General features: G+C 42.6%; 3 protein-coding genes and 60 non-coding genes across 67 annotated transcripts; 60 read left to right on the top strand and 3 right to left on the bottom strand.

The window, feature by feature from the left end:
- The first annotated feature begins 337 nt into the window (after positions 1-337).
- trnal-aag lies at positions 338-421 on the top strand. Its single transcript has one exon. It is a non-coding gene; the product is annotated as a tRNA-Leu (tRNA).
- A 744-nt stretch (positions 422-1,165) lies between these two features.
- On the top strand, positions 1,166-1,246 carry trnal-aag. The gene has a single exon. It is a non-coding gene; the product is annotated as a tRNA-Leu (tRNA).
- A 737-nt stretch (positions 1,247-1,983) lies between these two features.
- Positions 1,984-2,065, top strand: trnal-aag. The gene has a single exon. It is a non-coding gene; the product is annotated as a tRNA-Leu (tRNA).
- Positions 2,066-2,789: 724 nt separating this feature from the next.
- trnal-uag lies at positions 2,790-2,871 on the top strand. Its single transcript has one exon. It is a non-coding gene; the product is annotated as a tRNA-Leu (tRNA).
- A 727-nt stretch (positions 2,872-3,598) lies between these two features.
- On the top strand, positions 3,599-3,680 carry trnal-aag. Its single transcript has one exon. It is a non-coding gene; the product is annotated as a tRNA-Leu (tRNA).
- A 736-nt stretch (positions 3,681-4,416) lies between these two features.
- On the top strand, positions 4,417-4,498 carry trnal-uag. Its single transcript has one exon. It is a non-coding gene; the product is annotated as a tRNA-Leu (tRNA).
- Positions 4,499-5,235: 737 nt separating this feature from the next.
- On the top strand, positions 5,236-5,317 carry trnal-uag. The gene has a single exon. It is a non-coding gene; the product is annotated as a tRNA-Leu (tRNA).
- Positions 5,318-6,054: 737 nt separating this feature from the next.
- On the top strand, positions 6,055-6,136 carry trnal-aag. Its single transcript has one exon. It is a non-coding gene; the product is annotated as a tRNA-Leu (tRNA).
- Positions 6,137-6,873: 737 nt separating this feature from the next.
- Positions 6,874-6,955, top strand: trnal-aag. Its single transcript has one exon. It is a non-coding gene; the product is annotated as a tRNA-Leu (tRNA).
- Positions 6,956-7,692: 737 nt separating this feature from the next.
- trnal-aag lies at positions 7,693-7,774 on the top strand. The gene has a single exon. It is a non-coding gene; the product is annotated as a tRNA-Leu (tRNA).
- A 737-nt stretch (positions 7,775-8,511) lies between these two features.
- trnal-aag lies at positions 8,512-8,593 on the top strand. Its single transcript has one exon. It is a non-coding gene; the product is annotated as a tRNA-Leu (tRNA).
- Positions 8,594-9,330: 737 nt separating this feature from the next.
- On the top strand, positions 9,331-9,412 carry trnal-aag. The gene has a single exon. It is a non-coding gene; the product is annotated as a tRNA-Leu (tRNA).
- Positions 9,413-10,149: 737 nt separating this feature from the next.
- trnal-aag lies at positions 10,150-10,231 on the top strand. Its single transcript has one exon. It is a non-coding gene; the product is annotated as a tRNA-Leu (tRNA).
- Positions 10,232-10,968: 737 nt separating this feature from the next.
- trnal-aag lies at positions 10,969-11,050 on the top strand. Its single transcript has one exon. It is a non-coding gene; the product is annotated as a tRNA-Leu (tRNA).
- A 737-nt stretch (positions 11,051-11,787) lies between these two features.
- On the top strand, positions 11,788-11,869 carry trnal-aag. Its single transcript has one exon. It is a non-coding gene; the product is annotated as a tRNA-Leu (tRNA).
- Positions 11,870-12,606: 737 nt separating this feature from the next.
- Positions 12,607-12,688, top strand: trnal-aag. Its single transcript has one exon. It is a non-coding gene; the product is annotated as a tRNA-Leu (tRNA).
- A 737-nt stretch (positions 12,689-13,425) lies between these two features.
- On the top strand, positions 13,426-13,507 carry trnal-aag. Its single transcript has one exon. It is a non-coding gene; the product is annotated as a tRNA-Leu (tRNA).
- Positions 13,508-14,244: 737 nt separating this feature from the next.
- Positions 14,245-14,326, top strand: trnal-aag. Its single transcript has one exon. It is a non-coding gene; the product is annotated as a tRNA-Leu (tRNA).
- Positions 14,327-15,063: 737 nt separating this feature from the next.
- On the top strand, positions 15,064-15,145 carry trnal-aag. Its single transcript has one exon. It is a non-coding gene; the product is annotated as a tRNA-Leu (tRNA).
- A 737-nt stretch (positions 15,146-15,882) lies between these two features.
- On the top strand, positions 15,883-15,964 carry trnal-aag. The gene has a single exon. It is a non-coding gene; the product is annotated as a tRNA-Leu (tRNA).
- Positions 15,965-16,700: 736 nt separating this feature from the next.
- trnal-aag lies at positions 16,701-16,782 on the top strand. Its single transcript has one exon. It is a non-coding gene; the product is annotated as a tRNA-Leu (tRNA).
- A 736-nt stretch (positions 16,783-17,518) lies between these two features.
- trnal-aag lies at positions 17,519-17,600 on the top strand. The gene has a single exon. It is a non-coding gene; the product is annotated as a tRNA-Leu (tRNA).
- Positions 17,601-19,132: 1,532 nt separating this feature from the next.
- trnal-uag lies at positions 19,133-19,214 on the top strand. The gene has a single exon. It is a non-coding gene; the product is annotated as a tRNA-Leu (tRNA).
- A 1,532-nt stretch (positions 19,215-20,746) lies between these two features.
- trnal-uag lies at positions 20,747-20,828 on the top strand. The gene has a single exon. It is a non-coding gene; the product is annotated as a tRNA-Leu (tRNA).
- A 736-nt stretch (positions 20,829-21,564) lies between these two features.
- On the top strand, positions 21,565-21,646 carry trnal-aag. Its single transcript has one exon. It is a non-coding gene; the product is annotated as a tRNA-Leu (tRNA).
- A 738-nt stretch (positions 21,647-22,384) lies between these two features.
- Positions 22,385-22,466, top strand: trnal-aag. Its single transcript has one exon. It is a non-coding gene; the product is annotated as a tRNA-Leu (tRNA).
- A 1,951-nt stretch (positions 22,467-24,417) lies between these two features.
- Positions 24,418-24,499, top strand: trnal-aag. The gene has a single exon. It is a non-coding gene; the product is annotated as a tRNA-Leu (tRNA).
- Positions 24,500-25,236: 737 nt separating this feature from the next.
- Positions 25,237-25,318, top strand: trnal-uag. The gene has a single exon. It is a non-coding gene; the product is annotated as a tRNA-Leu (tRNA).
- Positions 25,319-26,055: 737 nt separating this feature from the next.
- trnal-uag lies at positions 26,056-26,137 on the top strand. The gene has a single exon. It is a non-coding gene; the product is annotated as a tRNA-Leu (tRNA).
- A 737-nt stretch (positions 26,138-26,874) lies between these two features.
- trnal-uag lies at positions 26,875-26,956 on the top strand. The gene has a single exon. It is a non-coding gene; the product is annotated as a tRNA-Leu (tRNA).
- A 742-nt stretch (positions 26,957-27,698) lies between these two features.
- On the top strand, positions 27,699-27,780 carry trnal-uag. Its single transcript has one exon. It is a non-coding gene; the product is annotated as a tRNA-Leu (tRNA).
- A 737-nt stretch (positions 27,781-28,517) lies between these two features.
- On the top strand, positions 28,518-28,599 carry trnal-uag. The gene has a single exon. It is a non-coding gene; the product is annotated as a tRNA-Leu (tRNA).
- Positions 28,600-29,336: 737 nt separating this feature from the next.
- trnal-uag lies at positions 29,337-29,418 on the top strand. The gene has a single exon. It is a non-coding gene; the product is annotated as a tRNA-Leu (tRNA).
- Positions 29,419-30,155: 737 nt separating this feature from the next.
- Positions 30,156-30,237, top strand: trnal-aag. Its single transcript has one exon. It is a non-coding gene; the product is annotated as a tRNA-Leu (tRNA).
- A 737-nt stretch (positions 30,238-30,974) lies between these two features.
- Positions 30,975-31,056, top strand: trnal-uag. Its single transcript has one exon. It is a non-coding gene; the product is annotated as a tRNA-Leu (tRNA).
- Positions 31,057-31,798: 742 nt separating this feature from the next.
- Positions 31,799-31,880, top strand: trnal-aag. Its single transcript has one exon. It is a non-coding gene; the product is annotated as a tRNA-Leu (tRNA).
- A 737-nt stretch (positions 31,881-32,617) lies between these two features.
- On the top strand, positions 32,618-32,699 carry trnal-aag. The gene has a single exon. It is a non-coding gene; the product is annotated as a tRNA-Leu (tRNA).
- Positions 32,700-33,435: 736 nt separating this feature from the next.
- Positions 33,436-33,517, top strand: trnal-uag. The gene has a single exon. It is a non-coding gene; the product is annotated as a tRNA-Leu (tRNA).
- A 734-nt stretch (positions 33,518-34,251) lies between these two features.
- trnal-aag lies at positions 34,252-34,333 on the top strand. The gene has a single exon. It is a non-coding gene; the product is annotated as a tRNA-Leu (tRNA).
- Positions 34,334-35,070: 737 nt separating this feature from the next.
- trnal-uag lies at positions 35,071-35,152 on the top strand. The gene has a single exon. It is a non-coding gene; the product is annotated as a tRNA-Leu (tRNA).
- Positions 35,153-35,888: 736 nt separating this feature from the next.
- On the top strand, positions 35,889-35,970 carry trnal-aag. Its single transcript has one exon. It is a non-coding gene; the product is annotated as a tRNA-Leu (tRNA).
- Positions 35,971-36,707: 737 nt separating this feature from the next.
- On the top strand, positions 36,708-36,789 carry trnal-aag. The gene has a single exon. It is a non-coding gene; the product is annotated as a tRNA-Leu (tRNA).
- A 734-nt stretch (positions 36,790-37,523) lies between these two features.
- On the top strand, positions 37,524-37,605 carry trnal-aag. Its single transcript has one exon. It is a non-coding gene; the product is annotated as a tRNA-Leu (tRNA).
- A 739-nt stretch (positions 37,606-38,344) lies between these two features.
- On the top strand, positions 38,345-38,426 carry trnal-uag. Its single transcript has one exon. It is a non-coding gene; the product is annotated as a tRNA-Leu (tRNA).
- Positions 38,427-39,162: 736 nt separating this feature from the next.
- trnal-uag lies at positions 39,163-39,244 on the top strand. The gene has a single exon. It is a non-coding gene; the product is annotated as a tRNA-Leu (tRNA).
- A 737-nt stretch (positions 39,245-39,981) lies between these two features.
- On the top strand, positions 39,982-40,063 carry trnal-uag. The gene has a single exon. It is a non-coding gene; the product is annotated as a tRNA-Leu (tRNA).
- Positions 40,064-40,800: 737 nt separating this feature from the next.
- On the top strand, positions 40,801-40,882 carry trnal-aag. The gene has a single exon. It is a non-coding gene; the product is annotated as a tRNA-Leu (tRNA).
- A 736-nt stretch (positions 40,883-41,618) lies between these two features.
- trnal-aag lies at positions 41,619-41,700 on the top strand. Its single transcript has one exon. It is a non-coding gene; the product is annotated as a tRNA-Leu (tRNA).
- Positions 41,701-42,422: 722 nt separating this feature from the next.
- trnal-aag lies at positions 42,423-42,504 on the top strand. Its single transcript has one exon. It is a non-coding gene; the product is annotated as a tRNA-Leu (tRNA).
- Positions 42,505-44,060: 1,556 nt separating this feature from the next.
- Positions 44,061-44,142, top strand: trnal-aag. Its single transcript has one exon. It is a non-coding gene; the product is annotated as a tRNA-Leu (tRNA).
- Positions 44,143-44,880: 738 nt separating this feature from the next.
- Positions 44,881-44,962, top strand: trnal-uag. The gene has a single exon. It is a non-coding gene; the product is annotated as a tRNA-Leu (tRNA).
- Positions 44,963-45,699: 737 nt separating this feature from the next.
- Positions 45,700-45,781, top strand: trnal-aag. The gene has a single exon. It is a non-coding gene; the product is annotated as a tRNA-Leu (tRNA).
- Positions 45,782-46,516: 735 nt separating this feature from the next.
- Positions 46,517-46,598, top strand: trnal-uag. Its single transcript has one exon. It is a non-coding gene; the product is annotated as a tRNA-Leu (tRNA).
- A 288-nt stretch (positions 46,599-46,886) lies between these two features.
- Positions 46,887-46,968, top strand: trnal-aag. The gene has a single exon. It is a non-coding gene; the product is annotated as a tRNA-Leu (tRNA).
- Positions 46,969-47,704: 736 nt separating this feature from the next.
- Positions 47,705-47,786, top strand: trnal-uag. Its single transcript has one exon. It is a non-coding gene; the product is annotated as a tRNA-Leu (tRNA).
- Positions 47,787-49,072: 1,286 nt separating this feature from the next.
- On the bottom strand, positions 49,073-66,820 carry LOC118948169 (zinc finger protein 239-like). 3 transcript variants are annotated; one of them, XR_005042076.1, is made up of 3 exons: positions 65,988-66,820; positions 59,601-61,656; positions 49,073-49,815 (listed from the first exon to the last, which is right to left on the bottom strand). XR_005042076.1 is itself a non-coding variant. In XM_036973154.1 (2 exons), exons 1-2 carry the CDS (start codon positions 66,388-66,390, stop codon positions 60,887-60,889), a joined length of 1,173 nt encoding a protein of 390 aa, XP_036829049.1. In that variant the 5' UTR covers positions 66,391-66,820; the 3' UTR covers positions 58,637-60,886. The 3 variants fall into 3 exon arrangements, 1 of the variants encoding a protein (XP_036829049.1); XR_005042075.1 differs by having other exon boundaries at positions 59,564-61,656; XM_036973154.1 differs by lacking the exon at positions 49,073-49,815 and having other exon boundaries at positions 58,637-61,656.
- On the top strand, positions 52,654-52,735 carry trnal-aag. Its single transcript has one exon. It is a non-coding gene; the product is annotated as a tRNA-Leu (tRNA).
- On the top strand, positions 53,466-53,547 carry trnal-uag. Its single transcript has one exon. It is a non-coding gene; the product is annotated as a tRNA-Leu (tRNA).
- Positions 54,885-54,966, top strand: trnal-uag. The gene has a single exon. It is a non-coding gene; the product is annotated as a tRNA-Leu (tRNA).
- trnal-aag lies at positions 55,687-55,768 on the top strand. The gene has a single exon. It is a non-coding gene; the product is annotated as a tRNA-Leu (tRNA).
- Positions 56,505-56,586, top strand: trnal-aag. Its single transcript has one exon. It is a non-coding gene; the product is annotated as a tRNA-Leu (tRNA).
- A 5,394-nt stretch (positions 66,821-72,214) lies between the features above and the next one.
- LOC110513078 (zinc finger protein 391-like) lies at positions 72,215-80,292 on the bottom strand. Its single transcript, XM_036973160.1, has 2 exons — positions 79,566-80,292; positions 72,215-73,553 (listed from the first exon to the last, which is right to left on the bottom strand). Exons 1-2 carry the CDS (start codon positions 80,053-80,055, stop codon positions 72,787-72,789), a joined length of 1,257 nt encoding a protein of 418 aa, XP_036829055.1. The 5' UTR covers positions 80,056-80,292; the 3' UTR covers positions 72,215-72,786.
- Positions 80,293-82,511: 2,219 nt separating this feature from the next.
- Positions 82,512-140,230, bottom strand: LOC110510863 (zinc finger protein 239-like). 3 transcript variants are annotated; one of them, XM_036973153.1, is made up of 3 exons: positions 139,608-140,230; positions 102,230-102,347; positions 82,512-85,306 (listed from the first exon to the last, which is right to left on the bottom strand). In XM_036973153.1, the coding sequence occupies exons 1-3, from the start codon at positions 139,969-139,971 to the stop codon at positions 85,255-85,257; spliced, it is 534 nt and encodes a 177-aa protein (XP_036829048.1). In that variant the 5' UTR covers positions 139,972-140,230; the 3' UTR covers positions 82,512-85,254. The 3 variants fall into 3 exon arrangements, with proteins under 3 accessions (XP_036829048.1, XP_036829047.1, XP_036829046.1); XM_036973152.1 differs by lacking the exons at positions 102,230-102,347; positions 139,608-140,230 and adding an exon at positions 97,455-98,260; XM_036973151.1 differs by lacking the exon at positions 82,512-85,306 and having other exon boundaries at positions 100,985-102,347.
- Positions 140,231-140,927: the final 697 nt, after the last annotated feature.

The following is a 140,927-nucleotide window of genomic DNA, read 5'->3' on the forward strand; positions in this document are numbered from 1 at the left end:
TCAAACAAGGCCACCAAGGACACCGGACAAATAAAGGGAATCCAGCCTTTACCCTCATTCCCACGTCTGTTATTGCAATTATCTGCCGTGTTTTTCTAATTCAATCTGCTTCAGACATAAAAGCAGAAACTAATTCTAAGTTTATACGATGAAAGAAAGAGCAACATCAGATAAATTAACATTTTTAGAAAGAGAATCAAAAAAAGATGAAGGACGCAAGAGCAACATGAGATACATAAAGATTTTAAAGAAGAAAATGAAAAAGAAGACTGAAATACAAGGGAGTGCAGACGCTCTAGGTAACTGACGAGAAAGTGTGAATATTTTGCCACAGCTGGGTAGTGTGGCCGAGTGGTCCTAAGGCGCTGGATTAAGGCTCCAGTCTCTAAGGAGGCGTGGGTTCAAATCCCACCACTTGCCATCTTTATTGAGTTTGTTTGCGCAAGCTATCACATGTTCTGCTTTATTTCAGAGTTTTTACTTTCATGCAGGGCCATGCAAGGGAGAAAATAAGCAATGATGTGTGTCACGGATGGGGATTCCGACTCTATAGTGTAGTCCATCGCCTTAACCAACCTAGCCACCAAGTCCTGTGCCCCCGCGGTGGCAGTTGCACCTCCTACCGGTGGTTGTTCACGTCAAATCCTTAGATTGGAAAAAAGGAAAGTTGTGATGGTCTGTGTGACGACCTAGCAGTCCATTTTAACAGTGGGTACTGTGGCCGAGCTGTCCAGAGAACTGGATTTAAGGATCCAGTCTTTCAGGAGGTGTCGGGTTCAAAGTCCACCGCTGCAACTTTTTCTCAACAGAAAACTGTAATGTCATTTCAAACAAGGCCACCAAGGACACCGGACAAATAAAGGGAATCCAGCCTTTACCCTCATTCCCACGTCTGTTATTGCAATTATCTGCCGTGTTTTTCTAACTTCAATCTGCTTCAGACATAAAAGCAGAAACTAATTCTAAGTTTATACGATGAAAGAAAGAGCAACATCAGATAAATTAACATTTTTAGAAAGAGAATCAAAAAAAGATGAAGGACGCAAGAGCAACATGAGATACATAAAGATTTTAAAGAAGAAAATGAAAAAGAAGACTGAAATACAAGGGAGTGCAGACGCTTCTAGGTAACTGACGAGAAAGTGTGAATATTTTGCCACAGCTGGGTAGTGTGGCCGAGCGGTCTAAGGCGCTGGATTAAGGCTCCAGTCTCTAAGGAGCGTGGGTTCAAATCCCACCACTGCCATCTTTATTGAGTTTGTTTGCGCAAGCTATCACCTGTTCTGCTTTATTTCAGAGTTTTTACTTTCATGCAGGGCCATGCAAGGGAGAAAATAAGCAATGTTGTGTGTCACGGATGGGGATCCGACTCAATAGTGTAGTCCATCGCCTTAACCAATTAGCCACCAAATCCTGTGCCCCCGCAGTGGCAGTTGCACCTCCTACCGGTGGTTGTTCATGTCAAATCCTTGATTGGAAAAAAGGAAAGTTGTGATGGTCTGTGCGACGACCAAGCAGTCCATTTTAACAGTGGAACTGTGGCCGAGCTGTCCAGAGAACTGGATTTAAGGACCCAGTCTTTCGGAGGTGTCGGTTCAAAGTCCACCGCTGCAACTTTTTCTCAACAGAAAACTGTAATGTCATTTCAAACAAGGCCACCAAGGACACCGGACAAATAAAGGGAATCCAGCCTTTACCCTAATTCCCACGTCTGTTATTGCAATTATCTGCCATGTTTTTCTAATTCAATCTGCTTCAGATATAAAAGCAGAAACTAATTCTCAGTTTATACGATGAAAGAAAGAGCAACATCAGATAAATTAACATTTTTAGAAAGAGAATCAAAAAAAGATGAAGGAACGCAAGAGCAACATGAGATACATAAAGATTTTAAAGAAGAAAATGAAAAAGAAGACTGAAATACAAGGGAGTGCAGACGCTCTAGGTAACTGACGAGAAAGTGTGAATATTTTGCCACAGCTGGGTAGTGTGGCCGAGCGGTCTAAGGCGCTGGATTAAGGCTCCAGTCTCTAAGGAGGCGTGGGTTCAAATCCCACCACTGCCATCTTTATTGAGTTTGTTTGCGCAAGCTATCACATTTTCTGCTTTATTTCAGCGGTTTTACTTTCATGCAGGGCCATGCAAGGGAGAAAAGAAGCAATGTTGTGTGTCACGGATGGGGTTCCAACTCGATAGTGTAGTCCATCGCCTTAACCAACCAGCCACCAAGTCCTGTGCCCCCGCGGTGGCAGTTGCACCTCCTACCGGTGGTTGTTCACGTCAAATCCTTGATTGGAAAAAAGGAAAGTTGTGATGGTCTGTGGGACGACCCAGCAGTCCATTTTAACAGTTGGTACTGTGGCCGAGCTGTCCAGAGAACTGGATTTAAGGACCCAGTCTTTCGGAGGTGTCGGTTCAAAGTCCACCGCTGCAACTTTTTCTCAACAGAAAACTGTAATGTAATTTCAAACAAGGCCACCAAGGACACCGGACAAATAAAGGGAATCCAGCCTTTACCCTCATTCCCACGTCTGTTATTGCAATTATCTGCCGTGTTTTTCTAATTCAATCTGCTTCAGACATAAAAGCAGAAACTAATTCTAAGTTTATACCATGAAAGAAAGATAAATTAACATTTTTAGAAAGAGAATCAAAAAAGATGAAGGACGCAAGAGCAACATGAGATACATAAAGATTTTAAAGAAGAAATGAAAAAGAAGACTGAAATACAAGGGAGTGCAGACGCTCTAGGTAACTGACGAGAAAGTGTGAATATTTTGCCACAGCTGGGTAGTGTGGCCGAGCGGTCTAAGGCGCTGGATTTAGGCTCCAGTCTCTAAGGAGGCGTGGGTTCAAATCCCACCACTGCCATCTGAGTTTGTTTGCGCAAGCTATCACATGTTCGGCGTTATTTCAGGGTTTTTACTTTCATGTCGCCCATGCAAGGGAGAAAATAAGAAATGATGTGTGTCACGGATGGGGTTCCAACTCAATAGTGTAGTCCATTGCCTTAACCAAGTCCTGTGCTCCCGCGGTGGCAGTTGCACCTCCTACCTCCTCCCACCTCCTTGTTCACGTCAAAGCCTTGATTGTAAACAAGGAAAGTTGGCCTGGGCTGTGCGACAACCTAGCAGTCCATTTTAACAGTGGGTACTGTGGCCAAGCTGTCCAGAGAACTTTATTTAAGGATCCAGTCCTTTCAGAGGTGTGGGTTCAAAGTCCACCGCTTTAACTTTTTCTCAACAAAAAACTGTAATGTAATTTCAAACAAGGCCACCAAGGACACCGGACAAAAAAGGGAATCCAGCCTTTACCATAATTCCCACATCTGTTTTTGAAAATATCTGCTGTGTTTTCAGATTCAATCTGCTTCAGACATAAAAGCAGAAACTAATTTTCAGTGTACACAATGGAAGAGAGAGCAACATGAGACAAATCAAGATTTTTAAAAAGAGAATCAAAAAAAGATGAAGGACGCAAGAGCAACATGAGATACATAAAGATTTTAAAGAAGAAAATGAAAAAGAAGACTAAAATACAAGGAAGTGCAGACGCTCTAGGTAACTGACGAGAAAGTGTGAATATTTAGCCAGAGCTGGGTAGTGTGGCCGAGTGGTCTAAGGCGCTGGATTAAGGCTCCAGTCTCTAAGGAGGCGTGGGTTCAAATCCCTCCATTGCCAACTTTATTGAGTTTTTTTGCACAAGCTATCACATGTTCTGCTTTATTTCATGTTTTTACTTTCATGTCGGGCCATGCTAGGGAGAAAAGAAGCAATGATGTGTGTCACGGATGGGGTTCCAATTTAATAGTGTAGTCCATCGCCTTAACCAACCAGCCACCAAATCCTGTGCCCCCGCAGTGGCAGTTGCACCTCCTACCGGTGGTTGTTCATGTCAAATCCTTGATTGGAAAAAAGGAAAGTTGTGATGGTCTGTGCGACGACCAAGCAGTCCATTTTAACAGTGGGAACTGTGGCCGAGCTGTCCAGAGAACTGGATTTAAGGACCCAGTCTTTCGGAGGTGTCGGTTCAAAGTCCACCGCTGCAACTTTTTCTCAACAGAAAACTGTAATGTCATTTCAAACAAGGCCACCAAGGACACCGGACAAATAAAGGGAATCCAGCCTTTACCCTAATTCCCACGTCTGTTATTGCAATTATCTGCCATGTTTTTCTAATTCAATCTGCTTCAGATATAAAAGCAGAAACTAATTCTCAGTTTATACGATGAAAGAAAGAGCAACATCAGATAAATTAACATTTTTAGAAAGAGAATCAAAAAAAGATGAAGGACGCAAGAGCAACATGAGATACATAAAGATTTTAAAGAAGAAAATGAAAAAGAAGACTGAAATACAAGGGAGTGCAGACGCTCTAGGTAACTGACGAGAAAGTGTGAATATTTTGCCACAGCTGGGTAGTGTGGCCGAGCGGTCTAAGGCGCTGGATTAAGGCTCCAGTCTCTAAGGAGGCGTGGGTTCAAATCCCACCACTGCCATCTTTATTGAGTTTGTTTGCGCAAGCTATCACATTTTCTGCTTTATTTCAGCGGTTTTACTTTCATGCAGGGCCATGCAAGGGAGAAAAGAAGCAATGTTGTGTGTCACGGATGGGGTTCCAACTCGATAGTGTAGTCCATCGCCTTAACCAACCAGCCACCAAGTCCTGTGCCCCCGCGGTGGCAGTTGCACCTCCTACCGGTGGTTGTTCACGTCAAATCCTTGATTGGAAAAAAGGAAAGTTGTGATGGTCTGTGGGACGACCCAGCAGTCCATTTTAACAGTTGGTACTGTGGCCGAGCTGTCCAGAGAACTGGATTTAAGGACCCAGTCTTTCGGAGGTGTCGGTTCAAAGTCCACCGCTGCAACTTTTTCTCAACAGAAAACTGTAATGTAATTTCAAACAAGGCCACCAAGGACACCGGACAAATAAAGGGAATCCAGCCTTTACCCTAATTCCCACGTCTGTTATTGCAATTATCTGCCATGTTTTTCTAATTCAATCTGCTTCAGATATAAAAGCAGAAACTAATTCTCAGTTTATACGATGAAAGAAAGAGCAACATCAGATAAATTAACATTTTTAGAAAGAGAATCAAAAAAAGATGAAGGACGCAAGAGCAACATGAGATACATAAAGATTTTAAAGAAGAAAATGAAAAAGAAGACTGAAATACAAGGGAGTGCAGACGCTCTAGGTAACTGACGAGAAAGTGTGAATATTTTGCCACAGCTGGGTAGTGTGGCCGAGCGGTCTAAGGCGCTGGATTAAGGCTCCAGTCTCTAAGGAGGCGTGGGTTCAAATCCCACCACTGCCATCTTTATTGAGTTTGTTTGCGCAAGCTATCACATTTTCTGCTTTATTTCAGCGGTTTTACTTTCATGCAGGGCCATGCAAGGGAGAAAAGAAGCAATGTTGTGTGTCACGGATGGGGTTCCAACTCGATAGTGTAGTCCATCGCCTTAACCAACCAGCCACCAAGTCCTGTGCCCCCGCGGTGGCAGTTGCACCTCCTACCGGTGGTTGTTCACGTCAAATCCTTGATTGGAAAAAAGGAAAGTTGTGATGGTCTGTGGGACGACCCAGCAGTCCATTTTAACAGTTGGTACTGTGGCCGAGCTGTCCAGAGAACTGGATTTAAGGACCCAGTCTTTCGGAGGTGTCGGTTCAAAGTCCACCGCTGCAACTTTTTCTCAACAGAAAACTGTAATGTAATTTCAAACAAGGCCACCAAGGACACCGGACAAATAAAGGGAATCCAGCCTTTACCCTCATTCCCACGTCTGTTATTGCAATTATCTGCCGTGTTTTTCTAATTCAATCTGCTTCAGACATAAAAGCAGAAACTAATTCTAAGTTTATACCATGAAAGAAAGAGCAACATCAGATAAATTAACATTTTTAGAAAGAGAATCAAAAAAAGATGAAGGACGCAAGAGCAACATGAGATACATAAAGATTTTAAAGAAGAAAATGAAAAAGAAGACTGAAATACAAGGGAGTGCAGACGCTCTAGGTAACTGACGAGAAAGTGTGAACATTTTGCCACAGCTGGGTAGTGTGGCCGAGCGGTCTAAGGCGCTGGATTAAGGCTCCAGTCTCTAAGGAGGCGTGGGTTCAAATCCCACCACTGCCATCTTTATTGAGTTTGTTTGCGCAAGCTATCACATGTTCTGCTTTATTTCAGAGTTTTTACTTTCATGCAGGGCCATGCAAGGGAGAAAATAAGCAATGTTGTGTGTCACGGATGGGGATCCGACTCAATAGTGTAGTCCATCGCCTTAACCAATTAGCCACCAAATCCTGTGCCCCCGCAGTGGCAGTTGCACCTCCTACCGGTGGTTGTTCACGTCAAATCCTTGATTGGAAAAAAGGAAAGTTGTGATGGTCTGTGCGACGACCAAGCAGTCCATTTTAACAGTGGGAACTGTGGCCGAGCTGTCCAGAGAACTGGATTTAAGGACCCAGTCTTTCGGAGGTGTCGGTTCAAAGTCCACCGCTGCAACTTTTTCTCAACAGAAAACTGTAATGTCATTTCAAACAAGGCCACCAAGGACACCGGACAAATAAAGGGAATCCAGCCTTTACCCTAATTCCCACGTCTGTTATTGCAATTATCTGCCATGTTTTTCTAATTCAATCTGCTTCAGATATAAAAGCAGAAACTAATTCTCAGTTTATACGATGAAAGAAAGAGCAACATCAGATAAATTAACATTTTTAGAAAGAGAATCAAAAAAAGATGAAGGACGCAAGAGCAACATGAGATACATAAAGATTTTAAAGAAGAAAATGAAAAAGAAGACTGAAATACAAGGGAGTGCAGACGCTCTAGGTAACTGACGAGAAAGTGTGAATATTTTGCCACAGCTGGGTAGTGTGGCCGAGCGGTCTAAGGCGCTGGATTAAGGCTCCAGTCTCTAAGGAGGCGTGGGTTCAAATCCCACCACTGCCATCTTTATTGAGTTTGTTTGCGCAAGCTATCACATTTTCTGCTTTATTTCAGCGGTTTTACTTTCATGCAGGGCCATGCAAGGGAGAAAAGAAGCAATGTTGTGTGTCACGGATGGGGTTCCAACTCGATAGTGTAGTCCATCGCCTTAACCAACCAGCCACCAAGTCCTGTGCCCCCGCGGTGGCAGTTGCACCTCCTACCGGTGGTTGTTCACGTCAAATCCTTGATTGGAAAAAAGGAAAGTTGTGATGGTCTGTGGGACGACCCAGCAGTCCATTTTAACAGTTGGTACTGTGGCCGAGCTGTCCAGAGAACTGGATTTAAGGACCCAGTCTTTCGGAGGTGTCGGTTCAAAGTCCACCGCTGCAACTTTTTCTCAACAGAAAACTGTAATGTAATTTCAAACAAGGCCACCAAGGACACCGGACAAATAAAGGGAATCCAGCCTTTACCCTAATTCCCACGTCTGTTATTGCAATTATCTGCCATGTTTTTCTAATTCAATCTGCTTCAGATATAAAAGCAGAAACTAATTCTCAGTTTATACGATGAAAGAAAGAGCAACATCAGATAAATTAACATTTTTAGAAAGAGAATCAAAAAAAGATGAAGGACGCAAGAGCAACATGAGATACATAAAGATTTTAAAGAAGAAAATGAAAAAGAAGACTGAAATACAAGGGAGTGCAGACGCTCTAGGTAACTGACGAGAAAGTGTGAATATTTTGCCACAGCTGGGTAGTGTGGCCGAGCGGTCTAAGGCGCTGGATTAAGGCTCCAGTCTCTAAGGAGGCGTGGGTTCAAATCCCACCACTGCCATCTTTATTGAGTTTGTTTGCGCAAGCTATCACATTTTCTGCTTTATTTCAGCGGTTTTACTTTCATGCAGGGCCATGCAAGGGAGAAAAGAAGCAATGTTGTGTGTCACGGATGGGGTTCCAACTCGATAGTGTAGTCCATCGCCTTAACCAACCAGCCACCAAGTCCTGTGCCCCCGCGGTGGCAGTTGCACCTCCTACCGGTGGTTGTTCACGTCAAATCCTTGATTGGAAAAAAGGAAAGTTGTGATGGTCTGTGGGACGACCCAGCAGTCCATTTTAACAGTTGGTACTGTGGCCGAGCTGTCCAGAGAACTGGATTTAAGGACCCAGTCTTTCGGAGGTGTCGGTTCAAAGTCCACCGCTGCAACTTTTTCTCAACAGAAAACTGTAATGTAATTTCAAACAAGGCCACCAAGGACACCGGACAAATAAAGGGAATCCAGCCTTTACCCTCATTCCCACGTCTGTTATTGCAATTATCTGCCGTGTTTTTCTAATTCAATCTGCTTCAGACATAAAAGCAGAAACTAATTCTAAGTTTATACCATGAAAGAAAGAGCAACATCAGATAAATTAACATTTTTAGAAAGAGAATCAAAAAAAGATGAAGGACGCAAGAGCAACATGAGATACATAAAGATTTTAAAGAAGAAAATGAAAAAGAAGACTGAAATACAAGGGAGTGCAGACGCTCTAGGTAACTGACGAGAAAGTGTGAACATTTTGCCACAGCTGGGTAGTGTGGCCGAGCGGTCTAAGGCGCTGGATTAAGGCTCCAGTCTCTAAGGAGGCGTGGGTTCAAATCCCACCACTGCCATCTTTATTGAGTTTGTTTGCGCAAGCTATCACATGTTCTGCTTTATTTCAGAGTTTTTACTTTCATGCAGGGCCATGCAAGGGAGAAAATAAGCAATGTTGTGTGTCACGGATGGGGATCCGACTCAATAGTGTAGTCCATCGCCTTAACCAATTAGCCACCAAATCCTGTGCCCCCGCAGTGGCAGTTGCACCTCCTACCGGTGGTTGTTCACGTCAAATCCTTGATTGGAAAAAAGGAAAGTTGTGATGGTCTGTGCGACGACCAAGCAGTCCATTTTAACAGTGGGAACTGTGGCCGAGCTGTCCAGAGAACTGGATTTAAGGACCCAGTCTTTCGGAGGTGTCGTTTCAAAGTCCACCGCTGCAACTTTTTCTCAACAGAAAACTGTAATGTCATTTCAAACAAGGCCACCAAGGACACCGGACAAATAAAGGGAATCCAGCCTTTACCCTAATTCCCACGTCTGTTATTGCAATTATCTGCCATGTTTTTCTAATTCAATCTGCTTCAGATATAAAAGCAGAAACTAATTCTCAGTTTATACGATGGAAGAAAGAGCAACATCAGATAAATTAACATTTTTAGAAAGAGAATCAAAAAAAGATGAAGGACGCAAGAGCAACATGAGATACATAAAGATTTTAAAGAAGAAAATGAAAAAGAAGACTGAAATACAAGGGAGTGCAGACGCTCTAGGTAACTGACGAGAAAGTGTGAATATTTTGCCAGAGCTGGGTAGTGTGGCCGAGCGGTCTAAGGCGCTGGATTAAGGCTCCAGTCTCTAAGGAGGCGTGGGTTCAAATCCCACCACTGCCATCTTTATTGAGTTTGTTTGCGCAAGCTATCACATGTTCTGCTTTATTTCAGAGTTTTTACTTTCATGCAGGGCCATGCAAGGGAGAAAATAAGCAATGTTGTGTGTCACGGATGGGGATCCGACTCAATAGTGTAGTCCATCGCCTTAACCAATTAGCCACCAAATCCTGTGCCCCCGCAGTGGCAGTTGCACCTCCTACCGGTGGTTGTTCACGTCAAATCCTTGATTGGAAAAAAGGAAAGTTGTGATGGTCTGTGCGACGACCAAGCAGTCCATTTTAACAGTTGGTACTGTGGCCGAGCTGTCCAGAGAACTGGATTTAAGGACCCAGTCTTTCGGAGGTGTCGGTTCAAAGTCCACCGCTTTAACTTTTTCTCAACAGAAAACTGTAATGTCATTTCAAACAAGGCCACCAAGGACACCGGACAAATAAAGGGAATCCAGCATTTACCCTAATTCCCACGTCTGTTATTGCAATTATCTGCCATGTTTTTCTAATTCAATCTGCTTCAGATATAAAAGCAGAAACTAATTCTCAGTTTATACGATGAAAGAAAGAGCAACATCAGATAAATTAACATTTTTAGAAAGAGAATCAAAAAAAGATGAAGGACGCAAGAGCAACATGAGATACATAAAGATTTTAAAGAAGAAAATGAAAAAGAAGACTGAAATACAAGGGAGTGCAGACGCTCTAGGTAACTGACGAGAAAGTGTGAATATTTTGCCACAGCTGGGTAGTGTGGCCGAGCGGTCTAAGGCGCTGGATTAAGGCTCCAGTCTCTAAGGAGGCGTGGGTTCAAATCCCACCACTGCCATCTTTATTGAGTTTGTTTGCGCAAGCTATCACATTTTCTGCTTTATTTCAGCGGTTTTACTTTCATGCAGGGCCATGCAAGGGAGAAAAGAAGCAATGTTGTGTGTCACGGATGGGGTTCCAACTCGATAGTGTAGTCCATCGCCTTAACCAACCAGCCACCAAGTCCTGTGCCCCCGCGGTGGCAGTTGCACCTCCTACCGGTGGTTGTTCACGTCAAATCCTTGATTGGAAAAAAGGAAAGTTGTGATGGTCTGTGGGACGACCCAGCAGTCCATTTTAACAGTTGGTACTGTGGCCGAGCTGTCCAGAGAACTGGATTTAAGGACCCAGTCTTTCGGAGGTGTCGGTTCAAAGTCCACCGCTGCAACTTTTTCTCAACAGAAAACTGTAATGTAATTTCAAACAAGGCCACCAAGGACACCGGACAAATAAAGGGAATCCAGCCTTTACCCTCATTCCCACGTCTGTTATTGCAATTATCTGCCGTGTTTTTCTAATTCAATCTGCTTCAGACATAAAAGCAGAAACTAATTCTAAGTTTATACCATGAAAGAAAGAGCAACATCAGATAAATTAACATTTTTAGAAAGAGAATCAAAAAAAGATGAAGGACGCAAGAACAACATGAGATACATAAAGATTTTAAAGAAGAAAATGAAAAAGAAGACTGAAATACAAGGGAGTGCAGACGCTCTAGGTAACTGACGAGAAAGTGTGAATATTTTGCCACAGCTGGGTAGTGTGGCCGAGCGGTCTAAGGCGCTGGATTAAGGCTCCAGTCTCTAAGGAGGCGTGGGTTCAAATCCCACCACTGCCATCTTTATTGAGTTTGTTTGCGCAAGCTATCACATGCTCTGCTTTATTTCAGAGTTTTTACTTTCATGCAGGGCCATGCAAGGGAGAAAATAAGCAATGTTGTGTGTCACGGATGGGGATCCGACTCAATAGTGTAGTCCATCGCCTTAACCAATTAGCCACCAAATCCTGTGCCCCCGCAGTGGCAGTTGCACCTCCTACCGGTGGTTGTTCACGTCAAATCCTTGATTGGAAAAAAGGAAAGTTGTGATGGTCTGTGCGACGACCAAGCAGTCCATTTTAACAGTGGGAACTGTGGCCGAGCTGTCCAGAGAACTGGATTTAAGGACCCAGTCTTTCGGAGGTGTCGGTTCAAAGTCCACCGCTGCAACTTTTTCTCAACAGAAAACTGTAATGTAATTTCAAACAAGGCCACCAAGGACACCGGACAAATAAAGGGAATCCAGCCTTTACCCTCATTCCCACGTCTGTTATTGCAATTATCTGCCGTGTTTTTCTAATTCAATCTGCTTCAGACATAAAAGCAGAAACTAATTCTAAGTTTATACGATGAAAGAAAGAGCAACATCAGATAAATTAACATTTTTAGAAAGAGAATCAAAAAAAGATGAAGGACGCAAGAGCAACATGAGATACATAAAGATTTTAAAGAAGAAAATGAAAAAGAAGACTGAAATACAAGGGAGTGCAGACGCTCTAGGTAACTGACGAGAAAGTGTGAATATTTTGCCACAGCTGGGTAGTGTGGCCGAGCGGTCTAAGGCGCTGGATTAAGGCTCCAGTCTCTAAGGAGGCGTGGGTTCAAATCCCACCACTGCCATCTTTATTGAGTTTGTTTGCGCAAGCTATCACATGTTCTGCTTTATTTCAGAGTTTTTACTTTCATGCAGGGCCATGCAAGGGAGAAAATAAGCAATGTTGTGTGTCACGGATGGGGATCCGACTCAATAGTGTAGTCCATCGCCTTAACCAATTAGCCACCAAATCCTGTGCCCCCGCAGTGGCAGTTGCACCTCCTACCGGTGGTTGTTCACGTCAAATCCTTGATTGGAAAAAAGGAAAGTTGTGATGGTCTGTGCGACGACCAAGCAGTCCATTTTAACAGTGGGAACTGTGGCCGAGCTGTCCAGAGAACTGGATTTAAGGACCCAGTCTTTCGGAGGTGTCGGTTCAAAGTCCACCGCTGCAACTTTTTCTCAACAGAAAACTGTAATGTCATTTCAAACAAGGCCACCAAGGACACCGGACAAATAAAGGGAATCCAGCCTTTACCCTAATTCCCACGTCTGTTATTGCAATTATCTGCCATGTTTTTCTAATTCAATCTGCTTCAGATATAAAAGCAGAAACTAATTCTCAGTTTATACGATGAAAGAAAGAGCAACATCAGATAAATTAACATTTTTAGAAAGAGAATCAAAAAAAGATGAAGGACGCAAGAGCAACATGAGATACATAAAGATTTTAAAGAAGAAAATGAAAAAGAAGACTGAAATACAAGGGAGTGCAGACTTTCTAGGTAACTGACGAGAAAGTGTGAATATTTTGCCACAGCTGGGTAGTGTGGCCGAGCGGTCTAAGGCGCTGGATTAAGGCTCCGGTCTCTAAGGAGGCATGGGTTCAAATCCCACCACTGCCATCTTTATTGAGTTTGTTTGCGCAAGCTATCACATTTTCTGCTTTATTTCAGCGGTTTTACTTTCATGCAGGGCCATGCAAGGGAGAAAAGAAGCAATGTTGTGTGTCACGGATTGGGTTCCAACTCGATAGTGTAGTCCATCGCCTTAACCAACCATCCACCAAGTCCTGTGCCCCCGCGGTGGCAGTTGCACCTCCTACCGGTGGTTGTTCACGTCAAATCCTTGATTGGAAAAAAGGAAAGTTGTGATGGTCTGTGGGACGACCCAGCAGTCCATTTTAACAGTTGGTACTGTGGCCGAGCTGTCCAGAGAACTGGATTTAAGGACCCAGTCTTTCGGAGGTGTCGGTTCAAAGTCCACCGCTGCAACTTTTTCTCAACAGAAAACTGTAATGTAATTTCAAACAAGGCCACCAAGGACACCGGACAAATAAAGGGAATCCAGCCTTTACCCTCATTCCCACGTCTGTTATTGCAATTATCTGCCGTGTTTTTCTAATTCAATCTGCTTCAGACATAAAAGCAGAAACTAATTCTAAGTTTATACCATGAAAGAAAGAGCAACATCAGATAAATTAACATTTTTAGAAAGAGAATCAAAAAAAGATGAAGGACGCAAGAGCAACATGAGATACATAAAGATTTTAAAGAAGAAAATGAAAAAGAAGACTGAATTACAAGGGAGTGCAGACGCTCTAGGTAACTGACGAGAAAGTGTGAATATTTTGCCACAGCTGGGTAGTGTGGCTGAGTGGTCTAAGGCGCTGGATTAAGGCTCCAGTCTCTAAGGAGGCGTGGGTTCAAATCCCACCACTGCCATCTTTATTGAGTTTGTTTGCGCAAGCTATCACATTTTCTGCTTTATTTCAGCGGTTTTACTTTCATGCAGGGCCATGCAAGGGAGAAAAGAAGCAATGTTGTGTGTCACGGATTGGGTTCCAACTCGATAGTGTAGTCCATCGCCTTAACCAACCATCCACCAAGTCCTGTGCCCCCGCGGTGGCAGTTGCACCTCCTACCGGTGGTTGTTCACGTCAAATCCTTGATTGGAAAAAAGGAAAGTTGTGATGGTCTGTGGGACGACCCAGCAGTCCATTTTAACAGTTGGTACTGTGGCCGAGCTGTCCAGAGAACTGGATTTAAGGACCCAGTCTTTCGGAGGTGTCGGTTCAAAGTCCACCGCTGCAACTTTTTCTCAACAGAAAACTGTAATGTAATTTCAAACAAGGCCACCAAGGACACCGGACAAATAAAGGGAATCCAGCCTTTACCCTCATTCCCACGTCTGTTATTGCAATTATCTGCCGTGTTTTTCTAAGTCAATCTGCTTCAGACATAAAAGCAGAAACTAATTCTAAGTTTATACCATGAAAGAAAGAGCAACATCAGATAAATTAACATTTTTAGAAAGAGAATAAAAAAAAGATGAAGGACGCAAGAGCAACATGAGATACATAAAGATTTTAAAGAAGAAAATGAAAAAGAAGACTGAAATACAAGGGAGTGCAGACGCTCTAGGTAACTGACGAGAAAGTGTGAATATTTTGCCACAGCTGGGTAGTGTGGCTGAGCGGTCTAAGGCGCTGGATTAAGGCTCCAGTCTCTAAGGAGGCGTGGGTTCAAATCCCACCACTGCCATCTTTATTGAGTTTGTTTGCGCAAGCTATCACATGTTCTGCTTTATTTCAGAGTTTTTACTTTCATGCAGGGCCATGCAAGGGAGAAAATAAGCAATGTTGTGTGTCACGGATGGGGATCCGACTCAATAGTGTAGTCCATCGCCTTAACCAATTAGCCACCAAATCCTGTGCCCCCGCAGTGGCAGTTGCACCTCCTACCGGTGGTTGTTCACGTCAAATCCTTGATTGGAAAAAAGGAAAGTTGTGATGGTCTGTGCGACGACCAAGCAGTCCATTTTAACAGTGGGAACTGTGGCCGAGCTGTCCAGAGAACTGGATTTAAGGACCCAGTCTTTCGGAGGTGTCGGTTCAAAGTCCACCGCTGCAACTTTTTCTCAACAGAAAACTGTAATGTCATTTCAAACAAGGCCACCAAGGACACCGGACAAATAAAGGGAATCCAGCCTTTACCCTAATTCCCACGTCTGTTATTGCAATTATCTGCCATGTTTTTCTAATTCAATCTGCTTCAGATATAAAAGCAGAAACTAATTCTCAGTTTATACGATGAAAGAAAGAGCAACATCAGATAAATTAACATTTTTAGAAAGAGAATCAAAAAAAGATGAAGGACGCAAGAGCAACATGAGATACATAAAGATTTTAAAGAAGAAAATGAAAAAGAAGACTGAAATACAAGGGAGTGCAGACGCTCTAGGTAACTGACGAGAAAGTGTGAATACTTTGCCACAGCTGGGTAGTGTGGCCGAGCGGTCTAAGGCGCTGGATTAAGGCTCCAGTCTCTAAGGAGGCGTGGGTTCAAATCCCACCACTGCCATCTTTATTGAGTTTGTTTGCGCAAGCTATCACATGTTCTGCTTTATTTCAGAGTTTTTACTTTCATGCAGGGCCATGCAAGGGAGAAAATAAGCAATGTTGTGTGTCACGGATGGGGATCCGACTCAATAGTGTAGTCCATCGCCTTAACCAACCAGCCACCAAGTCCTGTACCCCCACGTTGGCAGTTGCACCTCCTACCGGTGGTTGTTCACGTCAAATCCTTGATTGGAAAAAAGGAAAGTTGTGATGGTCTGTGCGACGACCAAGCAGTCCATTTTAACAGTTGGTACTGTGGCCGAGCTGTCCAGAGAACTGGATTTAAGGACCCAGTCTTTCGGAGGTGTCGGTTCAAAGTCCACCGCTTTAACTTTTTCTCAACAGAAAACTGTAATGTCATTTCAAACAAGGCCACCAAGGACACCGGACAAATAAAGGGAATCCAGCATTTACCCTAATTCCCACGTCTGTTATTGCAATTATCTGCCATGTTTTTCTAATTCAATCTGCTTCAGATATAAAAGCAGAAACTAATTCTCAGTTTATACGATGAAAGAAAGAGCAACATCAGATAAATTAACATTTTTAGAAAGAGAATCAAAAAAAGATGAAGGACGCAAGAACAACATGAGATACATAAAGATTTTAAAGAAGAAAATGAAAAAGAAGACTGAAATACAAGGGAGTGCAGACGCTCTAGGTAACTGACGAGAAAGTGTGAATATTTTGCCACAGCTGGGTAGTGTGGCCGAGCGGTCTAAGGCGCTGGATTAAGGCTCCAGTCTCTAAGGAGGCGTGGGTTCAAATCCCACCACTGCCATCTTTATTGAGTTTGTTTGCGCAAGCTATCACATGTTCTGCTTTATTTCAGAGTTTTTACTTTCATGCAGGGCCATGCAAGGGAGAAAATAAGCAATGTTGTGTGTCATGGATGGGGATCCGACTCAATAGTGTAGTACATCGCCTTAACCAACCAGCCACCAAGTCCTGTGTTCTCACGGTGGCAGTTGCACCTCCTACCGGTGGTTGTTCACGTCAAATCCTTGATTGGAAAAAAGGAAAGTTGTGATGGTCTGTGGGACGACCCAGCAGTCCATTTTAACAGTTGGTACTTTGGGCGAGCTGTCCAGAGAACTGGATTTAAGGACCCAGTCTTTCGGAGGTGTCGGTTCAAAGTCCACCACTGCAACTTTTTCTCAACAGAAAACTGTAATGTAATTTCAAACAAGGCCAGCAAGGACACCGGAAAATAAAGGGAATCCAGCCTTTACCCTCATTCCCACGTCTGTTATTGCAATTATCTGCCGTGTTTTTCTAATTCAATCTGCTTCAGACATAAAAGCAGAAACTAATTCTAAGTTTATACGATGAAAGAAAGAGCAACATCAGATAAATTAAGATTTTTAGAAAGAGAATCAAAAAAAGATGAAGGACGCAAGAGCAACATGAGATACATAAAGATTTTAAAGAAGAAAATGAAAAAGAAGACTAAAATACAAGGAAGTGCAGACGCTCTAGGTAACTGACGAGAAAGTTTGGAGATCTTGCCAGAGCTGGGTAGTGTGGCCGAGCGGTCTAAGGCGCTGGATTAAGGCTCCAGTCTCTAAGGAGGCGTGGGTTCAAATCCCACCACTGCCATCTTTATTGAGTTTGTTTGCGCAAGCTATCACATGTTCTGCTTTATTTCAGAGTTTTTACTTTCATGCAGGGCCATGCAAGGGAGAAAATAAGCAATGTTGTGTGTCACGGATGGGGATCCGACTCAATAGTGTAGTACATCGCCTTAACCAACCAGCCACCAAGTCCTGTGTTCTCACGGTGGCAGTTGCACCTCCTACCGGTGGTTGTTCACGTCAAATCCTTGATTGGAAAAAAGGAAAGTTGTGATGGTCTGTGGGACGACCCAGCAGTCCATTTTAACAGTTGGTACTTTGGGCGAGCTGTCCAGAGAACTGGATTTAAGGACCCAGTCTTTCGGAGGTGTCGGTTCAAAGTCCACCACTGCAACTTTTTCTCAACAGAAAACTGTAATGTAATTTCAAACAAGGCCAGCAAGGACACCGGAAAATAAAGGGAATCCAGCCTTTACCCTCATTCCCACGTCTGTTATTGCAATTATCTGCCGTGTTTTTCTAATTCAATCTGCTTCAGACATAAAAGCAGAAACTAATTCTAAGTTTATACGATGAAAGAAAGAGCAACATCAGATAAATTAAGATTTTTAGAAAGAGAATCAAAAAAAGATGAAGGACGCAAGAGCAACATGAGATACATAAAGATTTTAAAGAAGAAAATGAAAAAGAAGACTAAAATACAAGGAAGTGCAGACGCTCTAGGTAACTGACGAGAAAGTTTGGAGATCTTGCCAGAGCTGGGTAGTGTGGCCGAGCGGTCTAAGGCGCTGGATTAAGGCTCCAGTCTCTAAGGAGGCGTGGGTTCAAATCCCACCACTGCCATCTTTATTGAGTTTGTTTGCGCAAGCTATCACATGTTCTGCTTTATTTCAGTGTTTTTACTTTCATGCAGGGCCATGCAAGGGAGAAAAGAAGCAATGTTGTGTGTCACGGATGGGGTTCCAACTCAATAGTGTAGTCCATCGCCTTAACCAACCAGCCACCAAGTCCTGTGCCCCCACGGTGGCAGTTGCACCTCCTACCGGTAGTTGTTCACGTCAAATCCTTGATTGGAAAAAAGGAAAGTTGTGATGGTCTGTGCGACGACCAAGCAGTCCATTTTAACAGTTGGTACTGTGGCCGAGCTGTCCAGAGAACTGGATTTAAGGACCCAGTCTTTCGGAGGTGTCGGTTCAAAGTCCACCGCTTTAACTTTTTCTCAACAGAAAACTGTAATGTCATTTCAAACAAGGCCACCAAGGACACCGGACAAATAAAGGGAATCCAGCATTTACCCTAATTCCCACGTCTGTTATTGCAATTATCTGCCATGTTTTTCTAATTCAATCTGCTTCAGATATAAAAGCAGAAACTAATTCTCAGTTTATACGACGAAAGAAAGAGCAACATCAGATAAATTAACATTTTTAGAAAGAGAATCAAAAAAAGATGAAGGACGCAAGAACAACATGAGATACATAAAGATTTTAAAGAAGAAAATGAAAAAGAAGACTGAAATACAAGGGAGTGCAGACGCTCTAGGTAACTGACGAGAAAGTGTGAATATTTTGCCACAGCTGGGTAGTGTGGCCGAGCGGTCTAAGGCGCTGGATTAAGGCTCCAGTCTCTAATCCCACCACTGCCATCTTTATTGAGTTTGTTTGCGCAAGCTATCACATGTTCTGCTTTATTTCAGAGTTTTTACTTTCATGCAGGGCCATGCAAGGGAGAAAATAAGCAATGTTGTGTGTCACGGATGGGGATCCGACTCAATAGTGTAGTCCATCGCCTTAACCAACCAGCCACCAAGTCCTGTGTTCTCACGGTGGCAGTTGCACCTCCTACCGGTGGTTGTTCACGTCAAATCCTTGATTGGAAAAAAGGAAAGTTGTGATGGTCTGTGCGATGACCAAGCAGTCTATTTTAACAGTGGGAACTGTGGCCAAGCTGTCCAGAGAACTGGATTTAAGGAGCCAGTCTTTCAGAGGTGTCGGTTCAAAATCTGCCACTTTTTCTCAACAGAAAACTGTAATGTAATTTCAAACAAGGCAACCAAGGACACCGGACAAATAAAGGGAATCCAGCCTTTACCCTAATTCCCACGTCTGTTATTGCAATTATCTGCCGTGTTTTTCTAATTCAATCTGCTTCAGACATAAAAGCAGAAACTAATTCTAAGTTTATACTATTAAAGAAAGAGCAACATCAGATAAATTAAGATTTTTAGAAAGAGAATCAAAAAAAGATGAAGGACACAAGAGCAACATGAGATACATAAAGATTTTAAAGAAGAAAATGAAAAAGAAGACTAAAATACAAGGGAGTGCAGACGCTCTAGGTAACTGACGAGAAAGTGTGGAGACTTGCCAGAGCTGGGTAGTGTGGCTGAGCGGTCTAAGGCGCTGGATTTAGGCTCCAGTCTCTAAGGAGGCGTGGGTTCAAATCCCACCACTGCCATCTTTATTGAGTTTGTTTGCGCAAGCTATCACATGTTCTGCTTTATTTCAGCGTTTTTATTTTCATGTAGGGCCATGCAAGGGAGAAAAAAATCAATGTTGTGTGTCACGTATGGGGTTCCAACTCAATAGTGTAGTCCATCGCCTTAACCAACCAGCCACCAAGTCCTGTGCCCCCACGGTGGCAGTTGCACCTCCTACCGGTAGTTGTTCACGTCAAATCCTTGATTGGAAAAAAGGAAAGTTGTGATGGTCTGTGCGACGACCAAGCAGTCCATTTTAACAGTTGGTACTGTGGCCGAGCTGTCCAGAGAACTGGATTTAAGGACCCAGTCTTTCGGAGGTGTCGGTTCAAAGTCCACCGCTTTAACTTTTTCTCAACAGAAAACTGTAATGTCATTTCAAACAAGGCCACCAAGGACACCGGACAAATAAAGGGAATCCAGCATTTACCCTAATTCCCACGTCTGTTATTGCAATTATCTGCCATGTTTTTCTAATTCAATCTGCTTCAGATATAAAAGCAGAAACTAATTCTCAGTTTATACGACGAAAGAAAGAGCAACATCAGATAAATTAACATTTTTAGAAAGAGAATCAAAAAAAGATGAAGGACGCAAGAACAACATGAGATACATAAAGATTTTAAAGAAGAAAATGAAAAAGAAGACTGAAATACAAGGGAGTGCAGACGCTCTAGGTAACTGACGAGAAAGTGTGAATATTTTGCCACAGCTGGGTAGTGTGGCCGAGCGGTCTAAGGCGCTGGATTAAGGCTCCAGTCTCTAATCCCACCACTGCCATCTTTATTGAGTTTGTTTGCGCAAGCTATCACATGTTCTGCTTTATTTCAGAGTTTTTACTTTCATGCAGGGCCATGCAAGGGAGAAAATAAGCAATGTTGTGTGTCACGGATGGGGATCCGACTCAATAGTGTAGTCCATCGCCTTAACCAACCAGCCACCAAGTCCTGTGTTCTCACGGTGGCAGTTGCACCTCCTACCGGTGGTTGTTCACGTCAAATCCTTGATTGGAAAAAAGGAAAGTTGTGATGGTCTGTGCGATGACCAAGCAGTCTATTTTAACAGTGGGAACTGTGGCCAAGCTGTCCAGAGAACTGGATTTAAGGAGCCAGTCTTTCAGAGGTGTCGGTTCAAAATCTGCCACTTTTTCTCAACAGAAAACTGTAATGTAATTTCAAACAAGGCAACCAAGGACACCGGACAAATAAAGGGAATCCAGCCTTTACCCTAATTCCCACGTCTGTTATTGCAATTATCTGCCGTGTTTTTCTAATTCAATCTGCTTCAGACATAAAAGCAGAAACTAATTCTAAGTTTATACTATTAAAGAAAGAGCAACATCAGATAAATTAAGATTTTTAGAAAGAGAATCAAAAAAAGATGAAGGACACAAGAGCAACATGAGATACATAAAGATTTTAAAGAAGAAAATGAAAAAGAAGACTAAAATACAAGGGAGTGCAGACGCTCTAGGTAACTGACGAGAAAGTGTGGAGACTTGCCAGAGCTGGGTAGTGTGGCCGAGCGGTCTAAGGCGCTGGATTTAGGCTCCAGTCTCTAAGGAGGCGTGGGTTCAAATCCCACCACTGCCATCTTTATTGAGTTTGTTTGCGCAAGCTATCACATGTTCTGCTTTATTTCAGCGTTTTTATTTTCATGTAGGGCCATGCAAGGGAGAAAAAAATCAATGTTGTGTGTCACGTATGGGGTTCCAACTCAATAGTGTAGTCCATCGCCTTAACCAACCAGCCACCAAGTCCTGTGCTCTCACGGTGGCAGTTGCACCTCCTACCGGTGGTTGTTCATGTCAAATCCTTGATTGGAATTAAGGAAAGTTGTGATGGTCTGTGGGACGACCCAGCAGTCCACTTTAACAGTTGGTACTGTGGCCGAGCTGTCCAGAGAACTGGATTTAAGGATCCAGTCTTTCAGAGGTGTGGGATCAAAGTCCACCGCTTTAACTTTTTCTCAACAGAAAACTGTAATGTAATTTCAAACAAGGCCAGCAAGGACACCGGAAAATAAAGGGAATCCAGCCTTTACCCTCATTCCCACGTCTATTATTGCTATTATCTGCCGTGTTTTTCTAATTCAATCTGCTTCAGACATAAAAGCAGAAACTAATTCTAAGTTTATACGATGAAAGAAAGAGCAACATCAGATAAATTAAGATTTTTAGAAAGAGAATCAAAAAAAGATGAAGGACGCAAGAGCAACATGAGATACATAAAGATTTTAAAGAAGAAAATGAAAAAGAAGACTAAAATACAAGGAAGTGCAGACGCTCTAGGTAACTGACGAGAAAGTTTGGAAATCTTGCCAGAGCTGGGTAGTGTGGCCGAGCGGTCTAAGGCGCTGGATTAAGGCTCCAGTCTCTAAGGAGGCGTGGGTTCAAATCCCACCACTGCCATCTTTATTGAGTTTGTTTGCGCAAGGTATCACATGTTCTGCTTTATTTCAGTGTTTTTACTTTCATGCAGGGCCATGCAAGGGAGAAAAGAAGCAATGTTGTGTGTCACGGATGGGGTTCCAACTCAATAGTGTAGTCCATCGCCTTAACCAACCAGCCACCAAGTCCTGTGCCCCCACGGTGGCAGTTGCACCTCCTACCGGTAGTTGTTCACGTCAAATCCTTGATTGGAAAAAAGGAAAGTTGTGATGGTCTGTGCGATGACCAAGCAGTCTATTTTAACAGTGGGAACTGTGGCCAAGCTGTCCAGAGAACTGGATTTAAGGACCCAGTCTTTCAGAGGTGTCGGTTCAAAGTCCACCACTGCAACTTTTTCTCAACAGAAAACTGTAATGTAATTTCAAACAAGGCCACCAAGGACACCGGACAAATAAAGGGAATCCAGCCTTTACCCTAATTCCCACGTCTATTATTGCAATTATCTGCCGTGTTTTTCTAATTCAATCTGCTTCAGACATAAAAGCAGAAACTAATTCTAAGTTTATACGATGGAAGAAAGAGCAACATCAGATAAATTAAGATTTTTAGAAAGAGAATCAAAAAAAGATGAAGGACGCAAGAGCAACATGAGATACATAAAGATTTTAAAGAAGAAAATGAAAAAGAAGACTAAAATACAAGGGAGTGCAGACGCTCTGGGTAACTGACGAGAAAGTGTGAAAACCTGAAGTAGAGCTGGGTAGTGTGGCCGAGCGGTCTAAGGCGCTGGATTAAGGCTCCAGTCTCTAAGGAGGCGTGGGTTCAAATCCCACCACTGCCATCTTTATTGAGTTTGTTTGCGCAAGCTATCACATGTTCTGCTTTATTTCAGTGTTTTTACTTTCATGCAGGGCCATGCAAGGGAGAAAAGAAGCAATGTTGTGTGTCACGGATGGGGTTCCAACTCAATAGTGTAGTCCATCGCCTTAACCAACCAGCCACCAAGTCCTGTGCCCCCACGGTGGCAGTTGCACCTCCTACCGGTAGTTGTTCACGTCAAATCCTTGATTGGAAAAAAGGAAAGTTGTGATGGTCTGTGCGATGACCAAGCAGTCTATTTTAACAGTGGGAACTGTGGCCAAGCTGTCCAGAGAACTGGATTTAAGGACCCAGTCTTTCAGAGGTGTCGGTTCAAATTCCACCACTGCAACTTTTTCTCAACAGAAAACTGTAATGTAATTTCAAACAAGGCCACCAAGGACACCGGACAAATAAAGGGAATCCAGCCTTTACCCTCATTCCCACGTCTATTATTGCAATTATCTGCCGTGTTTTTCTAATTCAATCTGCTTCAGACATAAAAGCAGAAACTAATTCTAAGTTTATACGATGAAAGAAAGAGCAACATCAGATAAATAAAGATTTTTAGAAAGAGAATCAAAAAAAGATGAAGGACGCAAGAGCAACATGAGATACATAAAGATTTTAAAGAAGAAAATGAAAAAGAAGACTAAAATACAAGGGAGTGCAGACGCTCTGGGTAACTGACGAGAAAGTGTGAAAACCTGAAGTAGAGCTGGGTAGTGTGGCCGAGCGGTCTAAGGTGCTGGATTTAGGCTCCAGTCTCTAAGGAGGCGTGGGTTCAAATCAAGGACCAAGGACACCGGACAAATAAAGGGAATCCAGCCTTTACCCTAATTCCCAGGTCTGTTATTGCAATTATCTGCCGTATTTTTCTAATTCAATCTGCTTCAGACATAAAAGCAGAAACTAATTCTAAGTTTATACGATGAAAGAAAGAGCAACATCAGATAAATAAAGATTTTTAGAAAGAGAATCAAAAAAAGATGAAGGACGCAAGAGCAACATGAGATACATAAAGATTTTAAAGAAGAAAATTAAAAAGAAGACTGAAATACAAGGGAGTGCAGACGCTCTAGGTAACTGACGAGAAAGTGTGAATATTTTGCCAGAGCTGGGTAGTGTGGCCGTGCGGTCTAAGGCGCTGGATTAAGGCTCCAGTCACTAAGGAGGCGTGGGTTCAAATCCATCCACTGCCATCTTTATTGAGTTTGTATGCGCAAGCTATCACATTTTCTGCATTATTTCAGCGTTTTTACTTTCATGCAGGGCCGTGCAAGGGAGAAAATAATCAATGTTGTGCGGATGGGGTTCCAACTCAATAGTGTAGTCCATCGCCTTAACCAACCAGCCACCAAGTCCTGTTCTCTCACGGTGGCAGTTGCACCTCCTACCGGTGGTTGTTCACGTCAAATCCTTGATTGGAAAAAAGGAAAGTTGTGATGGTCTGTGGGACGACCCAGCAGTCCATTTTAACAGTTGGTACTGTGGGCGAGCTGTCCAGAGAACTGGATTTAAGGACCCAGTCTTTCAGAGGTGTCGGTTCAAAGTCCACCACTGCAACTTTTTCTCAACAGAAAACTGTAATGTAATTTCAAACAAGGCCACCAAGGACACCGGACAAATAAAGGGAATCCAGCCTTTACCCTAATTCCCACGTCTGTTATTGCAATTATCTGCCGTGTTTTTCTAATTCAATCTGCTTCAGACATAAAAGCAGAAACTAATTCTAAGTTTATACGATGGAAGAAAGAGCAACATCAGATAAATTAAGATTTTTAGAAAGAGAATCAAAAAAAGATGAAGGACGCAAGAGCAACATGAGATACATAAAGATTTTAAAGAAGAAAATGAAAAAGAAGACTAAAATACAAGGAAGTGCAGACGCTCTAGGTAACTTACGAGAAAGTTTGGAAATCGTGCCAGAGCTGGGTAGTGTGGCTGAGCGGTCTAAGGCACTGGATTAAGGCTCCAGTCTCTAAGGAGGCGTGGGTTCAAATCCCACCACTGCCATCTTTATTGAGTTTGTTTGCGCAAGCTATCACATGTTCTGCTTTATTTCAGTGTTTTTACTTTCATGCAGGGCCATGCAAGGGAGAAAAGAAGCAATGTTGTGTGTCACGGATGGGGTTCCAACTCAATAGTGTAGTCCATCACCTTAACCAACCAGCCACCAAGTCCTGTGCCCCCACGGTGGCAGTTGCACCTCCTACCGGTAGTTGTTCACGTCAAATCCTTGATTGGAAAAAAGGAAAGTTGTGATGGTCTGTGCGATGACCAAGCAGTCTATTTTAACAGTGGGAACTGTGGCCAAGCTGTCCAGAGAACTGGATTTAAGGACCCAGTCTTTCAGAGGTGTCGGTTCAAAGTCCACCACTGCAACTTTTTCTCAACAGAATACTGTAATGTAATTTCAAACAAGGCCACCAAGGACACCGGACAAATAAAGGGAATCCAGCCTTTACCCTCATTCCCACGTCTATTATTGCTATTATCTGCCGTGTTTTTCTAATTCAATCTGCTTCAGACATAAAAGCAGAAACTAATTCTAAGTTTATACGATGGAAGAAAGAGCAACATCAGATAAATTAAGATTTTTAGAAAGAGAATCAAAAAAAGATGAAGGACGCAAGAGCAACATGAGATACATAAAGATTTTAAAGAAGAAAATTAAAAAGAAGACTGAAATACAAGGGAGTGCAGACGCTCTAGGTAACTGACGAGAAAGTGTGAATGTTTTGCCGGAGTTGGGTAGTGTGGCAGAGTGGTCTAAGGCGCTGGATTTAGGCTCCAGTCTCTAAGGAGGCGTGGGTTCAAATCCCACCACTGCCATCTTTATTGAGTTTGTTTGCGCAAGCTATCACATGTTCTGCTTTATTTCAGCGTTTTTACTTTCATGCAGGGCCATGCAAGGGAGAAAAGAAGCAATGTTGTGTGTCACGGATGGGGTTCCAACTCAATAGTGTAGTCCATCGCCTTAACCAACCAGCCACCAAGTCCTGTGCCCCCACGGTGGCAGTTGCACCTCCTACCGGTGGTTGTTCACGTCAAATCCTTGATTGGAAAAAAGGAAAGTTGTGATGGTCTGTGCGACGATCAAGCAGTCCATTTTAACAGTGGGAACTGTGGCCGAGCTGTCCAGAGAACTGGATTTAAGGACCCAGTCTTTCGGAGGTGTCGGTTCAAAGTCCACCACTACAACTTTTTCTCAACAGAAAACTGTAATGTAATTTCAAACAAGGCCACCAAGGACACCGGACAAATAAAGGGAATCCAGCCTTTACCCTAATTCCCACGTCTATTATTGCTATTATCTGCCGTGTTTTTCTAATTCAATCTGCTTCAGACATAAAAGCAGAAACTAATTCTAAGTTTATACGATGAAAGAAAGAGCAACATCAGATAAATTAAGATTTTTAGAAAGAGAATCAAAAAAAGATGAAGGACGCAAGAGCAACATGAGATACATAAAGATTTTAAAGAAGAAAATTAAAAAGAAGACTGAAATACAAGGGAGTGCAGACGCTCTAGGTAACTGACGAGAAAGTGTGAATGTTTTGCCGGAGTTGGGTAGTGTGGCCGAGTGGTCTAAGGCGCTGGATTTAGGCTCCAGTCTCTAAGGAGGCGTGGGTTCAAATCCCACCACTGCCATCTTTATTGAGTTTGTTTGCGCAAGCTATCACATGTTCTGCTTTATTTCAGCGTTTTTACTTTCATGCAGGGCCATGCAAGGGAGAAAAGAAGCAATGTTGTGTGTCACGGATGGGGTTCCAACTCAATAGTGTAGTCCATCGCCTTAACCAACCAGCCACCAAGTCCTGTGCCCCCACGGTGGCAGTTGCACCTCCTACCGGTGGTTGTTCACGTCAAATCCTTGATTGGAAAAAAGGAAAGTTGTGATGGTCTGTGCGACGATCAAGCAGTCCATTTTAACAGTGGGAACTGTGGCCGAGCTGTCCAGAGAACTGGATTTAAGGACCCAGTCTTTCGGAGGTGTGGGTTCAAAGTCCAACGCTGCAACTTTTTCTCAACAGAAAACTGTAATGTAATTTCAAACAAGGCCACCAAGGACACCGGACAAATAAAGGGAATCCAGCCTTTACCCTAATTCCCACGTCTGTTATTGCAATTATCTGCCGTGTTTTTCTAATTCAATCTGCTTCAGACATAAAAGCAGAAACTAATTCTAAGTTTATACGATGAAAGAAAGAGCAACATCAGATAAATTAAGATTTTTAAAAAGAGAATCAAAAAAAGATGAAGGACGCAAGAGCAACATGAGATACATAAAGATTTTAAAGAAGAAAATGAAAAAGAAGACTAAAATACAAGGAAGTGCAGACGCTCTAGGTAACTGATGAGAAAGTGTGAATATTTTGCCAGAGCTGGGTAGTGTGGCTGAGCGGTCTAAGGCGCTGGATTTAGGCTCCAGTCTCTAAGGAGGCGTGGGTTCAAATCCCACCACTGCCATCTTTATTGAGTTTGTTTGCGCAAGCTATCACATGTTCTGCGTTATTTCAGGGTTTTTACTTTCATGTCGCCCATGCAAGGGAGAAAAGAAGCAATGATGTGTGTCACGGATGGGGTTCCAACTCAATAGTGTAGTCCTTCGCCTTAACCAACCAGCCACCAAGTCCTGTGCCCCCGCGGTGGCAGTTGCACCTCCTACCGGTGGTTGTTCACGTCAAATCCTTGATTGGAAAAAAGGAAAGTTGTGATGGTCTGTGGGACGACCCAGCAGTCCATTTTAACAGTGGGTACTGTGGCCAAGCTGTCCAGAGAACTGGATTTAAGGACCCAGTCTTTCGGAGGTGTCGGTTCAAAGTCCACCGCTGCAAGTTTTTCTCAACAGAAAACAGAAAACTGTAATGTAATTTCAAACAAGGCCACCAAGGACACCGGAAAATAAAGGGAATCCAGCCTTTACCCTAATTCCCACGTCTGTTATTGCAATTATCTGCCGTGTTTTTCTAATTCAATCTGCTACAGACATAAAAGCAGAAACGAATTCTAAGTTTATACGATGGAAGAAAGAGCAACATCAGATAAATTAAGATTTTTAAAAAGAGAATCAAAAAAAGATGAAGGACGCAAGAGCAACATGAGATACATAAAGATTTTAAAGAAGAAAATGAAAAAGAAGACTAAAATTCAAGGAAGTACAGACGCTCTAGGTAACTGACAAGAAAGTGTGGAAATCTTGCCAGAGCTGGGTAGTGTGGCCGAGCGGTCTAAGGCGCTGGATTTAGGCTCCAGTCTCTAAGGAGGCGTGGGTTCAAATCCCACCACAGCCATCTTTATTGAGTTTGTTTGCGCAAGCTATCACATGTTCTGCTTTATTTCAGCGTTTTTACTTTCATGCAGGGCCATGCAAGGGAGAAAAGAAGCAATGTTGTGTGTCACGGATGGGGTTCCAACTCAATAGTGTAGTCCATCGCCTTAACCAACCAGCCACCAAGTCCTGTGCCCCCGCGCTGGCAATTGCACCTCCTACTGGTGGTTGTTCATGTCAATTCCTTGATTGGAAAAAAGGAAAGTTGTGATGGTCTCTGCGACGACCAAGCAGTCCATATTAACAGTGGGAACTGTGGCCGAGCTGTCCAGAGAACTGGATTTAAGGACCCAGTCTTTCGGAGGTGTCGGTTCAAAGTCCACCGCTGCAACATTTTCTCAACAGAAAACTGTAATGTAATTTCAAACAAGGCCACCAAGGACACCGGACAAATAAAGGGAATCCAGCCTTTACCCTAATTCCCACGTCTGTTATTGCAATTATCTGCCGTGTTTTTCTAATTCAATCTGCTTCAGACATAAAAGCAGAAACGAATTCTAAGTTTATACGATGGAAGAAAGAGCAACATCAGATAAATTAAGATTTTTAAAAAGAGAATCAAAAAAAGATGAAGGACGCAAGAGCAACATGAGATACATAAAGATTTTAAAGAAGAAAATGAAAAAGAAGACTAAAATTCAAGGAAGTACAGACGCTCTAGGTAACTGACAAGAAAGTGTGGAAATCTTGCCAGAGCTGGGTAGTGTGGCCGAGCGGTCTAAGGCGCTGGATTTAGGCTCCAGTCTCTAAGGAGGCGTGGGTTCAAATCCCACCACTGCCATCTTTATTGAGTTTGTTTGCGCAAGCTATCACATGTTCTGCTTTATTTCAGCGTTTTTACTTTCATGCAGGGCCATGCAAGGGAGAAAAGAAGCAATGTTGTGTGTCACGGATGGGGTTCCAACTCAATAGTGTAGTCCATCGCCTTAACCAACCAGCCACCAAGTCCTGTGCCCCCGCGCTGGCAATTGCACCTCCTACTGGTGGTTGTTCATGTCAATTCCTTGATTGGAAAAAAGGAAAGTTGTGATGGTCTGTGCGACGACCAAGCAGTCCATATTAACAGTGGGAACTGTGGCCGAGCTGTCCAGAGAACTGGATTTAAGGACCCAGTCTTTCGGAGGTGTCGGTTCAAAGTCCACCGCTGCAACATTTTCTCAACAGAAAACTGTAATGTAATTTCAAACAAGGCCACCAAGGACACCGGACAAATAAAGGGAATCCAGCCTTTACCCTAATTCCCACGTCTGTTATTGCAATTATCTGCCGTGTTTTTCTAATTCAATCTGCTTCAGACATAAAAGCAGAAACGAATTCTAAGTTTATACGATGGAAGAAAGAGCAACATCAGATAAATTAAGATTTTTAAAAAGAGAATCAAAAAAAGATGAAGGACGCAAGAGCAACATGAGATACATAAAGATTTTAAAGAAGAAAATGAAAAAGAAGACTAAAATTCAAGGAAGTACAGACGCTCTAGGTAACTGACAAGAAAGTGTGGAAATCTTGCCAGAGCTGGGTAGTGTGGCCGAGCGGTCTAAGGCGCTGGATTTAGGCTCCAGTCTCTAAGGAGGCGTGGGTTCAAATCCCACCACTGCCATCTTTATTGAGTTTGTTTGCGCAAGCTATCACATGTTCTGCTTTATTTCAGCGTTTTTACTTTCATGCAGGGCCATGCAAGGGAGAAAAGAAGCAATGTTGTGTGTCACGGATGGGGTTCCAACTCAATAGTGTAGTCCATCGCCTTAACCAACCAGCCACCAAGTCCTGTGCCCCCGCGCTGGCAATTGCACCTCCTACTGGTGGTTGTTCATGTCAATTCCTTGATTGGAAAAAAGGAAAGTTGTGATGGTCTGTGCGACGATCAAGCAGTCCATTTTAACAGTGGGAACTGTGGCCGAGCTGTCCAGAGAACTGGATTTAAGGACCCAGTCTTTCGGAGGTGTCGGTTCAAAGTCCACCACTACAACTTTTTCTCAACAGAAAACTGTAATGTAATTTCAAACAAGGCCACCAAGGACACCGGACAAATAAAGGGAATCCAGCCTTTACCCTAATTCCCACGTCTATTATTGCTATTATCTGCCGTGTTTTTCTAATTCAATCTGCTTCAGACATAAAAGCAGAAACTAATTCTAAGTTTATACGATGAAAGAAAGAGCAACATCAGATAAATTAAGATTTTTAGAAAGAGAATCAAAAAAAGATGAAGGACGCAAGAGCAACATGAGATACATAAAGATTTTAAAGAAGAAAATTAAAAAGAAGACTGAAATACAAGGGAGTGCAGACGCTCTAGGTAACTGACGAGAAAGTGTGAATGTTTTGCCGGAGTTGGGTAGTGTGGCCGAGTGGTCTAAGGCGCTGGATTTAGGCTCCAGTCTCTAAGGAGGCGTGGGTTCAAATCCCACCACTGCCATCTTTATTGAGTTTGTTTGCGCAAGCTATCACATGTTCTGCTTTATTTCAGCGTTTTTACTTTCATGCAGGGCCATGCAAGGGAGAAAAGAAGCAATGTTGTGTGTCACGGATGGGGTTCCAACTCAATAGTGTAGTCCATCGCCTTAACCAACCAGCCACCAAGTCCTGTGCCCCCACGGTGGCAGTTGCACCTCCTACCGGTGGTTGTTCACGTCAAATCCTTGATTGGAAAAAAGGAAAGTTGTGATGGTCTGTGCGACGATCAAGCAGTCCATTTTAACAGTGGGAACTGTGGCCGAGCTGTCCAGAGAACTGGATTTAAGGACCCAGTCTTTCGGAGGTGTGGGTTCAAAGTCCAACGCTGCAACTTTTTCTCAACAGAAAACTGTAATGTAATTTCAAACAAGGCCACCAAGGACACCGGACAAATAAAGGGAATCCAGCCTTTACCCTCATTCCCACGTCTGTTATTGCAATTATCTGCCGTGTTTTTCTAATTCAATCTGCTTCAGACATAAAAGCAGAAACTAATTCTAAGTTTATACGATGGAAGAAAGAGCAACATCAGATAAATTAAGATTTTTAAAAAGAGAATCAAAAAAAGATGAAGGACGCAAGAGCAACATGAGATACATAAAGATTTTAAAGAAGAAAATGAAAAAGAAGACTAAAATACAAGGAAGTGCAGACGCTCTAGGTAACTGATGAGAAAGTGTGAATATTTTGCCAGAGCTGGGTAGTGTGGCCGAGCGGTCTAAGGCGCTGGATTTAGGCTCCAGTCTCTAAGGAGGCGTGGGTTCAAATCCCACCACTGCCATCTTTATTGAGTTTGTTTGCGCAAGCTATCACATGTTCTGCGTTATTTCAGGGTTTTTACTTTCATGTCGCCCATGCAAGGGAGAAAAGAAGCAATGATGTGTGTCACGGATGGGGTTCCAACTCAATAGTGTAGTCCTTCGCCTTAACCAACCAGCCACCAAGTCCTGTGCCCCCGCGGTGGCAGTTGCACCTCCTACCGGTGGTTGTTCACGTCAAATCCTTGATTGGAAAAAAGGAAAGTTGTGATGGTTTGTGGGACGACCCAGCAGTCCATTTTAACAGTGGGTACTGTGGCCAAGCTGTCCAGAGAACTGGATTTAAGGACCCAGTCTTTCGGAGGTGTCGGTTCAAAGTCCACCGCTGCAAGTTTTTCTCAACAGAAAACAGAAAACTGTAATGTAATTTCAAACAAGGCCACCAAGGACACCGGAAAATAAAGGGAATCCAGCCTTTACCCTAATTCCCACGTCTGTTATTGCAATTATCTGCCGTGTTTTTCTAATTCAATCTGCTACAGACATAAAAGCAGAAACGAATTCTAAGTTGATACGATGGAAGAAAGAGCAACATCAGATAAATTAAGATTTTTAAAAAGAGAATCAAAAAAAGATGAAGGACGCAAGAGCAACATGAGATACATAAAGATTTTAAAGAAGAAAATGAAAAAGAAGACTAAAATTCAAGGAAGTACAGACGCTCTAGGTAACTGACAAGAAAGTGTGGAAATCTTGCCAGAGCTGGGTAGTGTGGCCGAGCGGTCTAAGGCGCTGGATTTAGGCTCCAGTCTCTAAGGAGGCGTGGGTTCAAATCCCACCACTGCCATCTTTATTGAGTTTGTTTGCGCAAGCTATCACATGTTCTGCTTTATTTCAGCGTTTTTACTTTCATGCAGGGCCATGCAAGGGAGAAAAGAAGCAATGTTGTGTGTCACGGATGGGGTTCCAACTCAATAGTGTAGTCCATCGCCTTAACCAACCAGCCACCAAGTCCTGTGCCCCCGCGCTGGCAATTGCACCTCCTACTGGTGGTTGTTCATGTCAATTCCTTGATTGGAAAAAAGGAAAGTTGTGATGGTCTGTGCGACGACCAAGCAGTCCATATTAACAGTGGGAACTGTGGCCGAGCTGTCCAGAGAACTGGATTTAAGGACCCAGTCTTTCGGAGGTGTCGGTTCAAAGTCCACCGCTGCAACATTTTCTCAACAGAAAACTGTAATGTAATTTCAAACAAGGCCACCAAGGACACCGGACAAATAAAGGGAATCCAGCCTTTACCCTAATTCCCACGTCTGTTATTGCAATTATCTGCCGTGTTTTTCTAATTCAATCTGCTTCAGACATAAAAGCAGAAACGAATTCTAAGTTTATACGATGGAAGAAAGAGCAACATCAGATAAATTAAGATTTTTAAAAAGAGAATCAAAAAAAGATGAAGGACGCAAGAGCAACATGAGATACATAAAGATTTTAAAGAAGAAAATGAAAAAGAAGACTAAAATTCAAGGAAGTACAGACGCTCTAGGTAACTGACAAGAAAGTGTGGAAATCTTGCCAGAGCTGGGTAGTGTGGCCGAGCGGTCTAAGGCGCTGGATTTAGGCTCCAGTCTCTAAGGAGGCGTGGGTTCAAATCCCACCACTGCCATCTTTATTGAGTTTGTTTGCGCAAGCTATCACATGTTCTGCTTTATTTCAGCGTTTTTACTTTCATGCAGGGCCATGCAAGGGAGAAAAGAAGCAATGTTGTGTGTCACGGATGGGGTTCCAACTCATTAGTGTAGTCCATCACCTTAACCAATTAGCCACCAAGTCCTGTGCTCTCGCTGTGGCAGTTGTACCTCCTACCGGGGGTTGTTCACGTCAAATCCTTGATTGGAAAAAAGGAAAGTTGTGATGGTCTGTGTGACGACCAAGCAGTCAGTTTTAACAGTGGGAACTGTGGCCGAGCTGTCCAGAGAACTGGATTTAAGGACCCAGTCTTTCGGAGGTGTCGGTTCAAAGTCCACCGCTGGAACTTTTTCTCAACAGAAAACTGTAATGTAATTTCAAACAAGGCCACCAAGGACACCGGAAAATAAAGGGAATCCAGCCTTTACCCTAATTCCCACGTCTGTTATTGCAATTATCTGCCGTGTTTTTCTAATTCAATCTTCTTCAGACATAAAAGCAGAAACTAATTCTAAGTTTATACGATGGAAGAAAGAGCAACATCAGATAAATTAAGATTTTTAAAAAGAGAATCAAAAAAAGATGAAGGACGCAAGAGCAACATGAGATACATAAAGATTTTAAAGAAGAAAATGAAAAAGAAGACTAAAATACAAGGAAGTGCAGACGCTCTAGGTAACTGACGAGAAAGTGTGGAAATCTTGCCAGAGCTGGGTAGTGTGGCCGAGCGGTCGAAGGCGTTGGATTTAGGCTCCAGTCTCTAAGGAGGCGTGGGTTCAAATCCCACCACTGCCATCTTTATTGAGTTTGTTTGCGCAAGCTATCACATGTTCTGCTTTATTTCTGTGTTTTTACTTTCATGTAGGGCCATGCAAGGGAGAAAAAAATCAATGTTCTGTGTCACGGATGGGGTTCCAACTCAATAGTGTAGTCCATCGCCTTAACCAACCAGCCACCAAGTCATGTGCTCTCACGGTGGCAGTTGCACCTCCTACCGGTGGTTGTTCATGTCAAATCCTTGATTGGAATTAAGGAAAGTTGTGATGGTCTGTGGGACGACCCAGCAGTCCATTTTAACAGTTGGTACTGTGGGCGAGCTGTCCAGAGAACTGGATTTAAGGACCCAGTCTTTCAGAGGTGTCGGTTCAAAGTCCACCACTGCAACTTTTTCTCAACAGAAAACTGTAATGTAATTTCAAACAAGGCCACCAAGGACACCGGAAAATAAAGGGAATCCAGCCTTTACCCTCATTCCCACGTCTATTATTGCTATTATCTGACGTGTTTTTCTAATTCAATCTGCTTCAGACATAAAAGCAGAAACTAATTCTAAGTTTATACGATGAAAGAAAGAGCAACATCAGATAAATTAAGATTTTTAAAAAGAGAATCAAAAAAAGATGAAGGACGCAAGAGCAACATGAGATACATAAAGATTTTAAAGAAGAAAATGAAAAAGAAGACTAAAATACAAGGGAGTGCAGACGCTCTTTCTCTGACGAGAAAGTGTGAATGTTTTGCCGGAGTTGGGTAGTGTGGCCGAGCGGTCTAAGGCGTTGGATTTAGGCTCCAGTCTCTAAGGAGGCGTGGGTTCAAATCCCACCATTGCCATCTTTATTGAGTTTGTTTGCGCAAGCTATCACATGTTCTGCTTTATTTCAGCTTTTTTACTTTCATGCAGGGCCATGCAAGGGAGAAAAGAAGCAATGTTGTGTGTCACGGATGGGGTTCCAACTCAATAGCGTAGTCCATCGCCTTAACCAACCAGCCACCAAGTCCTGTGCCCCCGCGGTGGCAGTTGCACCTCCTACCGGTGGTTTATCACGTCAAATCCTTGATTGGAAACAAGGAAACTTGGGCTGGGCTGTGCGATGACCCAGCAGTCCATTTTAACAGTGGGTACTGTGGCCGAGCTGTCCAGAGAACTGGATATAAGGACCCAGTCTTTCAGAGGTGTCGGATCAAAGTCCACCACTGCAACTTTTTCTCAACAGAAAACTGTAATGTAATTTCAAACAAGGCCACCAAGGACACCGGAAAATAAAGGGAATCCAGCCTTTACCCTCATTCCCACGTCTATTATTGCTATTATCTGACGTGTTTTTCTAATTCAATCTGCTTCAGACATAAAAGCAGAAACTAATTCTAAGTTTATACGATGGAAGAAAGAGCAACATCAGATAAATTAAGATTTTTAAAAAGAGAATCAAAAAAAGATGAAGGACGCAAGAGCAACATGAGATACATAAAGATTTTAAAGAAGAAAATTGAAAAAGAAGACTAAAATACAAGGAAGTGCAGACGCTCTAGGTAACTGACGAGAAAGTCTGGCAATCTTGCAAGAGCTGGGTAGTGTGGCAGAGTGGTCTAAGGCGCTGGATTTAGGCTCCAGTCTCTAAGGAGGCGTGGGTTCAAATCCCACTGCTGCCATCTTTATAGAGTTTGTTTGCGCAAGCTATCACATGTTCTGCTTTATTTCAGCGTTTTTACTTTCATGCAGGGCCATGCAAGGGAGAAAAGAAGCAATCTTGTGTGTCACGGATGGGGATCCGACTCAATAGTGTAGTCCATCGCCTTAACCAACCAGCCACCAAGTCCTGTGCCCCCGCAGTGGCAGTTGCACCTCCTACCGGTGGTTGTTCACGTCAAATCCTTGATTGGAAAAAAGGAAAGTTGTGATGGTCTGTGCGACGACCAAGCAGTCCATTTTAACAGTGGGAACTCTGGCCGAGCTGTCCAGAGAACTGGATTTAAGGACCCAGTCTTTCGGAGGTGTCGGTTCAAAGTCCACCGCTGCAAGTTTTTCTCAACAGAAAACTGTAATGTAATTTCAAACAAGGCCACCAAGGACACCAGAAAATAAAGGGAATCCAGCCTTTACCCTAATTCCCACGTCTGTTATTGCAATTATCTGCCGTGTTTTTCTAATTCAATCTGCTTCAGACATAAAAGCAGAAACTAATTCTAAGTTTATACGATGGAAGAAAGAGCAACATCAGATAAATTAAGATTTTTTAAAAGAGAATCAAAAAAAGATGAAGGACGCAAGAGCAACATGAGATACATAAAGATTTTAAAGAAGAAAATGAAAAAGAAGACTAAAATACAAGGGTGTGCAGACGCTCTAGGTAACTGACGTGAAAGTGTGAATATTTTGCCAGAGCTGGGTAGTGTGGCCGAGTGGTCTAAGGCGCTGGATTTAGCCTCCAGTCTCTAAGGAGGCGTGGGTTCCAATCCCACCACTGCCATCTTTATTGAGTTTGTTTGCGCAAGCCATCACATGTTCTGCTTTATTTCAGCGTTTTTACTTTCATGTAGGGCCATGCAAGGGAGAAAAGAGGCAATGTTGTGTGTCACGGATAGGGTGCCAACTCAATAGTGTAGTCCATCGCCTTAACCAACCAGCCACAAAGTCCTGTGCCCCCGCGGTGGCAGTTGCACCTCTTACCGGTGGTTTATCACGTCAAAGCCTTGATTGGAAACAAGGAAACTTGGGCTGGGCTGTGCGATGACCCAGCAGTCCATTTTAACAGTGTGAACTGTGGCCGAGCTGTCCAGAGAACTGGATTTAACGACCCAGTCTTTCGGAGGTGTGGGTTCAAAGTCCACCGTTGCAACTTTTTCTCAACAGAAAACTGTAATGTAATTTCAAGCAAGGCCACCAAGGACACCGGACAAATAAAGGGAATCCAGCCTTTACCCTAATTCCCACGTCTGTTATTGCAATTATCTGCCGTGTTTTTCTAATTCAATCTGCTTCAGACATAAAAGCAGAAACTAATTCTAAGTTTATACGATGGAAGAAAGAGCAACATCAGATAAATTAAGATTTTTAAAAAGAGAATCAAAAAAAGATGAAGGACGCAAGAGCAACATGAGATACATAAAGATTTTAAAGAAGAAAATGAAAAAGAAGACTAAAATACAAGGAAGTGCAGACGCTCTAGGTAACTGACGAGAAAGTGTGGAAATCTTGCCAGAGCTGGGTAGTGTGGCCGAGCGGTCTAAGGCGTTGGATTTAGGCTCCAGTCTCTAAGGAGGCGTGGGTTCAAATCCCACCACTGCCATCTTTATTGAGTTTGTTTGCGCAAGCTATCACATGTTCTGCTTTATTTCTGTGTTTTTACTTTCATGTAGGGCCATGCAAGGGAGAAAAAAATCAATGTTCTGTGTCACGGATGGGGTTCCAACTCAATAGTGTAGTCCATCGCCTTAACCAACCAGCCACCAAGTCATGTGCTCTCACGGTGGCAGTTGCACCTCCTACCGGTGGTTGTTCATGTCAAATCCTTGATTGGAATTAAGGAAAGTTGTGATGGTCTGTGGGACGACCCAGCAGTCCATTTTAACAGTTGGTACTGTGGGCGAGCTGTCCAGAGAACTGGATTTAAGGACCCAGTCTTTCAGAGGTGTCGGTTCAAAGTCCACCACTGCAACTTTTTCTCAACAGAAAACTGTAATGTAATTTCAAACAAGGCCACCAAGGACACCGGAAAATAAAGGGAATCCAGCCTTTACCCTCATTCCCACGTCTATTATTGCTATTATCTGACGTGTTTTTCTAATTCAATCTGCTTCAGACATAAAAGCAGAAACTAATTCTAAGTTTATACGATGAAAGAAAGAGCAACATCAGATAAATTAAGATTTTTAAAAAGAGAATCAAAAAAAGATGAAGGACGCAAGAGCAACATGAGATACATAAAGATTTTAAAGAAGAAAATGAAAAAGAAGACTAAAATACAAGGGAGTGCAGACGCTCTTTCTCTGACGAGAAAGTGTGAATGTTTTGCCGGAGTTGGGTAGTGTGGCCGAGCGGTCTAAGGCGTTGGATTTAGGCTCCAGTCTCTAAGGAGGCGTGGGTTCAAATCCCACCATTGCCATCTTTATTGAGTTTGTTTGCGCAAGCTATCACATGTTCTGCTTTATTTCAGCTTTTTTTACTTTCATGCAGGGCCATGCAAGGGAGAAAAGAAGCAATGTTGTGTGTCACGGATGGGGTTCCAACTCAATAGCGTAGTCCATCGCCTTAACCAACCAGCCACCAAGTCCTGTGCCCCCGCGGTGGCAGTTGCACCTCCTACCGGTGGTTTATCACGTCAAATCCTTGATTGGAAACAAGGAAACTTGGGCTGGGCTGTGCGATGACCCAGCAGTCCATTTTAACAGTGGGTACTGTGGCCGAGCTGTCCAGAGAACTGGATATAAGGACCCAGTCTTTCAGAGGTGTCGGATCAAAGTCCACCACTGCAACTTTTTCTCAACAGAAAACTGTAATGTAATTTCAAACAAGGCCACCAAGGACACCGGACAAATAAAGGGAATCCAGCCTTTACCCTAATTCCCACGTCTGTTATTGCTATTATCTGCCGTGTTTTTCTAATTCAATCTGCTTCAGACATAAAAGCAGAAACTAATTCTAAGTTTATACGATGGAAGAAAGAGCAACATCAGATAAATTAAGATTTTTAAAAAGAGAATCAAAAAAAGATGAAGGACGCAAGAGCAACATGAGATACATAAAGATTTTAAAGAAGAAAATTGAAAAAGAAGACTAAAATACAAGGAAGTGCAGACGCTCTAGGTAACTGACGAGAAAGTCTGGCAATCTTGCAAGAGCTGGGTAGTGTGGCAGAGTGGTCTAAGGCGCTGGATTTAGGCTCCAGTCTCTAAGGAGGCGTGGGTTCAAATCCCACTGCTGCCATCTTTATAGAGTTTGTTTGCGCAAGCTATCACATGTTCTGCTTTATTTCAGCGTTTTTACTTTCATGCAGGGCCATGCAAGGGAGAAAAGAAGCAATCTTGTGTGTCACGGATGGGGATCCGACTCAATAGTGTAGTCCATCGCCTTAACCAACCAGCCACCAAGTCCTGTGCCCCCGCAGTGGCAGTTGCACCTCCTACCGGTGGTTGTTCACGTCAAATCCTTGATTGGAAAAAAGGAAAGTTGTGATGGTCTGTGCGACGACCAAGCAGTCCATTTTAACAGTGGGAACTCTGGCCGAGCTGTCCAGAGAACTGGATTTAAGGACCCAGTCTTTCGGAGGTGTCGGTTCAAAGTCCACCGCTGCAAGTTTTTCTCAACAGAAAACTGTAATGTAATTTCAAACAAGGCCACCAAGGACACCAGAAAATAAAGGGAATCCAGCCTTTACCCTAATTCCCACGTCTGTTATTGCAATTATCTGCCGTGTTTTTCTAATTCAATCTGCTTCAGACATAAAAGCAGAAACTAATTCTAAGTTTATACGATGGAAGAAAGAGCAACATCAGATAAATTAAGATTTTTTAAAAGAGAATCAAAAAAAGATGAAGGACGCAAGAGCAACATGAGATACATAAAGATTTTAAAGAAGAAAATGAAAAAGAAGACTAAAATACAAGGGTGTGCAGACGCTCTAGGTAACTGACGTGAAAGTGTGAATATTTTGCCAGAGCTGGGTAGTGTGGCCGAGTGGTCTAAGGCGCTGGATTTAGCCTCCAGTCTCTAAGGAGGCGTGGGTTCCAATCCCACCACTGCCATCTTTATTGAGTTTGTTTGCGCAAGCCATCACATGTTCTGCTTTATTTCAGCGTTTTTACTTTCATGTAGGGCCATGCAAGGGAGAAAAGAGGCAATGTTGTGTGTCACGGATAGGGTGCCAACTCAATAGTGTAGTCCATCGCCTTAACCAACCAGCCACAAAGTCCTGTGCCCCCGCGGTGGCAGTTGCACCTCTTACCGGTGGTTTATCACGTCAAAGCCTTGATTGGAAACAAGGAAACTTGGGCTGGGCTGTGCGATGACCCAGCAGTCCATTTTAACAGTGTGAACTGTGGCCGAGCTGTCCAGAGAACTGGATTTAACGACCCAGTCTTTCGGAGGTGTGGGTTCAAAGTCCACCGTTGCAACTTTTTCTCAACAGAAAACTGTAATGTAATTTCAAACAAGGCCACCAAGGACACCGGACAAATAAAGGGAATCCAGCCTTTACCCTAATTCCCACGTCTGTTATTGCAATTATCTGCCGTGTTTTTCTAATTCAAATTGCTTCAGACATAAAAGCAGAAACTAATTCTAAGTTTATACGATGGAAGAAAGAGCAACATCAGATAAATTAAGATTTTTAAAAAGAGAATCAAAAAAAGATGAAGGACGCAAGAGCAACATGAGATACATAAAGATTTTAAAGAAGAAAATGAAAAAGAAGACTAAAATACAAGGAAGTGCAGACGCTCTAGGTAACTGACGAGAAAGTGTGGAAATCTTGCAAGAGCTGGGTAGTGTGGCCGAGCGGTCTAAGGCGCTGGATATAGGCTCCAGTCTCTAAGGAGGCGTGGGTTCAAATCCCACCACTGCCATCTTTATTGAGTTTGTTTGTGCAAGCTATCACATGTTCTGCTTTATTTCAGCGTTTTTACTTTCATGTAGGGCCATGCAAGGGAGAAAAGAAGCAATGTTGTGTGTCAAGGATGGGGTTCCAACTCAATAGTGTAGTCCATCTCCTTAACCAACCAGCCACCAAGTCCTGTGCTCTCACGGTGGCAGTTGCACCTCCAACCGGTGGTTGTTCACGTCAAATCCTTGATTGGAAAAAAGGAAAGTTGTGATGGTCTGTGCGACGACCCAGCATTCCATTTTAACAGTGGGAACTGTGGCCGAGCTGTCCAGAGAACTGGATTTAAGGACCCAGTCTTTCAGAGGTGTCGGTTCAAAGTCCACCGCTGCAACTTTTTCTCAACAGAAAACTGTAATGTAATTTCAAACAAGGCCACCAAGGACACCGGACAAATAAAGGGAATCCAGCCTTTACCCTAATTCCCACGTTTGTTATTGCAATTATCTGCCGTGTTTTTCTAATTCAATCTGCTTCAGACATAAAAGCAGAAACTAATTCTAAGTTTATACGATGGAAGAAAGAGCAACATCAGATAAATTAAGATTTTTAAAAAGAGAATCAAAAAAAGATGAAGGACGCAAGAGCAACATGAGATACATAAAGATTTTAAAGAAGAAAATGAAAAAGAAGACTAAAATACAAGGAAGTACAGACGCTCTAGGTAACTGATGAGAAAGTGTAAATATTTTGCCAGAGCTGGGTAGTGTGGCCGAGCGGTCTAAGGCGCTGGATTAAGGCTCCAGTCTCTAAGGAGGCGTGGGTTCAAATCCCACCACTGCCATCTTTATTGAGTTTGTTCGCGGAAGCTATCACATGTTCTGCTTTATTTCAGCGTTTTTACTTTCATGTAGGGCCATGCAAGGGAGAAAAAAACAAATGTTGTGTGTCACGGATGGGGTTCCAACTCAATAGTGTAGTCCATCGCCTTAACCAACCAGCCACCAAGTCCTGTGCTCCCGCGGTGGCAGTTGTACCTCCTACCGGTGGTTGTTCACGTCAAAGCCTAGATTGTAAACAAGGAAAGTTGGCCTGCGCTGTCAGAAGACCTAGCAGTCCATTTTAACAGTTGGTACTGTGGCCAAGCTGTCCAGAGAACTGGATTTAAGGATCCAGTCTTTCAGAGGTTTGGGTTCAAAGTCCACCGCTTTAACTTTTTCTCAACAGAAAACTTTAATGCAATTTCAAGCAAGGACACCAAGGACACCAGAAAATAAAGGGAATCCAGCCTTTACCCTAATTCCCACGTCTGTTATTGCAATTATCTGCCGTGTTTTTCTAATTCAATCTGCTTCAGACATGAAAGCAGAAACTAATTCTAAGTTTATACGATGGAAGAAAGAGCAACATCAGATAAATTAAGATTTTTAAAAAGATAATCAAAAAAATATGAAGGACTCAAGAGCAACATGAGATACATAAAGATTTTAAAGAATAAAATGAAAAAGAAGACTAAAATACAAGGGAGTGCAGACGCTCTAGGTAACTGACGAGAAAGTGTGAATGTTTTGCCGGAGTTGGGTAGTGTGGCCGAGCGGTCTAAGGCGCTGGATTAAGGCTCCAGTCTCTAAGGAGGCGTGGGTTCAAATCCCACCACTGCTATCTTTATTGAGTTTGTATGCGCAAGCTTTATTTCAGCGTTTTTACTTTCATGCAGGGCCGTGCAAGGGAGAAAAGAAGCAATGTTGTGTGTCACGGATGGGGTTCCAACTCAATAGTGTAGTCCATCGCCTTAACCAACCAGCCACCAAGTCCTGTGTTCTCACGGTGGCAGTTGCACCTCCTACCGGTGGTTGTTCACGTCAAATCCTTGATTGGAAAAAAGGAAAGTTGTGATGGTCTGTGCGACGACCAAGCAGTCCATTTTAACAGTTGGTACTGTGGCCGAGCTGTCCAGAGAACTGGATTTAAGGACCCAGTCTTTCGGAGGTGTCGGTTCAAAGTCCACCGCTTTAACTTTTTCTCAACAGAAAACTGTAATGTCATTTCAAACAAGGCCACCAAGGACACCGGACAAATAAAGGGAATCCAGCATTTACCCTAATTCCCACGTCTGTTATTGCAATTATCTGCCATGTTTTTCTAATTCAATCTGCTTCAGATATAAAAGCAGAAACTAATTCTCAGTTTATACGATGAAAGAAAGAGCAACATCAGATAAATTAAGATTTTTAGAAAGAGAATCAAAAAAAGATGAAGGACGCAAGAACAACATGAGATACATAAAGATTTTAAAGAAGAAAATGAAAAAGAAGACTGAAATACAAGGGAGTGCAGACGCTCTAGGTAACTGACGAGAAAGTGTGAATATTTTGCCACAGCTGGGTAGTGTGGCCGAGCGGTCTAAGGTGCTGGATTAAGGCTCCAGTCTCTAAGGAGGCGTGGGTTCAAATCCCACCACTGCCATCTTTATTGAGTTTGTTTGCGCAAGCTATCACATGTTCTGCTTTATTTCAGAGTTTTTACTTTCATGCAGGGCCATGCAAGGGAGAAAATAAGCAATGTTGTGTGTCACGGATGGGGATCCGACTCAATAGTGTAGTCCATCGCCTTAACCAACCAGCCACCAAGTCCTGTGCCCCCGCAGTGGCAGTTGCACCTCCTACCGGTGGTTGTTCACGTCAAGTCCTTGATTGGAAAAAAGGAAAGTTGTGATGGTCTGTGGGACGACCCAGCAGTCCATTTTAACAGTTGGTACAGTGGGCGAGCTGTCCAGAGAACTGGATTTAAGGACCCAGTCTTTCAGAGGTGTCGGTTCAAAGTCCACCACTACAACTTTTTCTCAACAGAAAACTGTAATGTAATTTCAAACAAGGCCACCAAGGACACCGGACAAATAAAGGGAATCCAGCCTTTACCCTAATTCCCACGTCTGTTATTGCAATTTTCTGCCGTGTTTTTCTAATTCAATCTGCTTCAGACATAAAAGCAGAAACTAATTCTAAGTTTATACGATGAAAGAAAGAGCAACATCAGATAAATTAAGATTTTTAGAAAGAGAATCAAAAAAAGATGAAGGACGCAAGAGCAACATGAGATACATAAAGATTTTAAAGAAGAAAATGAAAAAGAAGACTAAAATACAAGGAAGTGCAGAAGCTCTAGGTAACTGACGAGAAAGTTTGGCAATCTTGCCAGAGCTGGGTAGTGTTGGCGAGCGGTCTAAGGCGCTGGATTAAGGCTCCAGTCACTAAGGAGGCGTGGGTTCAAATCCCACCACTGCCATCTTTATTGAGTTTGTATGCGCAAGCTATCACATGTTCTGCATTATTTCAGCGTTTTTACTTTCATGCAGGGCCATGCAAGGGAGAAAATAAGCAATGTTGTGTGTCACGGATGGGGTTCCAACTCAATAGTGTAGTCCATCGCCTTAACCAACCAGCCACCAAGTCCTGTGCTCTCACGGTGGCAGTTGCACCTCCTACCGGTGGTTGTTCATGTCAAATCCTTGATTGGAAAAAAGGAAAGTTGTGATGGTCTGTGGGACGACCCAGCAGTCCATTTTAACAGTTGGTACTGTGGGCGAGCTGTCCAGAGAACTGGATTTAAGGACCCAGTCTTTCAGAGGTGTCGGTTCAAAGTCCACCACTACAACTTTTTCTCAACAGAAAACTGTAATGTAATTTCAAACAAGGCCACCAAGGACACCGGACAAATAAAGGGAATCCAGCCTTTACCCTCATTCCCACGTCTGTTATTGCAATTATCTGCCGTGTTTTTCTAATTCAATCTGCTTCAGACATAAAAGCAGAAACTAATTCTAAGTTTATACGATGGAAGAAAGAGCAACATCAGATAAATTAAGATTTTTAGAAAGAGAATCAAAAAAAGATGAAGGACGCAAGAGCAACATGAGATACATAAAGATTTTAAAGAAGAAAATGAAAAAGAAGACTAAAATACAAGGAAGTACAGACGCTCTAGGTAACTGACGAGAAAGTGTAAATATTTTGCCAGAGCTGGGTAGTGTGGCCGAGCGGTCTAAGGCGCTGGGTTAAGGCTCCAGTCTCTAAGGAGGCGTGGGTTCAAATCCTACCACTGCCATCTTTATTGAGTTTGTTTGCGCAAGCTTATCACATGTTCTGCTTTATTTCAGCGTTTTTACTTTCATGCAGGGCCATGCAAGGGAGAAAAGAAGCAATGTTGTGTGTCACGGGTGGGGTTCCAACTCAATAGTGTAGTCCATCGCCTTAACCAACCAGCCACCAAGTCCTGTGCCCCCGCGGTGGCAGTTGCACCTCCTACCGGTGGTTCTTCACGTCAAATCCTTGATTGGAAAAAAGGAAAGTTGTGATGGTCTGTGCGACGACCAAGCAGTCCATTTTAACAGTGGGAACTGTGGCCGAGCTGTCCAGAGAACTGGATTTAAGGACCCAGTTTTTCGGAGGTGTAGGTTCAAAGTCCACCTCTGCAACTTTTTCTCAACAGAAAACTGTAATGTAATTTCAAACAAGGCCACCAAGGACACCGGACAAATAAAGGGAATCCAGCCTTTACCCTAATTCCCACGTCTGTTATTGCAATTATCTGCCGTGTTTTTCTAATTCAATCTGCTTCAGACATAAAAGCAGAAACGAATTCTAAGTTTATACGATGGAAGAAAGAGCAACATAAGATAAATTAAGATTTTTAAAAAGAGAATCAAAAAAAGATGAAGGACGCAAGAGCAACATGAGATACATAAAGATTTTAAAGAAGAAAATGAAAAAGAAGACTAAAATACAAGGGAGTGCAGACGCTCTAGGTAACTGACGAGAAAGTGGGGAAATTTTGCCAGAGCTGGGTAGTGTGGCCGAGCGGTCTAAGGCGCTGGATTTAGGCTCCAGTCTCTAAGGAGGCGTGGGTTCAAATCCCACCACTGCCATCTTTATTGAGTTTGTTTGCGCAAGCTTATCACATGTTCTGCTTTATTTCAGCGTTTTTACTTTCATGCAGGGCCATGCAAGGGAGAAAAGAAGCAATGTTGTGTGTCACGGTGGGGTTCCAACTCAATAGTGTAGTCCATCGCCTTAACCAACCAGCCACCAAGTCCTGTGCCCCCACGGTGGCAGTTGCACCTCCTACCGGTGGTTGTTCATGTCAAATCCTGGATTGGAATTAAGGAAAGTTGTGATGGTCTGTGGGACGACCCAGCAGTCCATTTTAACAGTTGGTACTGTGGCCGAGCTGTCCAGAGAACTGGATTTAAGGATCCAGTCTTTCAGAGGTGTGGGATCAAAGTCCACCGCTTTAACTTTTTCTCAATATAAAACTGTAATGTAATTTCAAACAAGGCCACAAAGGACACCGGACAAATAAAGGGAATCCAGCCTTTACCCTAATTCCCACGTCTGTTATTGCAATTATCTGCAGTGTTTTTCTAAATCAATCTGCTTCAGACATAAAAGCCGAAACGAATTCTAAGTTTATACGATGAAAGAAAGAGCAACATCAGATAAATTAAGATTTTTAGAAAGAGAATCAAAAAAAGATGAAGGACGCAAGAGCAACATGAGATACATAAAGATTTTAAAGAAGAAAATGAAAAAGAAGACTAAAATACAGGGGAGTGCAGACGCTCTAGGTAACTGACGAGAAAGTGTGAATATTTTGCCAGAGTTGGGTAGTGTGGCCGAGCGGTCTAAGGCGCTGGATTAAGGCTCCAGTCTCTAAGGAGGTGTGGGTTCAAATCCCACCACTGCCATCTTTACTGAGTTCGTTTGCGCAAGTTATCACATGTTCTGCTTTATTTCAGTGTTTTTACTTTCATGTAGGGCCATGCAAGGGAGAAAAAAATCAATGTTGTGTGTCACGGATGGGGTTCCAACTCAATAGTGTAGTCCATCGCCTTAACCAACCAGCCAACAAGTCCTGTGCTCTCACGGTGGCAGTTGTACCTCCTACCGGTGGTTGTTCACGTCAAATCCTTGATTGGAAAAAAGGAAAGTTGTGATGGTCTGTGCGACGACCCAGCAGTCCATTTTAACAGTTGGTACTGTGGCCGAGCTGTCCAGAGAAGTGGATTTAAGGACCCAGTCTTTCGGAGGTGTCGGTTCAAAGTCCACCGCTGCAACTTTTCTCAACAGAAAACTGTAATGCAATTTCAAACAAGGCCACCAAGGACACCGGAAAATGAAGGGAATCCAGCCTTTACCCTAATTCCCAAGTCTGTTATTGCAATTATCTGCCGTGTTTTTCTAATTCAATCTGCTTCAGACATGAAAGCAGAAACTAATTCTAAGTTTATACGATGGAAGAAAGAGCAACATCAGATAAATTAAGATTTTTAAAAAGAGAATCAAAAAAAGATGAAGGACGCAAGAGCAACATGAGATACATAAAGATTTTAAAGAAGAAAATGAAAAAGAAGACTAAAATACAAGGGAGTGCAGACGCTCTAGGTAACTGACGAGAAAGTGGGGAAATTTTGCCAGAGCTGGGTAGTGTGGCCGAGCGGTCTAAGGCGCTGGATTTAGGCTCCAGTCTCTAAGGAGGCGTGGGTTCAAATCCCACCACTGCCATCTTTATTGAGTTTGTTTGCGCAAGCTTATCACATGTTCTGCTTTATTTCAGCGTTTTTACTTTCATGCAGGGCCATGCAAGGGAGAAAAGAAGCAATGTTGTGTGTCACGGGTGGGGTTCCAACTCAATAGTGTAGTCCATCGCCTTAACCAACCAGCCACCAAGTCCTGTGCCCCCACGGTGGCAGTTGCACCTCCTACCGGTGGTTGTTCATGTCAAAGCCTAGATTGTAAACAAGGAAACTTGGGCTGGGCTGTGCGATGACCCAGCAGTCCATTTTAACAGTGGGTAGTGTGGCCGAGCGGTCTAAGGCGCTGGATTAAGGCTCCAGTCTCTAAGGAGGCGTGAGTTCAAATCCCACCACTGCCATCTTTATTGAGTTTGTTTGCGCAAGCTATCACATGTTCTGCTTTATTTCAGCGTTTTTACTTTCATGCAGGGCCATGCAAGGGAGAAAAGAAGCAATGTTGTGTGTCACGGGTGGGGTTCCAACTCAATAGTGTAGTCCATCGCCTTAACCAACCAGCCACCAAGTCCTGTGCCCCCGCGTTGGCAGTTGCACCTCCTACCGGTGGTTCTTCACGTCAAATCCTTGATTGGAAAAAAGGAAAGTTGTGATGGTCTGTGCAACGACCCAGCAGTCCGTTTTAACAGTTGGTACTGTGGCCGAGCTGTCCAGAGAACTGGATTTAAGGACCCAGTCTTTCGGAGGTGTCGGTTCAAAGTCCACCGCTGCAACTTTTTCTCAACAGAAAACTGTAATGTAATTTCAAACTAGGCCACCAAGGACACCGGAAAATAAAGGGAATCCAGCCTTTACCCTAATTCCCACGTCTGTTATTGCAATTATCTGCCGTGTTTTTCTAATTCAATCTGCTTCAGGCATGAAAGCAGAAACTAATTCTAAGTTTATACGATGGAAGAAAGAGCAACATCAGATAAATTAAGATTTTTAAAAAGAGAATCAAAAAAAGATGAAGGACGCAAGAGCAACATGAGATACATAAAGATTTTAAAGAAGAAAATGAAAAAGAAGACTAAAATACAAGGGAGTGCAGACGCTCTAGGTAACTGACGAGAAAGTTTGGAAATCTTGCCAGAGCTGGGTAGTGTGGCCGAGCGGTCTAAGGTGCTGGATTTAGGCTCCAGTCTCTAAGGAGGCGTGGGTTCAAATCCCACCACTGCCGTCTTTATTGAGTTTGTTTGCGCAAGCTATCACATGTTCTGCTTTATTTCAGCGTTTTTACTTTCATGCAGGGCCATGCAAGGGAGAAAAGAGGCAATGTTGTGTGTGGATGGGGTTCCAACTCAATAGTGTAGTCCATCGCCTTAACGCCTTACCTGTGCTATCGTAACTACAGTATTTTATGCATTCTAAATTACCGCCAATTTGGAAAAGGAAAATGCAATAAATATTTACTCTGAGCTGTGTTTCGGTAGGTTGGTGGTAGATGGAAGGCCGTGTTGCCAAACCGAGTCCCTTGAAGAATGTCTCTGGTGGTCAATTGAATACGTTGTAGTAACGTCATTGCGTGATAGATGGGATACTCTGTCTGTTCCTTCCTAACCCTCCTTTGCAGCTGCTGTTGCTAACTCAATGGCTAGGAGGCATCACTTCTGTAGTGAATAAGAGTTCAAAGTTCATTTTTTTTATTTCACCTTTATTTAACCAGGTAGGCTAGTTGAGAACAAGTTCTCATTTGCAACTGCGACCTGGCCAAGATAAAGCATAGCAGTGTGAACAGACAACACAGAGTTACACATGGAGTAAACAATTAACAAGTCAATACCATTCGCAACCAAAGCTCACGCTGATGTTGGCTTCGTTCTGTGGCTTCGTTATCTGAACCATTCTGACATCGGACCGTCGTCCTCACATCCTCGGAACAGGAGGGTACATTTAGTCATCAAGGCTTTATATAGGAAGGGAGAAGAGGGCGTCTTTGAAATGTTTTATACCCATGTCCCTTCACAGGGGCGGCAGGCCGCTGGTTGAGCAGAGCCCTAACCTTATGAACCTTATGAAGGCTTTATATAGGAAGGGAGAGGAGGGCGTGTTTCATAGTTTATAACCAATGTCCCTTCACAGGGGCGGCGGGCCACTGGTTGAGCAGAGCCCTAACCTTATGAAAACCCAAATCTCTCATTTGGTAGCTAAAATTACATTTAATCTCTTCACCAATAATTTTAATATTCAAACATTTAAATTGAACAACAATTCCATGTGAATCCGATAACTACAATGTGTAGACTTTCCACTTATCATTGATGAGAATGTCTCAGATGACAACCGAACTGACATCATATTCATTAAGTACCACTGCATATGTTCAATTGGTCGGATTACCAGAATATAGTTCATTTCCCCCCACCTTCTGATGTTCCCAGAATCTCTATGTTAACCAAGGGGTTTTCAAATTTCACATCAGTAGGGTAGAGAGAGGAAAAAGGGGGGAAGAGGTATTTATGACTGTCATAAACCTACCCCCAGGCCAACATCATGACACCAGTAACTAATGGGAACTGTGTAATCCTGTTCTATACACCAGGTCATATTGTTTACCCAGACATACCCATTGGGTTACCTCCCACCATTCTACCCAGACATACCCATTGGGTTACCTCCCACCATTCTACCCAGACATACCCATTGTGCTAACTTCCACCAATCCTACCAAGACACACCCATTGGGTTACCTCCCACCATTCTACCCACACATACCCATTGGGTTACCTCCCACCATTCTACCCAGACATACCCACTGGGTTACCTCCCACCATTCTACCCAGACATGCCCATTGGGTTACCTCCCACCATTCTACCCAGACATACCCATTGGGTTACCTCCCACCATTCTACCCAGACATACCCATTGGGTTACCTCCCAACATTCTACCCAGACATACCCATTGTGCTAACTTCCACCAATCCTACCAAGACACACCCATTGGGTTACCTCCCACCATTCTACCCAGACATACCCATTGGGTTACCTCCCACCATTCTACCCAGACATGCCCATTGGGTTACCTCCCACCATTCTACCCAGACATACCCATTGGGTTACCTCCCACCATTCTACCCAGACATGCCCATTGGGTTACCTCCCACCATTCTACCCAGACATACCCATTGGGTTACCTCCCACCATTCTACCCAGACATACCCATTGGGTTACCTCCCACCATTCTACCCAGACATGCCCATTGGGTTACCTCCCACCCGACCTAGCCAGACTTTGAGCTATTTTTTAAGATGAAAAAAACTAAAGTAGGCCTATTTTTTTTAAGGAAGATTTCATATAAACTATTTGATTTCAGGTGGCATAAACAAAAACCCAAATTCTCAGTCAAAAACAGAACACAGCCTCTATTCTCTCGTGTGATTTCATCTTCTCTAACTGGTTAAAACATGTTCCACAGCGGGACCAGTGGTAGTGCTCCTCTTCTCTAACTGGTTTTAAAACATGTTCCACAGCGGGACCAGTGGTAGTGCTCCTCTTCTCTAACTGGTTAAAACATGTTCCACAGTGGGACCAGTGGTAGTGCTCCTCTTCTCTGACTGGTTAAAACATGTTCCACAGTGGGACCAGTGGTAGTGCTCCTCTTCTCTAACTGGTTTTAAAACATGTTCCACAGCGGGACCAGTGGTAGTGCTCCTCTTCTCTAACTGGTTAAAACATGTTCCACAGCGGGACCAGTGGTAGTGCTCCTCTTCTCTAACTGGTTTTAAAACATGTTCCACAGCAGGACCAGTGGTAGTGCTCCTCTTCTCTGACTGGTTAAAACATGTTCCACAGCAGGACCAGTGGTAGTGCTCCTCTTCTCTAACTGGTTAAAACATGTTCCACAGCGGGACCAGTGGTAGTGCTCCTCTTCTCTAACTGGTTAAAACATGTTCCACAGCGGGACCAGTGGTAGTGCTCCTCTTCTCTAACTGGTTTTAAAACATGTTCCACAGCGGGACCAGTGGTAGTGCTCCTCTTCTCTAACTGGTTAAAACATGTTCCACAGGGGGACCAGTGGTAGTGCTCCTCTTCTCTGACTGGTTAAAACATGTTCCACAGCAGGACCAGTTGTAGTGCTCCTCTTCTCTGACTGGTTAAAACATGTTCCACAGCAGGACCAGTGGTAGTGCTCCTCTTCTCTGACTGGTTAAAACATGTTCCACAGCGGGACCAGTGGTAGTGCTCCACTCATGTGACTCCAGACTCCCTAACCTGGCAAAAGTATATTTATATATTAGGAGCAGTGGAAAGGCTTTTCTCCAGAGCGTATTATTTCATGTATTTTCAGGTTAACTAACATGGTAAAACACTCTCCACTGTAGGGACATAAAGGCTTTGTTCTCAACTATCTTCATACCATCTATTTGAGAGATCCCGTCACCACACTAAGAACATTGGGTAAGCTTTTCCCCTCTGTGTGTTCTCTTATGCTCTTTTAGGTACCGTGACTTAACATAACTCTTTCCACATTGGGAACATTGGAAAGGTGTTTCTCCTATGTGTGTTGTCTCGTGAGTTTTTAGGTCCCCTGATCGTGAAAATCTCTTTCCACAGTGGGAACAGTGATAAGGCTTTTCTCCAGTGTGTGTTCTCTCATGAGCTTTTAGGTCCACTGATCGTGAAAATCTATTTTCACATTGGAAGCAGTGGTAAGGCTTTTCTTCTGTGTGTGTCCACTCATGCTGTTTTAGGTTCCCTAACTGAGTAAAACTCTTTCCACAGTGGGAACAGTGATAAGGCTTTTCTCCCGTGTGTATTCTCTCATGCCTTTTCAGGTTAACTAACACGGTAAAACTCTTTCCACACTGGGAACATTGGAAAGGCTTTTCTCCTGTGTGTGTCCTCTCATGCCGTTTTAGGTACCCTAACCAGCTAAAACTCTTTCCACAGTGGGAGCAGTGATGTTTTCTTGCTGGTTTGGGCGTCTCCGGGTCTGGTTCCCCTGAAGGACTCTTCCCGCTGTCAGAGTGAGAGTCTGGTCTCTCTCCTGCCAAAAACAGACAGAGTATCTTGTTAAACAGAGACCTGAATGAAACCTTCACATGATAAAACTGTCTTCCTATGGAGGTTTAATCCAGACTAGATCCCTCAATAAAAGAGAGCTTGTCGTGACAAAGTGGTTGTAGGGTAAATCCAAATCATTTTTGAAAGCATCCCTTTCGATATATATATATATTTATTTATTTTATTTTTTATTATTAAATTTCCATACATGTTTGCCAATGGAAGTAGTGCTCAGAAAGTGGCTGTTTGGACTGTCATTACAACAGCGTTTTGCCTACATCAAAATCCCTCTTTTGCAAAAATGTGTTTTGTTTCGTTGCATTGAAAGTCGTTCATATCCACCCCCCGGGAAGAATATGACACTTTTTGTTTTACAATTTCTGACAAGCGAACACTTAGATATGGTCATTTTCACATTTTTATATAAAAACTTAGAATGTTTGGGAATTACCTATATTAAGTAATGTGAACATTCTATAGCAAAACAGAGAGGGAAGGGGGCCGTGTGTTAATAGACTCCTTGATTCCTTGATTGGAAAAAAGGAAAGTTGTGATGGTCTGTGCGATGACCAAGCAGTCTATTTTAACAGTGGGAACTGTGGCCAAGCTGTCCAGAGAACTGGATTTAAGGACCCAGTCTTCTGGAGGTGTCGGTTCAAAGTCCACCGCTGCAAGTTTTTCTCAACAGAAAACTGTAATGTAATTTCAAACAAGGCCACCAAGGACACCGGACAAATAAAGGGAATCCAGCCTTTACCCTCATTCCCACGTCTATTATTGCAATTATCTGCCGTGTTTTTCTAATTCAATCTGCTTCAGACATAAAAGCAGAAACTAATTCTAAGTTTATACGATGAAAGAAAGAGCAACATCAGATAAATTAAGATTTTTAGAAAGAGAATCAAAAAAAGATGAAGGACGCAAGAGCAACATGAGATACATAAAGATTTTAAAGAAGAAAATTAAAAAGAAGACTGAAATACAAGGGAGTGCAGACGCTCTAGGTAACTGAAGAGAAAGTGTGAATGTTTTTCCAGAGCTGGGTAGTGTGGCCGAGCGGTCTAAGGCGCTGGATTAAGGCTCCAGTCTCTAAGGAGGCGTGGGTTCAAATCCCACCACTGCCATCTTTTTTGAGTTTGTTTGCGCAAGCTATCACATGTACTGCTTTATTTCAGCGTTCTTACTTTCATGCAGGGCCATGCAAGGGAAAAAGAAGCAATGTTGTGTGTCACGGATGGGGTTCCAACTCAATAGTCCATCGCCTTAACCAACCAGCCACCAAGTCCTGTGCCCCCGCGGTGGCAGTTGCACCTCCTACCGGTGGTTGTTCACGTCAAATCCTTGATTGGAAAAAAGCAAAGTTGTGATGGTCTGTGCGAAGACCAAGCAGTCCATTTTAACAGTGGGAACTGTGGCCGAGCTGTCCAGAGAACTGGATTTAAGGACCCAGTCTTTCGGAGGTGTCGGTTCAAAGTCCACCGCTGCAACTTTTTCTCAACAGAAAACTGTAATGTAATTTCAAACAAGGCCACCAAGGACACCGGAAAATAAAGGGAATCCAGCCTTTACCCTCATTCCCACGTCTATTATTGCTATTATCTGCCGTGTTTTTCTAATTCAATCTGCTTCAGACATAAAAGCAGAAACGAATTCTAAGTTTATACGATGAAAGAAAGAGCAACATCAGATAAATTAAGATTTTTAGAAAGAGAATCAAAAAAAGATGAAGGACGCAAGAGCAACATGAGATACATAAAGATTTTAAAGAAGAAAATGAAAAAGAAGACTAAAATACAAGGGAGTGCAGACGCTCTAGGTAACTGACGAGAAAGTGTGGAAATCTTGCCAGAGCTGGGTAGTGTGGCCGAGCGGTCTAAGGCGCTGGATTTAGGCTCCAGTCTCTAAGGAGGCGTGGGTTCACATCCCACCACTGCCATCTCTATTGAGTTTGTTTGCGCAAGCTATCACATGTTCTGCTTTATTTCAGCGTTTTTACTTTCATGCAGGGCCATGCAAGGGAGAAAAGAAGCAATGTTGTGTGTCACGGATGGGGTTCCAACTCAATAGTGTAGTCCGTCGCCTTAACCAACCAGCCACCAAGTCCTGTGCCCCCTCGCTGGCAATTGCACCTCCTACTGGTGGTTGTTCATGTCAATTCCTTGATTGGAAAAAAGGAAAGTTGTGATGGTCTGTGCGACGACCAAGCAGTCCATTTTAACAGTGGGAACTGTGGCCGAGCTGTCCAGAGAACTGGATTTAAGGACCCAGTCTTTCGGAGGTGTCGGTTCAAAGTCCACCGCTGCCACTTTTTCTCAACAGAAATCTGTAATGTCATTTCAAACAAGGCCACCAAGAACACCGGAAAATAAAGGGAATCCAGCCTTTACCCTAATTCCCACGTCTGTTATTGCAATTATCTGCCGTGTTTTTCTAATTCAATCTGCTTCAGACATAAAAGCAGAAACTAATTCTAAGTTTATACGATCGAAGAAAGAGCAACATCAGATAAATTAAGATTTTTAAAAAGAGAATCAAAAAAAGATGACGGACGCAAGAGCAACATGAGATACATAAAGATTTTAAAGAAGAAAATGAAAAAGAAGACTAAAATACAAGGAAGTGCAGACGCTCTGCAGAAGCAATGTTGTGTGTCGCGGATGGGGTTCCAACTCAATAGTGTAGTCCATCGCCTTAACCAACCAGCCACCAAGTCCTGTGCCCCCGCGGTGGCAGTTGCACCTCCTACTGGTGGTTGTTCATGTCAAATCCTTGATTGGAAAAAAGGAAAGTTGTGATGGTCTGTGCGACGACCAAGCAGTCCATTTTAAGAGTGGGTACTGTGGCCGAGCTGTCCAGAGAACTGGATTTAAGGACCCAGTCTTTCGGTTCAAAGTCCACCACTGCAACTTTTTCTCAACAGAAAACTGTAATGTAATTTCAAACAAGGCCACCAAGGACACCGGAAAATAAAAGGAATCCAGCCTTTACCCTCATTCCCACGTCTATTATTGCTATTATCTGCCGTGTTTTTCTAATTCAATCTGCTTCAGACATGAAAGCAGAAACTAATTCTAAGTTTATACGATGAAAGAAAGGGCAACATCAGATAAATTAAGATTTTTAGAAAGAGAATCAAAAAAAGATGAAGGACGCAAGAGCAACATGAGATACATAAAGATTTTAAAGAAGAAAATGAAAAAGAAGACTAAAATACAAGGGAGTGCAGACGCTCTAGGTAACTGACGAGAAAGTGTGGAAATCTTGCCAGAGCTGGGTAGTGTGGCCGAGCGGTCTAAGGCGCTGGATTTAGGCTCCAGTCTCTAAGGAGGCGTGGGTTCACATCCCACCACTGCCATCTCTATTGAGTTTGTTTGCGCAAGCTATCACATGTTCTGCTTTATTTCAGCGTTTTTACTTTCATGCAGGGCCATGCAAGGGAGAAAATAAGCAATGTTGTGTGTCACGGATGGGGTTCCAACTCAATAGTGTAGTCCGTCGCCTTAACCAACCAGCCACCAAGTCCTGTGGCCCCGCGCTGGCAATTTCACCTCATGTCAATTCCTTGATTGGAAAAAAGGAAAGTTGTGATGGTCTGTGCGATGACCAAGCAGTCTATTTTAACAGTGGGAACTGTGGCCAAGCTGTCCAGAGAACTGGATTTAAGGACCCAGTCTTCTGGAGGTGTCGGTTCAAAGTCCACTGCTGCAAGTTTTTCTCAACAGAAAACTGTAATGTAATTTCAAACAAGGCCACCAAGGACACCGGAAAATAAAGGGAATCCAGCCTTTACCCTCATTCCCACGTCTATTATTGCTATTATCTGCCGTGTTTTTCTAATTCAATCTGCTTCAGACATAAAAGCAGAAACTAATACTAAGTTTATACGATGAAAGAAAGAGCAACATCAGATAAATTAAGATTTTTAGAAAGAGAATCAAAAAAAGTAGAAGGACGCAAGAGCAACATGAGATACATAAAGATTTTAAAGAAGAAAATGAAAAAGAAGACTAAAATACAAGGAAGTGCAGACGCTCTAGGTAACTGACGAGAAAGTTTGGAAATCTTGCCAGAGCTGGGTAGTGTGGCCGAGCGGTCTAAGGCGCTGGATTAAGGCTCCAGTCTCTAAGGAGGCGTGGGTTCAAATCCCACCACTGCCATCTTTATTGAGTTTGTTTGCGCAAGCTATCACATGTTCTGCTTTATTTCAGTGTTTTTACTTTCATGCAGGGCCATGCAAGGGAGAAAAGAAGCAATGTTGTGTGTCACGGATGGGGTTCCAACTCAATAGTGTAGTCCATCGCCTTAACCAACCAGCCACCAAGTCCTGTGCCCCCGCGCTGGCAATTGCACCTCCTACTGGTGGTTGTTCACGTCAAATCCTTGATTGGAAAAAAGGAAAGTTGTGATGGTCTGTGCGACGACCAAGCAGTCCATTTTAACAGTTGGTACTGTGGCCGAGCTGTCCAGAGAACTGGATTTAAGGACCCAGTCTTTCGGAGGTGTCGGTTCAAAGTCCACCGCTGCCACTTTTTCTCAACAGAAAACTGTAATGTCATTTCAAACAAGGCCACCAAGAACACCGGAAAATAAAGGGAATCCAGCCTTTACCCTAATTCCCACGTCTGTTATTGCAATTATCTGCCGTGTTTTTCTAATTCAATCTGCTTCAGACATAAAAGCAGAAACTAATTCTAAGTTTATACGATCGAAGAAAGAGCAACATCAGATAAATTAAGATTTTTAAAAAGAGAATCAAAAAAAGATGAAGGACGCAAGAGCAACATGAGATACATAAAGATTTTAAAGAAGAAAATGAAAAAGAAGACTAAAATACAAGGAAGTGCAGACGCTCTAGGTAACTGACGAGAAAGTGTGGAAATCTTGCCAGAGCTGGGTAGTGTGGCCGAGCGGTCTAAGGCGCTGGATTAAGGCTCCAGTCTCTAAGGAGGCGTGGGTTCAAATCCCACCACTGCCATCTTTATTGAGTTTGTTTGCGCAAGCTATCACATGTTCTGCTTTATTTCAATGTTTTTACTTTCATGCAGGGCCATGCAAGGGAGAAAAGAAGCAATGTTGTGTGTCGCGGATGGGGTTCCAACTCAATAGTGTAGTCCATCGCCTTAACCAACCAGCCACCAAGTCCTGTGCCCCCGCGGTGGCAGTTGCACCTCCTACCGGTGGTTGTTCACGTCAAATCCTTGATTGGAAAAAAGGAAAGTTGTGATGGTCTGTGCGACGACCAAGCAGTCCATTTTAAGAGTGGGTACTGTGGCCGAGCTGTCCAGAGAACTGGATTTAAGGACCCAGTCTTTCGGTTCAAAGTCCACCACTGCAACTTTTTCTCAACAGAAAACTGTAATGTAATTTCAAACAAGGCCACCAAGGACACCGGACAAATAAAGGGAATCCAGCCTTTACCCTAATTCCCACGTCTGTTATTGCAATTATCTGCCGTGTTTTTCTAATTCAATCTGCTTCAGACATAAAAGCAGAAACTAATTCTAAGTTTATTTGATGGAAGAAACAGCAACATCAGATAAATTAAGATTTTTACAAAGAGAATCAAAAAAAGATGAAGGACGCAAGAGCAACATGAGATACATAAAGATTTTAAAGAAGAAAATGAAAAAGAAGACTAAAATACAAGGAAGTGCAGACGCTCTAGGTAACTGACGAGAAAGTTTGGAATTCTTGCCAGAGCTGGGTAGTGTGGCCGAGCGGTCTAAGGCGCTGGATTAAGGCTCCAGTCTCTATCCCACCACTGCCATCTTTATTGAGTTTGTTTGCGCAAGCTATCACATGTTCTGCTTTATTTCAGGGTTTTTACTTTCTTGTCGCCCATGCAAGGGAGAAAAGAAGCAATGTTGTGTGTCACGGATGGGGTTCCAACTCAATAGTGTAGTCCATCGCCTTAACGCCTTACCTGTGCTATCGTAAATACAGTATTTTATGCATTCTAAATTACCGCCAATTTGGAAAAGGAAAATGCAATAAATATTTACTGTGAGCTGTGTTTCGGTAGGTTGGTGGTACATGGAAGGCCGTGTTGCCAAACCGAGTCCCTTGAAGAATGTCTCTGGTGGTCAATTGGATACGTTGTAGTAACGTCATTGCGTGATAGATGGGATACTCTGTCTGTTCCTTCCTAACCCTCGTTTGCAGCTGCTGTTGCTAACTCAATGGCTAGGAGGCATCACTTCTGTAGTGAATAAGAGTTCAAAGTTAATTTTTTTTATTTCACCTTTATTTAACCAGGTAGGCTAGTTGAGAACAAGTTCTCATTTGCAACTGCGACCTGGCCAAGATAAAGCATAGCAGTGTGAACAGACAACACAGAGTTACACATGGAGTAAACAATTAACAAGTCAATACCATTCGCAACCAAAGCTCACGCTGATGTTGGCTTCGTTCTGTGGCTTCGTTATCTGAACCATTCTGACATCGGAACGTCGTCCTCACATCCTCGGAACAGGAGGTTACATTTAGTCATCAAGGCTTTATATAGGAAGGGAGAAGAGGGCGTGTTTGAAATGTTTTATACCCATGTCCCTTCACAGGGGCGGCAGGCCGCTGGTTGAGCAGAGCCCTAACCTTATGAACCTTATGAAGGCTTTATATAGGAAGGGAGAGGAGGGCGTGTTTCATAGTTTATAACCAATGTCCCTTCACAGGGGCGGCGGGCCACTGGTTGAGCAGAGCCCTACCCTTATGAAAACCCAAATCTCTCATTTGGTAGCTAAAATTACATTTAATCTCTTCACCAATAATTTTTATATTCAAACATTTAAATTGAACAACAATTCCATGTGAATCCGATAACTACAATGTGTAGACTTTCCACTTATCATCTTATCATTGATGAGAATGTCTCAGATGACAACCGAACTGACATCATATTCATTAAGTACCAATGCATATGTTCAATTGGTCGGATTACCAGAATATAGTTCATTTCCCCCCACCTTCTGATGTTCCCAGAATCTCTATGTTAACCAAGGGGTTTTCAAATTTCACATCAGTAGGGTAGAGAGAGGAAAAAGGGGGGAAGAGGTATTTATGACTGTCATAAACCTACCCCCAGGCCAACATCATGACACCAGTAACTAACGGGAACTGTGTAATCCTGTTCTATACACCAGGTCATATTGTTTACCCAGACATACCCATTGGGTTACCTCCCACCATTCTACCCAGACATACCAATTGGGTTACCTCCCACCATTCTACCCAGACATACCCATTGGGTTACCTCCCACCATTCTACCCAGACATACCCATTGGGTTACCTCCCACCATTCTACCCAGACATGCCCATTGGGTTACCTCCCACCATTCTACCCAGACATACCCATTGGGTTACCTCCCACCATTCTACCCAGACATACCCATTGGGTTACCTCCCACCATTCTACCCAGACATGCCCATTGGGTTACCTCCCACCATTCTACCCAGACATGCCCATTGGGTTACCTCCCACCATTCTACCCAGACATACCCATTGGGTTACCTCCCACCATTCTACCCAGACATGCCCATTGGGTTAACTCCCACCATTCTACCCAGACATACCCATTGGGTTACCTCCCACCATTCTACCCAGACATACCCATTGGGTTACCTCCCACCATTCTACCCAGACATACCCATTGGGTTACCTCCCACCATTCTACCCAGACATGCCCATTGGGTTACCTCCCACCATTCTACCCAGACATACCCATTGGGTTACCTCCCACCATTCTACCCAGACATGCCCACTGGGTTACCTCCCACCATTCTACCCAGACATACCCATTGGGTTACCTCCCACCATTCTACCCAGACATGCCCATTGGGTTACCTCCCACCATTCTACCCAGACATGCCCATTGGGTTACCTCCCACCATTCTACCCAGACATACCCATTGGGTTACCTCCCACCATTCTACCCAGACATGCCCACTGGGTTACCTCCCACCATTCTACCCAGACATGCCCATTGGGTTACCTCCCACCATTCTACCCAGACATGCCCATTGGGTTAACTCCCACCATTCTACCCAGACATACCCATTGGGTTAACTCCCACCATTCTACCCAGACATGCCCATTGGGTTACCTCCCACCCGACCTAGCCAGACTTTGAGCTATTTTTTAAGATGAAAAAAACTAAAGTAGGCCTATTTTTTTTAAGGAAGATTTCATATAAACTATTTGATTTCAGGTGGCATAAACAAAAACCCAAATGCTCAGTCAAAAACAGAACACAGCCTCTATTCTCTCGTATGATTTCATCTTCTCTAACTGGTTAAAACATGTTCCACAGCGGGACCAGTGGTAGTGCTCTTCTTCTCTAACTGGTTAAAACATGTTCCACAGTGGGACCAGTGGTAGTGCTCCTCTTCTCTGACTGGTTAAAACATGTTCCACAGCAGGACCAGTGGTAGTGCTCCTCTTCTCTGACTGGTTAAAACATGTTCCACAGTGGGACCAGTGGTAGTGCTCCTCTTCTCTAACTGGTTTTAAAACATGTTCCACAGCGGGACCAGTGGTAGTGCTCCTCTTCTCTAACTGGTTAAAACATGTTCCACAGCGGGACCAGTGGTAGTGCTCCTCTTCTCTAACTGGTTTTAAAACATGTTCCACAGCAGGACCAGTGGTAGTGCTCCTCTTCTCTGACTGGTTAAAACATGTTCCACAGCAGGACCAGTGGTAGTGCTCCTCTTCTCTAACTGGTTAAAACATGTTCCACAGCGGGACCAGTGGTAGTGCTCCTCTTCTCTAACTGGTTAAAACATGTTCCACAGCGGGACCAGTGGTAGTGCTCCTCTTCTCTAACTGGTTTTAAAACATGTTCCACAGCGGGACCAGTGGTAGTGCTCCTCTTCTCTAACTGGTTAAAACATGTTCCACAGGGGGACCAGTGGTAGTGCTCCTCTTCTCTGACTGGTTAAAACATGTTCCACAGCAGGACCAGTTGTAGTGCTCCTCTTCTCTGACTGGTTAAAACATGTTCCACAGCAGGACCAGTGGTAGTGCTCCTCTTCTCTGACTGGTTAAAACATGTTCCACAGCGGGACCAGTGGTAGTGCTCCACTCATGTGACTCCAGACTCCCTAACCTGGCAAAAGTATATTTATATATTAGGAGCAGTGGAAAGGCTTTTCTCCAGAGCGTATTATTTCATGTATTTTCAGGTTAACTAACATGGTAAAACACTCTCCACTGTAGGGACATAAAGGCTTTGTTCTCAACTATCTTCATACCATCTATTTGAGAGATCCCGTCACCACACTAAGAACATTGGGTAAGCTTTTCCCCTCTGTGTGTTCTCTTATGCTCTTTTAGGTACCGTGACTTAACATAACTCTTTCCACATTGGGAACATTGGAAAGGTGTTTCTCCTATGTGTGTTGTCTCGTGAGTTTTTAGGTCCCCTGATCGTGAAAATCTCTTTCCACAGTGGGAACAGTGATAAGGCTTTTCTCCTGTATGTGTCCACTCGTGCTTTTTTAAGTGCCCTAACTGAGTAAAACTCTTTCCACAGTGGGAACATTGGAATGGCTTTTCTCCAGTGTGTATTCTCTCATGCCTTTTCAGGTTAGCTACCACGGTAAAACTCTTTCCACACTGGGTACATTGGAAAGGCTTTTCTCCTGTGTGTGTTCTCTCATGAGCTTTTAGGTCCACTGATCGTGAAAATCTATTTTCACATTGGAAGCAGTGGTAAGGCTTTTCTTCTGTGTGTGTCCACTCATGCTGTTTTAGGTTCCCTAACTGAGTAAAACTCTTTCCACAGTGGGAACAGTGATAAGGCTTTTCTCCCGTGTGTATTCTCTCATGCCTTTTCAGGTTAACTAACACGGTAAAACTCTTTCCACACTGGGAACATTGGAAAGGCTTTTCTCCTGTGTGTGTCCTCTCATGCCGTTTTAGGTACCCTAACCAGCTAAAACTCTTTCCACAGTGGGAGCAGTGATGTTTTCTTGCTGGTTTGGGCGTCTCCGGGTCTGGTTCCCCTGAAGGACTCTTCCCGCTGTCAGAGTGAGAGTCTGGTCTCTCTCCTGCCAAAAACAGACAGAGTATCTTGTTAAACAGAGAGACCTGAATGAAACCTCCACATGGTAAAACTGTCTTCCTATGGAGGTTTAATCCAGACTAGATCCCTCAATAAAAGAGAGCTTGTCGTGACAAAGTGGTTGTAGGGTAAATCCAAATCATTTTTTAAAGCATCCCTTTCGATATATATATATATTTATTTATTTATTTTATTTTTTATTATTTAATTTCCATACATGTTTGCCAATGGAAGTAGTGCTCAGAAAGTGACTGTTTGGACTGTCATTACAACAGCGTTTTGCCTACATCAAAATCCCTCTTTTGCAAAAATGTGTTTTGTTTCGTTGCATTGAAAGTCGTTCATATCCACCCCCCGGGAAGAATATGACACTTTTTGTTTTACAATTTCTGACAAGCGAACACTTAGATATGGTCATTTTCACAGTTTTATATAAAAACTTAGAATGTTTGGGAATTACCTATATTAAGTAATGTGAACATTCTATAGCAAAACAGAGAGGGAAGGGGGCCGTGTGTTAATAGACTCTGCAGTAAATAAAAACCTCATAAAAACATCTGTCTCGTCCAGGACCCAGAGTCTACATGGTGCCCTATAGCCAATCAGAGCTACAGTCGATCTTTACACAAACGAGTCATTTGCTACACGGGCCCTGACATCATTCACTTTGAACTGGACTGTGTGTTTAAAGGTAGGACCCAGAGTCTACACGGTGCGCTATAGCCAATCAGAGCCTCAGTCGATCTTTACACAAACGAGTCATTTGCTACACAGGCCCTGACATCATTCACTTTGAACTAGACTGTGTGTTTACAGGTAGGACCCAGAGTCTACACGGTGCGCTATAGCCAATCAGAGCTACAGTCGATCTTTACACAAACAAGTCATTTGCTACACGGGCCCTGACATCATTCACTTTAAACTGGACTGTGTGTTTACAGGTAGGACCCAGAGTCTACACGGTGCGCTATAGCCAATCAGAGCTACAGTCGATCTTTACACAAACGAGCCATTTGCTACACGGGCCCTGACATCATTCACTTTGAACTGGACTGTGTGTTTACAGGTAGGACCCAGAGTCTACACGGTGCCCTATAGCCAATCAGAGCTACAGTCGATCTTTATACAAACGAGTCATTTGCTACACGGGCCCTGACATCATTCACTTTAAACTGGACTGTATGTTTACAGGTAGGATCCAGAGTCTACACGGTGCGCTATAGCCAATCAGAGCTACAGTCGATCTTTATACAAACGAGTCATTTGCTACACAGGCTCTGACATCATTCACTTTGAACTGGACTGTGTGTTTACAACTGTAGATCATTAGAACACATTTAGCAAAAAGCCACAAAATGCACCTGAATGGATTTCTGTAACTATGGAAACACCACGGGACTCCTCTTTACATTTGGGGAACTTTACAGTCCTATTGATCAAACAACCATGACAATGTAGGCTTATATTTCCCTATATGCACAACAACAAGATCAACAACTAATTCTAGCCAGACCAAGGATGAGCTAAAATCTAACGAAGAAACATTAGTTAAAACCCTCTCAAACGTTAAAATTGCACTGATAAACGATAGGTATGCAATAGTAAGCAGCCTGTTCATCCTTCTGCAGCTTGTCTGCCAATGTATGCTTGTCCCAACCAAGCACCCAAGCTAACCGGCTAAAGTTGGCTAGCTTGCTAGCTAGCTACTTCCAGATACAAATGAGAGAACACCTCTCTAGGTCCATTTTCCTCATTCTAGCAGAGCTGGTTAAGCTGTTTACATGTTATCTACCCGGTTTGAGACTAACTTCATTTTTTTTGCTAATGTTTACTGACACAGGCCATATTCAACGGGTGTTGCGTGTTCGTAAATTCATCAGTAATTCTGCGCTCTGGCGCACTCAGACGAGAGTGCTCTGGAATCCGAGTAGATAGCATATCACTTCGGGAATTAACTCTGGCTAACCAAATGACACCGATATCTCTAGCTGTGTAGCCAACAAATAACAATATGAGGGGAAAAGTCAGTCACTCACACACTCCTCCAATGACATCACATCCTCCCAGCAGCTAGCTAGCTAGCTAAGGTTAGGCTCCATGTTTTTAGCATGCTAAATAAAGAGCTACTTAAACAGATAAGCTAACTGGCTAAAGTTGGCTAGCTTGCTAAATAAAGAGCTAAATAGATAAGCTAGCCTATTAGCCACGTTATGACTGACTTGTGATCATTTGCGCTTGCTAATCTGATTGAATTGACATTCCCAGCCTTAGTAACATTCATCTGTTTTTTTGAGGTCCAAAATATTGAGTCATTGAAACTGAAAGAGTGCATCCCGAATGGAGGCAACAAACAATGTACCAGACCAGCTGTGATTTACAACCTGATAGCAATATGTTTTGGACTACCAAGAAAAGTATTGGTGAATTATATGAATTATGCATTGAACTGCATCCATCTATTCTGCCAACAAAGCCTAGTGTACATCACGGAACATTGAGACAAATATAACCTTTTTTTTTTTTAAAAACCTCATATAGAGTTGATTTTGTAGCATAAACTGGGAATTTGAGTGATATTATGATTGACTGTTTGCTTCATATCTGCAAAATAGTTTTAAAAAACACAAACAGTTCCATTTCAAAGTGGCAGAAAAAATATATACACAACTAAATATAAGTGTTGATATCAGTATAGAGGCTAAATTAAACGTTTAAGCGTCACTGAGCAGTAGTGAAATGTATGCAAGTAAAAAATACTTTAAAGTACTACTTAAGTAAAAAAAAAACTTTAAAGTACTACTTAAGTAAAAAATACTTTAAAGTACTACTTAAGTTAAAAAAAAACTTTAAAGTACTACTTAAGTAAAAAATACTTTAAAGTACTACTTAAGTAAAAAATACTTTAAAGTACTACTTAAGTAAAAAAAATACTTCAAAGTACTACTTAAGTCGTTTTTTGGGCTATCTGTACTTTACTACTTTTACTCCACTACATTCCTAAAGAAAATAATGTACTTTTTTACTCCTGACGCTTAAATGAACATGTTACATTTCGAATGCTTAGCAGGACAGGAAAACTGGTACAATTCACGCACTTATCACGCTGCTTCTGATCTGGCGGACTCACTAAAACACAAACGCTTCGTTTGTAAATTAGGTCCGAGTGTTGGAGTGTGGCCCCTGGTTATCAAAAAAATGTATTCATTAAATTGACAATTGTGCCGTGTGGTTTGCTTAATATTAGGAATGTGAAATGATTTAAATTTTTACTTTTTATACTTACGGATATTTTTTGTCAATTACATTTACTTTTGGCACTTAAAGTATTTTTTATAAAAACCAAATAATTTAAGACTTTTATTCAAGTAGTATTTCACTTTTACTTGAGTCATTTTCTATTAAGTTATCTTTTCTTTTACTCAAGTATGACAATTGGGTACTTTCTCCCCCACCACTGTCACTGACGGATGAGTTTGCAGAAAGGTAACCACTCTCAAATTCATAGACAGAGCCATGGATGCAAGGACTGACCACGCCTGAGATCAAAATGACAATTTAAACCACGTTTTGAGGCTATACGGTGTTAGTTTACAATTACATTGTTTACACACAATGGAGTACACCAAGTTTGGGTTCTGGTGAGGTAGAACAAGTGTAACAGTATAACTTTAGACCGTCCCCTCCCCCGTACCCGGGAGCGAACCAGGGACGGACCCTCTGCACACAACTACAACAGTCACCCCTCGAAGCATCGTTACCCATCGCTCCACAAAAGCCGCGGCCCTTGGGGAACCACTACTTCAAGGTCTCAGAGCAGGTGACGTCACCGATTGAAACGCTATTTAGCGCGCACCGCTAACCTTCTAGCCGTTTCACATCTGTTACATCAACTCATTGGTGTATTTCTAAGTTATATTCTCTAAGAATCAATGGCTAGGCCTCTATATGGTGCGGCAGGGTAGCCTAGTGGTTAGAGTGTTGGACTAGTAACCGGAAGGTTGCAAGTACCCCGGAGCTGACAAGGTACATCTCTCGTTCTGCCCCTGAACAGGCAGTTAACCCACTGTTCCTAGGACGTCATTGAAAATAAGAATTTGTTCTTTAACTGACTTGCCTAGTTAAACAAAGGTAAAATAAATAAAAATATATATCATTCATTTAAAAGTCCAAACATGTCGCAGATTTCCCATTTAACACTTCCTACAGTACTGAACAACATATTTAATTGTAAAACTATGGTGGAAAGCCCCCTTGGCTTTAAAACCATACATTAATTCAACAACGGAGTTTTGTGTCCGTGTTTAAGACAATACTCACTAGTGTCAATCAGATCTCCAGTCTCCACTTCCTCTCCTTCCTCCTCATCCCTTTTCACTCCCAAAACATCTTCCTCTTCCTCCTCTTTTATTGAGATAGCCTCATCTTCCTCTTTCACTCCAAAATGTTCTTTCTCTTCTTTCACTGTAACATTCTCATCTTCCTCCTTTTTTATTCGGAAAGCTTCTTCCTCTTCTTTCACTATAACATCGTTATACGTGATAGCCTCCTCTTCCTCCTGTTTTATTCTGAAAGCTTCTTCCACTGTAATATTCTCCTCTTCCTCTTCTTTTACGACAATGTTCAGACCCAGAGCTTCTTTCTCCGTCCAGGAGACCCCCTCTTCTCTAGCAGGATGGGAGTATATTTGTGAGTTCATGGTTGGGCTACCTAAAATGAGCATTAGCCTAGCGCTTAGGCTCAGTATAATCAACCTTAACAAATGTGTCAATTTTAACAAGCAAACGACACCGAGATCAATACACACAAAAATGGTCTAAAGAGCTTCAATGTTCCGATTTTACGTTGGCTAACTACCGAGTGGCGACTGAATGAATCAGTGACCGTGTTGTTGTTGAAGAAGCGTCCCGTGTCACGTGATCCACTAGATTCTTCTTCGATGTGGTTTAACGGCAGTTGGCATCCAATAAATGTTGCATTACCGCCACCTACTAGACTGGAGTATAACTCCCTTATACTTTGATTTATTCGATTTTTTTAAATAAATAAATCAAATACCCTACAATCACAAACAACCCAGCACCCTACTCCACTATTTAAATCTATTTAGCCCTACCTCAGGCCAACAGCCTGAAAGGATGGGACACCACCACTTAACACACACTCTTCTGACGTCAAGTCTCGCACTCGCAAATACCTCTCTGCAGCTGCCACCACAACCTAGTTAACGTTCAATCGCTGGAAAATAAATGGGACAAACGGAAACCCCGTCCCCTGTATATCTTTCCAACGGGACATTAAAAACTGTAATATCCTATTGTTTCACCGACTCGTGGCTGAACGACGACATTAATAACATACAGCTGGCGGGTTATACACTCTATCGGCAGGATAGAACAGCAGCCTCTGGTAGGACACGGGGCGGGGCCTGTGTATATTTGTAAACAACAGTTGGTGCACGATATCTAAGGAAGTCTCAAGTTTTTACTCACCTGAGGTTGGCTGGATATCCTTTGGTTGGATCTTGACACACTCAAACCGGTGAGCGAGGCACTTACTGCCATATCCCATTCAAAGGCACTTAAATATTTTGTCTTGCCCATTCACCCTCTGAATGGCACACATATGCAATGCCTCAATTGCCTCTACAATGCCTCAATTGCCTCTACAATGTCTCAATTGCCTCTACAATGCCTCAATTGCCTCTACAATGCCTCAATTGCCACTACAATGCCTCAATTGCCTCTACAATGCCTCAATTGCCTCAAGACTTAAAAATCCTTCTTTAACCTGTCTCCCCCCTAACAAGTGACATCAATAGCTTTCAACTGGATTCACCAGTCAGTCTATGTCATGGAAAGAGCAGGTGTTCCTAATGTTTTGTACATGAGCATTATAACATGATTATAACCCAAAAATAAATGTGGAATAGCATGTACATTACTGTTCAAAAGTTTGGGGTCACTTAGAAAATGTCCTTGTTTTCCATGAAAACATACATGAAATGAGTTGCAAAATGAATAGGAGATATAGTCAAGCCATGGACAAGTTTATAAATAAAGATTTTTAATTTAAATAATAATTGTGTCCTTCAAACTTAGCTTTTGTCAAAAAAAATCCTCAATTTGCAGCAATTACAGCCTTACAGACCTTTGGCATTCTAGTTGTCAACTTGTTGAGGTAATCTGAAGAGTTTTCACCCCATGTGTCACGACTTCGGCCGAAGTCGGTCCCTCTCCTTGTTCGGCGGTGGACGGCCTTTTAGCCGATCCACTTTTCATTTTCCATTTGTTTTGTCTTTGTCTTACACACCTGGTTTCACCCAATTACCTGTTTATTATTTAACCCTCTGTTCCCCATGTTTGGTTGTGAGTGATTGTTTGTTGTATTGTGGTCCGTATTGTGGGCTTGGATTTATCTTGTATTTTGATGATTTTCAGTAAAGTTACTTTTATTCACTCATCTCTGCTGTCCTGTGCCTGACTCCTCTGCACCAGCTACACACAGACCCTTACACCATGCTTCCTGAAGCACCTCCCACAAGTTGGATTGGCTTGATGGGCACTTCTTACGTAGCATACAATCAAGCTGCTCCCACAGCAGCTCATTAGAGTTGAGATCTGGTGACTGTGCTGGACACTCCATTATAGACAGAAAAACAGCTGAATGCTTCTTCCCTAAAAAGTTATTTCATAGTTTGGAGCTGTGCTTTGGGTCATTGACCTGCAGTAGGAGGAAATTGGCTCCAATTAAGCGTTACAAGCTGGAGTGATAGCCTTCCTTCTTCAAGATCCCTTTTACCCTGTACAAATCTCCCACTTTACCACCAGCAAAAGCACCACCAGACCATCACATTGTCTCCACCATGATTGACAGATGGCGTCAAGCAGCACTCAGGCATCTTTTAATTTTTTCTGTGTCTCACAAATGTTCTTCTTTGTGATCCGAACACCTCAAACTTAGATTTGTCTGTCCATAACACTTTTTTCCAATCTTCCTCTGTCCAGTGTCTGTGTTCTTTTGCCCATCTTAATCTTTTCTTTTATTGGCCAGTCTGAGAAATGTTTTTTTCTTTGCAATTCTGCGTAGAAGGCCAGCATCCCAGAGTCGCCTCTTCACTGTTGACGTTGAGACTGGTGTTTTGCGGGTGCTATTTAATGAAGCTGCCAGTTGAGGACTTTTGAGGCATGTGTTTCTCAAACTAGACACTAATGTACTTGTCCTCTTACTCAGTTGTGCACCGGGGCCTCCCACTCCTCTTTCTATTCTGGTTAGAGACAGTTTCCACTGCTCTTTGAAGGGAGTAGTACACAACGTTGTATGAGATCCTCAGTTTCTTGGCAATTTCTTGAATGGAATAGTCTTAATTTCTCAGAACAAGAATAGACTGATGAGTTTCTTTGTTTCTGGCCATTTCGAGCCTGTAATCGAACCCACAAATGCTGATGCTCTAGATACTGGTCTAAAGAAGGCCAGTTTTATGGCTTCTTTAATCAGAACAACAGTTTTCAGCTGTGCTAACATAAATGCAAAAGGGTTTTCTAATGATCAATTAGCATGTTAAAATGATTAATTTGGATTAGCTGATACAACGTGCCATTGGAACACAGGAGTGATGGTTGCTGATAATGGGCCTCTGTACGCCTATGTAGATATTCCATTCAAAAAGCAGCCGTTTCCAGCTACAATAGGCATTTACAACGTTAACGAAACTGTATTTCTATCTGATGTTATTTTAATGGACAAAAAAATGGCTTTTCTTTCAAAAACAGGGAAATTGTGACCCCAAACTTTTGAACAGTAGTGTATATAGAAATAAGTGTTTGTTTCTAGAATGGAGGTTTGAAGAAGACAGCTGCATATTAGCCAATACATATAGCATAGCCTACACATATAGCATAGCCTACACATATAGCATAGAATACACATATAGCATAGCCTACACATATAGCATAGCCTGAACATACAGCATAGCCTACACATATAGCATAGCATACACATATAGCGTAGCCTACACATATAGCATAGCCTACACATATACATATCCTACACATATGGCATATCCTACACATATAGCATAGCCTACAGATATAGCATATCCTCTACACATATAGCATAGCCTACACATATAGCATAGCCTACACAATAGCATAGCCTACACAGGTCTGCTACCTTGATGTTGCGGCAGATGGCACAGTGCCCCCGGCGAGGTCTACTACCTTGATGTTGCGGCAGATGGCACGCATCCCGGCTGGATGCATCAACATGGGTGGTGTGTGATGGCAGCAACACCACTTCCACCATGTTCTCCCGGCTGGACCCTCCATGCAGTACTGGGGAGGCGGCGGGGGAAGATGATAAATGGGGGGATACTCTCACCCACTGCACTCACGCAAGCATGCAGGGTGATGTGCTCCCTGGTGGTGTTCTGTACAATATGTTCAAATCAAGCTTTATTTATACAGCACATTTCAGACATGGATGCAACGCAATGCGCTTCACGGGAAAAAACAAACAAATAAAAACTACACTAAATATTTACACCACAACAAACATTAGGAACAACAATAAAAACTGAAAGACTATGAGCATTCTAAGGAAATTACATTGATTAAAATAGCAAGAATAGGATGTAACATCCAACCCAAAATATAAGCTAGTTTTACTACATTGTTAGTAAACAAAAAAAATGTCAGTTGGTTACATAAATAATTATGATTACTAAATGTTACACGATTACACCAAAAACAACAACAATAAATCACTGATATCGATTAGGGGGGAAATCAGGTTGTATGTGCTGTTAAAACTAACACAACTATAAAAATAAAAAAAACATGGAAATGGGAGATATATTTTACCTCACTGGTTAGAGGACAACCTGCAGAAGACAATCAGCTACATTTTTGAGTGGTGCATTTAAATTTAGGGGTCGCTAAAACGAAGAGAAACGCAACACATTTTTTGTCATCACTCATTTCGATATCATGTTGAAATCAATAGAACAGGAGACAAACGTTTAGGGTTCTACATTGTGACATCATTAAAACACTCCTACTACAATGTTAAAACATTCTACATTGTGACATTAAATTAATCCTACTACAATGTTAAAACATTCTACATTGTGACATCATTAAATTAATCCTACTACAATGTTAAAACATTCTACATTGTGACATCAAACCTGTCTACGATACTGGTTCCCAATTGGGAATCAACCCTCCCACGTGCAGCTGGAACGGTGGCGCATGGAACGCAAAAATATTCTTAAAAATATTTAACCTCCACACATTAACAAGTCCAATAGCTCAAATGAAAGATAAACATCTTGTTCATTTAGCCAGCAAGTCAGATTTCTAAAATGTTTTACGGCGAAAACATAGCACATATATATGTAAAACCACCACCAGACACAGCTCATTTCAATAGCCAAAACATGCAATCAACAAACGCAGGATTAAAAAATAAATCGCTCACTAACCTTTTGAAAATCTTCATCAGATGACAGTAATATGACATATTACACAGTACATATTTTTTTTTTTCAATAATATGCCATTTATATCCATAAATGTCCATTTACAGTGAGTTCACCTTCAGAAATTACTCAAAAACGCCCGCAGGAAATCTATGTAGCGCGGCAAGATAACGTAAAATAGACATCATAAACTTTGACTAAATATACATGTTCTACATATAGTTAGAAAGATACACTGCTTCTTTATGCAACCGCTGTGTTAGATTTATTTTTAACGTTACAGAAATCGCACACTATTCAATATGCTGAGACAGCGCTCAGTTCCAAGCTACATTTCCACGTAATGTTGGAGTCAACAGAAACACAGATTTAAGCATAAATATTCCCTTACCTTCGATGGTCTTCGTTCAGAATGTTCTGGAAGGCTTCATACTTACCCAATACATCGTTTGGTTTCAAGTCTTGCGTCTTTGTATTAGCTACTGCTAATAACATCAGCTGAAATGCACCCAAAACGTCCTCTGGTCCGGATAAGTTGCGCATCAAAACTTCAAAATTACACATTATATGTCGACTAAACAGGTCAAACTAAGTGCAGAAGCAAGCTTTATGATGTTTTAGACGTGCAAAACAAACTTCAATTCAATCGCCCATCGTCTGCCCTTCTCTTCAGTGCTGGAAACAAAGGAATGACTGTGACCAATTCGCGCCCATACGCACAGCCTATTCTCTCGTGGCACGCACTAATTTCACTCCCATAGGGTCAATTCTCGCGCGATTTGAACGGTTTGAAGCTCTAATGAAAGAGGACATCTAGCGGAAGAGATAGAAAGTGTCCCCAGAATCATAGCTGGTTGGGAGGGGTGGGGGCATGACGTCAAAGTTGCTCCAACTTTCATGGCCACAGAAACTAGTTTGGAAGAATGCCTGCCCTGTGAGTTCTGCTATACTTACAGACATAATTCCAACGGTTTTAGAATCTTTAGAGTGTTTTCTATCCAATAATAATTTTTATTTGCATATATTAACAATTTTTGAAAGATTTTTTTTCCAGTTTACTAGGGGTACCCAATCTCTCCAAAGGGGGCGTATGTCTGCCATATCCTCAACAGGTTTAAAATACTCCTACTACAATGTTAAAACATTCTACATTATGACATCATTAAATTAATCCTACTAAAATGTTAAAACATTCTACATTATGACATCATTAAAATACTCCTACTACAATGTTAAAACATTCTACATTGTGACATCATCGTATTGATGTCATGAAACAACTCCTTCACATATGCATTTTCCTCTGATGTTTAATCAGAGATACTTTACCAGCGTCTCTCTTCCCACATCGATCACAGCTACGAGGTGTCTCTCCTGTGTTCTCTGGTGTGATATCAGGATGTTTGGCCGAGTAAAACTCTTCCCACATTGATTACAGCTACGAGGTGTCTCTCCTGTGTTCTCTGGTGTGATATCAGGATGTTTGGCTGAGTAAAACTCTTCCCACATTGATTACAGCTACAAGGGTTCTCTCGTGTGTCCGCTGGTGAACAGTCCGATGGCTAGATGTAACACATCTCTTCCCACATTGATCACAGCTGTACGATATGCCTCCTGTGTGTGTTCTCTGGTGTATAGTCAGACTGCTAGATGTAACACATCTCTTCCCACATTGATCACAGCTATAAAAGATGTCTCTCCTGTGTGTGTTCTCTGATGTACCTTCAGCAAGCTTGAGTGATTAAAACTCTTCCTACATTGATTACAGCTATAAAGTTTCTCCCCAGTGTGAATTGTCCGGTGTAACTGTAATGTATATAATTTTGAAAAGGTCTTCCCGCAGTCAGAGCAACTAAAAGATTTCTCCCCTGTGTGTGTTGTCTGGTGTGTTTTCAGGCCGCTTCGAACATTAAAACTTTTCCCACATTGCTCACAGCTATAAGGTTTCTCTCCTGTGTGTGTTCTCTGGTGTATAGTCAGACGGCTAGATGTAACAAATCTCTTCTCACATTGATCACAGCTATAAGGTTTCTCTCCAGTGTGTGTTCTCTGGTGTACCTTCAGGCAGCTTGAGTGAGTAAATCTCTTCCCACATTGATCACAGCTATAAGGTTTCTCTCCTGTATGGATTCTCTCATGTCTTTTTAGGTCTGCTGAAGAGGTGAATTTCTTCCCACAGTCAGAGCAGTGAGCTGTATCGCCTGTGTGAATTCTCTGGTGTACTTTTAGTGAATCTAATCTTGAGTAACTCTTCCCGCAGTCAGAGCAGTGGTGAGATTTCTTCCCTGTGGGTTTCCGTTGGTGTTTCTTGAGATGTTCTGATGTGGAGAGACTCTTCTCTGCCTCGTCAGCTTCATGATGTTGTTGAGGCTCCCCAGAGGATCCACAATAGTCAGGTCTCTCTCCTGCGTGAACAACAAAGTCAGACAGATGGTTAAAGGCCCACAACAGCAGAAATCCACTGTATCTTTAAGCTAAAAGGTGATGCCCAGGATGTTGTACAACAATTTACATCTATAATGAATATTTAAACGCTTTGATAAACTTAATTGACAATTATCTTAATATGACAGTCAGTGATCAACAAAAGTCATATTTTGTGTTATTTTTTTCACTTTAGTAGTAAATCGGAAAAAAAACCCTCTAGGCTAGAATATAGTCCCCTTTCTGTGCCAAAATGGCCGCACGAGGGCGATGCACACTCAACTTGATTGCAGAAACTCCTCCCTGCTAATACAGAACCCGCTAGTTATGGATATAGTATATCTGCATGGAGCTAAAATGGTGAGCGAAGATTTTAGTTTTTCCACAATGTATTCTGTATATTACCACACATTTTCTGAGCAATATTGGGAGTGCTACTCAAGGAAAGTCACATTAAACTCTGTCGCTATTCACTAATTCACCCTCATGGGGGGGGAAACTCAGGGGAGTCCTCATAGGCTGACAGCAAAAATATCCTCCATTTCCAGGTTGCTTATGAGTGCATTTCACACTAATTTACCTTGGATTATAATTGTAAGGCTCGTTTGAATCTCCTGCTTAATATAATGTCTGTGTCATCGTCGCAAATCAGCTGCTTTCTACTTAAAAAACACTTCAACTTCAATCAGTAAAATGCTCTTTGGTTAGCTTTGCTAGCAGCATGTCAATGAGCATTAGCATGCAAGCTAACAACTGCTGCATTCAAAATAGGTATTTTGCAACTATCAAAACCAAATATCTTAGCGGCTCAAGAAATCATCAACTCCAAAAAGTAATAACCTGGTAAATCTAGACTGTTGAATGGTCCCAGATGGTGAACAGTTTATTTAGTAATAACCTGGTAAATCTAGACTGTTGAATGGTCCCAGATGGTGAACAGTTTATTTAGTAATAACCTGGTATATCTAGACTGTTGAATGGTCCCAGATGGTGAACAGTTTATTTAGTAATAACCTGGTAAATCTAGACTGTTGAATGGTCCCAGATGGTGAACAGTTTATTTAGTAATAACCTGGTATATCTAGACTGTTGAATGGTCCCAGATGGTGAACAGTTTATTTAGTAATAACCTGGTAAATCTAGACTGTTGAATGGTCCCAGATGGTGAACAGTTTATTTAGTAATAACCTGGTAAATCTAGACTGTTGAATGGTCCCAGATGGAGAACAGTTTATTTAGTAATAACCTGGTAAATCTAGACTGTTGAATGGTCCCAGATGGTGAACAGTTTATTTAGTAATAACCTGGTAAATCTAGACTGTTGAATGGTCCCAGATGGTGAACAGTTTATTTAGTAATAACCTGGTATATCTAGACTGTTGAATGGTCCCAGATGGTGAACAGTTTATTTAGTAATAACCTGGTAAATCTAGACTGTTGAATGGTCCCAGATGGTGAACAGTTTATTTAGTAATAACCTGGTAAATCTAGACTGTTGAATGGTCCCAGATGGAGAACAGTTTATTTAGTAATAACCTGGTAAATCTAGACTGTTGAATGGTCCCAGATGGTGAACAGTTTATTTAGTAATAACCTGGTAAATCTAGGCTGTTGAATGGTCCCAGATGGTGAACAGTTTATTTAGAAGTAATAACCTGGTAAATCTAGACTGTTGAATGGTCCCAGATGGTGAACAGTTTATTTAGTAATAACCTGGTAAATCTAGACTGTTGAATGGTCCCAGATGGTGAACAGTTTATTTAGAAGTAATAACCTGGTAAATCTAGACTGTTGAATGGTCCCAGATGGTGAACAGTTTATTTAGAAGTAATAACCTGGTAAATCTAGACTGTTGAATGGTCCCAGATGGTGAACAGTTTATTTAGTAATAACCTGGTAAATCTAAACTGTTGAATGGTCCCAGATGGTGAACAGTTTATTTAGTAATAACCTGGTAAATCTAGACTGTTGAATGGTCCCAGATGGTGAACAGTTTATTTAGTAATAACCTGGTAAATCTAGACTGTTGAATGGTCCCAGAACCTGAACAGTTTATTTAGTAATAACCTGGTAAATCTAGACTGCTGAATGGTCCCAGATGGTGAACAGTTTATTTAGAAGTAATAACCTGGTAAATCTAGACTGTTGAATGGTCCCAGATGGTGAACAGTTTATTTAGTAATAACCTGGTAAATCTAGACTGTTGAATGGTCCCAGATGGTGAACAGTTTATTTAGTAATAACCTGGTAAATCTAGGCTGTTGAATGGTCCCAGATGGTGAACAGTTTATTTAGTAATAACCTGGTAAATCTAGACTGTTGAATGGTCCCAGATGGTGAACAGTTTATTTAGTAATAACCTGGTAAATCTAGACTGTTGAATGGTCCCAGATGGTGAACAGTTTATTTAGTAATAACCTGGTAAATCTAGACTGTTGAATGGTCCCAGATGGTGAACAGTTTATTTAGTAATAACCTGGTAAATCTAGACTGCTGAATGGTCCCAGATGGTGAACAGTTTATTTAGTAATAACCTGGTAAATCTAGACTGTTGAATGGTCCCAGATGGTGAACAGTTTATTTAGTAATAACCTGGTAAATCTAGACTGTTGAATGGTCCCAGATGGTGAACAGTTTATTTAGTAATAACCTGGTAAATCTAGACTGTTGAATGGTCCCAGATGGTGAACAGTTTATTTAGTAATAACCTGGTAAATCTAGACTGTTGAATGGTCCCAGATGGTGAACAGTTTATTTAGTAATAACCTGGTAAATCTAGACTGTTGAATGGTCCCAGATGGTGAACAGTTTATTTAGTAATAACCTGGTAAATCTAGACTGTTGAATGGTCCCAGATGGTGAACAGCAGTTTATTTAGAAGTAATAACACTGAGTGTACAAAACATTATGAACACCTGCTCTTTCCATGACAGACTAACCAGGTGAATCCAGGTTAAAGATATGATCCTTATCGATGTCACTTGTTAAATCCACTCCAATCCGTGTAGATGGGGGGGGGGGAGACAGATTAAAACCCCTTAGAGTTCTCGTCTACACACCCACTTAAATGTAATTAGTATAACACAACATTCCCCATAAGAATCTGTCTGTCTAAGCTACAGATATCTGTATCTGGGCCGTGTCTCAATCCCACTGCATCCGCCGGATATCAGCTTTCCTCATCAGCGGTGAAAGGTGTCAGAGCTACAGATATCAGCCTTCCTCATCAGCGGTGAAAGGTGTCAGAGCTACAGATATCAGCCTTCCTCATCAGCGGTGAAAGGTGTCAGAGCTACAGATATCAGCCTTCCTCATCAGCGGTGAAAGGTGTCAGAGCTACAGATATCAGCCTTCCTCATCAGCGGTGAAAGGTGACAGAGCTACAGATATCAGCCTTCCTCAGAGCTACAGATATCAGCCTTCCTCATCAGCGGTGAAAGGTGTCAGAGCTACAGATATCAGCCTTCCTCAGAGCTACAGATATCAGCCTTCCTTATCAGCGGTGAAAGGTGACAGAGCTACAGATATCAGCCTTCCTCATCAGCGGTGAAAGGTGTCAGAGCTACAGATATCAGCCTTCCTCATCAGCGGTGAAAGGTGTCAGAGCTACAGATATCAGCCTTCCTCATCAGCGGTGAAAGGTGACAGAGCTACAGATATCAGCCTTCCTCATCAGCGGTGAAAGGTGACAGAGCTACAGATATCAGCCTTCCTCATCAGCGGTGAAAGAAGTACAGATATCAGCCTTCCTTATCAGCGGTGAAAGGTGTCAGAGCTACAGATATCAGCCTTCCTCATCAGCGGTGAAAGGTGTCAGAGCTACAGCCGTGTTGTAAAAATCAGTCTTCTCATGAAAAAAAAAAAAAAAAGTTTGTAGCGTCCAAACAGTTTGGGCTCCAACACTAATATGACCTCTCTGTTGAAAGGAGGAGGAGTCTCTGGTGACTACAACACTAAAAGGAGGAGGAGTCTCTGGTGACTACAACACTAAAAGGAGGAGGAGTCTCTGGTGACTACAACACTAATATGATCCCTCTGTGGAAAGGAGGAGGAGTCTCTGGTGACTACAACACTAATATGACCCCTCTGTTGAAAGGAGGAGGAGTCTGGTGACTACAACACTAATATGACCCCTCTGTTGAAAGGAGGAGGAGTCTCTCATCAACACCTACATTGTTTTGCTCTAGGAGGCCCAGAAGCCAGACAAGACTGGTCTGAAGGTAGTTTGGTATCAGTCTAATAAATAAATGGAAGTCTACAGTATTTAGAAGTTGTTTGGTGCCTAAAAAACAGGTATGTAAAATAAAATAGTTTAGTTTTCAGTTTTTTGGTTATTCATTGTTAAGCCTACAACATGTTTAAACTTTCAGTCTGGTAGACATTAGTGATATGTTACAGCACACTGGCTGGTTCGTGTGTGGAACTGGGAAGAGGGGTGTGTCTGTGGCAATCCACTGACGTTTGGCGTGCAGCACGTTGGCAGTGCTTGCTGGGACTTGTAGTGCAGCGCATCGCGGGCCGTATGGAAGCTGAGCCAAACTGAATTGACAACCCAAATAACTGTGTAGGTTGGATAGAAATGTGTCACGGGTCGGATTGGGCCTTGTGTTTGACACGCGCTCTAGATAGTCTGTTTCCCCAGTCATCTGTAATAATAATTCACAGACAGTGATGATGTCATCTGTGATAATAATTCACAGGCAGTGATGATGTCATCTGTGATAATAATTCACATTCAGTGATGATGTCATCTGTGATAATAATTCAGACAGTGATGATGTCATCTGTGATAATAATTCAGACAGTGATGATGTCATCTGCGATAATAATTCACAGGCAGTGATGATGTCATCTGTGATAATAATTCACAGGCAGTGAAGATGTCATCTGTGATAATAATTCACAGTCAGTGATGATGTCATCTGTGATAATAATTCACAGGCAGTGATGATGTCATCTGTGATAATACACAGACAGTGATGATGTCATCTGTGATAATACACAGACAGTGATAATATCATCTGTGATAATACACAGACAGTGATGATGTCATCTGTGATAATACACAGGCAGTGATGATGTAATCTGTGATAATACACAGGCAGTGATGATGTCATCTGTGATAATACACAGGCAGTGATTATGTCATCTGTGATAATAATGTTTCAACTGTATTTCCCCCATCAGAAACCAAAACATAGGCTCTTATAACTCCACTGTTGGTAAATTAACACTGTGTAGCCTCAATCTGGTTAAAACTATCATTTTGACCTTATGGACGGCCAGTCCTTATATTCATAGTGTAGTCAACTCAGGGGGAGGCCTTGAGCAGGATTCCAATCTGAGTCCAGCAACTGTCAAGCCAACACCTTATAACTGTTATGCCAAGATGTCTGAACTTCTTGATGAGGTCACTAGGTTTTGGGTTAAGGTTGCTACAATAGCTTTCTCTATGAATTTGAGAGTGGTTAAATTTCTCCATCCCTAAGCCGTTTACCAAACCAAGTCTCTGAGCAGCCATTTTGTTGCTTTTTAAAACCTAGGTCGTTCCTTTAAAAAAAGCCACACTTCAATCAACTAATCTGCAGTTCAACCAATAACAAAGCTGTAATTCCACCACTGTTTTGGTAATAAGATGATGGATGGGGCTTGAGAAATGTAACTACTCTCAAATTCATAGACAGACCTATGGATGCAAGGACTGACCATCCATGATATCAACATGATAGTTTTAACCATGTTGAGGCTATACAGTGTTGGTTTACATTGTTTCTTAACATTGGAGTAAAAAAAGCTTATTTGGGGTTCTGATGGGGTACAACAGTTGAACTAAGCTCACGAGGCATGTGATATATTCTTCAAGAATCAATGGCTATAAATAAATAATTTAAAAGTAACAATATGGATGTAGCAACGGCAGATTTCCCCTTTAACACCAAACATCAGTTCAACAACTGCAGAGTTTGCGCCTCTGATTTTAAGACAGTACTTACTAGTGGTAATCACGGCCCGGTTTCTCAAAAGATTCTCACGGCTAACTTCATCATCAATACTGGATGCCTTAAGATGGCTTTGGGGAACCGGGCCCAGATATCCAGTTTCCTCCTCTTCCTCCTTGTTCGATGTGACAGTCATCTCCTCCTCCTCCAATTTCACTCCAAAAACGGCACCTTCCTCTTCTTTTACTGTAACATCGTCTTCTTCTTTCACTCTGAACGCGTCTTCCTCCTCTTCTTTTACAGTAACACCCTCTTCTTCTTTTACAGTAACATCCTCTTCTTTCACTGAAACGTCTTTCTCTTCTTCCTTCACTGTAACAGCCTCATCATCTACTCGTTTTTGTATTTTAACAACCTTCTCTTCCTTCTCCTCTTTAACGAGAGCTTCTTCCTCCGTCCAGCAGACCTCCTCTTCTGTAGCTGGAGGGGAAGCTTCTTCCTCCGTCCAGTCTTTAGCAAGACGAGAGTAGTTTAGTGAACTCATGGTCGAGGATGTTAGCTAGGCTAATGCTAACTTAGCCAGCCCGCTAGTTGACTAATAACAACGTAAAAATTTAAAATGAATGGGATAACGGACTAGACGACAGAAGTAGGTTTAAAACACAGTGGCTATATGAAAGCGTCTAAAGAGCTTTTATTGGTTCGTCTAATTTGTCTAGCGAGCTACCGAGGTGTCTGACTGACTGTTGCTGCTGTTGAAAGAATCGTTCCGTCCACTAGATTATACGTCACATCAGCAGCATCGCCTTAAAGTCTCAGACCGCCATCTGCTGACTGGAGTGGGTAACGCAGTTGAGATAAACGTATATTTTATTTTCAGACAAGTTAACGGTTAGGAAGCATTCGTTTTTACCCACCAATATAACAACAGTGTGTGTAAAATGCAATATTTCGCAACGTCATATTGATTTACTCTGTACTATCAAGTTTGTATGCTTCATGTTGGTTTGCAATTATAATATTGAGAAAGTTCCTGCTTTATATCGGCAACTTTTCTTGTTATGGACCTTAATTTATAAGCATAATTTTTCTCCACACGGATATTACATATGGAATCGGGACATATTGTATAAAAATACTTCTTTGTTTTTAGAATGTTACCTACGATTAACCCTGTCGACTCATCAGTAGGAAAGATTTGTTTTTAGAATATTACCTACGATTAACCCTGTCGACTCATCAGTAGGAAAGATTTGTTTTTAGAATATTACCTACGATTAACCCTGTTGACTCATCAGTAGGAAAGATTTGTTTTTAGAATGTTACCTACGATTAACCCTGTCGACTCATCAGTAGGAAAGATTTGTTTTTAGAATATTACCTACGATTAACCCTGTTGACTCATCAGTAGGAAAGATTTGTTTTTAGAATATTACCTACGATTAACCCTGTTGACTCATCAGTAGGAAAGATTTGTTTTTAGAATATTACCTACGATTAACCCTGTTGACTCATCAGTAGGAAAGATTTGTTTTTATTTCAGTCCATCAACAACAGTAGAGCTATACGAGCCTTCTTTCAACAGGATGTTGTGTCTATACCTTGTCATGCCTTATTAGAATGGGTTTCATTGATCACATCTGTTGGGAAAAAGTTTGGATGTTGCTACACACATAACTACTTATTAACAAAATTAAGGAAGTTTCTTTTAAAATTATTCATAAATATTATCCTGCCAACCACTATATGAAGAAGTTTAAGGAAAACATCAACTCCAAATGGCTCCTTTTGTAATGACCACCCAGAAACAGTGTTGCATCTTTTTTGGCATTGTATGCATGTAAGAAACCTGTGGTAAGACATCAGTAGGTTTATAATTGAACACATTTATGAAGATGTTACACTATTATGGAGAGATGTACTGCTTGAATTCTTTACTTACGATATAAATAAGTAAAAACTATTTTATTTTGGCCAGATTTCATTATAAAAAAAGCTGTTAGAATGATAACTGTGTGTATGCCCCTTAATCCTTCGGTAATGTGATATGATAGCTCTATCCCCGCCCCCAGCCCCGCCCCTATCCCCGCCCCCAGCCCAAATACCCTTTGTATATTCTTTATTCAAGCTGGCTAATGTCCGCCACACCCCAGGCTCTTCACAGACTGTGTGGCCAAATATTTTTTATAACTAACCCAATGATAGGCTCTGTTCTATTGTTTCCAATGGAAGCAAATTAATCATAGTGGGCAGAACGAGCGAGGAAGTGGGCAGAGCCAAGCAGGAGCAAGAGAGTTCCTATAGGTGCGTTCTAGAATTTATTTGCATATTTTTGTTTGGTAACGCCTACTGTGTGAAATGAGCGTGTGCAACAACTCAATACTCAACTTGCTCTCCTTGTAAACAAACTTTGGCAAATGGTAAAGTCTACAACGTAGTCCACTCTGTTTGTTACAGATTCTAGTATGGATAAATTAAACTGTATTGAAATCAAAGGATAAAAAAACTAAAGAATAACAAAAAAAACTGAAAGACTAATGAGCATTCTAAGGAAAAGCTTGTTTTATTCCATTCTTTGTAAACAATATAATTTGAACCCCCAAAACATTGTCAGTTGGTTGCATAAATAATTAAGATTACTAAATGTTACATGAAATGTAAATATGATGACATATAAAAACATAATGTTAACATGTATTGGTAATAATTCACTTAATTAATGGTGAGGAATGGAATTATTAAACATTTATATTTTTTCAGGATGAAAGTTTGAAATATGAATAATATTTATATTATATATTATATTAATAAAATATGAGTAGGTGATTTGAGTCATACTTCTTCAGTAGTGGAATAAAGACAACTAGAATGTTGAAAATAAATATTGGAGTGATGTCACTAGATGATGTCAATGGTGCAATTCAACTACTACTCAAAGCTTTGTCTATTTCCCGAAGGTTGTAAGGCTTCAGTTAATAAAGAAGTAGACAAAGTCTCAGATTCTGCAATAGCTCGGTCCTTTATTCAGAGAGCGCTCTGTCTTCAAAGTGAGAACACAATCTTTTTATAGCTCCCACACACAAATGAACTCACATCAGTAGAAACTCCACCTCTCTTTAGGTGGGCTGTATTTTTCCAAAGTTCACATACATTGTTTATCACACTTCTGCAACATGTTTCATCATCTTCTGCAAGCCTAGCCATTTCTAACAGTTTTTCTCCTCCATAGGGTGGGGAGGCCTCTTTCCAGTTATTAGTTTCACCGTTATCACAAGTCGACAGTTCAGTTGTCCTTGAATGTCTCAACTATACGCTGCTCATATTGCGAAATAGTAGCACAATGGCCTAGTCTTAAAAAGTCTAGTCACACACATTATTGGATTATGACTCTAACACATTTCATACAATTATATGGTTTCAGGGTGGAATACTTTAGTCATTATCTTAAACATACAAATGATTATATCAAGTGATGTAGGATTGTTCATAAAAATTGTTCGTAGACCCATTTTTTTATATACTGCATCCATGTGTATAGGCTGCAAGTACGTTGAATTAAGTTGTTTTCAAGTCGTTGAAACAAGGACCTGAAAAATACATATTTTCAACCAAAACCGAACGTAGATTGGACCTCGGGCATAGTCTTCATGTCTTTTCAATGTCATTTTGCTAGGTGGGAGAGCCCAATGTCAAAACAGTTTTAACGTGTCCTAATCAATAACCAATATGCAGAAACAGTTTGTGATATATTGACAACATCAGTATGAAAATGTACTATCGACACAAACACAATAGTAATCATATTACTTTAAAAAAAATGTCAACGAGCACCTTCTAAACTGCACCAAAAACACTGTTTAAACAACTGGCAATAAATCACTGATAATGATTAGGGGGGGAAATCAGGTTGCACATGCGGTTGAAACTAACACAACTAAAAAACACATGGGAGATATCTTTTACCTCACTGGTTAGACAACAACCTGTAGGAGACAGTCAGCTACACTTTGGAGTGATGCATTTAAATGTAGGGGTCCCCAAAACTAAGATAAACGCAACACTTATTTGTCATCATTCATATCGATATGAAATCAATGGCGCGAGAGGGGGAGATGAGGTTGCACGTACGTTTAGAACAGTTTAAAAAAACACATGGAATCTGGGAATGAAGTGTACATCACTGGACAATTAGTAGAAAACAGCTCGCTACAGTTTGAAGTGGTGCATTTTGATTTAAGTGGGTTGCCAATGTAAGTGTCACGCTTTATTTGACAATCACTCTTTGTTAATGACATTAAATAGGACTCTTTCAATTCAGAGCCTGGAGTTTTCCCCTGATGAGGCTAATATCACGCTGAAATCAATAGAAAAGGGGGCAAACGTTTAGGGTTCTACATTGTGACATCATTAATTAAAATACTCCTACTACAATGTTAAACATTCTACATTGTGACATCATTAATTAAAATACTCATACTACAATGTTAAAACTCCAGGCTCTACATTGTGACATCATTAATTAAAATACTCATACTACAATGTTAAACATTCTACATTGTGATATTATTTCATTTAAAAAAACGACTTCATGTATGAATTTTCTGATGTTTAATCAGAGATCTTTTATCAGAGTATCTCTTGTCACATTGATCACAGCTATGACACTTCTCTCCTGTGTGTGTTCTCTGGTGTGACTTTAAACATCCTGATGAAACAAAACGCTTTCCACAGTCAGAGCAGTGATAAGGTTTCTCTCCTGTGTGTGTTCTCTGGTGTATAGTACAACAGCTAGATGTAACAAAACTCTTCCCACATTGATCACAGCTATAAGGCTTGTCTCCTGTGTGTGTTCTCTGGTGTCTTTTCAGGCTGCCCGATGTAACGAAACTCATGCCACAATGATTACAGCTATAAGGCTTCTCTCCTGTGTGTGTTGTCTGGTGTACTTTTAAATGTCCTGTCGAAACAAAACTCTTTCCGCAGTCAGAGCAGTGGTAAGGTTTCTCTCCTGTGTGTGTTCTCTGGTGTATATTACGACTATTAGATGTAACAAATCTCTTCCCACATTGATCACAGCTATAAGGTTTCTCTCCTGTATGGATTCTCTGATGTACTATCAGGCCACCTGAGTAACTAAAATTCTTCCCACATTGATCACACCTATAAGGTTTATCTCCTGTGTGTGTTCTCTGGTGTAATGTTAAATGTCCTGACAAACCAAAACACTTCCCACAGTCAGCGCAGCTATAAGGTTTCTCTCCTGTATGGATTCTTTGATGTATTTTAAGGGTTGCTAAAGATGTGCACCTCTTCCCACAATGAGAGCAGCTATGAGATTTCTCTCCAGTGTGTATTCTCAAGTGTGATATCAGTGTGTTTGAGTGAGCAAAACTCTGCCCACATTGATGACAGCTATAAGGCTTCTCTCCTGTGTGTGTTCTCTGATGTGATTGTAAATATCCTGAGACAGCAAAACTTTCCACAGTCAGAGCAGTGGTAAGGTTTCTCTCCTGTGTGTTTTCTCTGGTGTATAGTCAGCTGGCTAGATGTAATAAAACTCTTCCCACATTGATAACAGCTATTCGTTTTCTCTCCAGTGTGAATTCTCTGGTGTACTTTTAGTGAATCTAATCTTGAGTAACTCTTCCCACAGTTAGAGCAGTGGTGAGGTTTCTTCCCTCTGGGTCTCTGCTGGTGTTTGAGCCGTTCTGATGTGGACAGACTCTTCTCTGCCTCGTCAGCTTCATGATGTTGTTGAGGCTCCCCAGAGGATCCACAGTAGTCCCGTCTCTCTCCTGTGTGAACAACAAAGTCAGACAGATGGTTAAAGACCCACAACAGTAGAAATCTACAGTTTATTTTGGCTAAAAGGTGATGCCCATGATGTTGAACAACAACTTACAACTCTAATGAATGTTTAAATGCTTTTATAAACTTATTTGAAAATAGAATAATAAAATAATATAATCAAGTGAGCAACAACAGCCATATTCTGTCTTGTTTTTTTAATATTAGTAGTAAAGTGGATGATTCTACGCTATAAATAAGTTATTAAAGTTGCTGAAACCCTAAGCAGTGTGCCAGACGACTCTCAATATAGGCCCCTCCAACATAGGCCGCTTTCTTGTGATTACAAAAATTGCAGCATTAAGATCTGCGTTGCTATTGAAGAATTCACCATGGGGGAAATCTCAGGGGAGTTCTCATAGGCTGCCAGCAAAAATAGCCTCCATTTCCAGGTTGCTTATGAGTCCATTTCACACTACTTTTGAATTACAATTGTAAGGTTCATTTGAAAGTCCTGCTTAGTGTAATGTTTGTGTCATCGTCGCAAATCAATTGCTTTATACTTAAAAAACAACAACACTTGCTCTTAGGCTGGTAGCAAAAAGCTAACCAATGTCAATGAGCGTTAGCATTTAAGCTAACAACCACTATCACAACTTAAAAAGCACTTGCTCTTTGGCTAGCTTTGCTACCAGCCAATGTCAATGAGCGTTATAGCATTCAAGCTAACAACCACTATCACAACTTAAAAAGCACTTGCTCTTTGGCTAGCTTTGCTACCAGCCTATGTCAATGAGCGTTAGCATTCAAGCTAACAACCACTATCACAACTTAAAAAGCACTTGCTCTTTGGCTAGCTTTGCTACCAGCCTATGTCAATGAGCGTTATAGCATTCAAGCTAACAACCACTATCACAACTTAAAAAGCACTTGCTCTTTGGCTAGCTTTGCTACCAGCCTAAGTCAATGAGCGTTATAGCATTCAAGCTAACAACCGCTACATCCAAAATACATATTTTGCCACTATCACAACTTCAAAAAGGCACTTGCACATCTGAGCTGATCTTTTGTTTCAATGGAGAAAATAATAATAATAATAATAATAATAATAATAAATAATAATAATAATAATAATAATAATAATAATAATAATAAATAATAATAATAATAATAATAATAATAATAATAATAATAAATAATAATAATAATAATAATAATAATAATAATAATAATAATAATAAATACTAATAATAATAATAATAATAATAATAATAATAATAATAATAAATACTAATAATAATAATAATAATAAATAATAATAATAATAATAATAATAATAATAATAATAATAATAATAATAAATAATAATAATAATAATAATAATAATAATAATAATAATAATAATAAATACTAATAATAATAATAATAATAAATAATAATAATAATAATAATAATAATAATAATAATAATAATAATTAATAATAATAATAATAATAATAATAATAATAATAATAATAATAATAAACTCCCACACTGCTCTTTATTAAGCTTTAGGTATCGGCCTCAGTGGAAAAACATGAGAGAAAATAAGAAACATTAGAAAGATACTGAGCAGCTCATAGACAGAAGCTACATGGCAGACCAATCCGAACTCATCTCTCGGCATGTCCAGCCCATCAATTATCTCAGCCAATCGTGGCTAGAGGAGGGAAGGTTCCTGTCTTTTTCCGTTGGCTAAACCAACTAGGCTCGTAGTTTAACAATTGTATTGGTATTTACAGATGGCATACCAGTTTGTTATTAAGGCACATGAACGTACACATGTCCCCCCCCCCCACAAAAAAAAAAATTGTTCAAAGGCCTCTCCTGTGACTCAATGCTGAGCATGACCTCCGTGTTGCTCTGTCATAACCGGAGTCCGGAATAGACAAGCTTGTTGAAAACTTCAACCTGTGTGTGGTTTGATCAGTTTATTCCAGTTCAGAATAATACGAATAGTTATTGTATTTTAACAGAAACAGTTCCTACATAGACTTTTTTTTTTCCAACAATACTTTCCACAGTAAGATGTACGGTCGGCCTGATCATTTTTCATCTGTTACTGTTACTTAGGGTTGCACTATCAAAAACTGAGCCCGCGTGTGTGTGTGTGTGTGTGTTCTGTTCTACATCTGTGTGATGTGATCAATCAGTTTATTCCAGTTCAGAATGGAAATGATTTATTGTATTTGTACAGCAACAGGTCCAACCTAGACAGATATGTAAGGTAGAGGTGAGAGGGTTTTTAAAGAATAAACATGATTAGTCTTTTTATGGGTATTTAATTTCATTGTTATCTGTTTTTGTTTATATTACATTTGTTTTAGGCATAAGGGCAATGAAATCAACCAATATTTTACACATAGTTGCATATTTTAATAAGCTTGGGTCCCAGGAAAACACAGATTTTTTTTTAAATTTGGGTCCCAGGTTGAAAAAGGGTTTAAGAACCCCTGGTGTAAAAAAGGGTGGGCACAGTCAGACAGGATGGACTTCCCACAGTCATGACCAACTGGTACAAACACTTCTTTAACCGTACGGCCCTTTGAACACCGGGAAGAGGAGGACGTAGGCTAGTCTGATCTGGAACTGCTATCATTGTCCTTGGTTGTCATGGGGATGATGATTGTGAGGTTGATGGTGGTGAAGACTTTGCTGATGATGATTTTGGCATGTTTACGTTTCGTCACCATCTAAACAAATAATAGTCGTCTTGGACTGGCCGACCAAGAGGTCAAGAGGTCAAGGCCCTGGACCGAGGTAAGGTTGCCGTCTCCCTGGGAATTCAACACCTAGGTCCATGAACTGATTTGTCACATAAATGCATACATTCTTATATTGCCCTTCATACATCAGCTGATATCTCAAAGTGCTGTACAGAAACCCAGCCTAAAACCCCAAACAGCAAGCAATGCAGGTGTAGAAGCACGGTGGCTAGGCTTTAGCACCCCTTAGACAAAGCGAGTGCAACAACATCGGTGGGTTAGTTACTGGGTTGGTAACTCGTATTTCTGATGAAGTTCTGGATTCACACGTGTTAGGAGATGAGATAGAACTGGGATCGGAACCGGAACCAAAAGCTCCACCCTCTCCAAGTTACAGGCCAGTCTATGGGCCAAATGTCCGAAATTGTAAATATGCGGAAATCATAGCCCTGGAACTAAAATGGGAGCAGTGGAAAGGCTTCACACCTAAATGTTTTATTTCATGTGATTTCAGGTGCTTAACTGGTTATAACTCTTTCCACATTGAGAAAATTAGTAAGGCTTGTCTCCTGTGTGTGTCCTCTCATGTTTTTTCTGGTTCCCTAACCCCCTAAAACTCTTGCCACAGTGGGAGCATTGGTAGGGCTTCTCTCCTGTGTGTATTCTCTTATGCTCTTTTAGGCTCACAAACACAGTAAAACTCTTTCCACACTGGGAACATTGGAAAGGCTTTTCTCCTGTGTGTGTCCTCTCGTGAACTTTTAGGTTACCTATCTGGGTAAAACCCTTTCCACAATGGGAACAATGGAAAGGCTTCTCTCCTGTGTGTATTCTCTCATGTTGCTTTAAGGTTCCTAACCACCTAAAACTCCTTCCACAGTGGGAACAGGTGTACGGCTTATCTCCAGAATGTATTCTCTCATGTTTCTTCAGGTTCCCTAAATGGGTAAAATTCTTTCCACACAGGGAGCAGTGGAAAGGCTTTTCTCCGGTGTGTTTCGTCTTATGCTCTTTAAGGTTTCGTGACGTGGTAAAAGCCTTTCCACACTGAGAGCAATGGTGGGGTTTCTCCCCTGTGTGTGTCCTTTCATGTTCCTTCAGGTTCTCTAACTGAGTAAAATTCTTTACACAATAGGAACACTGGTAAGGCTTCACTCCAGAATGTATTCTCTCATGCTTTTTCAGGTTCCCTAACCGGTTAAAACCCTTTCCACACTGGGAGCATTGGAAGGGCATTTCTCCTGTGTGTGTCCTCTCATGCTTTTTAAAATCCTGTGAACATGAAAATATTTTTTCACACTGAAAGCATTGAAAAGGATTTTCTCCTTTGTGTGTCCTCTCATGCTGTTTTAGGTTCTGTAACTTGGTAAAATGCTTTCCACACTGGGAGCAGTGGTGTCGTCTGGCTGGATTTGGCATCTCTGGGTCTGGTTCCCCTGATGGACTCTTCCTGTTGTGAGAGTGTGGTCTTTCTCCTGTCAAAGACAACAGATGATTTAGTTAAATACTAAACAGAGACCTGAATGAAACCTCCACATGATAAAACTGTCTTCCTATGAGGTTTAATCCAGACAAGATCCAATAATCAATAACCTGAGGTCAGGTTTCAGAAAATGGCCATAATTTTCAAAAACACTTATGAGGAGGCAGTTGTATGGAACCATCACACATCATCACTTTAATACATAGGCGATTCCACACCGGTCCCATCCTACAGAACGACATCCAGAACAGTCAGCTGAGAGAATCCCCGGAGCTCAGCCAGAGAGCTATGCTGAGATATATAACACACAGGTCCCATCCAACAGAACGACATCCAGAACAGTCAGCTGAGAGAATCCCAGGAGCTCAGCCAGAGAGCTATGCTGAGATATACAACACACAGGTCCCATCCAACAGAACAACATCCGGAGATCCAGAACAGTCAGCTGAGAGAATCCCCGGAGCTCAGCCAGAGAGCTATGCTGAGATATACAACACACAGGTCCCATCCAACAGAACAACATCCGGAGATCCAGAACAGTCAGCTGAGAATCCCAGGAGCTCAGCCAGAGAGCTATGCTGAGATACAGTGCCTTGCATCTTCATGATGCTCTCTGCGCTTTTGACGAACCTCTGAGACTATCACAGTGCAGGTGCATTTATACGGAGACTTGATTACACACAGGTGGATTGTATTTATCATCATTAGTCATTTAGGTCAACATTGGATCATTCAGAGATCCTCACTGAACGTCTGGAGAGAGTTTGCTGCACTGAAAGTAAAGGGGCTGAATAATTTTGCACACCCAATTTTTCAGTTTTTGATTTGTTAAAAAAGTTTGAAATATCCAATAAATGTCGTTCCACTTCATGATTGTGTCCCACGTGTTGTTGATTCTTCACAAAAAAATACAGTTTTATATCTTTATGTTTGAAGCCTGAAATGTGGCAAAAGGTCGCAAAGTTCAAGGGGGCCGAATACTTTCGCAAGGCACTGTATACTACAACACACAGGGCCTGTAAACCCTGCAGCATCAGAACATAACCAGACACCTCCTGAACATCATCTGGAATCGAGTTAATCATTTAGTTGGATTCGTTTAGTTGGATTAGTTTTGTTTGATTCATTTAGTTGGATTCATTTAGTTGGATTCGTTTAGTTGGATTCATTTAGTTGGATTCATTTAGTTGGATTCATTTCGTTCGAATCATTTCGTTCGATTCGATTAGTTGGATTAATTTAGTTGGATTCATTTACCTATTATCACACCGATCTCGACAAACCATTTCTGTATGGACCTGGATTTGTGCACTGGGGGGCATGTTCATGCTGAAACAGGAAAGGGCCTTCCCATAACTGTTGCCACAAAGATGGAAGCACAGAATCGCCTAGATAAGATAAGGGGCCTAGCCCGAACCATGAAAAACAGCCCGAGACCATTATTCCTCCTCCACCAAACTTTACAGTTGGCACTATGCATTGGGGCAGGTAACGTTCTCCTGGAATCCGCCAAACCCAGAATCTTCCGTCGGACTTCCAGATGGTGTAGCGTGATTCATCACTCCAGAGAAGGTGTTTCCACTGCCCCAGCGTCCAATGGTGACGAGCTTTACACTACTCCAGCCGACGCTTGGCATTAAGCATGGTGATCTTAGGCTTGTGTGTGGCTTCTCAGCCATGGAAACCCATTTCATGAAGCTTCCAGAGGCAGTTTGGAACTCGGTAGTGAGTGTTGCAACCAAGGACAGACGATTTTAACGCGCTAAGCGCTTCAGCACTTGGCGGTCCCGTTTTGTGAGCTTGTGTGTCCTACCACCTTGCGGCCAAGCCGTTGTTGATCCTAAACGTTTCCACTTCACAATAACAAAACTTACAGTTGACCGGGGCAGCTCTAGCAGGGCAGAAATTTGACAAACTGAATTGAGCCACGCTCTTCAGTAAGGCCATTCTACTGCCATTGGTTGTTTATGGAGATTGCATGGCTGTGTGCTTGATTTCATACACCTGTCAGCAACGGGTGTAGCTGAAATAGCTGAATCCACTCATTTGAAGGGGTGTCCACATACTTTTGCATATATAGTGTAATTTCAATGCACTTTTATGATTCAAGAGAAGAGCCTTCAACTATAAGGTGCTTTTTTTTTATAGCTCTCCTAGCTTTGCAGTTGAGGAACTGAAGCAAGCCCAATTATCATTTTTTGTTTGGAACACAGCCCTGCTTCCCCACCAACACACAATTACTGTTGTTGTTGCCACAATCCAAAAAACATTCCATTATAAATCGGAATCTGGGTCAGGTGGGCGTCATTTGAATGCTTATTAAATTGCCAAAATGGATAAGCTATAGACTACGATTTTACAGTGTTAGGCACTTCAGACAAACAGATTGTCATTTTTCTTCACACTACAAGAAACATAGGCTCATTCTGTTCAGGACAACACAGGGTGCGTTTACAGACATATTCAATCTCTCCCTATACCAGTCTGTTGTCCCCACATGCTTCAAGATGGCCACCATTGTTCCTGTACCCAAGAAAGCCCAAGGTAACTGAACTAAATGACAATCGCCCCGTAGCACTCACTTCTGTCATCATGAAGTGCTTTGAGAGACTAGTCAAGGAGCATATCACCTCCACCTTACCTGACACCCTACCTGACACCCTACTTGACACCCTAGACCATAGAGTCCATAGACGATGCAATCGCCATCACACTGCCCTATCCCATCTAGACCAGAGGAATACCTATGTACGAATGCTGTTCATTGACTACAGCTCAGCATTCAACACCATAGTACCCTCCAAACTCATCATTAAGCTCGAGTCCCTGGGTCTTGACCCCGTCCTCTGCAACTGGGTCCTGGACTTCCTGACGGGCCACCCCCAGGTGGTGAAGGTAGGAAACAACATCTCCATCAACACTGGGTGCGTTCCCAGCCCCCTCATGTACTCCCTTGTTCACCCACGACTGAGTGGCCATGCACGCCTCCAACTCAATCATCAAGTTTGCAGACGACACAACAGTGGTAGGCTTGATGACCAACAATGACGAGACTGCCTACAGTAGAGGTTGACGGCCGATTAATTAGGGCCGATTTCAAGTTTTCATAACAATCGGAAATCGGTATTTTTGGATTTGGCTGTTTTTTTTTTTTTACATCTTTATTTAACTAGGCAAGTCAGTTAAGAACACATTATTATTTTCAATGACAGCCTAGGAACAGTGGGTTAACTGCCTTTTTCAGGGGCAGAACGACAGATTTTTACCTTGTCAGCTCGGTGATTCAATCTTGCAACCTTACGGTTAACTAGTCCAATGCTCTAACCACCTGCCTCACATTGCACACCACGAGGAGCCTGCCTGTTACGTGAATGCAGTAAGAAGCCAAGGTAAGCTGCTAGCTAGCATTAAACTTATCTTATAAAAAACAATCAATCAATCAATCATAATCACTAGTTAACTACACATGGTTGATGATATTACTAGTTTATCTAGCGTGACCTGATATAATCGATGCGGTGCGCATTCGCAAAAAAGTACTGTCGTTGCTCCAACGTGTACCTAACCATAACCATCAAGGGTCAGGGTATATGCAATAGTTTGGGCTGCCTGGCTCGTTGCGAACTGTGTGAAGACTATTTCTTCCTAACAAAGACAGCCAACTTCGCCAAACCGGGGATAATTTAACAAAAGCGCATTTGGGAAAAAAGCACAATCGTTGCACGACTGTCCCTAAACATAAACACCAACGCCTTTCTTAAAATCAATACAAAGAAGTATATATTTTTAAACCTGCATATTTAGCTAGAAGCAATCCAGGTTAGCAGGCAATATTAACCAGGTGAAATTGTGTCACTTCTCTTGCGTTCATTGCACGCAGAGTCAAGGGTAGATGCAACAGTTTGGGCCGCCTGGCTCGTGGCGAACTCATTTGTCAGAATTTTACGTAACTATGACATAACATTGAAGGTTGTTACAATGTAACAGGAATATTTAGACTGAGGGATGCCCCCCGTCAGATAATACGGAACGGTTCCATATTTAACTGAAAGAATAAACGTTTCGACCATATTAATGATCTAAGGCTGGTATTTCTGTGTGTTGTCATGTTATGACTAAGTCTACGATTTGATAGAGCAGACTGACTGAGCGGTGGTAGGCAGCAGCAGGCTCGTATTTCTGTGTGCTATCATGTTATGACTAAGTCTACGATTTGATAGAGCAGTCTGCCTGAGAGATGGTAGGCAGCAGCAGGCTCGTATTTCTGTGTGTTATCATGTTATGACTAAGTCTACGATTTGATAGAGCAGTCTGACTGAGAGATGGTAGGCAGCAGCAGGCTCGTATTTCTGTGTGTTATCATGTTATGACTAAGTCTACGATTTGATAGAGCAGTCTGCCTGAGAGATGGTAGGCAGCAGCAGGCTCGTATTTCTGTGTGTTGTCATGTTATGACTAAGTCTACGACTTGATAGAGCAGTCTGCCTGAGAGATGGTAGGCAGCAGCAGGCTCGTATTTCTGTGTGTTATCATGTTATGACTAAGTCTACGATTTGATAGAGCAGTCTGACTGAGAGATGGTAGGCAGCAGCAGGCTCGTATTTCTGTGTGTTGTCATGTTATGACTAAGTCTACGATTTGATAGAGCAGTCTGACTGAGAGATGGTAGGCAGCAGCAGGCTCGTATTTCTGTGTGTTGTCATGTTATGACTAAGTCTACGATTTGATAGAGCAGTCTGACTGAGAGATGGTAGGCAGCAGCAGGCTCGTATTTCTGTGTGTTGTCATGTTATGACTAAGTCTACGATTTGATAGAGCAGTCTGACTGAGAGATGGTAGGCAGCAGCAGGCTCGTATTTCTGTGTGTTGTCATGTTATGACTAAGTCTACGATTTGATAGAGCAGTCTGACTGAGCGGTGGTAGGCAGCAGCAGGCTCGTATTTCTGTGTGTTGTCATGTTATGACTAAGTCTACGATTTGATAGAGCAGTCTGACTGAGAGATGGTAGGCAGCAGCAGGCTCGTATTTCTGTGTGTTGTCATGTTATAACTAAGTCTACGATTTGATAGAGCAGTCTGACTGAGAGATGGTAGGCAGCAGCAGGCTCGTAAGCATTCAATCAAACAGCGCTTTCGTGCGTTTTGCCAGCTTATGACTTCAAGCCTATCAACTCCCGAGATTAGGCTGGTGTAACTGATGTGAAATGGCTAGCTAGTTAGCGGGGTGCACGCTAATAGCGTTTCAAACGTCACTCGCTCTGAGACTTGGAGTAGTTGTTACCCTTCCTCTGCAAGGGCCGCGGCTTTTGTGGAGCGATGGGTAATGCTGCTTCAAGGGTGGCTGTTGTCGATGTGTTCCTGGTTCAACTGCACCGTCCACAACCACAGGGTTCTCCAGAGGGTGGTGCGGTCTACACAACGCATCACTGGGGGCAAACTACCTGCCCTCCAGGACACCTTCAACAACCGATGTCACAGGAAGGCAAAAAAAGATAATCAAGGACAACAACCACCCGAGCCACTGCCTGTTCACCCCTCTATCATCCAGAAGGCGAGATCAGGACAGGTGCATCAAAGCTGGGGCAGAGAGACTGAAAAACAGCTTCTATCACAAGGCCATCAGACTGTTAAACAGCCATCACTACCATTGAGTGGCTGCTGCCAACACACTGACTCAACTCCAGCCACTTTAATAATGGGAATTGATGGGAATTGATGTAAAATATATCACTAGCCACTTTAAACAATGCTACTTAATATAATGTTTACATACCCTACATTATTTATCTCATATGTATACGTATATACTGTACTCTATATCATCTACTGCATCTTTATGTAATACATGTATCACTAGCCACTTTAAACTAGCACAGAGAGGCGGCTGCCCTATATACAAACTTGATATCATTGGCCACTTTAATAAATGGAACACTAGTCACTTTAATAATGCCACTTTAAGAATGTTTACTGCTAACCATGTGTATGTGACCAATAACATCTGCTAACCATGTGTATGTGACCATTAACATCTGCTAACCATGTGTATGTGACCAATAACATCTGCTAACCATGTGTATGTGACCAATAACATCTGCTAACCATGTGTATGTGACCAATAACATCTGCTAACCATGGGTATGTGACCAATACAATTTGGTTGTATTATAATGCCATCCTTGTAACTGTGGATCAAACATACGGCTCATAAACCTTGATTTGTAAATGATGTGAAGTGAACAATTAGGACTCACTGCTGTGTCGTTTGCTTCTATGACATTGACGCGGTATTTCTTAAAATCCTCAACATTTCATCTTTCAGACAACATCGACCCCTCTTGATTTACAGCATTCCACTCAGACAACATCAACGCCTCTTGATTTACAGCATTCCACTCAGACAACATCAAGTCCTCTTGATTTACAGCATTCCACTCAGACAACATCGAGTCCTCTTGATTTACAGCATTCCACTCAGACAACATCAACGCCTCTTGATTTACAGCATTCCACTCAGACAACATCAACGCCTCTTGATTTACAGCATTCCACTCAGACAACATCAAGGCCTCTTGATTTACAGCATTCCACTCAGACAACATCAACGCCTCTTGATTTACAGCATTCCACTCAGACAACATCAAGTCCTCTTGATGTACAGCATTCCACTCAGACAACATCAACGCCTCTTGATTTACAGCATTCCACTCAGACAACATCAACCCCTCTTGATTTACAGCATTCCACTCAGACAACATCAAGTCCTCTTGATTTACAGCATTCCACTCAGACAACATCAAGTCCTCTTGATTTACAGCATTCCACTCAGACAACATCAAGTCCTCTTGATTTACAGCATTCCACTCAGACAACATCAACCCCTCTTGATTTACAGCATTCCACTCAGACAACATCAAGTCCTCTTGATTTACAGCATTCCACTCAGACAACATCAACCCCTCTTGATTTACAGCATTCCACTCAGACAACATCAACCCCTCTTGATTTACAGCATTCCACTCAGACAACATCAAGTCCTCTTGATTTACAGCATTCCACTCAGACAACATCAAGTCCTCTTGATTTACAGCATTCCACTCAGACAACATCAACCCCTCTTGATTTACAGCATTCCACTCAGACAACATCGACCCCTCTTGATTTACAGCATTCAGACAACCACTAATGTGCAGAAGTAGCCCCATTAGCGGGAGGGAGGGGGGGATCTTCTTGTTACGCTCCAGTTTATAACGGCTGTCAGTCGAAACCCACACAGCAGAGAAAGTGAGTTCTGACGTCATGTATAGCGTGTTACTGTACAGCCTATGAGCTCTGACGTCATGTATAGCATGTCACTGTACAGCCACTGAGCTCTGACGTCATGTATAGCGTGTTACTATACAGCAGCTGAGCTCTGACATCATGTATAGCGTGTTACTGTACATCCACTGAGCTCTGACATCATGTTTAGCGTGTTACTGTACAGCCACTGAGCCCTGACGTCATGTATAGCGTGACAAAATCTGCCATTTTCAACCCATAAACTGGATGACATATGGGCTGTGAGTGATGGAAAGGGCTACATCTCTTATCCACAATAACTTTTTTAATCAAATAGATTTAAATGCCTTTAATGATTTGATGTCTTTCTATCAAATCAATGATTCACTATTTTTTTTTCCCAAATCAAAGGTTGTGAAAGTAGACCAGACCAGTTTAGAATATTTAGCACGGGTTCTGAGGTTTCTATGACAACCCATGAAAAAAGTTAGTGCAGATCAGAGATGTAAATGCATTTTTTACGTCTTGATGTGATTCTATCAAATCAACACATCGATGCAAATCAAAGGTTGTTAAAGTAGGCATTTAATATAATGTGAATATATTTTAATGATTGTAAATAAAACCAACTTTACTTCGATTACTTACTGATGTCAATCAGATCTCCTGTCTCCTCTTCTTCTTCTTCTTCCACTGTGACAGTTATCTCTCCCTCCACTCCAAAAACGGCATCCTCCTCTTTTTTTACATGACAGATATAAATATCTTTGGTAACATCCCCGTCCTCTTTCACTCCGAACTCTCCTTTGTCTTCGTTCACTCTAACGTCCATCTCTTCTTCTTTCACAGTAACAGCCTCGTCCTCTACTTCTATTTTAACAGTCTCTTCTTCTTTCACAGTAACAGCCTCGTCCTCTACTTCTATTTTAACAGTCTCTTCTTCTTTCACAGTAACAGCCTCGTCCTCTACTTCTATTTTAACAGTCTCTTCTTCTTTCACAGTAACAGCCTCGTCCTCTACTTCTATTTTAACAGTCTCTTCTTCTTTCACTGTAACAGCCTCATCCTCTACTTCTATTTTAACAGTTTCTTCTTCTTTCACAGTAACAGCCTCGTCCTCTACTTCTATTTTAACTGCGACAGCATCCTCTTCCTTCTCCTCTTTCAACAGAGTTTCTTTCTCCGTCCATCCGACCTCCTCTTTAGTATGGGGGCAGTATCTTAGTGCGCTCATGGTCGAGGAAGTTAGCTAGCTAGTTAGCATTAGCGATTAGACTAGTGATAGGCAAATTTAACCAACCAGCTAGCGAACAACGTAAATATGAAATGACATTGGGTAACTGGTAGACGTGTGTTTATAACACAATGCCTAATATACACCGAAACATTATAAAGACCTTGAATATTTCGGCGAGGTGGCTAACTGTAGTTGAAGTGTCCCGTCCCCGTCAACTAGATTATACGTCACGCAAGTAGTATCGCGAGAAAAGCGAACATCGCCAACTGCTGACTAGAGTGGTTAACGCAGTTCCGGAAATTATTTTATTTTCAGACAAAAAGTTTATTATAGAAGTCAATATTATATGGAAACGTACAAAGAGACGCATGTTTTGATTCATTAGTGCAGATTTTTAAATACTAGAGTACGGCACATCTGCATTTAAGATAATTTCATGTTAATTCACCTAAACATATATTATAATTAACAAATATGTCCATACTGCTTCTACATGGTGTAACAATACATCATTTAGATGTATATAATGAACAGACTAGGTCTATACTGCTCCTACATGGTGTAACAATACATCATGTATATAATGAACAGACTAGGTCCATACTGCTCCTACATGGTGTAACAATACATCATGTAGATGTATATAATGAACAGACTAGGTCTATACTGCTCCTACATGGTGTAACAATACATCATGTAGATGTATATAATGAACAGACTAGGTCTATACTGCTCCTACATGGTGTAACAATACATCATGTAGATGTACACTACCAGTCAAATAGTTGACACACCTGCTCATTCCAGGGTTTTTCTTTCTTTCAACTCTTTTCTACATTGTATAATAGTGAAGACATCAAAACAATAAAATAACACATATGGAAACATGTAGTAACCAAAAAAAACGTGTTAAACCAATCAAAATATATTTTATATTTGAGAATCTTCAAAGTAGCCACCCACTTTGCCTTGATGACAGCTTTGATGACATTGGGGTTTTACAGACGTGGTTCATACGATGTACCCAAAGACTAATGAATACTTGCTATGTCCTCATTGGGGTTTTACAGACGTGTTTCATACGTCTTATTTATACGCTTGGGTAATATTTATGAGATGTATATTGTTATATTTGGTAGCACTTATTTGTTTTTTCCTTGGCCTCCAACCCCATTCGATGTGTGGAACGGATGTGGGAGGGGCCAGGTCTACATAATGGTGCACATTTTTTTTTTTTTAATCACAAAAGCTCTGACGAAGGCCGTGAGGCCGATACGTAAAAGCTTATTAAATATCAGTGATACTATCAATATCAGTGATACTATCCAGAGCAGTGATACAATCAAGATCAGTGATACTATCAAGATCAGTGATACTATCAGGAGCAGTGATACTATCAAGATCAGTGATACTATCAGGAGCAGTGATACTATCAGGAGCAGTGATACAATCAAGATCAGTGATACTATCAGGAGCAGTGATACTATCAGGAGCAGTGATACTAGTCAGAGCAGTGATACAATCAAGATCAGTGATACTAGTCAGAGCAGTGATACAATCAAGATCAGTGATACTATCAAGATCAGTGATACTATCAAGAACAGTGTGCGGTTCGCTTTTTCCTTCTTCGTGTTCAACTGTTGCTGCAAATTAGATTACTCAGATGTGTGAGTGCCTTTTGAATTTAATATATGTGGACACATCTTCAAATTAGTGGATTCGTTTATTTCAGCCACACCCATTGTTGACAGGTGTATAAAAATCAAGCACACATCCTTGCAATCTCCATAGACAAACATTGGCCTTACTGAAGAGCTCAGTGACTTTCAATGTGGCACCGTCATAGGATCTAACAAGTCAGTTTGTCAAATTTCTGCCCCGGTCAACCGTAAGTGCTGTTATTGTGAAGTGGAAACTTCTTGTAGCAACAATGGCTCAGCCGCGAAGTGGTAGGGGAGTACTGAAGCACGTAAAAATCCTCTGTCCTCGGTTGCAACACTCACTACCGAGTTCCAAACTGCCTCCGGGAAGCAACGTCAACAAGAACTGTTCGTCGGGAGCTTCATGAAATGGGTTTCCATGGATGAGTAGTCGCACACAAGCCTAAAATCACCATGTGCAATGCCAATGGTCGGCTGGAATGGTGTAAAGCTCGCCGCCAATGGTCTCTGGAGCAGTCTGCTGGAGTGATGAATCACGCTTCACCATCTGGCAGTCCGACGGATGAGTCTGGGTTTGGTGGATGCCAGGAGAATGCTACCTGTCCCAATGCATGGAGCCAAAGTTTGGTGGGGGAGGAATAATGGTGTGGGATTGTTTTTCATGGTTCGGGTTATGCCCCTTAGTTCCAGTGAAGGGAATTCTTAATGCTACAGCATACAATGACTTTCTAGATGATTCTATGCTTCCATCGTTGTGGCAACAGTTATGGGAAAAGGCCCTTTCCTGATTCAGCATGACAATGCTCCCATGCACAAAGCGAGGCCCATACAGAAATGGTTCGTCGAGATCGGTGTGGAAAAACTTGACTGGCCTGCACAGAGCCCTGACCTCAACCCCATCGAACACCGTTGGGATAAGTTGAAAACGCCGACTGCGAGCCAGGCTTAATCACCCAACATCGGTGTCCGACCTCACTAATGTTCTTGTGGCTGAATGGAAGCAAGTCCCTGCAGCAATGTTCCAACATCTAGTGGAAAGCCTTCCCAGAAGAGTGGAGGTTGTTATAGCAGCAATGTTCCAACATTTAGTGGAAAGCCTTCCCAGAAGATTGGAGGCAGTTATAGCAGCAATGTTCCAACATCTAGTGGAAAGCCTTCCCAGAAGAGTGGAGGTTGTTATAGCAGCAATGTTCCAACATTTAGTGGAAAGCCTTCCCAGAAGATTGGAGGCAGTTATAGCAGCAATGTTCCAACATCTAGTGGAAAGCCTTCCCAGAAGAGTGGAGGCTGTTATAGCAGTAAAGGTGGGGGCCCAACTCCATATTAAAGCCCATGATTTTGGAATGAGATGTTTGACAACAGGTGTCCACATACTTTTGGTCATATAGTGTAACTCTTTAGTTTTGTTTTTAGCACCTCTGATTAAGAGTTCTACATAATATTCAAATCCCATTTACTGCTAGAAACTTTACCAAGTGTTGATTCATATTGTGTGTGTATGTATATATATATAAATATATATATAGAGAGAGATTTGGAACTTTGTTGAAGTGCATTTCATGTAATGCCCATGTAGATATGCCTTGTTTGACACTGTTTTAGTTTCCTTTCGATAACCTAGGAAAACCATCCTTGCATCTACAATCATCTATCCACCAATGAAGCCAAACCTGTTTTAATAAAAGGTCAAAAGGCTACCCAGACATACCCATTGGGTTACCTCCCACCCAGCCTACCCAGACTTAAGAGATATTCTTCATCGATCATGTCTCGGGATGAAAAAAAAACAAGAGTAGGCCTATTTTGGTTTCATATAAACAATATGTCAGTCAGGTTTCAGATAAACAATATGATTTCAAAACACACACATTTCCAGTCAAAAACATAAGTCTGAACACAGCCTCTCTATTCTCTCATGGGATTTCAGGTCCTCTGACTGGGAAAATGTTTTTCCACAATGAGAGCAGTGGAAAGGCTTCTCTCCTGAATGTGTTCTTTCATGTGATTTCAGGTGCTCCAACTGGCTAAAACGCTTTTCACATTGGGAGCAGTGGTAAGGCATCTCTCCTCTGTGTGTCCACTCATGTGAATTCAGACTCCCTAACCAGGTAAAACTCTTTCCACATTGGGAGCAATGGTAAGGCTTCTCTCCAGAGTGTATTCTGTTGTGTATTTTCAGGTTCCCTACCTGGGTGAAACTCTTCTCACACTGAGAACATTGGTAAGGCTTTTCTCCTGTGTGTGTCCTCTCGTGACTTTTTAGATCCCCTGATCGTGAAAATCTCTTTTCACAATGGGAGCAGTGGTAAGGCTTTTCTCCTGTGTGTGTCCTCTCATGCTCTTTTAAGTGTCCTAACCGGGTAAAACTTTTTCCACACTGGGAACATTGGAATGGCTTTTCTCCAGAGTGTAGTTTCTCATGCCTTTTCAGGTTAACTAACACGGTAAAACTCTTTTCACACTGGGAACATTGGAAAGGCTTTTCTCCTGTGTGTGTTCTCTCATGCTGTTTTAGGTACCCTAACCAGGTAAAACTCTTTCCACAGTGGGAGCAGTGATGCTGTCTTGCTGGTTTGGGCGTCTCTGGGTCTGGTTCCCCTGAAGGACTCTTCCCGCTGTCAGAGTGAGCGTCTGGTCTCTCTCCTGCCAAAGACAAGGTATTTAGTTAAATATAGACCTGAATGAAACCTCCACATTATAAAACTCTTCCCATGAGGTTAAATCCAGACTAGATCCCTCAATAAAATACAGAGCGTGTAGTTAAACAGAGACCTGAATGATACCTCCACATGACAAAACTGTCTTCCTATTAGGTTTGATTTCCCAGAATTCCCAGGCTTTTCAGAAATCCTGGTTTGGAGGATTCCGGATTTCCTGCTTATTCGCTAATGATTCTGGGCATCTTGGAAAATTGGGGAAAGTGACCAGATATTTATAATCCTACTGCCTTTGAGGTTTAATCCAGACTAGATCCCTCAATAACCTGAAGGTCAGAACATTTGAGATCAGATTTTCAGAACATTTCCAATTTCCGTGCAAGCAGCAATGTAACAGGATATTATAGTACTATAGTAAAGTATTACAGTATATTATAGTACTATAGGTCCAGGCTGAAAGAGACCGTTGCATGGAAGTATTATACATATATTATAGTACTATAGTAAAGTATTACAGTATATTATAGTACTATAGGTCCAGGCTGAAAGAGACCGTTGCATGGAAGCATTAAATATCCTCCCTTGTGGACTCCTAACAATTCAAAACACTTCAATGGATCAAGTTTCAAGTTGATTAAGAGAAGAGAAGTGGAGTTATTAGGGTTTAATAGAAAACACTTTTAATGTTTTACAAAGATGCATTTTACTACTGCTACCACCACCGCTACTACTACTACAACTACCACTGCTAATACTACCACTACTACTGCTACTACCATTACTGCTACTACTGCCACTTCTATTGCTACTACCACTACTACCATTATTGCTGCTATTACTGCTACCACTACTACTACTCCTCAACTACTAGTGCTAATTCTACTACTCAACTACTAGTGCTATTACTACTACTGCTACTACTACTACCACCACCACTACTACTACTACTCAACTACTAGTGCTACTACTACAACTACTACTACTCAACTACTAGTGCTACTACTGCTACTACCATTACTGCTGCTACTACTACTACCCAACCACTAGTGCTACTACTACTACTATCGCTACTGCTACTACCATTACTGCTGCTACTACTACTAATACTACTACTGCCACTTCTATTGCTACTGCTACTAACATAACTGCTACTACTACTACTAATACTACTACTGCCACTTCTATTGCTACTGCTACTACCATCACTGCTGCTACTACTAATACTACTACTGCCACTTCTATTGCTACTGCTACTACCATCACTGCTGCTACTACTAATACTACTACTGCCACTTCTATTGCTACTGCAACTAACATTACTGCTACTACTACTACTAATACTACTACTGCCACTTCTATTGCTACTGCCACTACTACCATTATTGCTGCTATTACTGCTACCACTACTACTACTCCTCAACTACTAGTGCTAATTCTACTACTCAACTACTAGTGCTATTACTACTACTGCTACTACCACCACCACTACTACTCAACTACTAGTGCTACTACTACAACTACTACTACTCAACTACTAGTGCTACTACTGCTACTACCATTACTGCTGCTACTACTACTACCCAACCACTAGTGCTACTACTACTACTATCGCTACTGCTACTACCATTACTGCTGCTACTACTACTAATACTACTACTGCCACTTCTATTGCTACTGCTACTACCATTACTGCTACTACTACTAATACTACTACTGCCACTTCTATTGCTACTGCTACTACTATTACTGCTACTACTACTACTAATACTACTACTGCCACTTCTATTGCTACTGCTACTACCATTACTGCTACTACTACTAATACTACTACTACTGCCACTTCTATTGCTACTGCTACTACCATTACTGCTACTACTGCCACTTCTATTGCTACTGCTACTACCATCACTGCTGCTACTACTAATACTACTACTGCCACTTCTATTGCTACTGCTACTACCATCACTGCTACTACTACTAATACTACTACTGCCACTTCTATTGCTACTGCAACTAACATTACTGCTGCTACTACTAATACTACTACTGCCACTTCTATTGCTACTGCTACTAACATTACTGCTACTACTACTAATACTACTACTGCCACTTCTATTGCTACTGCAACTAACATTACTGCTGCTACTACTACTAATACTACTACTGCCACTTCTATTGCTACTGCTACTACCATTACTGCTGCTACTACTAATACTACTACTGCCACTTCTATTGCTACTGCTACTAACATTACTGCTACTACTACTAATACTACTACTGCCACTTCTATTGCTACTGCTACTAACATTACTGCTACTAATACTACTACTGCCACTTCTATTGCTACTGCTACTACCATTACTGCTACTACTACTAATACTACTACTGCCACTTCTATTGCTACTGCTACTACCATTACTGCTACTACTACTACTAATACTACTACTGCCACTTCTATTGCTACTGCTACTACCATTACTGCTACTACTACTAATACTACTACTGCCACTTCTATTGCTACTGCTACTACCATCACTGCTGCTACTACTAATACTACTACTGCCACTTCTATTGCTACTGCTACTACCATCACTGCTGCTACTACTAATACTACTACTGCCACTTCTATTGCTACTGCAACTAACATTACTGCTGCTACTACTAATACTACTACTGCCACTTCTATTGCTACTAACATTACTGCTACTACTACTAATACTACTACTGCCACTTCTATTGCTACTGCTACTAACATTACTGCTACTAATACTACTACTGCCACTTCTATTGCTACTGCTACTACCATTACTGCTACTACTACTAATACTACTACTGCCACTTCTATTGCTACTGCTACTACCATCACTGCTGCTACTACTAATACTACTACTGCCACTTCTATTGCTACTGCAACTAACATTACTGCTGCTACTACTAATACTACTACTGCTACTCCTACCACTACTACTATTACTGCTACTACCACTACTACTGCTACTACCACAAACATCACTGCTACTACCACTGCTTCCGCTACTACTACTACTGCTTCCGCTACTACAACTACTGCTTCCACTACCACAACTACTGCTAACACTACTACCGATACCACAACTACTACTAACACTACTACCGCTACCACAACTACTGCTTCCGCTACCACATCTACTACTGCAGCTATCACTACTACTGCAGCTACGACTACTACCACAGCTACTACTACTACCCAACTACTAGTGCTACTTCTACTACTACTACCCAACTACTAGTGCTACTACTACTACTATCGCTACTGCTACTACCATTACTGCTGCTACTACTACTACTAATACTACTACTGCCACTTCTATTGCTACTGCTACTACCATTACTGCTGCTACTACTAATACTACTACTGCCACATCTATTGCTACTGCTACTACCATTACTGCTACTACTACTAATACTTCTATTGCTACTGCTACTACCATTACTGCTACTACTACTAATACTACTACTGCCATTTCTATTGCTACTGCTACTAACATTACTGCTGCTACTACTACTACTGCTACTACCACTACTTCCCCCACTACTACTGCTATCACTATTACCTCTACCACTATTACCACTACCACCACTACTACTGCTTCTACCACTACTACTGCTTCCACACTACCACCGCTACCACAACTACTGCTAACACTACTACCGCTACCACAACTACTGCTAACACTACTACCGCTACCACAACTACTGCTAACACTACTACCGCAACTACTGCTAACACTACTACCACAACTACTGCTAACACTACTACCGCAACTACTGCTAACACTACTACCGCTACCACAACTACTGCTAACACTACTACCGCAACTACTGCTAACACTACTACCGCTACCACAACTACTGCTAACACTACTACCGCTACCACAACTACTGCTAACACTACTACCGCTACCACAACTACTGCTAACACTACTACTGCTAACACTACTACCGCTACCACAACTACTGCTAACACTACTACCGCTACCACAACTACTGCTAACACTACTACCGCTACCACAACTACTGCTAACACTACTACTGCTAACACTACTACCGCAACTACTGCTAACACTACTACCGCTACCACAACTACTGCTAACACTACCACCGCTACCACAACTACTGCTAACACTACTACCGCTACCACAACTACTGCTAACACTACTACCGCTACCACAACTACTGCTAACACTACTACTGCTAACACTACTACCGCTACCACAACTACTGCTAACACTACTACCGCTACCACAACTACTGCTAACACTACTACCGCTACCACAACTACTGCTAACACTACTACCGCTACCACAACTACTGCTAACACTACTACCGCAACTACTGCTAACACTACTACCACTACCACAACTACTGCTAACACTACTACCGCAACTACTGCTAACACTACTACCGCTACCACAACTACTGCTAACACTACTACCGCAACTACTGCTAACACTACTACCGCTACCACAACTACTGCTAACACTACTACCGCTACCACAACTACTGCTAACACTACTACCGCTACCACAACTACTGCTAACACTACTACTGCTAACACTACTACCGCTACCACAACTACTGCTAACACTACTACCGCTACCACAACTACTGCTAACACTACTACTAACACTACTACCGCTACCACAACTACTGCTAACACTACTACCGCAACTACTGCTAACACTACTACCGCTACCACAACTACTGCTACCACTACTACTGCAGCTTCTACTACTACCGCTACCACAACTACTGCTTCTACTACTACCACTGCAGCTACTACGACTACCACCACTACTGCAGCTACTACGACTACTACCACCACTACTGCAGCTACTACGACTACTACCACTACAGCTACTACTACTACAGCTACCACCACTACTGTAGCTACTACTACCGCTGCTACTACTACTACCATTACCACTACTACTGCTACCACTACTACAGCTACTACCACTACTACTGCGACTACTATTGCTACCACTACTACTGCAGCCACTACTACTACTACTACCGCTACCACTACTACTACCACAACCACTACTACTGCAACTACTATCACTACTACTGCTGCTACCGCTACCACAACTCCTACCGCTACCACAACCACTACTACTGATACTACTGCTACTACTACCACCACTACAGCTACTGCTGCTACTACTACTACTGTTACTACTACTACCACAACTACTATATCTACTTCTACTCAAATAAAAAGTTAATAGTCAAATGCGCTAAATACAATAGATGTAGACCTTACAGTGAAATGGCTACTTACAGTAGTGGCTACAACCGCTACCACCGCTAATACTACTACTGCAGCCACTACTACTACCGCTACCACAACTAATACTACTACTGCAGCCACTACTACTACCGCTACCACTACTACAACCGCTACCACCGCTAATACTACTACTGCAGCCACTACTACTACCGCTACCACAACTACAACCGCTACCACCGCTAATACTACTACTGCAGCCACTACTACTACCACTACCACAACTACAACCGCTACCACCGCTAATACTACTACTGCAGCCACTACTACTACCACTACCACAACTACAACCGCTACCACAACTACAACCGCTACCACCGCTAATACTACTACTGCAGCCACTACTACTACCGCTACCACAACCGCTACCACCGCTAATACTACTACTGCAGCCACTACTGCACAACTACAACCGCTACCACAACTACAACCGCTACCACCGCTAATACTACTATTGCAGCCACTACTACTACCGCTACCACAACTACAACCGCTACCACAACTACTACCGCTACCACTACTACTACTACTGCAGCCACTACTACTACCACAACTACAACCGCTACCACAACTACTACTGCTACCACAACTACAACCGCTACCACAACTACTACCGCTACCACCGCTAATACTACTATTGCAGCCACTACTACTACCGCTACCACAACTACAACCGCTACCACCGCTAATACTACTATTGCAGCCACTACTACTACCGCTACCACAACTACAACCGCTAATACTACTATTGCAGCCACTACTACTACTGCTACCACAACTACAACCGCTACCACCGCTAATACTACTATTGCAGCCACTACTACTACCACTACCACAACTACAACCGCTACCACAACTACAACCGCTACCACCGCTAATACTACTATTGCAGCCACTACTACTACCGCTACCACAACTACAACCGCTACCACAACTACAACCGCTACCACCGCTAATACTACTATTGCAGCCACTACTACTACCGCTACCACAACTACAACCGCTACCACCGCTAATACTACTATTGCAGCCACTACTACTACCACTACCACAACTACAACCGCTAATACTACTATTGCAGCCACTACTACTACCGCTACCACAACTACCACCGCTAATACTACTATTGCAGCCACTACTACTACCGCTACCACAACTACAACCGCTAATACTACTATTGCAGCCACTACTACTACCGCTACCACAACTACAACCGCTACCACAACTACAACCGCTACCACCGCTAATACTACTATTGCAGCCACTACTACTACTACCACTACCACAACTACAACCGCTACCACCGCTAATACTACTATTGCAGCCACTACTACTACTACCACTACCACAACTACAACCGCTACCACCGCTAATACTACTATTGCAGCCACTACCACAACCGCTACCACTACTACTACTACTGCAGCCACTACTACTACTGTTACCACAACTACTGCCGCTACCAATACTACTACTGCTACCACAACTATTACTACCACCACTAATGCTACTACTGCAGCCACTACTACTACCACAACTATTACTGCTACCGCTACCACTACTACCGCTACTGCTACTATTACTACTGCTACTACTGCTGCTCAAATAAAATTGTATTTGTCACATGCGCTAAATACAATAGGTGTAGACCTATTGACTCTGTACTGGTACCCCCTGTATATAGCCTCCACATTGACTCTGTACTGGTACCCCCTGTATATAGCCTCCACATTGACTCTGTACTGGTACCCCCTGTATATAGCCTCCACATTGACTCTGTACTGGTACCCCCTGTATACAGCCTCCACATTGACTCTGTACCGGTACCCCCTGTATATAGCCTCCACATTGACTCTGTACTGGTACCCCCTGTATACAGCCTCCACATTGACTCTGTACCGGTACCCCCTGTATATAGCCTCCACATTGACTCTGTACTGGTACCCCCTGTATATAGCCTCCACATTGACTCTGTACTGGTACCCCCTGTATATAGCCTCCACATTGACTCTGTACCGGTACACCCTGTATATAGCCTCCACATTGACTCTGTACTGGTACCCCCTGTATTTCGTCCTGCTATTATTATTTACTGCTACTCTTTTAATGCATTTGATCCATCGTTTTCGTTTTGTTGTTGGCCCGCTCTTTAATGGTATACATACACCTTACATTGTAGCATTAACAATTCCTACAGTAAAGAACAACATGTTCAAGTATAAAACGTCAATAGAACGAACGCCCCTTGAAAACCACACATTAGTTCAACAACTGCAGAGTTTTGCCCGTTTCTAAGATAGTACTACTCACTGGCGTTAATCAACTCTCCCGTCTCCTTTTCCTCTTTCGATGTGCCATTTATCTCTCCCTCGTTCATTCCTCCAAAAACGGCATCCTCCTCTTTATCTTCCTCTTCTTATTTTACTGTGACATCCTCCTCCTCTTTCACTCTGAACGAGTCTTCCTCTTCTTTCACGGTAACGTCTTTCTCTTCTTCTTTCACTGTAACAGCCTCATCCTCTGCTTTTACGGTGACATCCTCTCCTTCCTTCTCCTCTTTCACGACAATGTTCAGCCACATGCCTTTCTCCGTCCAGCAGACCTCCTCTCCTTTTCCAGGAGGAGAGTAGTTTAGGGAGCTCAATGGTCGGAGATGTTAGCTGGCTAACGTAACTAGTTCGCATGAGCGATTAGCCTAACTTAACCAGCCAGCTAACAACGTAAATATGAAATTAAATGGGGCAACTAGATACGACAGAAGTGTATTCAACGCAGACTGGTTGATGCACCGAAAGTGTCTAAAGAGCTTGACTGTTTCGGGTATTTTGGCTAGCAAGATAACGAGGTGGATAACTAGCTGTTGTTATCGAGGAAGCGTCCCGTCCACTAGATTACGCGTCACACTGAAAGCATCGCCTGAAAGACACATCGCCATCAGCTGACTGGAGTGGGTAACGCAGTTGAGAAGAACGTGTATTTTTATATTTGCATGTTGTATTTAAACGCAACATGCAAAAACAGTTCATATAAGGAAATCAGTCAATTGAAATAAATCCATTAGGCCCTAATCTATGGCTTTCACAGGGCAAAGGCCCTAATCTATGGCTTTCACAGGGCAAAGGCCCTAATCTATGGCTTTCACAGGCCATAGGCCTGTAAACAAATGTGTGCACAACAAATCAAATGTTATTTGTCACATGCACTGAATGCAACAGGTGTAGACCTTACAGTGAAATGCTTACTTACAAGCCCCTAACCAACAATTCAGTAAAAAAATAAATAAGAATAAATAAGAATAAGAAATAGAAGTAACAAGTTATTAAAGAGCAGCAGTAAATTAATAATAGCGGGGCTATATACAGGGGTACCGGTACAGAGTCAATGTGGAGGCTATATACAGGGGTACCAGTACAGAGTCAATGTGGAGGCTATATACAGGGGGTACCAGTACAGAGTCAATGTGGAGGCTATATACAGGGGTACCGGTACAGAGTCAATGTGGAGGCTATATACAGGGGTACCAGTACAGAGTCAATGTGGAGGCTATATACATGAGGTACCAGTACAGAGTCAGTGTGGAGGCTATATACATGGGGTACTGGTACAGAGTCAATGTGGAGGCTATATACATGGGGTACCAGTACAGAGTCAATGTGGAGGCTATATACATGAGGTACCAGTACAGAGTCAATGTGGAGGCTATATACATGAGGTACCAGTACAGAGTCAATGTGGAGGCTATATACAGGGGGTACTGGTACAGAGTCAATGTGGAGGCTATATACAGGGGGTACCAGTACAGAGTCAATGTGGAGGCTATATACATGAGGTACCAGTACAGAGTCAATGTGGAGGCTATATACAGGGGGTACTGGTACAGAGTCAATGTGGAGGCTATATACATGAGGTACCAGTACAGAGTCAATGTGGAGGCTATATACAGGGGGTACTGGTACAGAGTCAATGTGGAGGCTATATACAGGGGGTACCAGTACAGAGTCAATGTGGAGACTATATACAGGGGTACCAGTACAGAGTCAATGTGGAGGCTATATACAGGGGGTACCAGTACAGAGTCAATGTGGAGGCTATATACAGGGGGTACCAGTACAGAGTCAATGTGGAGGCTATATACAGGGGTACCAGTACAGAGTCAATGTGGAGGCTATATACAGGGGTACCAGTACAGAGTCAATGTGGAGGCTATATACAGGGGTACCAGTACAGAGTCAATGTGGAGGCTATATACAGGGGTACCAGTACAGAGTCAATGTGGAGGCTATATACATGGGGTACCGGTACAGAGTCAATGTGGAGGCTATATACAGGGGTACCAGTACAGAGTCAATGTGGAGGCTATATACATGAGGTACCAGTACAGAGTCAATGTGGAGGCTATATACAGGGGTACCAGTACAGAGTCAATGTGGAGGCTATATACATGGGGTACCAGTACAGAGTCAATGTGGAGACTATATACAGGGGTACCAGTACAGAGTCAATGTGGAGACTATATACAGGGGTACCAGTACAGAGTCAATGTGGAGGCTATATACATGGGGTACCAGTACAGAGTCAATGTGGAGGCTATATACATGGGGTACCAGTACAGAGTCAATGTGGAGACTATATACATGGGGTACCAGTACAGAGTCAATGTGGAGACTATATACAGGGGTACCAGTACAGAGTCAATGTGGAGGCTATATACATGGGGTACCAGTACAGAGTCAATGTGGAGGCTATATACATGGGGTACCAGTACAGAGTCAATGTGGAGGCTATATACAGGGGGTACCAGTACAGAGTCAATGTGGAGACTATATACAGGGGGTACCAGTACAGAGTCAATGTGGAGGCTATATACAGGGGGTACCAGTACAGAGTCAATGTGGAGGCTATATACAGGGGGTACCAGTACAGAGTCAATGTGGAGGCTATATACATGGGGTACCAGTACAGAGTCAATGTGGAGGCTATATACAGGGGGTACCAGTACAGAGTCAATGTGGAGGCTATATACAGGGGGTACCAGTACAGAGTCAATGTGGAGGCTATATACAGGGGGTACCAGTACAGAGTCAATGTGGAGGCTATATACAGGGGGTACCAGTACAGAGTCAATGTGGAGGCTATATACAGGGGGTACCAGTACAGAGTCAATGTGGAGGCTATATACATGGGGTACCAGTACAGAGTCAATGTGGAGACTATATACAGGGGGTACCAGTACAGAGTCAATGTGGAGGCTATATACAGGGGGTACCAGTACAGAGTCAATGTGGAGGCTATATACAGGGGGTACCAGTACAGAGTCAATGTGGAGGCTATATACATGGGGTACCAGTACAGAGTCAATGTGGAGGCTATATACATGGGGTACCAGTACAGAGTCAATGTGGAGGCTATATACATGGGGTACCAGTACAGAGTCAATGTGGAGGCTATATACATGGGGTACCGGTACAGAGTCAATGTGGAGGCTATATACAGGGGGTACCAGTACAGAGTCAATGTGGAGGCTATATACAGGGGGTACCAGTACAGAGTCAATGTGGAGGCTATATACAGGGGGTACCAGTACAGAGTCAATGTGGAGGTTATATACATGGGGTACCAGTACAGAGTCAATGTGGAGGCTATATACAGGGGTACCAGTACAGAGTCAATGTGGAGGCTATATACATGGGGTACCAGTACAGAGTCAATGTGGAGGTTATATACATGGGGTACCAGTACAGAGTCAATGTGGAGGCTATATACAGGGGTACCAGTACAGAGTCAATGTGGAGGTTATATACATGGGGTACCAGTACAGAGTCAATGTGGAGGCTATATACAGGGGTACCAGTACAGAGTCAATGTGGAGGCTATATACATGGGGTACCAGTACAGAGTCAATGTGGAGGCTATATACAGGGGTACCAGTACAGAGTCAATGTGGAGGCTATATACAGGGGTACCAGTACAGAGTCAATGTGGAGGCTATATACAGGAGGTACCAGTACAGAGTCAATGTGGAGGTTATATACATGGGGTACCAGTACAGAGTCAATGTGGAGGCTATATACAGGGGTACCAGTACAGAGTCAATGTGGAGGCTATATACATGGGGTACCAGTACAGAGTCAATGTGGAGGTTATATACATGGGGTACCAGTACAGAGTCAATGTGGAGGCTATATACAGGAGGTACCAGTACAGAGTCAATGTGGAGGCTATATACAGGGGGTACCAGTACAGAGACAATGTGGAGACTATATACAGGGGGTACCAGTACAGAGTCAATGTGGAGGCTATATACAGGGGGTACCAGTACAGAGTCAATGTGGAGGCTATATACAGGGGGTACCAGTACAGAGTCAATGTGGAGGCTATATACAGGGGGTACCAGTACAGAGTCAATGTGGAGGCTATATACAGGGGGTACCAGTACAGAGTCAATGTGGAGACTATATACAGGGGGTACCAGTACAGAGTCAATGTGGAGGCTATATACAGGGGGTACCAGTACAGAGTCAATGTGGAGGCTGTATACAGGGGGTACCAGTACAGAGTCAATGTGGAGGCTATATACAGGGGGTACCAGTACAGAGTCAATGTGGAGGCTATATACAGGGGGTACCAGTACAGAGTCAATGTGGAGGCTATATACAGGGGGTACCAGTACAGAGTCAATGTGGAGGCTATATACAGGGGGTACCAGTACAGAGTCAATGTGGAGGCTGTATACAGGGGGTACCAGTACAGAGTCAATGTGGAGGCTATATACAGGGGGTACCAGTACAGAGTCAATGTGGAGGCTATATACAGGGGTACCAGTACAGAGTCAATGTGGAGGCTATATACAGGAGGTACCAGTACAGAGTCAATGTGGAGGCTATATACAGGGGTACCAGTACAGAGTCAATGTGGAGGCTATATACAGGGGTACCAGTACAGAGTCAATGTGGAGGCTATATACAGGGGTACCAGTACAGAGTCAATGTGGAGGCTATATACAGGGGTACCAGTACAGAGTCAATGTGGAGGTTATATACAGGGGGTTCCAGTACAGAGTCAATGTGGAGACTATATACAGGGGGTTCCAGTACAGAGTCAATGTGGAGGCTATATACATGGGGTACCAGTACAGAGTCAATGTGGAGGCTATATACATGGGGTACCAGTACAGAGTCAATGTGGAGGCTATATACAGGGGGTACCAGTACAGAGTCAATGTGGAGGCTATATACAGGAGGTACCGGTACAGAGTCAATGTGGAGGTTATATACAGGGGGTACCAGTACAGAGTCAATGTGGAGGCTATATACAGGGGGTACCAGTACAGAGTTAATGTGGAGGCTATATACAGGGGGTACCAGTACAGAGTCAATGTGGAGGCTATATACATGGGGTACCAGTACAGAGTCAATGTGGAGGCTATATACAGGGGGTACCAGTACAGAGTCAATGTGGAGGCTATATACAGGAGGTACCAGTACAGAGACAATGTGGAGACTATATACAGGGGGTACCAGTACAGAGTCAATGTGGAGGCTATATACAGGGGTACCAGTACAGAGTCAATGTGGAGGCTATATACAGGGGGTACCAGTACAGAGTCAATGTGGAGGCTATATACAGGGGGTACCAGTACAGAGTCAATGTGGAGGCTATATACAGGGGGTACCAGTACAGAGTCAATGTGGAGGCTGTATACAGGGGGTACCAGTACAGAGTCAATGTGGAGGCTATATACAGGGGGTACCAGTACAGAGTCAATGTGGAGGCTATATACAGGGGTACCAGTACAGAGTCAATGTGGAGGCTATATACAGGAGGTACCAGTACAGAGTCAATGTGGAGGCTATATACAGGGGTACCAGTACAGAGTCAATGTGGAGGCTATATACAGGGGTACCAGTACAGAGTCAATGTGGAGGCTATATACAGGGGTACCAGTACAGAGTCAATGTGGAGGCTATATACAGGGGTACCAGTACAGAGTCAATGTGGAGGTTATATACAGGGGGTTCCAGTACAGAGTCAATGTGGAGACTATATACAGGGGGTTCCAGTACAGAGTCAATGTGGAGGCTATATACATGGGGTACCAGTACAGAGTCAATGTGGAGGCTATATACATGGGGTACCAGTACAGAGTCAATGTGGAGGCTATATACAGGGGGTACCAGTACAGAGTCAATGTGGAGGCTATATACAGGAGGTACCGGTACAGAGTCAATGTGGAGGTTATATACAGGGGGTACCAGTACAGAGTCAATGTGGAGGCTATATACAGGGGGTACCAGTACAGAGTTAATGTGGAGGCTATATACAGGGGGTACCAGTACAGAGTCAATGTGGAGGCTATATACATGGGGTACCAGTACAGAGTCAATGTGGAGGCTATATACAGGGGGTACCAGTACAGAGTCAATGTGGAGGCTATATACAGGAGGTACCAGTACAGAGACAATGTGGAGACTATATACAGGGGGTACCAGTACAGAGTCAATGTGGAGGCTATATACATGGGGTACCAGTACAGAGTCAATGTGGAGGCTATATACATGGGGTACCAGTACAGAGTCAATGTGGAGGCTATATACAGGGGGTACCAGTACAGAGTCAATGTGGAGGCTATATACATGGGGTACCAGTACAGAGTCAATGTGGAGGCTATATACAGGGGGTACCAGTACAGAGTCAATGTGGAGGCTATATACAGGGGGTACCAGTACAGAGTCAATGTGGAGGCTATATACAGGGGGTACCAGTACAGAGTCAATGTGGAGGCCACATACAGGAGGTACCAGTACAGAGTCAATGTGGAGGCTATATACAGGGGGTACCAGTACAGAGTCAATGTGGAGGCTATATACAGGGGGTACCAGTACAGAGTCAATGTGGAGACTATATACAGGGGGTACTGGTACAGAGTCAATGTGGAGGCTATATACAGGGGTACCAGTACAGAGTCAATGTGGAGGCTATATACAGGGGGTACCAGTACAGAGTCAATGTGGAGGCTGTATACAGGGGGTACCAGTACAGAGTCAATGTGGAGGCTATATACAGGGGGTACCAGTACAGAGTCAATGTGGAGGCTATATACAGGGGTACCAGTACAGAGTCAATGTGGAGGCTATATACAGGGGGTACCAGTACAGAGTCAATGTGGAGGCTGCATACATGGGGTACCAGTACAGAGTCAATGTGGAGGCTATATACATGGGGTACCAGTACAGAGTCAATGTGGAGGCTATATACAGGGGGTACCAGTACAGAGTCAATGTGGAGGCTATATACAGGGGGTACCAGTACAGAGTCAATGTGGAGGCTATATACAGGGGGTACCGGTACAGAGTCAATGTGGAGGCTATATACAGGAGGTACCAGTACAGAGACAATGTGGAGACTGTATACAGGGGGTACCAGTACAGAGTCAATGTGGAGGCTATATACAGGAGGTACCAGTACAGAGACAATGTGGAGACTATATACAGGGGGTACCAGTACAGAGTCAATGTGGAGGCTTTATACAGGAGGTACCAGTACAGAGACAATGTGGAGACTATATACAGGGGGTACCAGTACAGAGTCAATGTGGAGGCTATATACAGGGGGTACCAGTACAGAGTCAATGTGGAGGCTATATACAGGGGGTACCAGTACAGAGTCAATGTGGAGGCTATATACAGGGGGTACCGGTACAGAGTCAATGTGGAGGCTATATACAGGAGGTACCAGTACAGAGACAATGTGGAGACTATATACAGGGGGTACCAGTACAGAGTCAATGTGGAGGCTTTATACAGGAGGTACCAGTACAGAGACAATGTGGAGACTATATACAGGGGGTACCAGTACAGAGTCAATGTGGAGGCTATATACAGGGGGTACCAGTACAGAGTCAATGTGGAGGCTATATACAGGGGGTACCAGTACAGAGTCAATGTGGAGGCTATATACAGGGGGTACCGGTACAGAGTCAATGTGGAGGCTATATACAGGAGGTACCAGTACAGAGACAATGTGGAGACTATATACAGGGGGTACCAGTACAGAGTCAATGTGGAGGCTATATACAGGGGGTACCAGTACAGAGTCAATGTGGAGGCTATATACAGGGGGTACCAGTACAGAGTCAATGTGGAGGCTATATACAGGAGGTACCAGTACAGAGACAATGTGGAGACTATATACAGGGGGTACCAGTACAGAGTCAATGTGGAGGCTTTATACAGGAGGTACCAGTACAGAGACAATGTGGAGACTATATACAGGGGGTACCAGTACAGAGTCAATGTGGAGACTATATACAGGGGGTACCAGTACAGAGTCAATGTGGAGGCTATATACAGGGGGTACCAGTACAGAGTCAATGTGGAGGCTATATACAGGGGGTACCAGTACAGAGTCAATGTGGAGGCTATATACAGGGTGTACCAGTACAGAGTCAATGTGGAGGCTATATACAGGGGGTACCAGTACAGAGTCAATGTGGAGGCTATATACAGGGGGTACCAGTACAGAGTCAATGTGGAGACTATATACAGGGGGTACCAGTACAGAGTCAATGTGGAGGCTATATACAGGGGTACCAGTACAGAGTCAATGTGGAGGCTATATACATGGGGTACCAGTACAGAGTCAATGTGGAGGCTATATACAGGGGGTACCAGTACAGAGTCAATGTGGAGACTATATACAGGGGGTACCAGTACAGAGTCAATGTGGAGACTATATACAGGGGGTACCAGTACAGAGTCAATGTGGAGACTATATACAGGGGGTACCAGTACAGAGTCAATGTGGAGGCTATATACAGGAGGTACCAGTACAGAGACAATGTGGAGACTATATACAGGGGGTACCAGTACAGAGTCAATGTGGAGGCTTTATACAGGAGGTACCAGTACAGAGACAATGTGGAGACTATATACAGGGGGTACCAGTACAGAGTCAATGTGGAGGCTTTATACAGGAGGTACCGGTACAGAGTCAATGTGGAGGCTATATACAGGGGGTACCAGTACAGAGTCAATGTGGAGGCTATATACAGGGGGTACCGGTACAGAGTCAATGTGGAGGCTATATACAGGAGGTACCAGTACAGAGACAATGTGGAGACTATATACAGGGGGTACCAGTACAGAGTCAATGTGGAGGCTATATACAGGGGGTACCAGTACAGAGTCAATGTGGAGGCTATATACAGGGGGTACCAGTACAGAGTCAATGTGGAGGCTATATACAGGAGGTACCAGTACAGAGACAATGTGGAGACTATATACAGGGGGTACCAGTACAGAGTCAATGTGGAGGCTTTATACAGGAGGTACCAGTACAGAGACAATGTGGAGACTATATACAGGGGGTACCAGTACAGAGTCAATGTGGAGGCTATATACAGGGGGTACCAGTACAGAGTCAATGTGGAGGCTATATACAGGGGGTACCAGTACAGAGTCAATGTGGAGGCTATATACAGGGGGTACCGGTACAGAGTCAATGTGGAGGCTATATACAGGAGGTACCAGTACAGAGACAATGTGGAGACTATATACAGGGGGTACCAGTACAGAGTCAATGTGGAGGCTATATACAGGGGGTACCAGTACAGAGTCAATGTGGAGGCTATATACAGGGGGTACCAGTACAGAGTCAATGTGGAGGCTATATACAGGGGGTACCAGTACAGAGACAATGTGGAGGCTATATACAGGAGGTACCAGTACAGAGACAATGTGGAGACTATATACAGGGGGTACCAGTACAGAGTCAATGTGGAGGCTATATACAGGGGGTACCAGTACAGAGTCAATGTGGAGGCTATATACAGGGGGTACCAGTACAGAGTCAATGTGGAGGCTATATACAGGGTGTACCAGTACAGAGTCAATGTGGAGGCTATATACAGGGGGTACCAGTACAGAGTCAATGTGGAGGCTATATACAGGGGGTACCAGTACAGAGTCAATGTGGAGACTATATACAGGGGGTACCAGTACAGAGTCAATGTGGAGGCTATATACAGGGGTACCAGTACAGAGTCAATGTGGAGGCTATATACATGGGGTACCAGTACAGAGTCAATGTGGAGGCTATATACAGGGGGTACCAGTACAGAGTCAATGTGGAGACTATATACAGGGGGTACCAGTACAGAGTCAATGTGGAGACTATATACAGGGGGTACCAGTACAGAGTCAATGTGGAGACTATATACAGGGGGTACCAGTACAGAGTCAATGTGGAGGCTATATACAGGGGGTACCAGTACAGAGTCAATGTGGAGGCTATATACAGGGTGTACCAGTACAGAGTCAATGTGGAGGCTATATACAGGGGGTACCAGTACAGAGTCAATGTGGAGGCTATATACAGGGGTACCGGTACAGAGTCAATGTGGAGGCTATATACAGGGGGTACCAGTACAGAGTCAATGTGGAGGCTATATACAGGGTGTACCAGTACAGAGTCAATGTGGAGGCTATATACAGGGGGTACCAGTACAGAGTCAATGTGGAGGCTATATACAGGGGGTACCAGTACAGAGTCAATGTGGAGGCTATATACAGGGGGTACCAGTACAGAGACAATGTGGAGGCTATATACAGGAGGTACCAGTACAGAGACAATGTGGAGACTATATACAGGGGGTACCAGTACAGAGTCAATGTGGAGGCTATATACAGGGGGTACCAGTACAGAGTCAATGTGGAGGCTATATACAGGGGGTACCAGTACAGAGTCAATGTGGAGGCTATATACAGGGTGTACCAGTACAGAGTCAATGTGGAGGCTATATACAGGGGGTACCAGTACAGAGTCAATGTGGAGGCTATATACAGGGGGTACCAGTACAGAGTCAATGTGGAGACTATATACAGGGGGTACCAGTACAGAGTCAATGTGGAGGCTATATACAGGGGTACCAGTACAGAGTCAATGTGGAGGCTATATACATGGGGTACCAGTACAGAGTCAATGTGGAGGCTATATACAGGGGGTACCAGTACAGAGTCAATGTGGAGACTATATACAGGGGGTACCAGTACAGAGTCAATGTGGAGACTATATACAGGGGGTACCAGTACAGAGTCAATGTGGAGACTATATACAGGGGGTACCAGTACAGAGTCAATGTGGAGGCTATATACAGGGTGTACCAGTACAGAGTCAATGTGGAGGCTATATACAGGGGGTACCAGTACAGAGTCAATGTGGAGGCTATATACAGGGGTACCGGTACAGAGTCAATGTGGAGGCTATATACAGGGGGTACCAGTACAGAGTCAATGTGGAGGCTATATACAGGGTGTACCAGTACAGAGTCAATGTGGAGGCTATATACAGGGGGTACCAGTACAGAGTCAATGTGGAGGCTATATACAGGGGTACCGGTACAGAGTCAATGTGGAGGCTATATACAGGGGGTACCAGTACAGAGTCAATGTGGAGGCTATATACAGGGTGTACCAGTACAGAGTCAATGTGGAGGCTATATACAGGGGGTACCAGTACAGAGTCAATGTGGAGGCTATATACAGGGGGTACCAGTACAGAGTCAATGTGGAGGCTATATACAGGGGGTACCAGTACAGAGTCAATGTGGAGGCTATATACAGGGGGTACCAGTACAGAGTTAATGTGGAGGCTATATACAGGGTTACCAGTACAGAGTCAATGTGGAGGCTATATACAGGGTTACCAGTACAGAGTCAATGTGGAGGCTATATACAGGGGGTACCAGTACTGAGTCAATGTGGAGGCTATATACAGGGGGTACCAGTACAGAGTCAATGTGGAGGCTATATACAGGGGGTACCAGTACAGAGTCAATGTGGAGGCTATATACAGGGTTACCAGTACAGAGTCAATGTGGAGGCTATATACAGGGGGTACCAGTACTGAGTCAATGTGGAGGATATATACAGGGGGTACCAGTACAGAGTCAATGTGGAGGCTATATACAGGGTTACCAGTACAGAGTCAATGTGGAGGCTATATACAGGAGGTACCAGTACAGAGTCAATGTGGAGGCTATATACAGGGGGTACCAGTACAGAGTCAATGTGGAGGCTATATACAGGGTTACCAGTACAGAGTCAATGTGGAGGCTATATACAGGAGGTACCAGTACAGAGTCAATGTGGAGGCTATATACAGGAGGTACCAGTACAGAGTCAATGTGGAGACTATATACAGGGGGTACCAGTACAGAGTCAATGTGGAGGCTATATACAGGGTTACCAGTACAGAGTCAATGTGGAGGCTATATACAGGAGGTACCAGTACAGAGTCAATGTGGAGGCTATATACAGGAGGTACCAGTACAGAGTCAATGTGGAGGCTATATACAGGAGGTACCAGTACAGAGTCAATGTGGAGGCTATATACAGGAGGTACCAGTACAGAGTCAATGTGGAGGCTATATACAGGGGGTACCGGTACAGAGTCAATGTGGAGGCTATATACAGGGGGTACCAGTACAGAGTCAATGTGGAGGCTATATACAGGAGGTACCAGTACAGAGTCAATGTGGAGGCTATATACATGGTTACCAGTACAGAGTCAATGTGGAGGCTATATACAGGGTTACCAGTACAGAGTCAATGTGGAGGCTATATACATGGTTACCAGTACAGAGTCAATGTGGAGGCTATATACAGGGTTACCAGTACAGAGTCAATGTGGAGGCTATATACAGGAGGTACCAGTACAGAGTCAATGTGGAGGCTATATACAGGAGGTACCAGTACAGAGTCAATGTGGAGGCTATATACAGGAGGTACCAGTACAGAGTCAATGTGGAGGCTATATACAGGGGGTACCAGTACAGAGTCAATGTAGAGGTTATATACAGGGGGTACCAGTACAGAGTCAATGTGGAGGCTATATACAGGGGGTACCAGTACAGAGTCAATGTGGAGGCTATATACAGGGGGTACTGGTACAGAGTCACTGTGGAGGCTATATACAGGAGGTACCAGTACAGAGTCAATGTGGAGACTATATACATGGTTACCAGTACAGAGTCAATGTGGAGGCTATATACAGGGGGTACTGGTACAGAGTCACTGTGGAGGCTATATACAGGAGGTACCAGTACAGAGTCAATGTGGAGACTATATACATGGTTACCAGTACAGAGTCAATGTGGAGGCTATATACAGGGGGTACTGGTACAGAGTCACTGTGGAGGCTATATACAGGAGGTACCAGTACAGAGTCAATGTGGAGACTATATACATGGTTACCAGTACAGAGTCAATGTGGAGGCTATATACAGGGGGTACCAGTACAGAGTCAATGTGGAGACTATATACATGGTTACCAGTACAGAGTCAAGGTGGAGGCTATATACAGGGGGTACCAGTACAGAGTCACTGTGGAGGCTATATACAGGAGGTACCAGTACAGAGTCAATGTGGAGACTATATACATGGTTACCAGTACAGAGTCAATGTGGAGGCTATATACAGGGGTACCAGTACAGTCAATGTGGAGGCTATATACAGGGGTACCGGTACAGAGTCAATGTGGAGGCTATATACAGGAGGTACCAGTACAGAGTCAATGTGGAGGCTATATACAGGAGGTACCAGTACAGAGTCAATGTGGAGGCTATATACAGGAGGTACCAGTACAGAGTCAATGTGGAGGCTATATACAGGAGGTACCAGTACAGAGTCAATGTGGAGGCTATATACAGGGGGTACCAGTACAGAGTCAATGTGGAGGTTATATACAGGAGGTACCAGTACAGAGTCAATGTGGAGGCTATATACAGGAGGTACCAGTACAGAGTCAATGTGGAGGTTATATACAGGAGGTACCAGTACAGAGTCAATGTGGAGGCTGTATACATGAGGTACCAGTACAGAGTCAATGTAGAGGTTATATACAGGGGGTACCAGTACAGAGTCAATGTGGAGGCTATATACAGGGGGTACCAGTACAGAGTCAATGTGGAGGCTATATACAGGGGGTACTGGTACAGAGTCACTGTGGAGGCTATATACAGGAGGTACCAGTACAGAGTCAATGTGGAGACTATATACATGGTTACCAGTACAGAGTCAATGTGGAGGCTATATACAGGGGGTACTGGTACAGAGTCACTGTGGAGGCTATATACAGGAGGTACCAGTACAGAGTCAATGTGGAGACTATATACATGGTTACCAGTACAGAGTCAATGTGGAGGCTATATACAGGGGGTACTGGTACAGAGTCACTGTGGAGGCTATATACAGGAGGTACCAGTACAGAGTCAATGTGGAGACTATATACATGGTTACCAGTACAGAGTCAATGTGGAGGCTATATACAGGGGGTACCAGTACAGAGTCAATGTGGAGACTATATACATGGTTACCAGTACAGAGTCAAGGTGGAGGCTATATACAGGGGGTACCAGTACAGAGTCACTGTGGAGGCTATATACAGGAGGTACCAGTACAGAGTCAATGTGGAGACTATATACATGGTTACCAGTACAGAGTCAATGTGGAGGCTATATACAGGGGTACCAGTACAGTCAATGTGGAGGCTATATACAGGGGTACCGGTACAGAGTCAATGTGGAGGCTATATACAGGAGGTACCAGTACAGAGTCAATGTGGAGGCTATATACAGGAGGTACCAGTACAGAGTCAATGTGGAGGCTATATACAGGAGGTACCAGTACAGAGTCAATGTGGAGGCTATATACAGGAGGTACCAGTACAGAGTCAATGTGGAGGCTATATACAGGGGGTACCAGTACAGAGTCAATGTGGAGGTTATATACAGGAGGTACCAGTACAGAGTCAATGTGGAGGCTATATACAGGAGGTACCAGTACAGAGTCAATGTGGAGGTTATATACAGGAGGTACCAGTACAGAGTCAATGTGGAGGCTATATACAGGAGGTACCAGTACAGAGTCAATGTGGAGGCTATATACAGGAGGTACCAGTACAGAGTCAATGTGGAGGCTATATACATGGTTACCAGTACAGAGTCAATGTGGAGGCTATATACATGGGGTACCAGTACAGAGTCAATTTATTTATTTATTTTACCTTTATTTAACCAGGTAGGCAAGTTGAGAACAAGTTCTCATTTACAATTGCGACCTGGCCAAGATAAAGCAAAGCAGTTCGACAGATACAACAACACAGAGTTACACATGGAGTAAAACAAACATACAGTCAATAATAAAGTATAAACAAGTCTATATACAATGTGAGCAAATGAGGTGAGAAGGGAGGTAAAGGCAAAAAAAGGCCTTGGTGGCAAGGTAAATACAATATAGCAAGTAAAACACTGGAATGGTAGTTTTGCAATGGAAGAATGTGCAAAGTAGAAATAAAAATAATGGGGTGCAAAGGAGCAAAATAAATAAATAAATTAAATACAGTTGGGAAAGAGGTAGTTGATAGGGCTAAATTATATGTGGGCTATGTACAGGTGCAGTAATCTGTGAGCTGCTCTGACAGTTGGTGCTTAAAGCTAGTGAGGGAGATAAGAGTTTCCAGTTTCAGAGATTTTTGTAGTTCGTTCCAGTCATTGGCAGCAGAGAACTGGAAAGAGAGGCGGCCAAAGAAAGAATTGGTTTTGGGGGTGACTAGAGAGATATACCTGCTGGAGCGTGTGCTACAGGTGGGAGATGCTATGGTGACCAGCGAGCTGAGATAAGGGGGGACTTTACCTAGCAGGGTCTTGTAGATGACATGGAGCCAGTGGGTTTGGCGACGAGTATGAAGCGAGGGCCAGCCAACGAGAGCGTACAGGTCGCAATGGTGGGTAGTGTATGGGGCTTTGGTGACAAAACGGATTGCACTGTGATAGACTGCATCCAGTTTGTTGAGTAGGGTATTGGAGGCTATTTTGTAAATTACATCGCCAAAGTCGAGGATTGGTAGGATGGTCAGTTTTACAAGGGTATGTTTGGCAGCATGAGTGAAGGATGCTTTGTTGCGAAATAGGAAGCCATTTCTAGATTTAACTTTGGATTGGAGATGTTTGATATGGGTCTGGAAGGAGAGTTTACAGTCTAACCAGACACCTAAGTATTTGTAGTTGTCCACGTATTCTAAGTCAGAGCCGTCCAGAGTAGTGATGTTGGACAGGCGGGTAGGTGCAGGTAGTGATCGGTTGAAGAGCATGCATTTAGTTTTACTTGTATTTAAGAGCAGTTGGAGGCCACGGAAGGAGAGTTGTATGGCATTGAAGCTTGCCTGGAGGGTTGTTAACACAGTGTCCAAAGAAGGGCCGGAAGTATACAGAATGGTGTCGTCTGCGTAGAGGTGGATCAGAGACTCACCAGCAGCAAGAGCGACCTCATTGATGTATACAGAGAAGAGAGTCGGTCCAAGAATTGAACCCTGTGGCACCCCCATAGAGACTGCCAGAGGTCCGGACAACAGACCCTCAGATTTGACACACTGAACTCTATCAGAGAAGTAGTTGGTGAACCAGGCGAGGCAATCATTTGAGAAACCAAGGCTGTTGAGTCTGCCGATGAGGATGTGGTGATTGACAGAGTCGAAAGCCTTGGCCAGATCAATGAATACGGCTGCACAGTAATGTTTCTTATCGATGGCGGTTAAGATATCGTTTAGGACCTTGAGCGTGGCTGAGGTGCACCCATGACCAGCTCTGAAACCAGATTGCATAGCAGAGAAGGTATGGTGAGATTCAAAATGGTCGGTAATCTGTTTGTTGACTTGGCTTTCGAAGACCTTAGAAAGGCATGGTAGGATAGATATAGGTCTGTAGCAGTTTGGGTCAAGAGTGTCCCCCCCTTTGAAGAGGGGGATGACCGCAGCTGCTTTCCAATCTTTGGGAATCTCAGACGACACGAAAGAGAGGTTGAACAGGCTAGTAATAGGGGTGGCAACAATTTCGGCAGATAATTTTAGAAAGAAAGGGTCCAGATTGTCTAGCCCGGCTGATTTGTAGGGGTCCAGATTTTGCAGCTCTTTCAGAACATCAGCTGAAAGAGCTGCAAAATCTGGACCCCTACAATGTGGAGGCTGTATACAGGGGGTTCCAGTACAGAGTCAATGTGGAGGCTATATACAGGGGGTACCAGTACAGAGTCAATGTGGAGGCTATATACATGGGGTACCGGTACAGAGTCAATGTGGAGGCTATATACATGGGGTACCGGTACAGAGTCAATGTGGAGGCTGTATACAGGGGGTTCCAGTACAGAGTCAATGTGGAGGCTATATACAGGGGGTACCAGTACAGAGTCAATGTGGAGGCTGTATACAGGGGGTTCCAGTACAGAGTCAATGTGGAGGCTATATACAGGGGGTACCAGTACAGAGTCAATGTGGAGGCTGTATACAGGGGGTTCCAGTACAGAGTCAATGTGGAGGCTATATACATGGTTACCAGTACAGAGTCAATGTGGAGGCTATATACAGGGGGTACCGGTACAGAGTCAATGTGGAGGCTATATACATGGGGTACCGGTACAGAGTCAATGTGGAGGCTATATACAGGGGTACCAGTACAGAGTTAATGTGGAGGCTATATACAGGGGGTACCGGTACAGAGTCAATGTGGAGGTTATATACATGGTTACCAGTACAGAGTCAATGTGGAGGCTATATACAGGGGGTACCAGTACAGAGTCAATGTGGAGGCTATATACAGGGGGTACCAGTACAGAGTCAATGTGGAGGCTATATACAGGGGGTACCAGTACAGAGTCAATGTGGAGGCTATATACAGGGGGTACCAGTACAGAGTCAATGTGGAGACTATATACAGGGGGTACCAGTACAGAGTCAATGTGGAGACTATATACAGGGGGTACCGGTACAGAGTCAATGTGGAGGCTATATACAGGGGGTACCAGTACAGAGTCAATGTGGAGGCTATATACAGGAGGTACCAGTACAGAGTCAATGTGGAGGCTATATACAGGAGGTACCAGTACAGAGTCAATGTGGAGGCTATATACAGGGTTACCAGTACAGAGTCAATGTGGAGGCTATATACAGGAGGTACCAGTACAGAGTCAATGTGGAGGCTATATACAGGAGGTACCAGTACAGAGTCAATGTGGAGGCTATATACAGGGTTACCAGTACAGAGTCAATGTGGAGGCTATATACAGGGTTACCAGTACAGAGTCAATGTGGAGGCTATATACAGGAGGTACCAGTACAGAGTCAATGTGGAGGCTATATACAGGAGGTACCAGTACAGAGTCAATGTGGAGACTATATACATGGGGTACCAGTACAGAGTCAATGTGGAGGCTATATACAGGGGGTACCAGTACAGAGTCAATGTGGAGGCTATATACAGGGGGTACCAGTACAGAGTCAATGTGGAGGCTATATACAGGGGGTACCAGTACAGAGTCAATGTGGAGGCTATATACAGGGGGTACCAGTACAGAGTCAATGTGGAGGCTATATACATGGGGTACCAGTACAGAGTCAATGTGGAGGCTATATACAGGGGGTACCAGTACAGAGTCAATGTGGAGGCTATATACAGGGGGTACCGGTACAGAGTCAATGTGGAGGCTATATACATGGGTACCAGTACAGAGTTAATGTGGAGGCTATATACAGGAGTACCAGTACAGAGTCAATGTGGAGGCTATATACAGGGGGTACCAGTACAGAGTTAATGTGGAGGCTATATACAGGAGTACCAGTACAGAGTCAATGTGGAGGCTATATACAGGGGGTACCAGTACAGAGTCAATGTGGAGGCTATATACAGGGGGTACCAGTACAGAGTCAATGTGGAGGCTATATACAGGAGGTACCAGTACAGAGTCAATGTGGAGGCTATATACAGGAGGTACCAGTACAGAGTCAATGTGGAGGCTATATACAGGGTTACCAGTACAGAGTCAATGTGGAGGCTATATACAGGGTTACCAGTACAGAGTCAATGTGGAGGCTATATACAGGAGGTACCAGTACAGAGTCAATGTGGAGGCTATATACAGGAGGTACCAGTACAGAGTCAATGTGGAGACTATATACATGGGGTACCAGTACAGAGTCAATGTGGAGGCTATATACAGGGGGTACCAGTACAGAGTCAATGTGGAGGCTATATACAGGGGGTACCAGTACAGAGTCAATGTGGAGGCTATATACAGGGGGTACCAGTACAGAGTCAATGTGGAGGCTATATACAGGGGGTACCAGTACAGAGTCAATGTGGAGGCTATATACATGGGGTACCAGTACAGAGTCAATGTGGAGGCTATATACAGGGGGTACCAGTACAGAGTCAATGTGGAGGCTATATACAGGGGGTACCGGTACAGAGTCAATGTGGAGGCTATATACATGGGTACCAGTACAGAGTTAATGTGGAGGCTATATACAGGAGTACCAGTACAGAGTCAATGTGGAGGCTATATACAGGGGGTACCAGTACAGAGTTAATGTGGAGGCTATATACAGGAGTACCAGTACAGAGTCAATGTGGAGGCTATATACAGGGGGTACCAGTACAGAGTCAATGTGGAGGCTATATACAGGGGGTACCAGTACAGAGTCAATGTGAAGGCTATATACAGGAGGTACCAGTACAGAGTCAATGTGGAGGCTATATACAGGGTTACCAGTACAGAGTCAATGTGGAGGCTATATACAGGGTTACCAGTACAGAGTCAATGTGGAGGCTATATACAGGAGGTACCAGTACAGAGTCAATGTGGAGGCTATATACAGGAGGTACCAGTACAGAGTCAATGTGGAGACTATATACATGGGGTACCAGTACAGAGTCAATGTGGAGGCTATATACAGGGGGTACCAGTACAGAGTCAATGTGGAGGCTATATACAGGGGGTACCAGTACAGAGTCAATGTGGAGGCTATATACAGGGGGTACCAGTACAGAGTCAATGTGGAGGCTATATACAGGGGGTACCAGTACAGAGTCAATGTGGAGGCTATATACATGGGGTACCAGTACAGAGTCAATGTGGAGGCTATATACAGGGGGTACCAGTACAGAGTCAATGTGGAGGCTATATACAGGGGGTACCAGTACAGAGTCAATGTGGAGGCTATATACAGGGGGTACCAGTACAGAGTCAATGTGGAGGCTATATACATGGGTACCAGTACAGAGTTAATGTGGAGGCTATATACAGGAGTACCAGTACAGAGTCAATGTGGAGGCTATATACAGGGGGTACCAGTACAGAGTTAATGTGGAGGCTATATACAGGAGTACCAGTACAGAGTCAATGTGGAGGCTATATACATGGGTACCAGTACAGAGTTAATGTGGAGGCTATATACAGGAGTACCAGTACAGAGTCAATGTGGAGGCTATATACAGGGGGTACCAGTACAGAGTTAATGTGGAGGCTATATACAGGAGTACCAGTACAGAGTCAATGTGGAGGCTATATACAGGGGGTACCAGTACAGAGTCAATGTGGAGGCTATATACAGGGGGTACCAGTACAGAGTCAATGTGAAGGCTATATACAGGGGGTACCAGTACAGAGTTAATGTGGAGGCTATATACAGGAGTACCAGTACAGAGTCAATGTGGAGGCTATATACAGGAGTACCAGTACAGAGTCAATGTGGAGGCTATATACAGGAGTACCAGTACAGAGTCAATGTGGAGGCTATATACAGGGGGTACCAGTACAGAGTCAATGTGGAGGCTATATACATGAGGAACCAGTACAGAGTTAATGTGGAGGCTATATACAGGGGGTACCAGTACAGAGTCAATGTGGAGGCTATATACAGGGGGTACCAGTACAGAGTCAATGTGGAGGCTATATACAGGAGGTACCAGTACAGAGTCAATGTGGAGGCTATATACAGGGGGTACCGGTACAGTCAATGTGGAGGCTATATACATGGGGTACCGGTACAGTCAATGTGGAGGCTATATACAGGGGGTACCGGTACAGAGTCAATGTGGAGGCTATATACAGGGGGTACCAGTACAGAGTCAATGTGAAGGCTATATACAGGAGGTACCAGTACAGAGTCAATGTGGAGGCTATATACAGGGGGTACCAGTACAGAGTCAATGTGGAGGATATATACAGGGGGTACCAGTACAGAGTCAATGTGGAGGCTATATACAGGGGGTACCAGTACAGAGTCAATGTGGAGACTATATACAGGAGGTACCAGTACAGAGTCAATGTGGAGGCTATATACAGGGGTACCAGTACAGAGTCAATGTGGAGGCTATATACAGGGGGTACCAGTACAGAGTCAATGTGGAGGCTATATACAGGGGGTACCAGTACAGAGTCAATGTGGAGGTTATATACAGGGGGTACCAGTACAGAGTCAATGTGGAGGCTATATACAGGGGGTACCAGTACAGAGTCAATGTGGAGGCTATATACATGGGGTACCGGTACAGAGTCAATGTGGAGGTTATATACATGGGGTACCAGTACAGAGTCAATGTGGAGGCTATATACAGGGGGTACCAGTACAGAGTCAATGTGGAGGCTATATACATGGGGTACCAGTACAGAGTCAATGTGGAGGCTATATACAGGGGGTACCAGTACAGAGTCAATGTGGAGGCTATATACATGGGGTACCAGTACAGAGTCAATGTGGAGGCTATATACAGGGGGTACCAGTACAGAGTCAATGTGGAGGCTATATACAGGGGGTACCAGTACAGAGTCAATGTGGAGGCTATATACATGGGGTACCGGTACAGAGTCAATGTGGAGGCTATATACATGGGGTACCAGTACAGTCAATGTGGAGGCTATATACATGGGGTACCGGTACAGTCAATGTGCCGGTGTCGAGGTAATTGAGGTAATATGTACATGTAGTTAGAGTTATCAAAGTGACTATGCATAGATGATAACAGAGAGTAGCAGCAGTGTAAAAGAGGGTGGGGGCAATGCAAATAGTCTGGGTAGCCATTCGATTAGATGTTTCTAGGGCCTTCCTCTGACACCGCCTGGTATAGAGGTCGTGGATTGCAGGAAACTTGGCCCCGGTGATGTACTGGGTCGTGCGCACTACCCTCTGCAGTGTCTTGCGGTCGGAGGCCGAGAAGTTGCCATACCAGGCAGTGATGAAACCCGTCAGGATGCTCTCGATGGTGCAGCTGTAAAACCTTTTGAGGATCTGAGGACCCATTGCCAAATATTTGACATTTGAGAGAAATAAGCTTTTTGTGCGTATGGGAAATTTCAGGGATCTTGTATTTCAGCTCATGAAACACGGGACCAACATTTTACATGTTGCATTTATATTTTTGCTCAGTGTATAAAACATAATGTAGATGTATATAATGAACATACTAGGTCTATACTGCTCCTACATGGTGTAACAATACATCATGTAGATGTATATAATGAACAGACTAGGTCTATACTGCTCCTACATGTAACAGACTAGGTCCATACTGCTCCTACATGGTGTAACAATACATCATGTAGATGTATATAATGAACAGACTAGGTCTATACTGCTCCTACATGGTGTAACAATACATCATGTATATAATGAACAGACTAGGTCTATACTGCTCCTACATGGTGTAACAATACATCATGTAGATGTATATAATGAACAGACTAGGTCTATACTGCTCCTACATGGTGTAACAATACATGATGTATATAATGAACAGACTAGGTCTATACTGCTCCTACATGGTGTAACAATACATCATGTAGATGTATATAATGAACAGACTAGGTCTATACTGCTCCTACATGGTGTAACAATACATCATGTAGATGTATATAATGAACAGACTAGGTCTATACTGCTCCTACATGGTGTCACAATACATCATGTAGATGTATATAATGAACAGACTAGGTCTATACTGCTCCTACATGGTGTCACAATACATCATGTAGATGTATATAATGAACAGACTAGGTCTATACTGCTCCTGCATGGTGTAACAATACATCATGTATATAATGAACAGACTAGGTCTATACTGCTCCTACATGGTGTAACAATACATCATGTATATAATGAACAGACTAGGTCTATACTGCTCCTACATGGTGTAACAATACATCATGTATATAATGAACAGACTAGGTCTATACTGCTCCTACATGGTGTAACAATACATCATGTAGATGTATATAATGAACAGACTAGGTCTATACTGCTCCTGCATGGTGTAACAATACATCATGTATATAATGAACAGACTGGGTCTATACTGCTCCTACATGGTGTAACAATACATCATGTAGATGTATATAATGAACAGACTAGGTCTATACTGCTCCTACATGGTGTCACAATACATCATGTAGATGTATATAATGAACAGACTAGGTCTATACTGCTCCTACATGGTGTAACAATACATCATGTAGATGTATATAATGAACAGACTAGGTCTATACTGCTCCTACATGGTGTAACAATACATCATGTATATAATGAACAGACTAGGTCTATACTGCTCCTACATGGTTTAACATCATGTAGATGTATATAATGAACAGACTAGGTCTATACTGCTCCTACATGGTGTAACAATACATCATGTAGATGTATATAATGAACAGACTAGGTCTATACTGCTCCTACATGGTGTAACAATACATCATGTAGATGTATATAATGAACAGACTAGGTCTATACTGCTCCTACATGGTGTAACAATACATCATGTAGATGTATATAATGAACAGACTAGGTCTATACGGCTCCTACATGTAACAGACTAGGTCTATACGGCTCCTACATGTAACAGACTAGGTCTATACTGCTCCTACATGGTGTAACAATACATCATGTAGATGTATATAATGAACAGACTGGGTCTATACTGCTCCTACATGGTGTAACAATACATCATGTAGATGTATATAATGAACAGACTAGGTCTATACTGCTCCTACATGGTGTAACAATACATCATGTAGATGTATATAATGAACAGACTAGGTCTATACTGCTCCTACATGGTGTAACAATACATCATGTATATAATGAACAGACTAGGTCTATACTGCTCCTACATGGTGTACCAATACATCATGTAGATGTATATAATGAACAGACTAGGTCTATACTGCTCCTACATGTAACAATACATCATGTAGATGTGTATAATGAACAGACTAGGTCTATACTGCTCCTACATGGTGTACCAATACATCATGTAGATGTATATAATGAACAGACTAGGTCTATACTGCTCCTACATGGTGTAACAATACATCATGTAGATGTATATAATGAACAGACTAGGTCTATACTGCTCCTACATGTAACAATACATCATGTAGATGTATATAATGAACAGACTAGGTCTATACTGCTCCTGCATGGTGTAACAATACATCATGTATATAATGAACAGACTAGGTCTATACTGCTCCTACATGGTGTAACAATACATCATGTAGATGTATATAATGAACAGACTAGGTCTATACTGCTCCTACATGGTGTAACAATACATCATGTAGATGTATATAATGAACAGACTAGGTCTATACTGCTCCTACATGGTGTAACAATACATCATGTAGATGTATATAATGAACAGACTAGGTCTATACTGCTCCTACATGTAACAATACATCATGTAGATGTATATAATGAACAGACTAGGTCTATACTGCTCCTACATGGTGTACCAATACATCATGTAGATGTATATAATGAACAGACTAGGTCTATACTGCTCCTACATGTAACAATACATCATGTAGATGTGTATAATGAACAGACTAGGTCTATACTGCTCCTACATGGTGTACCAATACATCATGTAGATGTATATAATGAACAGACTAGGTCTATACTGCTCCTACATGTAACAATACATCATGTAGATGTATATAATGAACAGACTAGGTCTATACTGCTCCTACATGTAACAATACATCATGTAGATGTATATAATGAACAGACTAGGTCTATACTGCTCCTGCATGGTGTAACAATACATCATGTAGATGTATATAATTAACATTCACTAGTGGCATTCCACATTTGAATATATATATTTTATTAATCAAATATTTTTACAATCAGCACCTGTGTTTTCTATGACATGGTGGACCTATGGGGCATTTATGTGCTCCTGGGAAGTGGGAAACTGGGAAGTCCAACATGATGGACCTATGGGGCATTCATGTGCTCCTGGGAAGTGGGAAACTGGGAAGTCCAACATGATGGACCTATGGGGCATTCATGTGCTCCTGGGAAGTGGGAAACTGGGAAGTCCAACATGATTGTGGTTCAAGTGCTTATGAAGTCAGACCAATTCTTCAACTAATACGATTTTAGTTAGCTTGATAAGATAAGCTAACATTGCTGATAATAAAGTTACCGAGCTTACTTAAACTAACTGTCCACTGTTTCCAGATTTCTATAAAATATGACCCATAAATAAGTACAATATGAGTTAAATAGTTTTCCTTCCAAAAAAATAAAAATAAATTGTAAATAAGTTAAAAAGCAGCTTTTCTGTGTTGGAATGGTGTGTGGGCGTACAACAACAACAACAACAACAACAACAACAACAGAACGTTGCGTGGCGTTTAAAGGTCATAAAAAAGTATTCATGCAAGTAGACTGCTGATTGGACAGCTCATCCTTCTCAGGAGGATGACATCATCCTCTCTGACAGTGGTTCCCAACTCCAGTCCTCCAGTACAGCCCAACAGCGCACATTTTATGTGACTCCGGACACCTGATTCTACATGTCAACTAATCATCAACCCCTCCAACACTCTACTCAGCAACTTTGTCACCAAAGCCCCATATACTACCCACCACTGCGACAAGTACGCTCTCGTTGACCAGTGAGCTATATCTCACTGGTCACCAAAGCAACACCCACCCGTAGCACGCGCTCCAGCAGGTATATCTCACTGGTCACCAAAGCAACACCCACCCGTAGCACGCGCTCCAGCAGGTATATCTCACTGGTCACCAAAGCAGCACCCACCCATAGCACGCGCTCCAGCAGGTAGATTTCACTGGTCACCAAAGCAGCACCCACCCATAGCACGCGCTCCAGCAGGTAGATTTCACTGGTCACCAAAGCAGCACCCACCCGTAGCACGCGCTCCAGCAGGTAGATTTCACTGGTCACCAAAGCAGCACCCACCCGTAGCACGCGCTCCAGCAGGTATATCTCATTGGTCACCAAAGCAGCACCCACCCGTAGCACGTGCTCCAGCAGGTATATCTCACTGGTCACCACGCGCTCCAGCAGGTAAATCTCACTGGTCAACACACGCTCTAGCAGGTATATCTCACTGGTCACCCCCAAAGCAGCACGCGCTCCAGCAGGTATATCTCACTGGTCACCATAGCAACACCCACCCGTAGCATGCGCTCCAGCAGGTATATCTCACTGGTCACCATAGCAACACCCATCCGTAGCACGTGCTCCAGCAGGTATATCTCACTGGTCACCACGCGCTCCAGCAGGTATATCTCACTGGTCAACACACGCTCTAGCAGGTGTATCTCACTGGTCACCCCCAATGCAGCACGCGCTCCAGCAGGTATATCTCACTGGTCATCCCCAAAGCAGCACGCGCTCCAGCAGGTATATCTCACTGGTCACCCCCCCAAAAATGGGAAAAATGTGTTCTACGTGTTCTGTGTGTTGAGTTTGTTCTATGTGTTCTGTGTGTTCTATGTGTTCTGTGTGTTCTATGTGTTGTGTGTGTTCTATGTGTTGTGTGAGTTCTATGTGTTCTGTCTGTTCTGTGTGTTCTGTGTTCTGTGTGTTGTATGTGTTCTGTGTGTTGTATGTGTTGTGTGTGTTGTATGTGTTCTGTGTGTTGTATGTGTTCTGTGTTGTATGTTCTATGTGTTCTGTGTGTTCTATGTGTTCTGAGTGTTCTATGTGTTCTGTGTGTTCTGTGTGTTGTATGTGTTCTGTGTTGTATGTTCTATGTGTTCTGTGTGTTCTATGTGTTCTGTGTGTTCTGTGTGTTGTATGTGTTCTGTGTGTTGTATGTGTTCTGTGTTGTATGTTCTATGTGTTCTGTATGTTCTATGTGTTCTGTATGTTCTATGTGTTCTGTGTGTTCTATGTGTTCTGTGTGTTCTATGTGTTCTGTGTGTTCTGTGTGTTCTGTGTTCTGTGTGTTGTATGTGTTCTGTGTTGTATGTTCTATGTGTTCTGTGTGTTCTATGTGTTCTGTGTGTTCTGTGTTGTGTGTTGTATGTGTTCTGTGTGTTGTATGTGTTCTGTGTTGTGTGTTCTATGTGTTCTGTGTGTTCTATGTGTTCTGTGTGTTCTATGTGTTCTGTGTGTTCTGTGTGTTCTATGTGTTCTGTGTGTTCTATGTGTTCTGTGTGTTCTATGTGTTCTGTGTGTTCTGTGTGTTCTATGTGTTCTGTGTGTTCTATGTGTTCTGTGTGTTCTATGTGTTCTGTGTGTTCTATGTGTTCTGTGTGTTCGGTGTGTTCTATGTGTTCTGTGTGTTGTATGTGTTCTGTGTGTTCTATGTGTTCTGTGTGTTATATGTGTTCTGTGTGTTCTATGTGTTCTGTGTGTTCTATGTGTTCTGTGTGTTCTATGTGTTCTGTGTGTTCTATGTGTTCTGTGTGTTCTATGTGTTCTGTGTGTTATATGTGTTCTATGTGTTCTGTGTGTTCTATGTGTTCTGTGTGTTATATGTGTTCTGTGTGTTCTATGTGTTCTGTGTGTTCTGTGTGTTCTGTGTGTTCTATGTGTTCTGTGTGTTCTATGTGTTCTGTGTGTTCTATGTGTTCTATGTGTTCTGTGTGTTCTATGTGTTCTGTGTGTTATATGTGTTCTGTGTGTTCTATGTGTTCTGTGTGTTCTATGTGTTCTGTGTGTTATATGTGTTCTGTGTGTTCTATGTGTTCTGTGTGTTCTATGTGTTCTGTGTGTTCTATGTGTTCTGTGTGTTCTATGTGTTCTGTGTGTTCTATGTGTTCTGTGTGTTATATGTGTTCTGTGTGTTCTATGTGTTCTGTGTGTTCTGTGTGTTCTATGTGTTCTGTGTGTTCTATGTGTTCTGTGTGTTCTATGTGTTCTATGTGTTCTGTGTGTTCTATGTGTTCTGTGTGTTATATGTGTTCTGTGTGTTCTATGTGTTCTGTGTGTTCTATGTGTTCTGTGTGTTATATGTGTTCTGTGTGTTCTATGTGTTCTGTGTGTTCTATGTGTTCTGTGTGTTCTATGTGTTCTGTGTGTTCTATGTGTTCTGTGTGTTATATGTGTTCTGTGTGTTATATATACCTGGTTAAATATATATATATTTCTACATAAATAAATAAAAACAGCCTTTATTATTACCACCAACTGTCTGATTCAGGACATTTGGTTGGAATGTTGCCTTTCAGTTTCTTTTCAAATGATGAAGAGGACAGAATCAAGATGAGGAAGGATCATTTTGATCTGGATTAAATGTTTTATATATATATATATATATAAATAAATAAGGTTATTTAATTTACACAATAAGGCAGGTGAATTTGTGAATTATCATGATTAACACAAGGGCTGTTGTTAGTGTGTTATTCACCATAATCCACAGGTTTGAGTGCCTTATTGCATTTATGAAACAAAGTCATTGTTTTATATAACAAACGTACATCTGTCTCATAAACATTCATACCATTTATAGGTTTGTGCATAAAACAGTCAGATCACAATATTGATTTCAGTCCGAGAAGTCTGCACTTTTCATTTGCCCCCCAGGCCAATTGTAACAGTCGCTGTGGGGTCAAATGTAACACCGAAAATGTTTAACTAAATAAATGTACTTAACTTCTAAACCATTCATGTTAATGAATGATCATAGACATATGTAATGATTTCGCTAGAAATGTACGTAACCAATATTTACAGTAGCAGCCCTGTTTTTTGCATTGCCATTCAGTTCCTCTCAAAACCATCTGTCTGACGGCCATCAGATCTGTTTAGGACATCGTTCAACTTGTCTGGCTTCTATAGGACCCCAAGGCTGGTTAACGTTAGTATATGATCGTTCAACTTGTCTGGCTTCTACACGACCCCAAGGCTGATTAATGTTATTATATGATCGTTTAACTTGTCTGGCTTCTACAGGACCCCAAGGCTGGTTAACGTGAGTATATGATCGTTCAACTTGTCTGGCTTCTACACGACCCCAAGGCTAGCTAGTTGGTAAGTTGGTATATGATCATTCATGTATAATTTATTCTATCCTAAAGTTAAAATCAATAGTTGTTTTCATAATTTGTCTGCTTGACTTAGGGCAATGTTAACACTGAGTTGGGGGCAATTGTAACAAGGTGTTACACCTCTTGTGCTTAGCAAGACAACAATAGTGGAACATGTCAATCATGTTTATGTATAACTTTAGTCCGTCCCCACCCGGGCGCGAACCAGGGACCCTCTGCACACAACTACAACAGTTACCCAAGAAGCATCGTTACCCATCGCTCCACAAAAGCCGCGGCCCTTGCAGAGCAAAGGGGGAACCACTACTTCAAGGTCTCAGAGCAAGTGACGTCACCGATTGAAACGCTATTTAGCGCACCACCGCTAACTAGCTAGCCATTCCCCATCCGTTACATTTAGTCAATGTAGGGCAGCAAAATGCAGACTTCAGGGCAGCAAAATGCAGACTTTCATTAGTCACTGTAGAAAGATTTATACAAATGCCCTCTGTTGGAAACCATATAGTTGACTAGAACTATGGGGTTGTCCTGTCTAGCCGCTTTTTTTACAGGAATGGGAGACGGATTGTTGATATCGATTTTATTAATTGTGTATGTGTATGTAATATAATGGGAAGACTTTTAATCCATTAACGTTTGGTTGGTTGACCCCACTCGTTGTACCTTTAACAATTCCTACAATACAAAACAACATAGTCAAGTGTAGAATACTCTTTTAAAAAACAGACATTAGTTCAACAACTACAGAATTTGTGGCCCTATTTGTAAGATGGTACTTACTGGTGTTAATCAGATTTCCAGTCTTCTCTAATTCTCCCTCTTCCTCATCCAATGTGACAGTAATCTCCCCTTCTTCCTTAACTTCAAACACTTCTTCCACTGTGACCGTCAACTCCCCCTCCTCCTCTTTCACTCCAAACACTGTAGCCTGCTGCTCCACCTTCACTCTGAAAGCTTCTTCTTCTTCTTTTACAGTAACATCCTCTTCTTTCACTGTAACGTCTTTCTCTTCTTCTTTAACTGTAACAACCTCATCCTCTACTTCTTGTTTAACTGTGACAGCCTCCTCCTCTTTCATGAGAGCTTCTTTCTCCGTCCAGCCGACCACCTCTTCTTTATCAGGAGAGTAGCTTAGTGAACTCATGGTCGGGATGTTAGTTAGCTAACGTTAGCTGGTTAGCATTTATGATTAGCCAAGTGCTACTTCTGATTTAACCAGTCAGCTAGCTGACTACTAGCAGCGTAAAATTAAATTAAATGCGGTAACCAGCTATACGACAGACTTGTGTTTCAAACACAGTGGCTAATATACACCGACAGTGGCTCAAGAAATGTAGTGTTTCAGCTGTTAGCTAGCAAGCTACGGAGGTGGATGACTAGCTGTTGTTGTTGTTGTTGAAGACGCGTCCTGTCCACTAGATTATACGTCACGATGGTAGCTTCACCTGAAATACACACATCGCCATCTGCTGACCGGAGTGGATAACGCAGTTGATTTTTTTATTTTTATGAAATAGCAATATTATATTGCGACATACAAAGAGAAGTACGGTGTCGTATGCCGCCACTCCAATAAAAAAATGTTTTTAAAAATGTATTGTATTTTTATACCTTTATTTCAACAAGGAACACAGCCTGAGACCAAGGTCTCTTTTACAGCTGGGCCCTGCTTATACATGTTTACACATATAGTTTAGGTACAACGATAAAGAAACTACACAAGACAAACAAAACGATCACAGACAACACCAAAAAATAATAATACAGCAACCGGTTTAATTCCCCTAACAGGTTATTCCCCTAACAGGTTATTCCCCTAACAGGTTATTCCCCTAACAGGTTATTCCCCTAACAGGTTATTCCCCTAACAGGTTATTCCCCTAACAGGTTATTCCCCTAACAGGTTATTCTACTAACAGGTTATTCCCCTAACAGGTTATTCCCCTGACAGGTTATTCTACTAACAGGTTATTCCCCTAACAGGTTATTCTACTAACAGGTTATTCCCCTAACAGGTTATTCTACTAACAGGTTATTCCCCTAACAGGTTATTCTACTAACAGGTTATTCCCCTAACAGGTTATTCTACTAACAGGTTAT

The sequence above is a fragment of the Oncorhynchus mykiss genome, unplaced genomic scaffold (assembly GCF_013265735.2).
Source record: "Oncorhynchus mykiss isolate Arlee unplaced genomic scaffold, USDA_OmykA_1.1 un_scaffold_223, whole genome shotgun sequence".
Classification (NCBI taxonomy): domain Eukaryota; kingdom Metazoa; phylum Chordata; class Actinopteri; order Salmoniformes; family Salmonidae; genus Oncorhynchus; species Oncorhynchus mykiss.

What these genes read in the sequence shown, in the direction of transcription:
- LOC110513078 (XM_036973160.1), bottom strand. Translation starts at nt 80,055, where the DNA reads ATGAGTTCACTAAACTACTCTCGTCTTGCTAAAGACTGGACGGAGGAA. An exon ending in CCGGGCCGTGATTACCACTA is followed by an intron (nt 73,554 to 79,565) that starts GTAAGTACTGTC and finishes TTGTTCACGCAG; the next exon opens with GAGAGAGACCTGACTATTGT.
- LOC110510863 (XM_036973151.1), bottom strand. Translation starts at nt 139,971, where the DNA reads ATGAGTTCACTAAGCTACTCTCCTGATAAAGAAGAGGTGGTCGGCTGG. An exon ending in TGGAAATCTGATTAACACCA is followed by an intron (nt 102,348 to 139,607) that starts GTAAGTACCATC and finishes TGTCTTTGGCAG; the next exon opens with GAGAGAGACCAGACGCTCAC.
- LOC118948169 (XM_036973154.1), bottom strand. Translation starts at nt 66,390, where the DNA reads ATGCTCATTTTAGGTAGCCCAACCATGAACTCACAAATATACTCCCAT. An exon ending in TGGAGATCTGATTGACACTA is followed by an intron (nt 61,657 to 65,987) that starts GTGAGTATTGTC and finishes TGTTTTTGGCAG; the next exon opens with GAGAGAGACCAGACTCTCAC.